Source organism: Falco cherrug, chromosome 7 (genome assembly GCF_023634085.1).
Source record: "Falco cherrug isolate bFalChe1 chromosome 7, bFalChe1.pri, whole genome shotgun sequence".
NCBI classification, from domain to species: domain Eukaryota; kingdom Metazoa; phylum Chordata; class Aves; order Falconiformes; family Falconidae; genus Falco; species Falco cherrug.
The window spans coordinates 36,797,903-36,942,081 of NC_073703.1; the positions used below are offsets into that span (position 1 = coordinate 36,797,903).

The 144,179-nt window shown below is 40.5% G+C and overlaps 6 protein-coding genes and 1 non-coding gene across 21 annotated transcripts in view; 3 read left to right on the plus strand and 4 right to left on the minus strand.

The window, feature by feature from the left end:
• Positions 1–6,934: 6,934 nt before the first annotated feature.
• On the plus strand, positions 6,935–8,661 carry ANKRD9 (ankyrin repeat domain 9). Its single transcript, XM_055715473.1, has 2 exons — positions 6,935–7,096; positions 7,399–8,661. The coding sequence occupies exon 2, from the start codon at positions 7,468–7,470 to the stop codon at positions 8,344–8,346; it is 879 nt and encodes a 292-aa protein (XP_055571448.1). The 5' UTR covers positions 6,935–7,096; positions 7,399–7,467; the 3' UTR covers positions 8,347–8,661.
• Positions 8,662–9,806: 1,145 nt separating this feature from the next.
• Positions 9,807–68,758, minus strand: TECPR2 (tectonin beta-propeller repeat containing 2). 5 transcript variants are annotated; one of them, XR_008733080.1, is made up of 21 exons: positions 68,634–68,747; positions 63,709–63,993; positions 63,467–63,595; positions 62,890–63,021; positions 61,770–61,927; positions 60,328–60,640; positions 59,404–59,536; positions 57,599–58,069; positions 55,957–56,951; positions 54,313–54,496; positions 52,182–52,355; positions 49,776–49,956; positions 48,190–48,331; positions 46,610–46,850; positions 45,732–45,821; positions 44,677–44,910; positions 41,404–41,552; positions 28,466–28,607; positions 27,132–27,281; positions 26,653–26,865; positions 9,807–16,780 (listed from the first exon to the last, which is right to left on the minus strand). XR_008733080.1 is itself a non-coding variant. In XM_055715472.1 (20 exons), exons 2-20 carry the CDS (start codon positions 63,940–63,942, stop codon positions 26,708–26,710), a joined length of 4,410 nt encoding a protein of 1,469 aa, XP_055571447.1. In that variant the 5' UTR covers positions 63,943–63,993; positions 68,634–68,758; the 3' UTR covers positions 24,623–26,707. The 5 variants fall into 5 exon arrangements, 3 of the variants coding, with proteins under 3 accessions (XP_055571447.1, XP_055571445.1, XP_055571446.1); XR_008733079.1 differs by lacking the exon at positions 9,807–16,780 and adding an exon at positions 24,623–25,338; XM_055715472.1 differs by lacking the exon at positions 9,807–16,780 and having other exon boundaries at positions 24,623–26,865; positions 68,634–68,758.
• CINP (cyclin dependent kinase 2 interacting protein) lies at positions 68,734–75,689 on the plus strand. Its single transcript, XM_055715474.1, has 5 exons — positions 68,734–68,820; positions 69,909–70,077; positions 71,265–71,391; positions 73,702–73,831; positions 75,358–75,689. Exons 1-5 carry the CDS (start codon positions 68,814–68,816, stop codon positions 75,558–75,560), a joined length of 636 nt encoding a protein of 211 aa, XP_055571449.1. The 5' UTR covers positions 68,734–68,813; the 3' UTR covers positions 75,561–75,689.
• Positions 75,690–79,052: 3,363 nt separating this feature from the next.
• Positions 79,053–90,774, minus strand: ZNF839 (zinc finger protein 839). 2 transcript variants are annotated; one of them, XM_027803463.2, is made up of 8 exons: positions 89,974–90,774; positions 88,163–89,089; positions 85,865–86,116; positions 85,096–85,188; positions 84,588–84,740; positions 82,759–82,899; positions 82,187–82,322; positions 79,053–80,432 (listed from the first exon to the last, which is right to left on the minus strand). In XM_027803463.2, the coding sequence occupies exons 1-8, from the start codon at positions 90,646–90,648 to the stop codon at positions 79,441–79,443; spliced, it is 3,369 nt and encodes a 1,122-aa protein (XP_027659264.2). In that variant the 5' UTR covers positions 90,649–90,774; the 3' UTR covers positions 79,053–79,440. The 2 variants fall into 2 exon arrangements, with proteins under 2 accessions (XP_027659264.2, XP_005437923.2); XM_005437866.4 differs by having other exon boundaries at positions 88,163–89,092.
• Positions 90,775–91,247: 473 nt separating this feature from the next.
• Positions 91,248–91,321, minus strand: TRNAI-AAU (transfer RNA isoleucine (anticodon AAU)). The gene has a single exon. It is a non-coding gene; the product is annotated as a tRNA-Ile (tRNA).
• Positions 91,322–97,290: 5,969 nt separating this feature from the next.
• MOK (MOK protein kinase) lies at positions 97,291–125,672 on the plus strand (the record flags this gene model as incomplete). The annotated part of the gene is given in 12 exon segments (XM_055715956.1): positions 97,291–97,349; positions 97,351–97,398; positions 99,189–99,278; positions 100,892–100,962; positions 104,560–104,635; positions 105,141–105,219; positions 106,099–106,260; positions 108,696–108,787; positions 109,198–109,418; positions 112,104–115,044; positions 125,260–125,403; positions 125,544–125,672. Coding segments are annotated over 9 exon segments (888 nt in total), but the record flags the coding sequence as incomplete, so codon positions are not given.
• The window catches only part of WDR20 (WD repeat domain 20), a 48,160-nt gene continuing 20,252 nt past the window's right edge, over positions 116,272–144,179 (minus strand). The window contains exons 2-5 of one of the 10 annotated variants that reach the window (XR_008733081.1): positions 134,796–134,978; positions 128,573–129,850; positions 123,720–123,892; positions 117,124–117,259 (exon numbers count right to left, since the gene is read on the minus strand). Coding sequence is in view for 5 of the 10 variants with exons in the window: in XM_055715475.1 (XP_055571450.1) it covers positions 123,806–123,892; positions 128,573–129,850; positions 134,796–134,978 (1,548 nt within the window). In the remaining 5 variants the exon portion in view is untranslated. Of the gene's footprint in view, positions 117,260–119,567; positions 123,893–123,946; positions 129,851–134,795; positions 134,979–144,179 lie in introns of those variants that run through there. The other 9 variants (XR_001334552.3, XR_008733083.1, XM_014278930.3 and 6 more) reach the window with 9 other exon arrangements.

The following is a 144,179-nucleotide window of genomic DNA, read 5'->3' on the forward strand; positions in this document are numbered from 1 at the left end:
ACGGTGCTGCTGCTGCAGCAGGAAAATGTCTCTCTGCCTTGCTCCGAAGAGGCTGCATCCCCCCAGACCTCATCTAGAGAAGGGGGTCTACACAGCCCTGACAAATACAGCCTGCTCCACAAGCCACGAGCCTGTGAACATACAGCCTACACCATGTACCAACGCATCCCTTGGCTTTCTGCAGAGCCATCTTGGCATCCCTGGCGGGATCTCCTGGAATTAGGGTGCTGCTGCACCAGCAGTCCCGGGGCCCTAAAGCCCAGAGAACCACAGGTTTCACTCAGGCCAATTATAGCACATTATAAATAGAGGATCCTGCTTGTTTTGGAGCTGGCAAATAGTGAGTGGCAAGTTGTGCTTCTGCAAATAGCCTGGGGAGCTGGTAAGGCCAGGCTCGAGTCAGCTGGCCTGAGAAGTGCTAGGGTTAAAATGACACCTCCCGGGAGCAAGGAGGTGCCCCCTTACCCTGGCCAGAAACTGGGGTGGACCAGCCTGGGTGCCGATCATCAGTGCAATCAGGCTCTGCTTTGGCAAAGCCTTTATCCTACTTACCTGCAGGAAAATGGAGCTTTCACCCTGTGCCTTCCTTAAGTCTTTTAGGCCAGCAAACTTTAATAATCACAGGTACACTTTTATAAACAAACATGCTTTTGTAACGATTTTAGGCATGCTCACAATATACAATACAAAAGGCAGGCAACTGTTGGTCCATTACCTATTCTTACAGAGCCAGAGGGCAACAAATTCACACTGAATTCAATCAGGCACCTGCTCAGAGCAATTCCCAGAGGGGAAAGCATCCCATTCTCTAACTGTAAAACACTGCATCATTTTTCTAACCTTTGAATAATATTGATTTTTTTTTTCAGGTGTGGAGAAAGAAATGCCAAGTGTGATGTCAGCAGGCAGCAGTACATGGCACAATTGCTCTCTCCAGAAGCGGAGCACTGGATGCCAACCGAAGCATCAGCTGGATATTGCACGGTAAGAGACAAGCTGCACTGTGCGTATTTGGGGCAAGGGAGGCAAGGGTTTGACCCCTTGAGCCCTTGGGGTTTGCTCTGCCAAGGCCAGATTGCTGTATCATTATGATAAGGGTAATCCTGTTAGGCAAACACATCAAACAAATAGTAATTCCTGACTGCAGACCTTGTCTAGGCAAACCTAACCCTGGGTTAAAAATGTGCTGAGTGCACAGTCCCATGGCACAGCACGCTAGGGGCTGAGTGAGGGATACGTGGGGTCTTCTGTGCCCCAGGACCCTGGTGCAGGTACTCTCTGAGGCTCAGGCTAATGCCTGGAAGCATCTAAAAATTGCAAGAGAATAAGTTCCCTCTCTTTCCCCTTCACTTCTTGTGTATAAGAGGACATATGACTCTTATGTCAGGCTGTTTTGCTTCTATATTTATGTCCTGCCTTAGGCTCACAATGTTCAGCTCAGATGCAATCCAGTCTGGTTGTATTAATACATCTGGGAAAATATTTTTAACAAGGAACATCAAGCTGAAGGCCAAAATCACCCACAGGCGCCAGGGGCTCTCTGACCCCTCTCGTCCACTTGCTTATGAAACAGAAAGGCTCCCCAGAGGTACTTTTTTGTCTTTTAAGGGACAAGAGCACTTTTCAGCTTCCCCCTGTAACATGCTGGATCACATTTGATTTCTGCTGCAGCTCTGGGAGTTTCCCTAGGTTTCCAAAAAGATGATCATGGTTCATTTATTACAGGTGCCAAAATCAAGGCTTAATTAGAGGTGGCCCATGAACCTAGCCCAAATAAAGAGGACACTGATGATAGCCTGTGACCGTGCCTGAGGGCCTGTGGGACAGCTGCAGCACCTTATCATCTTGATGCCTACCTCGCTTCTGCCAGACCACTTCTGTCTGTCAAGGAACCAGAATAAAAAATAAGTTTCAAAGTCTTAAAAATTGGGCCATCCCACCAGTGGACATTGACAACCTCAACAGATCCGTGACAGCAGTAAAGCCATTTATTCAGCCTCCCATCAGCCGGGACTGACGTCTGACAGTGGTCAACCCTCGCATTAACATGCTTCCTCTGGAGCTGGTGGAGAGATCTCCTTTCTACAACAAAGTGTTTCAGACCTTCACTTGGGCTCCCAGGCGTTGTTTGGGATGCAGCATTTTGGAAGGGTGTCACACTTGCTCAGCAGCAACCAGGGAAGAAGAGCAACAAGAGAAGGCTTGTTCACTTTGCTGTTTGCAAAGCACATCTTTCTTTTATGCAGTGGGTCAGGATGGAGCTGACCCTATAACGCAACAGAGAAAGAAAAGCCGCCAGGGTTATGGGCAGCTCAGTCTTCTTGTGAAGTGATGATTCATACAAAGTCAGACAAGTAGACAGTGACTGTAATACAAAAGACTGAGGAGAAAGAAGAGGTGGGTGTTGAGCAAGACAGTGCGGGGGCGAGCGGTGAGGACAGGCTTCAAGGCTCTGCCCCCTTCCCTGGATGGGGTGATGTTGTCTGACAGTTTCAGCAAGGGAGCCAGGAGCAACGCCCCAACCCAGATCACCACTGACTCTCTGCAGCATCTTCAGCGGTGGTGTTTCTCAAACGAAAATATTTTCTCCCTTCTCAGGAAACTTCTGTGTCTTTTTTCCAAAGTGATTTGAGATTCTGAAATGAAAGGACAGAGCGATTTGTAACAGCTTCTTGCCAATCTGCCCCTCTGAAAAATGGAGATGGGCAAAGCAGGCACACAAAAGGCGTGTAGCGATGGATGTTACAGACTCCCATACAGATGGGTATGGGAGAGGGGTGCTTTCCTCTCTGCATCTGATGTCCCACAGATATCCATGGTGAGTTGCCCTCACCGCCACACAGGGAGAAAATCTGCCCTTCTTCCTCTCAGGGAGGGAAAGGACAGTCCCCAGGCAGCCTTCCCCAGCCGCCCTCCCATCCCTGGTCCTGCTGCCTGCTTCCCGGCTGCTGCTCCAGAGACGCAGAAATAAAGGGTGAGCACCTCAGGTGGGGAACCAGCAACGGCAGAGAAAACGAAACAGAAAGGTTTCTGGAGAAAATGTTTATCTAAGGCTTCCACGAGGTGTCAGCAACAGCTATTATTCATCGCAGCTAAACAGAGGTGCCTGGGGCTGCCATCCGCCTCATCGCCTGCCGTGTCCTCACCAAAGGCGAACAAGGCCGGGCTGGTGACTGCCACGTTCTGCCCTCTCCACAGGCCAGCAGTAGATGATCAGCCTCCACCCCGTGTCTAACGCAGCACATCAGGGGGGGTCCCCACGAAGAGCCAGAACCCCAGGGACCAAGCCAATATACTTGTGTGTTATCCCCGACCTAAAGAGCTCACCGGCTCAAACAGGATTGCCGAAGCAGCGTTACTGCATCCCTTCTGCAGACGGGATGCTGGTGGCACAGTGGGATTAAAATGGAGGTCAGTGATGTACCTGCAGCAGGAGGGGGACATACAGTGTGTATGTCCCAGCCCAGGGCCCTTCCTGCAACCCCCGGACTCTCCTCACCCATTACTTCTCTATGAAGATGTTTAATTTTTGCCAAACGGGACATTAGGCATTTCTACCCAACTTGTGGATGAAGTCCCCAGAGCCAGAAGCTTAAAGCAAAGTGGCAGCTCTGCTGCTCCAGCTCACCATGGGGCAGGAGCTGTTGTCCGAACTCTGCCGACCTTTGGTCCCCAGCCTGCTTTCCAGGGAGCAGGCTGCTAAATGTTCAGTCAAACCCAGGCACAAAATCCTTGCAAGGACTGGAGTTAAATCCGTATCTTTCAGCCCTTTTCACAAATGAGGGATGTACTCTCTGCCCATCTTTCATCTCAAAACCAGCGTTTAAACATTAACTACATTCAGTGTGCTCCCTGATACTGCCTATTTCCATACTGCTTTCAATTACACCCACAATTGTGTCCATTAAGTCAACATGATTCTGCCCTCAATCTAATGAAAACATCAGGAAACAAATGACGTCTGCTACGAGAAACAGCAGAGCTTTTCCCTCGGTCCCATTACGTGGCTGGGTTTCAGTAGCATTAAGTGGGTTTTAGTTGGTCACTGGCTGGAGAAACCAAAGGATCAATGTCCTGGAGGAGGGTGAAGAAAAAAACCAGCTCCAAGAAGACACGTCACATTACTTGGATGCGGTCGCACCGGCGGAGTAATCTTCGTCATGTGCCAAGGAAGCTGTGATAAGCCCTCTCATAGTCGGATCAGTAATAAGATCAGTTACTTAATTCAAAGTGATTAAAACCAGGCTGGACTGCAAGCAAACAAATCATGTCCCTGGGCTGTGTTCATATTATATATATATATGTATGTGTGTGGGTGTGTGTGCACATATATATATCACAAATTTACAACCTTTCTGGGCTGTTGCACTTCATCACTAGTGCTGGGCATGCTATAAACAATTTTGGGAGCAACTGTAATACTGTTTCTGCAGTGAAGCCCACAAACAGGCTGCCTTTCCCACAGGTGGGCTCCTGCTTTGAATGTATGTAACAAGTACATTTCATCAACAGGGGCCAGCCTCTGGGTCAGCCCCCAGCTGTGAGGTGGTGAGGACTCAGCACATTCTGCCCTATTTTTTAAGCCAGTGTTGGGGGCCTGAAACACCCTATGGTTGTAGCTGGTCCCTTCACCTCCGTAGGAGAGGTGGGCCCAAGAAAAGTAGTCCTGCTCCACACCAAAGACGTTCATTTCCTATGCAAAAGCCAATCTGGCTTTGTGACTATGCTAATCCCCTGCCTTTGGGCTCCAGTGCCACTTGGCATACCCAGGCATGGGTGGGAAATGAGTAGAAAGGGCTGGCCAGCCTGGCTCATCACCACGCCGGACAGCCAAACTGATGGCAATGTGCCGGTAACAGCAGGGAAAGGATTTGGGATTCGTGGTCAGGCAGGGACGTCTCCTGGAGCAGGCGGAACGCAGCGATGCGGTGGGTACCACAGCCATCAGCGATGGCTGGCAAGGCACGAGGCGGGTGAGGCTGTGCCGGGCACAAAGGAAAAGGCTACAGAATTGGCTATTTTTAAACCATTCCTTTTGATGCTGCACTTTGGTACAAATTATCTTGTGTCTGCAGTAATAGGATGCGACTGAGAGGCGAGTACCCCGGTGATCGCAGGGAGTGGTGGAAGCGGTTGGCTTTAATGAGTTTTCACCTGGAATCAGACACGAGCGATGAAAGAGGATTTTCCGTGCCGTGGCTGACATCCGAGACGCCAGGAGCCGCGTTGGATCTGCGGGGATCCTCAGATGATGAATCGCACTGACAAACACTGGATGTAATTCTCTCCAGCGAAGCAGCTCAGCCCATGCTACCCTGATTTCCCTTCCCTGAAATGTGGTCACCGAGAGTTTCTGAGTGCGACAGCGGTGTGCAGCGTCTTGGCTGGCTCACCCATCTGCCTGAACCCCCTTGCACGGACCCCTGGGTTTTGGGGTGAGCATTGCATGTCAGGGAAGAAGTTGCAAAGCGAAGGGAGCACAGTTTCAGCATTGTTCCCCCGGCTGAATGGCAGTTCAGAAGGGGCCCGACAAAGGGAGCAGTTGTTCCTCTCCAGCTTCGCTCTCATCAGGGTCAAGGGATGGGCTGGCAGTGTGCTGCAGGTTCCCTCCCCGCTGCCCCGAGCAGCTTCACAGAGAGGGCTGCAAGAAAGTGGGGCCAGATCGCCAGAATGTGCCTGGCGATCCCCCCATGTGTGTGCCCACACATGGTGCTGGGACACGTGGAAAGCATCACCTGCCACAGCAGCCATCAGCAGAAGCTGTGCTCCCGCGCTGGCGAGGGGAAGGCTGGAGGACACTGAGGATGGAGAAACCAGAGCTGTGGTCCGTGAACTCGGCAGCGACCAGCATCGCCCACCTGCGGAGGGTCTGATGGCACCTTCCTGCCTGAGACGGCAACGGCCGCAAGCTGGGGACACAGTGGGGGTCAAACACACAGCGAGAAAACGGGAAATGCTCTGAATTCGCTTGAGGGGGGACAAGATGGAGCAGACCCCAGGATCTGCTGTCAGTAGGGAGGCCTTTATAAGCGAGCAGACCCCGGTAGCGGCAGCGCCTGCTGTATCAGCGCGTGGCTGTTCCCTGCACACACGCATTTTCGGGCCGAGGGGCCGCAGCCACCCGGGGCAGGGCTGCCGCAGTGCTGGCCTCACCCTGGGCCACCACCAGCTCCCTGCGCTCCTGCAGCCAAAGCCCGGCGGGTGACAGTCAGCAGGGGCGGGCTGCAGGTAAGGGCCGCTGCCGGGGAGACAGCGGGAGCCACGGGTTTTGCAGCAAGCACGTGTGCGCACACATGCGGGCCCGCAGCCGTGCCAGAGCCACCCGCGGGGGCGGGCAGGGGGCGAGCCGGGAGCTGGCGCGGGCCGTGCCGTGCCGTGCCAGGGCAGCTGGGAGGTGTGACACGGCCCGCCCGGGACCCCCGTGCCCGGGGCACTGCGCATTGGCGGCCTCCCGCGCCCAGCAGCCGGGGTGCCACGCAGCCCCGGCGCACAGGCCTCCCTGCGGCCCAGGCGCCGTGCCCCCGCGTCCCTCACGGGCTCGGCCCCCCCTGTCCCCAGGCCCCCGTGCTCCCCGCATCCCACGCCCCCAGGACATCACGCCCCCAGGACCCCGCGTGCCCTGGATCCGACATTCCCCGGACGCCACGTCCCCTGGACGCCATGCCCCTGGGGCCCTGCACCCCCTGGCCACTCGCCCCCGAGACCCCGCGCCCCGGGACCCCGCGCGCTCAGGACCCTACACCCCCGGGACCCCGCGCCCCTGGGCCCCGCCCCCGGCACCCCACGCCCCGCCCCCGGCACCCCACGCCCCGCCCCCGCCGGGACTCCGAGCCGGCGGCCAAGTTTCTTGGAACTTCGCCGCCCGTGACGCACGCGGTGGTGCAGGGCCCCGTCCTCTCGGCGCAGCCAATGGGCGCCCGGGGGAGCCGGGGCGGCCGCCAATCGGCGGCGGCTGGACAGTTCCCCGGTCCTGACCGACCTTCACCGCCCGGGGCGGGGGTGGGGATAAAAGGGCCCCGCGGCGGCGCGCGCTGCTCCCGCCTCCCGCCCCTCCACTGCGGCTGCGGCGGCCGCGGGCGGCGGCACCAGCGGAGAGGTGAGCGGCGGGGGAGCGGGGCGGCCGTGGGGGGAGGCGTTACCGTGCGCGGGGGTATGGGCGTCCCGGGCACCGACTAGAGGCCGGTCCCGGGCACCGGGGGTACGGGCGTCCCGTGTAGCGGGAGGAGCGAGCTCCTGCGCGCCGGGGTACGGGTGTCCCCGGCACCGAGGGTGTCGTGCGGTGCAGCGGGGCCGCCGCGGCTCGCTGCCCCCGCCCCGAGCCGGCGGCGGAGAGGAGGGGAGGCGGGCGCCGCCCCGGTGCTGGCCGCCCCGGTGCTGACGGCCCTTCCGCTCCCGCAGGTCCGATCCCGATGCGGCCGCTGTGCGCCGAGGTGGGAGGCAGCCCCCGGCGGAGCGCGGCCGCCCGCCATGCCCTGGAGCGTCCAGTGGGTCGGCGGCCGCGGCGCCCAGTCCCAGAAGCAGTGCAAGAAATCCTCCTTCGCCTTCTACCAGGCGGTGAGGGACCTGCTGCCCGTCTGGTTCCTGGAGGACATGCGGACCATGGAGGTCTTCCACTGGGAGGACGGGGGCAAGGTGAGCGTCTACTCGCCCTCGGAGGCCCTGCTCTACGCGCTGGTGCACGACCACCAGCCCTACGCCCGGCACCTGCTGACTAAGTTCCCCCAGAGCGCCCTGGCCGTGCCCAGCCAAAGCTTCAGCTGCTGCCAGTCCTCAGCCCCGCACCTGGCCATGGCTGTCCGCTACAACCGGGTCCACATCCTCTTCCGAATCCTCAAGGCCATCCAAGCCTTCCCGCCGAGCGACAGAGCCGGCCACCTGGACCGCCAGGGCTGCAGCCGCGTGGAGGGTGGCAAGACGGCCTTGCACGTGGCCTGCGAGCTGGTGCGCCCCGAGTGCTTGTTCCTACTGCTGGGGAACGGCGCCTCGCCCTGCTTGCGGGACAGTGCTGGGAATACCCCCCTCGACACCTTGCTGCAGCAGATTTCCCACGCGCCAGCAGCCAACATGCGTGCCAAGCTCCTCTGCCTCGACTGCCTCTTCTTCTTCGTGCCTCAGGACCTCCAGTTTGCAATGAAACAGCAACTGGTGGACAACCGGCAGCGGTGGCAGGACCTCCTGGGGGAGAACAGATTCCAGTGCCTGGTGGGCTTAGCTCCCCCGTCGCTGTTTGTCAGAGCCATGCGTGTCTTGATCAGGACCATTTCACCCGAGCATTTCCCCGAGGCTCTGGACGATCTGCCTCTGCCTCATTTTCTAAAGCCTTTGGACTTGAAACTGGAGAGCTAGAGGGGCGGTATGAGAGCCTCCCGCTCACCTGACAGAAATAGACTGTTGTGCTAAAAATGTGTTGGTATATGAAGCCACTAATGTGGTGGCCAAGTATCTGTTTTAATTAGAATTGTATTTTTAAAAAGAATTGTACCTGGCACTTTACAATATATTTTATTTAAAGATCCTTGTGGTGAGGTGAGGTCCGCACTGCATTTTATAAGAACATTCTATGGCATGTGCAAATGAGGGTATGTGGGAGAATATATTTGTAAATACATCTGAATAAACCCGTGGCAGATGTGATCAAAATACAAATCAAGCAACTGAAAACCCTGAAGTAGCATGTGCCTTGGAAAGTGTGCTGGGTGGGGGAGTATCTTTTCGTTAGGATTTCCCTGTTACATAAGCCTCGCGGTCCTGGAACAGGATGACTCCTTTTTTACAGCTCTCCTAATACATCTTGGCAGGGATGTGGGCTTTTTTTAAAGGCACAGATGAAAACTTCCTCATCTTGTACACAAGAGCAAAGAGAAGCCAGATGCTATTAAAACTTCCCTAAACAAGGCCAGCAGGGATGCGCAGCTGAACAAAATGTATTTTAAAATATGCATAAGTAACAGTTGGGTTTCCTTGCAAGGTTCTCCCCATTCCCCTGGGAGAGCCAAGGTGCGTGTTGTCAGGCAGAAGAGAGCAGGAGCACACGTGGTGCTCTGGCCAAAGGTGTTCCTGCCCTGGCAGGAGGCAGGAATCGACCGCCCCTGCAGTCCCTCTGTGCAATGGCTGCAGGCTGAGGAGGGTAGCACAGGCCAGGAGGACCAGCCTCCTTATGCCTGCCCTCTGCTATGCCCGGAGGGATTTCTGTAGACAGGGCAATGGCCCAGGACCCTAGAGCAGCTTTTTTTGGGGTGGATTCCAGCCCCTCTGCTACCATTGCCCAGCAGAATGTGATGGCTTAGGTTTAGCTGCGAGAGCTGTGGCAGTCTTGGGGTCCACTCTGGGTACCAGAGGAGTAGCTTAGATATCCAGCCTTCCCACAACCAAGGCGCATAAACACCTTCCCAGCTGCTCCAGATCAAAAAGCCTTTTAGGGGTAATGTCCTGCTTCCAACACTTGTGCTTAGACAGATCAAAGTCCTGAGAAAAGGGTACAGCTTTGGTTCTTTGCTCTGCAACCTTTACTCCACAGCACTCGGAGCAGTCGTGCTGCTTACTTCCCTGTAAAACTGGCACTGCCCCTGCCTGCTCTGCAGGGAGCAAGTTGTGCCGGCTCCACCAGCATTGCAATGACAGGAATCTCTTAGGCCGCAGCACTGTAGCTTTGCCTCTGTTCTTGGAAGTCGTCAGTGAAACTGTAGGGTTTTGTTTCAGTGCCTAAATTTGTAGCCAGGGAGTTGTTTGCCACTTAAACTATTTCAGCACTGTTGTTCCCTTTGGGGTCATCAAGGAACTGATGCGCTCAGAGATAAGAAGCCATGTTCAAGGCACAAATTTCTTTATTCGTGAATTAATTTTGGTTAGGGGAAAAAAAAAGGAATGAAAACCACAGAATGAGGCACTATAAGCTGTTCATGCTTCAGCTGAACAGAGTGATATTTCATCTAAAATAATCTCCATATTGCATGCACAATACAAGACAAGCCATACTTCTGAAATTTGAGATGCACCAGAAAGAAGATTGCTATTCTTAGACTGATGGCACCGAAAATGTTTCCTAGAAGAGCAAATGTTCCTTTTTCCCAAGAAACCAAGCTGATACATGCTCAAACTAATTACCATGGGAAATTTATGTCCCTTGCTGGAAAGCACAGAACAACTCTAACTGTTCTCTTCAGCTACCTTGTTGATAATAAAAATACAGAATTCCAAAGAATTAATCCCTCGCTTAGCTACTTAAAAAAAATGTAAAAGTCTATGCTGCTAAATTCTTTGTTTAAGTACACATTCCCCATTGCTTCTGTAATAATGGGGTGGAAGCGTCTTCCAAAACAGATGAGAATTAAAGCAGTCAGGTCTAACTTGCACATGGAAAAGTGTCTTGAGGTGGGGGAAGAGACAGAGCTGGGGGTGGGAGACAAGGTTTATCAGCCTTGCTGACAAAGACATAATGAGATTCAGCAGTGGGGAGTTGGTTAGTTGAACTGAGTGCTGGAAGACACTCCTGCTCCCAGGCTGTGATGGCAATTACGGATTGGAACAGCTTGACAGGCTGGGCAGGACACCCTACACCTTAAAATGGGCCCGATAACAAACAAGAATTCAAGGCCAAAGCTGCCCCTGTGATTCCCCGCAGCCCTCCCACCAGCTCTTGGGTAATTCACTTTAACAAACGGAAAGGGTCCCCTCAATACACCATGATGAGTCCAAAGTCAGCTAACTGCTGTACCCCTCCTGTTATTCTAGGACAGAAGTCAAGCCTATTGCCGAGCCCATGCTGGGATCACTCTGCTGAAGGTCACTGACAGACCTTGCTGCATGTGGGTCGTTGGATGTGTCTGGGATACTTAATCTGGAGAGGATGAGAAGAACTGCGGGCAAACTACATGGTGATGACAGAGATCACTCACCCAACTGGGTCCAGGCTTGTTTTTCAAACAGAGTCACAGCTTGGAAAAAGGCTGGGGTTTCTCGGGTTTGGAAACAGAAGTCCTTTGTTTACAGACCAAGCAACAGTGGCATCAGCTTTCCTCAGATTCACTTGCCAGCATGTCTCTGTCCTCTGCCACCTTTGGAGCACAGTGGAGTGCAGGCTTCACAGCCCGTTCAGTTCTCCGTCTCTTGGCAAAGGCTGACAGCAAAAATGCCAGTTAGTGCCAGTTGCAACACCGTGGACAAGCTTAATAAAGCAAACATGGACAGTCATTATGTCTCTGCAGAAGAGGACTGCCAGTGCTAGAGTCAGGGAGCTGGCCACAAAGGTGTGGGAAAGAAGACTCATGAAATCCTAACACCATGAGAGCACAAGCATAAGGACATATACTTAAAAACTTCTGTCTTACCTGCACAGGTTAATCTGGTCACACAAGGCAAATTACTCGTCTGTAGGAAATGCTTTCAAAAGCATGTAAGGCAGTATATAGAGCCAGCATTCCCGAAAAGCTTAGTTACATTCCTCTAAAAAACTACTTACTATCATGAAGCAGCAGTCAAGTAAGTGTTTCCCACGTGTTGCTCAAGCACTTTCAAAACAAAATATTCTTATACAACCCACCTTTCAGCACCAAGTGATTTTATTTGCTGTGACAGGTAAAAAAGGCCTGAAACACTTTCATTCAGAAAGCAAGGGACTGAGTACCAGGTTACTTTCATTTTTGACTCTTTGCAATTGACTCCTCTCTGCAGCTCCTTTCAGCAGTTCCAAAGTTTAGCCTGTCTAGTCTGCTGAAGGAGCTGAATTCTATTGTAATTTTGAGTAACTCGTTTAAAAGAGGCATTTTGGATCTTTAACGGCCTTCTTTTACCCAAAATAATAAGTAGTCAAAAAATTCAAATTGTTGTGAACACAAAACTAGGTGGTTTAAATAGTCTAAAAAAAATCCCTTTAACATCAATCTCAGTCTTGCTCTCCGATGTACTGTCCTGCCATAAAAGCTGCATCCTTGTTCTTGCCACGGTCACAGCCTGGTATGAGCATCACTAGAGGTGGGCACCTTAAATTTGTCAGAAGATGCAGACATTAAGCGCACCTGAAAATCACTAACTTTATGAATATGCATAGATATGGAATATCAAGCCTAACATCAGCTTAACACTCAGCACCGCACAAAGAATATCTCCTGCAGACAGGTAAGGGTTTCATAGTTTCAGAAGGAGAGAAACAGGGCTGTTAATGAACAGGCTCCTCTGTGTGGACGAGTCTTGCGAACGAAGGCAGGCGTTAAGTAAAGGAGAAAAGGAAGCAGGAAACCACCGAGAGCAAGACCTGCCACCAGGAGAGTCGGCCTCGGCTATAGGTAGCGCTTTACAGGCTGGTTTGAAAATGAAGCTGAAAATAGCAATGACAAAGATCCAGCACAGAGGCATGGAAAGACAGACTGGAAATGGGCCATGGTGCCAGGTTTGTTTCTTAATCTCTATTTATCCTGTGTCTGGTGTTCAAGTCGTATGGGTTTTTGACTTGCAATATAACAAATCTGTTGACATCAGCAGATCATTGTGCATTGCATCACCCCATCTTCAGGTCAATGCTCCCCACTAAGCAAACAAGGCACCCATGCCACGTGCTTAATATTTAAACAGCACTGTAAATCCTTGCAAACCAATTTTCATAACACCTACGTTAATAACAGTACTTCCATCACTGGTTGGTGTCAGCAGCTGCCTGAGGTTTGATCCCCAACTTCCCAGCCTGGCTTCAGTGGTCTCTCCACCTACAATGTGTGAAAAAGAAACTCTGCCTATTACTTGCTTAGACCACATCAGACTGTCCTCTATTATCCTGCACAAGAATCACATCTACGGTGTTGCAAGGCTGCTGCTTGCACTGATTTACTCCTGCTCTTTCCACCAAGCAGGTACACGTGCACGAGTAGCACAAGAACAGAAGGAGCAGACCTCTCTTGCAAAATGTAACTCAGCAGTCATAGCAGAAAACAGAAATACAGTTTGCAAAAAAATCAGAGATCCCTCACTGCTACTAAAAGAAATGGATCCGAGTTCAGCTGAGATAAAAGGTTCCCCCCACTTGCCCTGATGACCTCTGAAACAACCGGTATCTCTTTGCCCAGTGGTTTAGTTGACAAATGGAAGGATCACATAAATCAAAGAAGCAAATCTTCAGAAGCCTCAAACAATGAGACACTCGTCATGTTTAGGAATTATTGCTAAAGTCAGGAGAGTCTAGTCATCTAATCTAAATTGTGTATGACACAGGCCAGCCACTCCCATGCTCGGCCTATCATATCTGATTGATTTGCAGTATCTGCTTTAAGTCCAGCCTTACAGAACAGTGGAGCATCCAAGGCTCTCTGAGGAACTTGCAGCTGAGCCAAGCAAAGGTCCCATCCAGACCATCTCAACCTCTTGTCCGTCCCTAAACCACAAAACGTCCTCTGCCATCAACTCTGCCTCCTTCTTCTGTAGAAAAATTAATCACTTCCTAATGCAAATGAGAGAATTGACCGGAATGGATCTGAGCCAGCAAGGAGGGAGGCAGAGACCCACCTCAGAGAAGCAGGGAAAGCAGATGTTCTGTGCTTGGGCTTCAGCTCTCTGAGCAAGTTTCAGCAAGAGTCTGAGCCAGTAAATTGGGACCCTGTGTCAGCTCCAGTCACACCAGCCACTGTATGTTATGTTTCCTGTACTACAAATCTAACGGGACACACAGTGCAAATCAACCCTTCCTCTTCAGGAAAGTTCAATTCCCAAACTCAGGCCTGACGCAACCCATTCTTCTAAGCTGTGGTGAGACCTGCGTGCCTGGGATATGAGGGGAGACCACGGGCCAGTCTCCCCTTTCCTGCACTCCCCACCTAAGGCAAGCACAAGGGCAGAAAGCTCCATGGATCGCAACAGGGAGATGAGCAAGGCATGGGGGCCAGCCGAGCTCTTCCCTTAGGGTTCTCTGTGGAAAGCAATGGAAAGAGGCCAAGTGAAGAGTGAGGCTTCCAGGCAGAAAGCACTTGGCTGCACGCCTCAGCCAGGACAGGGAGCAGCTTCCAGCTCTGAGGAGGACAGAGTCCTCCCTGCCACTTGGCTCCTCGATCCCTGCACCATTCGCCACCAGCACCATGGCTCCTCTCCCACAGCCTCGCTGCCTTGAGGGCAAATTGCGTGTCCTCCCACCTCCCACACCAGTGATCGGGCAGTGTCCACAGACCCCTACTCTGGAACACTGGCAGCCCCATCTTCTCTCTCAGCCAGCAGAGCTCCCCTGCCCAGAACTGTCCCGCTGCTCCTTTGTTCCAGTCCCAGGGGTAATTGCTGTTTTGATGTAAGGGGCGGGGGCGGGTGGGGTGGCATCATGTTTTTAATATTCAGGCTTAATTTTATAATCATTAGGGTTCTTCTTTTTAATGGTGCAAGTAAATTATAGTAAACACATTACAATACATGACATTCATATTTTTAATGCGGTGTCATTTCCCTGACAATGTTTGAGGCAGCATTTTAGAGCAAAGCCTAAAAGGATAAGTAATTTCTAACTCACAGTAAGAGAGAGAACGAAGTCCCTTGAGGAGCTGAGTTTTTGAATGTCCCTTCCTCCAAAACCATCTGCTAGTGCTCTCCCCCTCTCTCCCACTCCTGCAATAAGGAAAGCTATTGATGGGTAGTGACCCAAAGTGACGGGACAGAAGGATGTAGCCGTAGACTCTCAGACTGATTTCAGCCCTTTGTCAATGACATGCACAGAAAGGGCTATGGCCAAAGGCAGGCTGGGCAGAAGTATTGAACTAGTCATGGAGGTGGCCCGCTCCTGTGAGGGGAGGGGCACATTGCTTCTTTCACTTAAACACATTTGCAGGCTTGCCCAGCAGGAGGGATGCTGGAACCTCAGTGATCACAGGGCTTAGGAAAACTAGAGTGCAGTAGGGCCACAGCTGTCCGACAAAAAGCCACTGCACAGCTCTCAGTGCTGGCAAGGGGAAACACTCACACACTAGCAGGAAGAGTGTGGCACGCCCTTAGGTCTGCCTCCTCCGTCAGATGTTCGGGGTTTGACTCAGCTTTGCTGCCACCTCATCTTCCCTGCCAGCAGCCGCACCATGGCTGTGGTCAGACCAAGAACGCCCTGGCAGAAAAACACCTGTGGAGACAGCCCTGAGGTAAGAGCTGCCGGGAGCGCAGACCAGGGGAGTCACTCACTGAGTCACTCGTCGGGTAGAGTATTTTGAAGGATAAACCAGTATCATTTCCTTCAAAGTGAAATGCCAGCTGCACAGACAAGGTAGCGTACGTATCACCCTGGTTGCCTTCGCTACGGAGAGCATCGGCTGGGGCACTGGAGCTCTGTACAACGTGCTGGCCAGAGATGGCCAGTTCACATTCAGCACCGTCATCCCAACCTTCAGGACAGGTCAAGCAAGCTGTCACCCCATCAGCCAGCGCTGTGGTATCAAGCTCTAGGTGAAAGACTCAGGGTGTATCTCCTCACAACCCTTTACTCCAGTCAGTCTGATCTCTCAGGGAACTATGGCTTCTCCTGAGGGTTGTCACCCCAGACTGGGTGTGCAGTGGAAGACACTCCACCCTCCATCCCTTCTCTCAGGAATAAAGCTGTCTCACCCCGTACAGCCTGTCCCCGGACTCATCTGCCACTGGCCCCTTCCAGCACTACTTACACCCCTGCTCCTAGGGTGCAGGGGAAGCACGCTGCCAGCACAGAGATGGGCGAAGAGCATGGCCAGCATCCAAGCTGTCCTTCACTGTTGAAGAGATTTTCTATGTCCCAGTTCCCCAGTGAGATCAGGTCCCTGGAGAAGCACCGAGTAGGAGGCACCTGGAGGTCGGGAAGGACAGCACAGCCAGACAGACAATGGGACCAAGCCCCACACCACTTGTATCATGAATATTGTGAGAACTTGAGGGCCTAATTCTTTGCTACCACGTGGTATCAGCTTATGTGCATGCTTAGGTATGCCTAGCAATAATAGGCCTGTGGTACAGATGCACTGCCCACAGGACAAACGGCAAACTCACATCACATCTCCTCCCCTACCAGTTTAGAGAGAACAGAGCAGTTAAATCCCAGCTTCGGAGCTCGAGCTTTTTCTCAAGTAATATCAGCAAATATTCTTATCGCCAGGGGTCTCTGGTTCAGTATTGCCCCGCAGTGGCCACAGCAGTGGCCCTTAACTCCTCAAGTCTCAGAAGCATTCACTCAACACGAAGCCAGCAAGCAGCAGCTCATGCCCTGCAGCAGTCCACGCTGCACCAGCAAACAGCATTTTGCTTGTACAAGTCGGGGAGTTAACAAGCACATGTTTCTCTCTACTGCACAGCTAAGCCTGCCGGGGCCAAAACGGGAATCACAATCCTCTGTGCTTTGCTCAAACAGCGGGACTCCCATGTGTTCCCATCCCATTTCCACTTCTGCTGAATGATTGCAGGAGAAAAAGGGGGAGCAAATTGCCTTGCTGCCCCTGATAGCGGGGGAGTCACTTCCCAAGCTAAAGCCAGGCAGAACAGGGGAGGAGAGACACAGAGCTTGGCTCTGCCCACCTCCAACTCAAAAAGAAAAGCTCTGCGAAGCAAATGCATGTGCCTTTCAGAGGGTGCTAAGCAGTACTGAGCACTCACTTTGGGAGGTGGCAAGTCCCAGCTGGTAGTCTGGATCTGCATCTATTCACATTTTCAGCATTTTCAGCTCATGCATGGAGAAGTGGCACTGTACTGGGAGGGTATTCGGAAGTCTTTTGTTCCAGAATCAAAAGAAGCCTTTCCTGCCTCTGCTTGGGATTTGATGCTTTAGAAACTGGTTGCTCAGATACCAAACAAATCTTGTGTAGACTCCCTGTTAAAACAAAAGCATAGAAATTTATGCAACCAAATCCCTGCTTTGGACTGTGACCTTACCAGGCCCTATTCATTAATGAGGCTACACTGAAGCTTTACTCTGATTCAACCCTGACACCGATGCAGCTGACTCTGTAGGAGATACACATACCGAACATGCTGTTTTAATGTGATGTTCACCATAAGTGGCCTTGATGACCGAGGCATTAAACATAGCATGGTAGAAAGGTACGTATCCTACCTTTTTCTATTAGCTGGTGTCTGTGAAGAAAAAAAAAAAAGCCAATTTTGCCATCTGAGCCAATGACTTATAGCTCAGCTGGCAAAAGGGCTGCATGTACTGTGATAGCAAGTCTTGAGCTTGGACCCTACAGAAACCTGTATGATCAGCGGTATCAGAACATTTGCCTGCCTTCCTAGTTCCCCAGTCTGTGCAATGGGGAAAAAATAATTCTTCATAAGATTGCTGCTCACTTTTCTATTACCATAGGAGGTACTTGCCCTGTCCATCACAGTACCCTCAAGCCCTTACACCAAGCCTGATGCCCTGCTGAACATCTGGTTAGCAAGGGTCACCCCACCCTGCTCACCACTCAGGTTTACTTCTTTCTAAGAAGCATCTGGAAACTGCTCCCAAGCACAGTAAGTCTGTCAGCAGCAAACCATCAACTCCTGTTTCTTGCTTGCTCTCCTTAATCTGCCTATAGGTAAAGACAAGTTTACTGCTGATCATCCCTTCAGAAAGCCCTGCTGCCACAAGAAAATGTGGAGAAATACGTGAGATGGCTGGCTTTGGTGCAAATTACCAGGTAATAAATAAAAAGGTTACACCACACAGCTCAGGCCTGATGAATACAAAGGCTGATACTACATGTGAGCATCCACTTGTGGAGGGGATCACCTCTGGGGAGAAGTGTTACTGAAACCAGCACCTAGAGCTCGATTAAAATGGATTCACTATATAAGTCTAACCATTTTCCTTTTATAAATCTGCTGTATTGTTGTAATGTCAAATCACCAGTGGTCAAATGAATCCTTCTCATCTTATGCTCTTAACATACTGATTCAGAAAATAGTAAGAACCAAACAAACCCCCACTTACTTTACAGCTATTACCGGTGATGTTACATGTATTACTAGACAGCTGGTCGCTTTCATGCCTCCTCTACAATAAATGGAACTGTTTTCACACAGGCCATCAATAAGCCCTGAATGTTCTCACGTATAAACCAAAATAGCTGGAAGACTGCTTTGCAGAAATGCTGAGTGTCCACAGCACCAAATGACATCAATGGAAGATGCACATGTTCTGCACCTTCAAAAGCACTGACTTTCTGCTAATGCCATTCAGATCTTCCAAACAGAACACAGAAAGACCTAAGAGTACTTAAAGAAGTGAAAACAAGGTAATACTACCTACATAAAAGAATCAAGCAAAGCAACAAAACAGTAAATGGCTCTGATAGATGTTCTCATCCCTTTATATCATTACTGGAATTGTTCCCTCTGTCCAGTCTTAAATGCTTCACACAATGGGACTGCCACCACTTCCTGACGACAGTACAAGCCTTCTTGTGAGGAAATGTTTCCTGTCATTAAGTCTGATTCTACTTTCCTCATTCTTCTTCAGTAAGTCAAACTAGACTCTTCAGCATTCCCTGAAACCATCATCTTACCTCTACTCATCCTAGCAACCATGGATTAAGGCAGGTATTCTTTAAAGGCTCTTTGATTTTTATTCCCGCCCCCCTCCCCAAGTCATTATCTCTGTCCAGTTCATTATCAATACTGGCTTTCACATAACTTCTCTAAAATTCAGGCGCTTCTAACTGTTTATAGTAACCTAGGTGTGAGCATACCAATAACGGAGGGAAACAAAACTACGTTAGCATTACGCAATGCCAAAGAGCTTCACCCCAAACCAGGACCAAACCTGCAAATCCTATACAAAACCTACTACACAGGTTGTCCTATGACTTGAATATTTTTTGAAAAGATATGCTCCTGTTTCCCAAGCAGTGGAACAGAATGGCTTCCAAAAATGGCTTCACTTATCTGGACTGGAGCAGAGACACTGGGATGGGGGAGAAAGATGATTCCTTCCCCAAGTGGAATCCATGTTAAAACTGAGTCAGTACCAAGGAAGAAAGACACTCAGTACCTGGCTATCCCTTCATACAAAGTAGATGCATTTATTTTGCAAAATCACTTGCCTGGGATGGCTTCCAAAAACATCCCTTATTTGGCTGAACAGAAGCAGAGTTGCCTCTAGAGAGGCCTTAGATCCTACTAATAATATTCCTGAGGCCATATCCAGAACCATTGTAGTGAAAGCTTTCCCATGGATTTATATAGGGCTAAATATGAAAAGCAAGTGTTCCAATATTCTCTTACTTGCCTGGCTGTGTTTTCACAAAGTAAGTTTTCAAGGTTTTTTTTCTAGTCACCACGGTATGATTTTTATTGTTACCAGTATTTCCTGAGCTTAACTTAATAACTGAATTCAGATATTGTAAATCTATTAGGAAAACAGCTAAATATAAGCCAAGAGATCAACGATACCAGTGTTAATAAACAAAAATAAACTCATTTTTAAATAGTTTCCAAATTATTTATTTTTTTGAGACGGCAAGAATATGTACATATTTCTACTGCAGCATTGTTTCCGGAGCAGTGATTCTCAAACGATGCTCCATCAGGGCACTGACAATTAGGCCACATTCAGTTTACAGCAGCATACAACTTCAGCAGTGATTTTTATTAAAAGCCTGATAGAAGAACTGCAGGAAAATCTGCAAGGAAGTTTTAGTGATGACCTAGGTCAATGTACTTAAGAATTTAGGGAATCACTCCTTTAAATTTACACACTCAGTACAAGTTGGTACTCATAAAACGAACAAAGATTGATAATGAAAGATGAGAATCTTGAATGCAGAAAGCAAATGGAATAATGATATGCAAATCATCTGGGTACACAGAGACAGGCCTAATTATTGGGTCCATTAGATGCCGGATTTCAAAATTACCCAGCTCAAGCTAAAAGTCACTGTGACCCATTAAGGTCCTCAAAAAATTGTAGATGGTAGATACAACAAGTGCTGTGCCACTCAGTGCTAACTTTTAAAATTAAAAACTGCATGAAATTTGGTGAAATTGAAACATGAAGGAAGTTTCATTTGTAACAACTGATTGGGGATTTTTTTTATGTCTCTGTTGTGTTGACGCATTGCACCTTGGCTGACTTCAGGAACTGTACCAGGGAACACTAGACCTAAAGCAAGAATCATTAGAGGCAGGCCTAAGAAACCAGACATTTGCCAAGATCTGCAAAAGATTCCTATTATCCACCACGGAAGCTGGCAAAACTCACAAGGTAACGAATCATAAGTAGGCTATGAGCCTGTCCATACTGTCCAGAACAAATATGCTATGGAAGACACCAAGGGTTAGCTCTTAGCAGCACAGTTCTGCAGAGACAATTATTATTCCTTAGGTTTCTGAACCTGACAGCAAGATGCCAACCTACTCCTAAATCTGGCTTTGAGAAATCACTGGATGTATGATTGCAAAACTTTGGGATTAAATGAAGCATGGCCTTTTAAGTGAAAGCTGAGCTCACTTTGCTCAGTATGCTTTGGAAACTCATCTGGCAAGATACAGTATCTCTTGCCCATTAAAAACCCCACAAACGAACCACCAACCATCTGTCACCTTCCATCTTGAAATTCTTCTATTAAAATCAGGTTTTAAAAGTTTCTGTATTGCAAGACGCCAACAATGGCGAAAAACATGCTGCAAAGGACTATGAACAAGTCTAAAGGTTATGTGAAAACTTGCTGGCTTTAGCTTCGGTTTTAATAAAATAGCAAAGCTTAAGTAGAAGGAGCTGCTTCGCTACCTCCCTAGACCCCAACTCCTGTCCTACAGCAATTAGAAGTGGCAAGATGGGGAGGAAGGAAAGGTGACATACAAAACTCTGTTTTCCTCCCAAGAATGCTCTATATGGGTGCCGTGTAATCATGTAGTTGTGCATGGAAGGACGGGAGAAAGATCTCTCCACTAAGCAAAGAAAAGTCAGCAGGCCTGAAAAGCAACAGGATTCAGCTCTCCAATGCATCTGTTCTTAGTACAGACAAACACATCTTTCAGGTTTTTTTGTTGTTGTTTTAAACACAGACCCCATGCTGATAGTATTTTAAGTAACTACTAATTAGACCTGAAGCCCAATAGAGCTCCTACACAAGTACCTAGGGCATCAATGTTAATATTTAACAAAGTCAGCATCATTATTACAGTAATTACAAAGTGAATTAACAGTGCTAAACCTGTTACTTCAAAGTGTTGTGCTGATCATTTACCATGTTCTCCCTAACTTGAAAGGACTGACTTTCACTACAGCACCACGGAATGAACTGCAGATCCACCGCTTCACATGTTTGTTATTCCCAATTTCGAGTGCTGGGTGCGGCTCACGGAGGGAACAGACTATAGCCCATCTGTTGAGGCACAGAACGGATTTAGCAAGACAAGCGTGGGAGCTGAGCAAGTAAAATCTCAGCCACCCTAGCAATTACCCTACTTACTTTGCAGTTCCCCACGATCAGCTGACCGGTCTGTCCCCTATAACAGCCAGGGACTGTGGGGTTTCTTGCTGATGGTTGCATTTTTCCCCCTGCAGCTCAAGTAAATTCATTCTTTTTTGTACGTCCCCCTGCACACGTGCCAGGCAGCCGGCTGGGTGCTTCCCTGGACCTTTTCTCCCAGTCTTTGGTGGTTTGTTTGTTGGTTTTTTTTTCTGGGAGAGGTCTAATTCGCTTGATCTTTCACCTGACCCAGGAAAGCTTTGCCAAATTCCTCCCGCCATGGTCAGGCAAAACACAGCACTGTAACAACTTCAGCAAGGAGTCACCTACTCTGTATTCTCATTTTATGCTTTAATAGATATAACATCTACGCCACTTCTCCATTCTACCTACAAGATACCATCCCGACAACGGAGAGCTCCTGGCAAAGGCTCACTATACTGATTAGACTACAGGTGCACTTGAATAGAAATAAAGCATGCAGTCAACCTGTGCAAATTCAAGATGGACATTAGTACAATTCTGTACACATCTTTAAATGTCTTTTCTCTGGATATGAGATTCAAAACACGAGTGCTGTAAATTGACATCTCCTTCCTTTACCTGCTGTAAGTGAATCTCAGCAGAGGTTATGAGAAAGGTATACTAAAAAGGAAAAATAAGTCACTGGTTTCTTCTATATTGGACAGAAATAGTGAATAATGTTTAGAAGATTAATTCGTAACTACAGCTCCACTCGGTGCTATTCCGTTGTGCACTATTTAGTGACTCTATCCAGAGAATCACAGGCTATAAAAATCAGTGTATTTTAGTAATTTCTGAGGGCCAAGATAGAAAGGGCGTTTTTTCAGTTTGGAGGAATTAGTATTTTTTAGGTATTTTATCATCATTGTAATAGCTTTTAGAGAACAGAAATCAAAGCTTTTATATATATATATTTGTATATAAAAAGCCCACATTCCATAAGAACATAAAGTTTCTCAAACAGATCTTTACTTTTTCTTAGTGGGTTTTTTTTTTCCTCGCTAGCATCAAGCAAGATTTTAACTTTGTGGCTAATGTAACAACTCTGATAGGCCTATTCAAATAGATTTTGAATTAGATAAACTCAAAGACCAAAGGAATCATAATGGTAATTTCACCTAGCTTTCACTATAATACCAGCCACAGTATTATCTACAACATTTCCTGCACTGAACCCAAACCCTCACTTCCTATCTTGATTTCAAGTGATGAGAAATTCATAGCTATTTATGTGATAAACCATTCAGCAGACTAGGGAGATAAAGTATCTGGATAAATGAAGTTATCAGTGGAGCTCTGGCTGTAGTAATTCACAAAAGATAATGACTGCAACTCAACTTTCACTTTCCAGTAATTAAAATCCAGTCCTCTATACTACAAGTTCTCTTCTGTTCTGCTGATGTGAGAGTGGTTACTTTTAACTACAATAACTCATTATCAAACAATCAAGGTGATCTACTTTGTTTGCCAAGGGATACAACCACCTGCTGGCTACCTGCCACCATAATACTATTTCCAACATGCAACTTTCACTTTCAGGAAGGCTGCAAGAGGAATAAAGCTTGCATCTCACATTTTGCAGCTAGAAATCCTCAATGCAGATCTTATCTCTCTAGTCCTGATGGTAGGGATGGGATACAGACAGGGCTGGTTAATGTAAAAACCGAAGACCAGAAATTTTTCACCAAAGTAATGAGGAGATCTCCATATCTTCATTCAGAATTTATGCTTTTCTAATAGCTAAATAACAAGGCAAAGCCATAGGCATACAGGCACTTGAATTTCAAGCCTTTACACTCAGAACAGCATTCACTGAAAGTTGTGCCAAGGTTGTTCCTTGAAGTGTAGCAAGAACTGCAGCAGAAACAACTAGTAATAGCTCACTCATTAAAGGCAATGTTAAAGAGAGAAGCAAAAAGACAAGCCAGAATGCCATGCTAGTCTGAAATAACCCACAAGCGCCTTCGAGATACTTGACAAGACTCATCTATTGAGAAGTAACGTAGAGGAGTTAGGGGCTTCAGACCTGACATTCACCTGTGTGTGTAATGACGAAGGGGGGGTTCTTGCCCATTGCATCAAAGCAGCTCTTTGTACAGGTTCAAAGAGTTTGGAATAAATGTGACTCTTTCTACGTGTATAAATAAAGCTATGTTTAGACAATGACCCAAGTCCATAATTAAGTGTTTCTCTTTATCATTTTCTTAGTGGCAGCAGTGTTTCTTAACAGTAGTTCTACTATCTTACTTAAGCAATTCACTTACTTTGTTGACACTTGGTAGTGAAAGATTTTCTTTGCACCATTTAACATGATCCTATTCCTTTTTATTTCTGCAAGACAAAGAACAAGGGTTGCGTAGATATCCCAGATGGCTGTTTCACACCAACTCATTCAGTCACCTGAACTTCCTTAAGCTTCGACATAAAGATTACTCCGGCATAACAGCAAGAGGCTGGTGCTGTAAGGAGCCTACCATCTCCCTGCAGGAGCCAGCAGAAGCAGCTGAGCGGTTTGTCAAGATAAAAGCTATGATAATTAGCAAGGACATTGCCACCTGAATCCAAACAGGATTCCTGTGGCTGGAAGCGGGTTTAAGTGTCAGAAGCATCATTAACCATTGTTATGCTTTCTTGTGTGAAGTTACCGAGGTCCCAACTCCATCAGGAAACAGTTCTGCCCCCTGGGAAGTGAGTGAAGCCAAGGTACTCTCTGGTTCCAGTTAAAGGCCAGAAACTCAGGAAATCTTCAGATGAGCTGAGATATTTTAAAATGCAAGGAAGGGTGCAGTTACAGCGCATGGTACAACCACCTGTTTTCTGCCTGAACACTTTCTAGCTGCGACTGCACAGACGTACCCTTCACTGAAAGCTAAAATATTAAACATTCAAGTGCCATTTTTGTCTAGCATGCAAGGAAATAAATTTGTTTACTTTATTACAGCAAGGCCATCTTAATATGCAGGCAATATGCTTAATATTCAAATATGAGAAGTGTTCAATTGTCTTTGCTTGGAAGAAAACCATTTTTGTTGGTTTGACACATCAGTCACCACTTAAAAACCATATGAAGTAAACTTTACAATATCCGGGTGCTTACATTGTCATTACCATATTGTCTGGGATAACAGCAGGGGAGGGGCTTATTAAGCATGTCTGTCTGCTGCATCAGGACAATTTCCAGACACAGAAAACTCTCTTGTGAATCATACAACAGATGAGTCTTACCACAGTAATTTATTTCTTAAAAATCTAGTTTATTGCACTTGTCTCAAAGCACAAACAAAACCTAAATACAGAAATAAAAGTAAAAACCCCATCCTAATTTCATTAAAACTACCCTAAAAAGTAGTATGGTAAGAGCTCTTGACACCAATTTAATATTAATGACCATAGCAAGGTACAGTATTATACAGTAAATAAACAACTAGCAAGCTCAAGCCATTGCTAAGATAACTTTGAAAAATGTAATACAAAAGTGTCACTATTAAATAATGCCATTGTACTTGAGCATCTGGTGCTTGGCAGGGCACAGAGAAGTACTCATGTCCCTTCTCCAAAGTCATTGACTCAGAAGCTGCCACAAGATACTTTTTAGGCTGAATTTCAGCTTCTTTGGGGTCCTCAAGATACCAAGCTATGCTTGCATAAAACAGACTGGGTTACTTCACAAGCTGATTCCATTACATCTACTGCCAGACAGGCTAAAAAAACCCTGTGGGGTAATCTCCATATATGGATGAGATAGCAATGAAGCAAACATATCACCTGTAAAAGGGAAACAAATCTGTCCTCCCTGTAAGACTGAAAGATCAGACTGAGAACTGACAGCCAATATCACAAGTGCTACCAAAAAAATAAGCCACATAACTTGGCTCTCTCTCCACCGATTCACATTCTCACCTTGCACCATGTTTGTTCCAAGTTTAGTGCAGTAAACGCATGGATTATTCTGGAAGAGAACACAGGTTAAAAAGAAAACACATCCTTTTCTGTATATATTAAGTTCTCAAAACAGAAACATCCCCACTTTTCAACTTCTGGCCTTTTCTGAAGCTGGCTCTCTTACAGTATTGGTTAGCAGCTGCTTAAAACATCCTGATGATTTACAAGCTTAGAATGAACACAAAATAACTCCTCCACCTACATACTGAACTCAGGTTCTCTCATCTATAGTTCTATTGCTTAAAAAAGATGAGGTATCTTTCAAAGGAGATTTAGTTTAAAGAAAAATAAATGGCAATTATTAACTCCAGTTACTTCCCAGTTATCACACACCTCTGTTGCAACATCTGTTAAGCATAAGACACTTCAAAATTTAGCTAACATAGCTAAAAATCAGAATATTGTTAAGTATTTTCTCACAATATCACAATTTTTAACGGGATATATAGGTAATTCTATCAATTACCATTTTTTCTTTTACTACATCTAAGTTTGGTACTCAAAACAATTTGAGTCCAAATGTTAAAGCACTGGCTGGAGGCACAAATATAGCACAACCAGAATTACGAAAGCTGCCTTGTACATTCCTGCTTTGTACTACAAACCCAACATGCAACTTCTTCCTATTCCATAGTGGGACTTACCCCCCAAAATCTGTCAGCCTCCTGACGGCTGTGTGAAATGGGCAAAATTCCTTTTGATATTAGGTGTAATCCAAACTTCTCCCTTGTGAATGAAGCCAAATTATGAACCAAATTTCTAGAAATGGAAGGCTGGTATAGGCTTGCAGGCATTTATATGGAAATGGATCAAACTAAGTTCATTTCAACACCAATGCCGTGTAATCATTATGTTCTGAGATCTTACTAAGAAAATACTTTGCCATATTTTCCTCCATGCTGCAAGGGAAAATAATTCTAAATATATGTACGATAGTCGGAGAGCATTCCCAGCAGTTTGGGGTTCCAAGTACAAGAAGAAATTGAGAAATGCTTAATGTTTCTGCTGTAGAGAAATATTTAATGCAACAGAATTCCTTCTCAAAATTAAGTACACATGTATTAGTGTGCATGCTGTTGTGAAGTAGTCACTTTCATTGCTAGTAAGATTAACTTAAAAGTTGTATTTCCAAAGGAGCTTCTACAGTAGTACGGTATAACAATTGCAGTATGCCACACCTAAAGAGTCTCCCAAGAGATAATGGAACAAACATCAGAACTCACAGCTTGGGGGCTATTTAACAGGTCAGGTTTTCAATACAAAAGTGCTAATATCACAGGTCCAATATGAGTGGCTTTTAGATCCAATATTCTGTACATACATTACAGAAATTCTGTCCTCCTGTGTTTTTCACTGCTTCACAAGCTCAAGAAACTTCATATCACTTCCCATTCATCTTCAAAGTCGTCAGGGTGAAGCAGAACAGAAGCGTCGTTATTTTTCTGCAAACTATGGGAATGGCTAAAGGTCTTAGTGAGGCGCTGGAGAAGGGATCCTGAAGTACTGATCGCCCACAGTTCATCTAGAGGGGTCACTGCAAAGCACAAATTATCCATCTTTTAATTAAGGTAGCAGGTTCCAATTATAAACATGAAATAAATAACATTTGGATCTCTTTTCCTCATTATATCTAGAGAAGATTTTTACTAATGTGATAAAGGCACCCTTGATGAAACTCCCACATTCCACAAAGCACATAGAGAGCGCAGCGCTCCCTGCAGATGGTCAGCTGGAGCACCACCAGGCAGAAGTCAAAGCAGTCATCGCAGTATTTTGGACTGTCATGCAGAACCAACCTACCTGTTAAACGTGAGACATTCCCAGGAATCTTCTTCCAGTAGTCTCCTGCTGGATTCTTGTCAGTAATGCCATATCGACGAGCTACATCTCCATTAGGACAGCGTGCCCAAACAGTCCTTGTACTTATAGCCAGTTGACAAGCCTGCAAACCTAAAGATAATTGGATGTGAAGAGGGTATAAACACAGGCTTTCTTATATACTAAATACACCTGCAGAAAAGTTTACTAAGAGAAGACAGCAAGACTGTAATAGTTTTTATGTATTTTTATACTAATACTGGAGGAAAACTCTCCATTATAAAAGGCACAAAGAAATAGCTAGTTTTCCAAGAGGCTTTCTACGAAAGGATTAGCCAAAGGGCAATTTAGGACCTCCTAATTCCTTCCACTGACTTCAGGGGAGCTGAACAGAGTAGACGCTGTTCAAATCTGAGCTTCTAGCCCTGTGAACTGCAGAATATCAAAAAGTAGGCCACTTGCAGCACATGAAACACTGGTGAACAAAAAAAAAGATTTTTAATTGCAGATTTTGTACTCACTGCACCTACTGACCATAAGTGTATCAGACTGTGGATAATGTTTTGTTATGTGGGCACAGCCACAAGCAACAACCAATTAGAGGACTTTCATAACATACTTTTGGAGCCTCCGATTTATTTTACTACCACATGGGGAATAACCCAACAGTTATAACTTTAGTTTCTCTAAAAATGGTTAACATCATGGACATTGTCTTTTTTTTTTCTCCCCTTCTTCACAAGAAGGCAATTATTCCACAACTAAGTGCCATGCATTTATGCAGTGAAAAAATACTTTAAAAGCAGATAGTATTAATACACAAGTAATTTAGAAAAAAACAACTAAAATCAAGTTTCAAGTTTTATTTACAGGCAAGGCAAAAATGTAATTACCTAATCCAGAATGCATCCAGCACACAGGATTAATAGTGTGCAGAATGTGCAGAATAGCATTAAGTTTTTGTTAGCCACATCTAGATAGGAACCGTATGTCATATTTAAATACAAAACCACATAGCACAGTAGTTTCCTATTGCTTAGGAATACTGCTTTAGTTCTAACTGAAAGGGAACCGTACCACTTATTTCATGCTGCTGCCACTGAATTAATAACAAACAGAAATTCATCACAAAAATCAGATTTCTCTTCAGTTAACAACATAGTGTTTTCAAGTAAAACCAAGGTCCTCTTTATAAATAACCCCACTTAGTTGCTGAGAAAAATGTTTTATTTAAGCATTGCTATCCAAAAATCTCCCCAAAAAACAACACTGAGAAAATGGCAGAAAGAACAAGGAACTGATGCATTAAATTTTACCTGGTACATGCTCCCAGTCAGTGCCTACAGGCATTTCATCTGTAATTCCAACTCGTACATGGACATTCCATTTGTTATCAATTGCCCACAACATCTGATCATTTGGACTTGAATGAATGCTGACCAAGTTGATTCCTACTGGCTATAAAAATTAAACACAGTATTTAAACTTTGTACTATTGTATCATTTGTGCTTCATAGAAGTACCCAAGAGAAGTAAAATATTTACCGGATACTAAAGACAGGAAGAAATCATAACTGAACATTATTTGTCATTGTACAAAATTCTCAGTTTTCCAAAAAATCAATCCCTTCCTAAACAGAAAAGGGACATGAATGAATGTCACCCAAAGTTACTGATAAACATATTAATATTTAATGTTCAGCATCCAAGTCTAATAATATTAGTATTTGCTTAACCACTGTTATACCAATTAGGTACAATTTCAATTGCAAGTTGAAGAGGGAACTCTTCCACTGTAATGCATGAAGTGCAGTATTTTTCTCTTGCCTTCCTGAAAGTTTGTCTAACATAATTAACTCTGCACTTCATATCTAAACATATACAAGCAGTACATTTTTACAGTCTGGATGTCTCCTGTTTGCAATGAAATGATCATTCTTCCCTATAGTCCATTCTACAGGAATACAACCATGGAACTCATTGCAGACCACCGCAGTACTGGAGCAGTCACACCTGCAGGTCAATATCCACAGCACAATCTGCTGGCAAACCCAAGTGAAACACACTCTGCATTCTGCTCCCAGGCAAGTCCTTATTCTGTCCTGCTTCTATGGAGATTTGCCTTAACTACTGTTTAAAATCAGTGTTACTGACCAGAACAGCTACGGACATCATAAACAGTGATTCTGTAGCAAAATACATCAGTCAACAAACTTAGTGAAAATATCCTGCAAAACATGTATGTTAAATAAAACACAGATAATAATAATAACAATACTTTTTTTCTCTACATCAGCCTAAAAAAGGCACTGAAGAAAATAGTAAGATGCCCTGAAATACAACACCACCTCACAAAGCACTGTATTTCTTGTGTTAGCTGCATAGGCACAAGGTGCATTTCCAGTGTGATAAACAGAAGAGCAAGCAGCTCTTCGCATGTAAAAAACTAAGAATACAGAAGCATAATGCGCATGTATATATGAGCACACAACCCAGTCCCAAATGGGCCTTCTGTGTACATAAAAGTTACCTGCTTTAGTTTTGCTTTTACAGTTCTGGTGCTGACATGTCTGACGCAGCTATAACCAAGCTCAACTTGCATCACCAAATCAGTCCTGCCTAATCAGGCTGCAAGGCCTTTGACATACTGTATTCTCGTGTTTCTGCTCTCATTAGGTACTTGCCCTCCATTGGAAGCTTGAGACTGGTAGAGGCTTGGTGAAGTGTTTACCTCTGGTCTCGGTAAATTCACAATGGCTGCAGTTTGAACACTACAGTAAGAGTTAGTTACATAGAATATGCAACTGCCTAGCTACTTTCAAATCGGTATTGAACTACGGTACAGCACAAAAACCCACTATCAAAACCAACCAAAGAAAAAAACCAATGCAAAACCTGCAAACAAACCCAAAACCAACTAAACAAAAAAATCAACCCAAACCACAACAAAAAAAGCCACCCCAAAACCCCATACAACTCTCCCCTCTGATCTTGCTGCCTTGTCACTGGAAATGATCCTTATTCCTGGCCCTGTTCCTGTGTCTCCCCTCCATTTTTATTTGCTTCTTTCTTTGGCTACTTAAGCTCTTACTCCTTTCTACTTCACCCTGCTCACCTCCTCACACCATGGTCTTGGGGTGTGCCTCACTACTGTGCTGCTTCCAGCTTCATCACAACCCCTCTCCATATTTCTGCTCTTATAGTCCAATGTTTTCAAGGGAGCAGTGCAATGAATAGCTTGTGCAGACTGAATTACTGCACTAACAGGAGATCTTTGCCTTTTTTCTCTTTTAAATCCATTTATCTCCTTGTCAATTACCTCTACCCTATTCTGCAGCACCAATGTACCTAAGAAACAAATGGAAATTATCAAATTCAAAATAAAATCTCTACAAGCTTGGCCAAAAATTATTCTTATTATTTGTTTTCTAAGCAAGATCCTGTTTCCCTCTTAAGTTTCCCTGGCTCTCTGGGGTTTTCACTTTCAGTTTCTCTTCCTTTTTCAAGCTACTTAGCTCTTTCTGATAAACTTGCATCAACAAAACAATCCTCCTCCTCACCCTCATTATGAAGCATCAGGCAATACACTGTTGGCAGCTTTCAATGCTCTTAACAGGCATTGCCACACCCCCACTGCAGCTTTCTGCTGTGACATAGTAAAGGACACAACTGACAGGACAGCTAGTGATGCAATTACATACAGCAGCTTTGGCACAAAACAGTGACAAGACATTGGGAAACAAGTACAGGCAATTCTTAGAGCCTGTTGCACAAGTTTTACCTCTGGGTTTTTGTTTTTTTTTTTACCCAGAAAGCAGCCATCTACAACAAAAAGGTGTTCTTGTGGCTATCACAATAAGGTAGATAAAAGTAATTTAATTTTTTCTTGACATAATGGACCATTTTTTGGAACAATCATACTGACAACATCTCGGCTATCCCTCATTTTCAATAAGTTTTAATTACCATAAGCGTGCTTTTAAGTATTTTATAATCTATATAACAGGAAACAGATCTCTACAGCTGCAGTAATTAGAGTCCTCTCACAGCAGTGAAGAGAGATACCTGTGCAAATTTATAAATCTGCTGATAACAGAGACTGATAACCATGAAAATTAATAAATTATTTCAGCATAGCCTTTTCTCAGCTGGTTTAACTTCAAATAGCATTCATGAGGCTTACACACCTTGACTGCGAAGTATGTCATATTTATAATTTACTCAAGAGTTTGGAATTTTAAGGAGTCTCTCAGCCTTCTTTCTCAGACCCTGACACACCAAACTCTGTTTATAGGTTTATTGACAGTACTCATCTGTGAGAGACCTACTTGTTATGGAACATTAATGGGTTCAGTGTTATCTGACACAAAATGGTAAAACATTGTTTTCCTTTTTAAACTCAAAAGAAAAAAATAAATCTCAGGAGACCAACTGTTTTAGCCAAGAACAGAACAAAGATCCTTCTGCCCTCTGGTCTTGTACCTCAGCTACAAAAACCTGAGTCACTCCATCCCTTGATACTGAGGAGCTCCCATTACACTCATGGTCTGCAACACACATGGAGTATGTACTTTTCAACATTTAAAACTACATACTAAGACCTGTGAATATCTTTGTTGTCTGCTACAAATAAAAATAATGAAGTACCCACGTGTCTGATGAGAAAACAATGCTGATAAAACAAAGTAAAGTAGAAGGAAGCATTTAACCAACAATTATTAAATGAGACCAAGAAATAGTGTCTATGCTAAGCATATTTAAGTTATAAAGTTGTCCATTAGCTTTATAATTCTGTGCAAGTAATTTCCTTCCTTTCTGCAAACCACAGAGAAATAAGCTTCAGTGTAAGAACTTAATTTAAATAGTATCAAACAAAATCCCAAGTAAAAACTAATGCATTCCCCACCTCCCCCAACCTATTACTCAAAAGTTTTGTCTTACTGTAACTACTTCAGTCACAACTGAACCCAAAACACAATGGTTCAACTTCCTTGTTAAAGAGGGAAGGACAAACACACATGCACACATAAAAGGCATCAGGAACATTTTCCACGTCACTTTTCAGGAGCACAGAGTCCATGTACCAGCAAACTTCCATTATCTCTGTTCTACTGCAAATAACCAGAATGAGGAACACTAAGCGTAACATTCTCAGGCTGCCCAAGCCCAATCCTTTTTATAATAGGCTGGTGGCTACAAGCAGCACAAATGTTCTCCTCACCTCCAAAAGACAAATCAGAAACACCTGGTCCAGGCCAGGCTGTAAGGTCAGATCAGAGTCCTTCTCACACTGTTGAGCATCTGTGTATCAGACTAATCTGACTATTTTCATGGCTAACAGACATCCAGACCCTATTAACTAGAACAACAAAGAATGCGACTTAGAGACACTTCCTTAACACAGGCCTAATATTTGCATATTATTTTCTGAGCTCCATTTGAATGAAGGTTGTAAAGCAATTTCAGCATTAGAGACCTCAAGAAAGAATGAGCAACATTAGAGCAGTATTGACCAGAATATTTTGCATTCAGACTTTAAGGAGAACAGCTTTGCTAAATTAAGTGCCCCTTTTTTCTCTGCAGAGAAGTTCAAGGCAACATACAGAGGCCGGAAAGATTAATCTATCGTCCTGGAAGCCACGTGTTCTTCATTAATGATGCCATTGAATTGTCAGAAAAAGGTTATTATTTATTGACTGAAAAACTAGAACACTATTTTCCTTGGAAGCCTTGAACAAAACTATAACCCCTTCCCCCACTTCATGCCTTTAGTGAATAAAGAGACAAGGGCCTTAGTTGGATACCTCCAGTCTATGGCTAGCACAATCGGGGAAGAAAAGGCAAAGGCAAGGAGTCAATTCCTTGACATCTCCTCTGTCAACTATACATTTTTTTATTCCAAGGGTTTTTCTTGCAGAAACATGGGAAAGACTATGACAAAATATAGCATCAAAACCTAGATAAGGTCAGCCATGCGACTACTCACCGTGATAAAGCTCAATAGAACCATAAAATGCTTTCAAAATATGCAGTACAACTGTTCCTTATGAGCAACTAAAAAAATAATTAAGATGTAATGGAATCACTTTAAAGACCATACAAACTGCAGGCCTACTCAGGTTTGTCCCACTTAGGTATAAACCTAAGATTATGAACTGTAGTGTAGGAGATAAACTGTAATTACCATTACAAGTATTTCTAATAACATACTGAAAAATCGAACTACTACGTCAAGAACAACTAAGTTTTTACAAAGATGTTTGTGAAGTAAACACTATATGCAACAACTTCCCATTAAGCAGCACATAATTTAGCATGTGGTAATAAAAATCTTGTATAAGCAAAGCTCTGAGTTTGTTTTGTTTTTTTAAAATCACACCTTTAACGAGCATCATCAAAACAGCCTCTCATGCAGGCTACACCAGTAAAGTGCACCTCTCTAGCTTTTGAAAGTTAAATCTTACCGAGGAGAGTAAAGCATTTTTGCAAGGTAAAAACACCCATGTGTTTTTCATTTCAGCCTCAGTTCTGCTTCACTTTGACAATTTTAAACAGTTATTAAACTGTTGCTTTTTCTGCCATTTTGCTTTTTAATGTTTGTCTGTGTTAACATGTTAGTGATGAAAATGCCACACCTTTGATAGTAACAGAAATTCCCATTTCATTACTGCACTGATTAATGAACAAATGCATATATAACCCTTATGTGTTACAATGCATTGACACAATCAGATGGCGGGGGGGGGGGGGGGGGGGGAGCGCCAACACACCTGTAAAAGAAAATCCCACAAACCCAGGGAGGGGGTGAAAAACAATTTTAAACAAATCAACCTTGACCAATTCTGAAAAGTTATAATCTGTTAGCATGCAAAATATATCCTGTAAGCCACAGGAAATGCACTCAGGATGTAATAGGTACTACTCATTTAGTAGTACTCATCCAGTGCTAAAGCTCTGGACTAAGTACGGTCTCAGGTCAAGTGTGAACCCCAAATACAAGGCTATGCAATGTGTTAAACTGCTGGATAAAAACAACACTACTCCAGAAGTCAGGGATCAGAAATTAAGTCACTGCCTCCCAGACAGATGATTAATTTACTAGACTATATATAGTCCAACCTTCTCGGCCTTGCTTAGTTCTTAGCTTCATTAGATTTGGGTGCAGTACACAGGGTCTTCCTACAAAGCTTTGGCAGTTCTATAGTACAAATACCCTACAGATATCTGGCAGTTCTGTAGGCAGGGCCATCTGAGCAGGACTGAGACCACAACCCAGCCCTCTAGCTCCCTGGGAAGGCAGCTCATCACTAGGCTGGTCTGCAAAGAGAAGCTGTCAGCACCTTGTCCGCTTACAACATCATCATAAAATAGGGAGACAGTAATACGTTATGGGGAGGGGCCTCCGAGCTCCTAATTCAAGGTCAAAAGATCTGATGTGCACAGCAGTTATCCCAGGGTGTCTCCTTCTTCTGTGCAGACTTGCATTGGCTCACTGACCATATACCCAGCTTTGCTGCCCTGATTTACTTCACAAAAGCTAAGCCTCCAATTACAAACTTGTCAACTGGATCCAGCCCCCCCACAAACCCCCCAAAAACCTGCTCTAACCAGAATTCAGAAAATGCAGATGTAGCTTTAAGGAAAATCAAACAAAACAAACTCCCCCAAAATCTTAGTTTGTACTAGCACAAGTAATTTTTATGACTGTCTCTCCAAATCACTGTTCAAGAGCTCCTATTTGTTAACTACTTCGGGCTATCACTACCTGCAAGCCCAGGAACAGTTCCACTGAAATCAAGGCACATACTTGCTAAATCAAGATGCATATCCTTTAACCATGAATTTTTACACCATTACCTTTTTATTTTTAAACAGAATAATTCTGAAGAACTCTCAAAACTCAATGACAACTGTGACAACTTTATTTACCCAACTGAATGTTAAATGTATTTCATAATATCTCTGAAAATAATTAAATATATAATTCTGTGTTAGCTAAAAAATATGGGCACATTGGAAGAGTGCAGGTGTGAGGATGTTTCTAGTACTGAACAAATGGAAGCGTGAAAAGTGAAAGTTCTCCTTTCCACAATTTCTGTGTTCAGTGTAAGCTAGCCTTGTCAAAAGGCAAACACACCACCTTGAGATCATATGTCAAAGGGATACAGAAGGATCAACTTCTCAGTTTTGTGGGTGTATCTCACTTTGTGCACTTTTTGTGATCTGAAGGTTCTGGTGCTGATGATAATTGCTATCTAATATGACAGGCTACATGCACGCTTTTCTGAGCATGATGATAGCAACGCTTTAAAACAAATATCAGAAGGCTCCAAGTCCAAAGCAGAAAAATACAGTGAAATATAGCGACAGCAGTTTTCTTAACTAGGAACAAAAAAGAAGATAATAAGCACTGAACTGAGCAACAGAATCAGCACAAAGCAACTTTAATGAAAATGCTGGAATTGCAATTTTTCATTATCTAAAGCACCTTTTATGTAACTCAATTTCCTAAGAAAGGTACGCCTGTGAAAAACAGCACACATTTGAACTTAAACATTATGGCACTTAAATCAGCTAAACAAAATACACTGCTGCAGAAGCTTTGATCTCCTATACTTCTCTGCAGCCCACCTTGATACAGCTGCTCTTACTACTGCTGAAGTTTTCCCTCTACATCATCTTCAAAAGCGCAGTCCTCCAGGACAATCACCTCCCTAATCATGTCTTCAGGAGGCCTCACATGAGTAAAGACACATGGAACAACACACTAGCTAGTCTGGCCTATAGATAACCAGAAGGTTTAGTAAGTGTATTACCTCTCCAACCTAAGCAGATCTGGTCTAACAAAAGATGCTTCCTCTGCACCTTGTTCTCAGCACTCCAAAGTAGAACTCATAGCAACTCAGATGTCTCTACAGCAGCTAGGTAACGCAAGCTAGTCTGTGCTAGTGAAAACAGGCTTGAAAAGAATAGTCACGTGGATCATGCATTAGAGAGAACAATCTCTTCCATGGCAAGTACGTTCACAAGTAGAACAGATGATTCTGAAGTAAGAGTTATGATGCATTTTCAACAGCAAAATCCCCTCCCCCCCGGCCCCAAACATCCAATCCTTGAAGATTGTTTCTTCACAAACCCTTCCTACATTTCAGCTTTGATTTTGGCACCTACCAAAAAAGATATAATGGCAAAGTGTGATCTTGAGGAGCACTCACTGGTTCCTCCTGTAACTACCACTTAACACAAAACTGGCCTTAATAATAATAATAGAAATCTCACTGAAAAATGCAAAGGCAAGGCAGATAGCAGAGAAAGAAAGTCTCCAATTTGCATTAAGCATTCTGTAAGGTAAACAGAACTTTATTTAAAGAGAGGAAAGGAAACAAAGACCAAAGATCATGCTTCTCCCTGTACTTGGCACTGGTGTGGCTGCACCTCAAATACTCTGTTCAGTTTTGGGCCCCTCGCTACAGGAAAGACACTGAGGTGCTGGAGCGTGTCCAGGGAAGGGCAATGAAGCTGGTGAAAGACCCAGAGCACAAGTCTTACAGGGAGCGGCTGAGGAACTGGGGCTGTTTAGCCTGGAGAAAAGGAGGCTCAGGGGGGACCTTATTGCTCTCTACAACTACCCAAAAAGGAGGTTGTAGCAAGGAGGCTGTTGGTCTCTTCTCCCAAGTAACAAGCAACAGGACAAAAGAAAATGGCCCCAAGTTGCTCCCGGGGAGGTTTAGATTGGATAATGGGAAAAAATTCTTCACCGAAAGGGTTGTCAAGCACTAGAACAGGCTGCCCAGGGAAATGGTGGAGTCACCATCCCTGGAGGCATTTAGAAGATGTGTAAATGCAGTGCATAGGGACATGATTTTGTGCTGGACTTGGTAGTGCTAGGCTAACTGCTGGATTTTTCCAACCTAAATTATTCTATGATTCTGTGATCATGACAAACATTTCTAACCAGTCACCATTCATCTGTAAGGTATGGCCAACCTCCTTACAGTGAACATAAATTAAGAAAAAGGAAGGTATTGAAAAGAAATTAAATCTAGCATGTATTTATTTTGCAGAATTACAGCTACATTTCCCAAATTTCAAATCATATTTTGAACTACCATTTGCTTCGAAGTTTCAACAATTTTGAATGACAGTGAAAGCATGAACAGCCTTAATCTTTTTCGTGTGTGCGTATGCACACGAGAAAAAAAATAGCTCCTCCTAGATCACTAAGAATTTCTACTATCTTCTCTTATCTAGGATACCAAGCCTAAAGTATGAAATTGCTTAAAAGGCAATTACTACATTGTTTATGGAAGAGTAGTAAATCAAAAGTTTCTCTAACTTGAAATGCACATACTGCAAGAGACCACTTTATGACAAACTAAGTTAAACAGTACATATCTGCTGAGATTCTAGGAAATACAAAGGATCAATGAAAGCTTTATAAAGTAGCCAAACAGCAAACATTTCCTTAAGTAAAACCCTTTTACTCCACAGCTTGGACAAGCTATGTGGATATTTAAAAAGATTTCTCAATGTAACAAGATCGTTTTTTCAAACCTATTCTCGAAGAAATTTGGTTACAAAAGAACAAAGAGTAGCAATTAAGCAAATGACAGTTAATGAAATGTCTTAATCTATTTTTAGAGTAAAATTAATTGACAAGCAATAGATAACTGGTCACTCACTACAAATATTTGTCCTGATCCTTGTTTCCTTTATTCCTCTTAAATAAAGTTCTGCTTCTCTGATAGATCCCTTAATGTAAATCTGAGAAGGTGGTTCTTAAGGCCAGTTTTTATGTTAAGTAGTACTGTAGAAAGCGAGTGTCTCTCAAGATCAGATTTTGTCTCTGCAACTTTTTCAAAAGGTGCCAAAAGTCAAAGCTGAAATGTTGAAAGAATTCTTTTCAAGCAAACATTCAAGTTCTGGGGACCTTTGAAAGCAATTTGATACATTTTTAACTTTTGATCAACTTTTACTCCATAATCACCCACATTAGTCTTATTGACTATATTAAGTTTCTATTTCATTTTTTGTTACTATTCCTTTAGGCCAGAAATCTGAAAAGCATTAGATCTTCATAAATGCACAGGCACACACATATAGAAACATACATCCACATAAATCATATTTGTATTTCCTGCTCTTTTTTTAATAAAATTTAATGTATATTGAGACATGCTACAGCAGGTATTAGTTCTATCCTGTATATTAACAATAAAATGAAAAACAGTTACTATTTCCTGGACTAAAATAATTTCATCAAAGAATTTTTATCAGCTTTGTCAATGTCCTGAAAGCAGCTTCCAAAAAGCTGCTTAACTACATAATTCTTTTGACTTCTAAGTCTGCAGAACAGAATGGATTAAGCACAGAAAATATCTACATATAAACTACTGTTGCTCAAGATATTGTAATGATGGTTATCAACCACTTCTGAAGTGCTGGATAAAATAAAGAAGATGGAAGGCAGAAAACATAAAATGTTACTTTTCATCTCAAGAGATATTGCAGTAGGAAGTTACAAAGATAAGAATAACAAATCAGTATTATTCTTTCTTAATCTAGATTAAAACCAAACAGCATCACAGAACAAAGACTGAATTTAAACTAGAGTCACTGATTTTAGCATGAGTAAAATCTCATCTAAACTATTGTCTCTGAGTACATTTGTGAAGTTGTGCAAAGACGGATGCTGTGCAATTGCAGCACTCCTTTAACAAGAAGTGACACCATAAAAACAGAGTCTGTAGCTGCTCACAAGCTGCTCATGAGTCATGAGATCTGGAATATGGCAAGTCATATTGGCTCTGACATTTACTAGGGAATGAAATATCCATAGTTGGTTTTAAATTACGTTATTTGAGAATGCTCCTGTACTTAAAGCAAGTGAAAGGTAATTTTGATTTCCTTCTTCAAACAGAAAATGACTGAATTGTTCACAAATACTTTTTACAGTATTTCAGTTGTTCTGAAGATAAAAGTGGTGCAGCATGAACTGTGTTAAAGTCAATTACAGGACTTTGTAAACAAAACAAAACCAAACCAGTAAGGTGCTGCTAATAAGCAAATATTGTTCACAGAATAGTCCACTTTTCAGCCATCATATTTGTTATCCAAACACTAATCTAACATTTGGAAGTAATTTTAAAAGTCATGTATTTTTTTATTTTGCATTAAGCATGAATGTAAAAGCATGAATGGCTGCTCCTTCAGTACTTTAACAATTAGCTTTAATGTGCTGGAATTGTCTCAAAACGGGCATGTAATCCACAAATTTTCATCTTCTCTGCAAGCAATGTTTGCATTTTTGACCTTTCATATTGACTCATTAAATTTGCAATGCTAGGTGTTGGCAAGATAACAGGAAAGGGAACGACACTGCACTGGGTATCAGAAGGTTATCATTTTGGAAGGCAACATCACCCAGCTTCCTCGACAAGCTAATAGGAAATTGATTTGATTTTCAACCTTGTCCACATAGACCTTCTACATAAGGAATTCACTGCTAAGTAGTGAGCTACAGAAAATCCAAATTTCTTGTAAACACCTTTGTACGGTGCAGTTTAATCTATTTCAGTGGAGGAGTGGAGAATACACTTATTAAAGACAAAATAGTATCAGTGTAGAGAAGCAGCTTTTTGGGCTGTTTTCCTAGATAGATAAATATTTCATAAGATACTACACAAGTTTAATTCTCTATCTCCTGGTAAACTCAGTTGAAGTGTAACACAACCTGGCATGTGTTTTCCTCCCTTTTTAAGAATATTACCTTTAAGGAAGACATCATCACCGATACCCTCAAGTCTCCTCTTCCGGCTGCCCTAGCCCGTTAGCAGGGAAAGTATCTCTCTTACAACTTACATCAGAAAGATCCACTTGCAGCCCATGAAGAATGAGCAGTGTCATCTAGCACTTATTGCAAGTGATATTGGTACTTATTCATCATTCTGTTCCGTTATTTTGTAAAACAGGGTGCCATTTCTCCAGGTCTGACTGACCACATTCCCAGCACAGAAGAACAAGTCTAACCAGTGCTGTGCTAACTGATGGGATATAAATTCATTCCCCTGTTTCCCTGCCCTTTGCTCCTACATCCTGAAATTCACAGAAGGAGCTAATAATTGGCTGATGAGAGATAAGAAGAATTAAAAGCAAACGATGTAAAAAACAAACTATTACAACTCCACTGCCACAGATGCACTTTTATTTCTTAATATGTCCTTTCAAAAGGACACATTTCAAAATCTTCAAGAGTAATTCTGTAACATTATAAAACGTAAATCAGGTTTGCAAACACATCCAGTGCTACTATGCCAGATCAGCAAATAGTTCAAGTGATTTCAGACCAAGGAGCAAAGAAAAAAATCAGTAGTCAGAGGTCAGCTCCATTACAGCAGTCCCAATCCACGACACAGAAATTACTGCCATTTCATAGTTTAGTTTGCAAAGCATTAGACCAGCAACAAAAGCAAGCACTGAGGTTTAAAGAGAGAGAAAACCACCCAGAGACTGGAGGAACATATTTTGTCCATTCTCTATATACAGAAAAGATGCTCATGGGGTGTTTCAGGAGGCTTCTTTCCACTCCAATCCTCCCAGCTGGCAGGTAGAAAGAATACAATGTTTGTTCATTCTGGGAACAAGGGAGAAGAGCTGCAATTGTACTGCACGTGTACGAACAACTGCGTGGTAAGGAAAGTCTCTAAATCCAGGCACAGCACCCTAGCAAGCATCCAAGACTCACAAAGGCAAAGAAAGAAAGAGGCAGGCAGGTGCTTCAGCATCACGCCACTTGAGCAGAGCCTTCCCATACCCTCTGCTTTGTGCTGTTTGCCAGCCCAGCCTCTTCAACAGAGTTCATCAGGTATTCAGTATGTGGTTCAGGGCTGCATTCTACTATGTGCCTATAAAGCTATTTTGTTAGAAGAAGAGTATGCTTTCATTAAGGACAGAAAGGAAAACAAGAGCTTCCTCTTTTGAAAAAAAATGTATTTGTAACAATTAGATGAATTTGGGATGACCTGGTGATAAGGCAGCATATTCAAAGTACATTATACAGAGTCAGGAGAGTGTTGTGGGTTTTTTTGTGGGTTGAGTGAGAGAGAGAAATCCTGTAGAATTCAAACATGTTGGACAAAGTTTTAAGCTACACATTTAAAATGTGTCTCTATCATTTTCCATTAATGTTAAAACTATTCTTTTTTAAAGCATAGAGCTAACCACTAGGTTACAAGAATTGTAATCAACATTTTACCTGTATAGGTGGTTCAATCATTATCCACGCAGGAAGCATCAAACTTGGGTTAAAAGGCTGAGTTCCTACACGGAAATAAATGCCACCACCAGTGTCACAGGCCCAAACATGCTGATTTCCACAGGTCAAGCTGATCAGCTTTACAGCACCTAGTAACAAAAAGACTATTGGCATTCTGGCATTTTCCTTTCAAATTCAGCTAATAATGAGAACTTTAATTGATTAATTAATTAATACTTGATTGTATTAAACTAGCTTTAAACACAGTCACATAAATGACTAAATACAACTTGTGAGAGAAAAAAGAAGTGTCACTGGATACAGTGAATAAAACCTAATAGGTAGCATATGTAAGGTATTTATCTTTTAAATCTAAAAATTAAATGTTTTACTCACAGGATACTGCAATTTCTAAAGCACACTAAAGATATGCTATTAAAATAACTGAATCCAAGCAGGGAAATATTCTGTGTCAAATGTTATCAGTGCCTAGTCAAACTTTCATATGACCTAATGTGAACTCTTCTCTGTAGCTGGCCAAGCCTGTGGACTTTTCAAGGTGTTGATCTGCCAGTACACTCAGCAAAGAACATTCCTAATGCTACCAGCACTTTAAAAATGTGCTTAGAGGTTATGCATTTCAGTGTTGACACACCAGTGTCACATCTGTAAATAAAGGAGCTGATTTTCAAATGGATTTATATTCAACAGTATATATATTTATTACATCTATCTCAAATTAAACATATGTAAGTCAGCACAACGAAAACAAAGCTGCCAAGTATGTATGTTTTGGAATTTGAGGGATAGTGGTGGTGGCTGGGTTTGTTGGTTTGGGTTTTTTTGCATACCCAATCGCACCCATCAATCTTGCCATTAAAAGTTTGCAAAGATAGTAGAGAAGCATACCTGATATTTTAGACTAAAAAGAACTGCTAATTAACTGTCAACTGGAAGTCTTACTCTTTCACATTCATTTTAGAATAGCCACGTGATGTAATATACATAACACTTGATTATTTTTTTCTTCCAGTGTTGGGACAACACAATGCTAAGTAATGGAAAACATGTTTTACAGGAAGAGGGACCCAATCAGTACAGATACACTACAGAAGGAATGCTTTGGTCAGAATCCAAACTGAAGACTAAAAATAGGCCTTGCTGGTTGATTGAACATGCCAGTACTGCTTGGGATATCCCATTCTTGGTAACAGTTCTCTCTTCAGTGACGTGAAATCTGGCAACAAATCCTTGTAAAGTACATAAGCCACAGCATTCCTTGAAGAGGGAGGCGCAATTTTATCCCATAGAGTGCAAGTTTAGCGCATTTATTTCTGCGGAAGGCAATATTCCCTGTCATTAAGGCCTGCTGGGGTAAAGAACAGGGAACAACAGAACTAGACAGCTTTATCTTTTAGTTACCTGTAATATTAAACCTACCTTCTCATTAACCAAAATTGCTTAACTTTCTGAATCGTAAGAATTCAAATTAATTCATCTCACCCCAGAATTTCCTTTAATCATACAGTTTCACACTAAAAACAAATGACAAAACCATGCACAAAAAACTTCTACTGCTTGGGGTAAGAATATCTACAACAACTTTCTTTGGCAGACAGGGGCTTCACATTCAGCTACAAAGTCAAAATCTTACTAAAACCTCATTATTCCTTCTAACATGAAGTATGACTCAAAGTAATGGCTTTGCCACATGATGTCTCAGCTGTTGAAATGTTCTGATCCAAACAAGCATCAGAGCACTCAAACACGGAATCACATATCACCTACTCGGCATAGCTGATATTATTTACGTCTACAGTACAATTTGATATTCAAAAATGCAGCCCTTATGTAAATGTTTTGGGGTTTCTCCCTTCCCACTTACTGTTTTTATCTTCAGAGAAGGTCATGCTAACAGCATTCATCTACTGTTTAGAGAAAGTAGCATGATTCAGAAGCATTGTTTATTGTTGAAACATAAAGGTCATTCTACTGTGTTTAGAAACCCTCATAGCAATAGTGCAACTCTAATCAAATTTACGAGATACTACTCCCAGTGCATAGTGTAAACGCAAGACAAAGATACTACCAACAAAATATGAATATTTCAACATTAATGCTGGCAACCCTATCATTTCCATACAGAATTCCGATTTGCATTTTACAGCAACTTCACCCCCCACCCCCCCGGTTAAGCAGTGATTAAACTATGGTACAACTAGTTATTTGGAACCATTTCATCAGGTCTGGAAAATCTGGCGTATAACTGGCAAACAAATTCGTTTTAAAAGACATATTTTAAGAAGTCTTCCATGAAGTATTACAAATTGTATCCTAAAATTATATGTGAGGCTTAAAGTCTGCCAGCTGTGTGTGCCTTTCCTTAACCCTAAAGTTAACATTGTTTGCTTGTTCTCAGACTAGTCATGAATGTTGCCATTAAAAATGGAAAAATTGCAAAACTACTGAATTACTTTTAAAATGGTGCATAGCCTCAATGTCTTTTAACTTCACTTGAAACAGGAATGCAGGTTAGCATGAAGATAAGAATGTTCTGATAGTCAAAGAAACAAATCTAATTGGAATACTACTGATGAAACTGACAAATAGCCTGATTATCCCAAAGACAAACTGGGAGGATATTTTAATGATCAAAACACAGTCAACAACCTTGGCCTTATGCCTAACCAAATGAAAAGAGCAGTTAACCAGCAGCACATTCTTAACATTATGCTGAATCATTAGATCAGCATAAACTTGAACCTAAGAATGTTATCAGCTGCATCACTCCTGCAAAATACCACTCTTGGAGCACCATTTTTCCGTGACAGTATCCTAACAAAGCATTGATCACTCCGTTAAGAATGCATTTAACCACAAAATTCAGGGCCTTATGTATGGAACTGCCCAGGACCACATGATTTGGTTATCCTGTTGTACAAGAACTACACTAGTTAAAGCTACTGGTACACCTGCACAGCACTGTGTCAGGCCAAGTTATCTCAGACTGACAAACTGTAAGAATCACACGCACATATCTTGCAAACAGTAAACATGCTGTGTCCAGCAAAAGGCTAAGTGAAATACTGTCTGAAAGCCATAGCTGTTCCTGATGTTTTACATTCCTCTGCTGTGAGGGTCATTATTGTAAGGTACTATTTAATCCAGTACAAGCAATACTGTACATCAGTAAACCAAAGATGCCTCTGAAGGAAAATACCGACTGTCCGCTAAGAGAGTTTAGAGATAGTTTTCTCAATAAAAATAGCATACCTAGTTGAGAGAGATCCAGTTTTGTCCAGTGCATGCCTGTTGGACAGCTGGATGAAAGCGTTCTGATAAATATCTGCCCAAGACTATCCAAACCCCAAATGGCATCCTGGCAGGCCGAGTAGTGCACCATTTCAGCCTCTGGTGGCAGCTGCACCGTAGAAGGACGGAACTGAGGATTCTGATCACTGACACAAAACAGATCCTTGTTGCTTTGGCATAGCCACAGAAAGCTTCCTATGGAAAGGACATTTCTGTTACTGAAGTAATTCCTAATCCGCTCTGAGAAAGCTTACACATCTACTACTTCTGAAAAAATGATCAGTACATTTGAAGACAAAACTAAAGCTTCCTGGCTATGTTCATAGGGTAAGATTTTGAAGTACAAATACACATCCTAAGCCCTTTTTTAGGGACCTAAATACTCCCTTTCTCAAATCAAGTAAGTAGTAAGTGATCTCATTTGAAGAAACTAATAGAGAGGAGACATACATAACAGTACGCTACCACTTCCCTTTGCTCTTTTCCTCTTCTTTGATACTTGCTTATGAAAAACAGCATTCACTTTCAGCTCTAAATCACACATTTTCACCAATAACACCAGTGCATTTAGATAATGCAGTTGCTAACTATTGTAACTAGCTGTTGAATTCCCTAGCATAGTTGCACTTTTACCAATAAACTGTGCCATTTGCTGCAGTAACTACGCTGACAGCAGTACCAGTAGTACTTGGTTAGCATAGGCATTCTAGCAAAGCGTGCTCTAGGATTTCATATTAGAAATTCTGGCAATTCGTGCTTCGGCCGTTTAGGAAGTTACTGCTCCTAAAGGACTACCCATTTCTCTGTTGGATGCCACTCCGCACCAAAGGTGGCAGAGTGAACGTTACACTTTTTTTTTAATCTCCAGTATTTACAGATGTATTTACACCTCACTTCAAATACATTCCCTGCATACAGAAAAGGCACCAAAAATCTGAAGTAATTCAGTATATTTTATTACTTACACCATCAATTCTACTCTATTTAAAATTCAGACATCATATGCCTGCACTAACCTTCTTTAGATGAAGCTGTGGAAGCCAACACAAAAATCCATTTTGTGGCAGAAGCAGTACCACGAGGCACAATATTATTCCAGTAAGTGCCTTGAAAGAAAGAACAGAGTGGTATTGGAATGAAACTTAATTTTCTATTAAAATTTTTTATTATTTAAATTGTTAAAAACATAAAGAAATTCTATCGCAATCAATTATTAACAACCAACTAGACAAGATTTTCTATGTAAATCTTTGAAGAAAATGTTGGGGAGGGGGAACTACCTGCTGACACATGCGTATATATATGTATACACACACACAGAGAAAAGCGGGAGTGCAGAAAAGAAGGATAAGGGAGAAGATTAATGGTCTTCAACAGGAGACCAATATGGTGACAGGGTTAAACAGACAATGTTCTAGATCTATTCTTAGTGTTTACCTGATCAAGGAAATGTACTAAATCAAAATTCTATTTTGAGAAATATAGCAAGAAAAATAAAGCAATTCCTCTAATGCTGTAAAACCATAACATCACTGTTTTGCATAGTCACACCAATCATGAACCAGACTCCCCTGTGCTAGATAAACCAGGCACTATAGCTCAAGATTACCTTCTCACCCCAGAGAAGAGACACATGCAGGTACTAAAAGAAATAACCTGTGCACAGTTCAGTAGTGGACGATGAATTTTCCATGCAAAATGTTTCCCTTTAAATGGGAAAGTATTTAAGATCAAATGCTAAGGAATCATTTCATTTAATTTTTAAACATGGAAAAAATTGTTAAATCTGCCCTGCCTCACCATGGATAATTTTTGTGGTGACAAAACTGTAGTTAGTTACTTATTCTATTTATTTTTCTTAACCTAAAAATATTAGATGTAAAAGCACACCAACCTATTAAGTTTCCCTTTGCCACATGGAATTCATTTTTGCCTGAAGAGATCCAGACTCCACTGCCATTAACTCCAAGGAGGCTGGGCTGACACTGAAGCTGCTGTGACCAAAATGCCATTCGAAGCTTATCAGCCACCTTCTCCACAGGTGCCTGAGCTGCTGTTGCCACTGTATGAGTTGCCTGGATTATTGTCTGAAACAGGCTGTACTGGTCAAACACTACATAATCAGTGATGCTTACCTGGAACAAAAATGAAGTGTTCTTAATTAGTTACGTTTTTGGGGGAACTGCAGAACCTTTCATCAGAAGCTCTGTGTGTGCACTTTATGTATAGGAAATCTACCAAGAGTTTAGAAACCTTCAAAGTGTAGGAAGGGAAAAATAATACAGTACATTTTTAATAAGTAAGAGTCTTGATAATAAACCAGTGCCAATATTAAACATCATCTTACAATTCCCTCCTGCCCAACAACCCACTCTGAATTCTGCATTTTAAGAAAGCCTTTTGTTTTGGAATGACATCTCTTCTCTCTCCCTAAAAACTTGTTGAAGTCTGCAAACTATGAGTCGAATTTTCCATTTCCCAAAGGAAGAGAGAAACTTGCATAGTGTGGCAATTTAAACCACATCACAAAAATTTGTATGTAATATTCCTTTACAACAACCTCATGGGCATTTTAATTGATAAGGCAGGAGGAGGTCTAAATAAAAAGTTGCCCAAGTTCTGTCACGGACAATTAGGTTGGCCACACACTGGGATACTCCTAGAAAGGAAGGAAATACTTAAGTGCACAAAAAGAGCAGTTTGTCAACAACCTCAAACCCAAGCTATTTGTGATGCCTACATGCAAGAAGATATTATATATGTACATAAACTGAAATTCTTTTAACTTAGGTAGACACATAGACAAACAAATTTTCTGTATAATTGGTTTTGTACCCCCTTTGCCCCCATCCCTATCTCAAGGGAAAATAAAAAATGCTGGGGAAAACAAAGAGTTGGGAATTCTAAATCAATACCAGAGAGTAATTGCAGTAGCTGACTTGTTTTTACCCACATGATCTGTGATTGAAGCAAGCAGCCTTGTATCTCACATTTTCAAAAAACCCTCAACTGAATGGAAAGACATGTAATAGAAACTTTTTTGCAAGGTTACTTATTATTTGTCTCATCTAGCTAAGGAAAAGGATGGATACTGGAAGACAAGAGAAGAGATTGCACTCAGCAGCCAGACTTGTATGCTCTGCCTAAACAGCTTGTCCTATCCTATTGCCACTGTTAAGATACCAAGCTACATGCACCATTGATATGACCTGGTAGAGCATTTCCTGTGTTCTTGAAAACTGCTGTGATGCTGCTCTGGATGGCCATGGTATGGGCATTTTTTTTTTTCCTTCTTGTTTATAGAAGACATGAAAAGGGATTTCAGCCATAGCCACACCACGGTTTTAATAAACTGAATAAAGAGTGCTACAATATATCAAACATTTCATTGAATTTTATCCCATGGGAAAACAATGCAAATAATACACTTAAGGTAAAAGACTAAACTGAAAGCAAAATAAAAAAAATGCCTACTTGCCACCAATGGTTATCATCTCCTTGTGGTTTCTTTGAAACTATACCAGTTCTGAACCACAGATTTCCATGGATATCCAAAGCCCATAATGTCTGCTGATCTCCAAGGGTTATGCACACTGGTTCCAAAGCTTGCATTTCACTGGAAATGCAAACAAGTACAAAAAATTAAAAAACTTACTTCAAATCTATGCTTACGGTATTTCAAGGAAGCTGTTAAAATGCTAACGGCAGTTCAAAATCATTGAACTCAGTGTGGCCAAGCTCAAAACCACATTTGATTTCAAATTTTCACAGTTAAATCAGTAATTCCAATTTTATTAGTTTGCGTAAGTAAAAACCATTCAACAACAAAAAAAGTAAGCCTTTCAAAGATCCCTTGAGATTTCAAACTTAGATACATAGCAATAAAACTAAAAAGAAATAAAGAGCTGTGATCTTTGACTTTTGATAAAGCAGCTTCATAAGTGTATCTTCTCCAACTTCCTAGACCTATTCTGAGAACTATACTAGCAGTTCAGGGACCATAAATAAAAAACTCAACTTAACTACATGGCAAAGATAAATGTTGAGTTTAGGACTAGAAATTTCTTGTATTACTAAACTGATTTTCAAGCTCAGAAAGTCAACAGGATCAGGTGACCATATCAGACATTTAAAAGGTAGCCAACAATGCTGTTTCTTTCAGAAAACCTCTCTCAACGACTTACAAACAAACAGGGACTGCTTTCTGCAATTGTAATACAAAGCCCAAGAACATTTAACTCCTCCTAAGGCATAGGTCAAGCAGATATTTTCATTAAATACACTAATTAAAGCACATGCAAAGTTCAGATTTGAACAAGACACGGAATATCTCCTTAGAGTCTTCAAGGGCCAAATACCAGGTTGTGAACTAACACAAGTTAAAGCTTCACAACAGGATATTCAGTGGAAGATAAAATCATATGACAACAAGAACTGGAATTTCTTCCTATACTTGCTTCAGGCTGATGTCACAAGAGAGACTATATTCTAGATTCTCAAAGCCAGCAGTAAACACGCAGTGCTTTTAACTTTATCTCAAATTAATCACTGAGAGCATAGGAACAACTACAAAGCTAAATACCAATTACCCAGAATATTTATAAAATGATATGACTGTGAAGTAGAGAAGTATTATCTGTGTGGATGACCAAGAAAATGCTGACATTTAATCTCAGAAAAAAATTTCATTCAAACATCCAGAGAATTCATTAAAGCCATTATGGCATAGATTAAAGAAACAGTATATAATCAAAAAATTATATTGACAGATTATTATAAAGATCTTTTTTAAATTGTTCTCACTTTCTTAAACTCATTTTAAACTGTTTCTACTTCTACTTACGGCAATTTCTTTCATTACATGGAAGTCATTCATCAGACAGAAAAACAGCAGTTACTCTGAATATGTCTGGACAAAGACTAAAGGGGACACACACTCACATAGGTCTGTATACACATGAGTTCAGGTAACACTTTCTCAAACATCAAGGAATTTCAGCACTGAAAACAATTATTTGTGTCATTCTGGTTATGATGCTGCCCCACCACCGTGTCATTACCTGACGATATCGCTCTTCCATTGTTCTCCTTCAGGACAAAAGCTGCTTACTCCTTCCCGGTATAGCAGGGCCCGCTGCTCACTCAGTGCCCACACAACATTATTTCTGGATGTAACCTGCGACAGTGGATAAGGGCAGTCAACCTTTACTGCTCGGGCACAAGGACGATCCACACTCAGGCCTAGAAATCAAAAAATGAGGATTGCTTTACAAACTTTGGCTTTTTGCAACTAAAAGAAAAGAGACAAAGCTACTCAACAAAAGAAAATCAGGAAGGGAATATCCTTGGCATGCTAACGTTTTTCATTTGTTCAGTATTTCCTTGACTGACTGTTCCTTCTATCAACTATTAATCATTTCATCTAATATAGCTGAATTTATATTTTAATAAATAAAACACTGTATATCCTTCAACATCCCACAGAACACACAAGTCCTGTCATTTCTGTTCCTTTCCTCCCTCTAGTGTCAGGATCAGGAATCTCCATTTATAAAACCTGTATTAGACTTGACAGAAGCATCAAAGAAAAAAGCAGTAATGGAAGCATTTTTACTCAAACGTGCCAGGAGAAGAGGAAACCTATCTGAATAGTGGCAGAAATTACAAAAAGCGCATGCCACAATGTGTAGTGTTGAAAGAAGGGGAGAGGCTCTGGCAGATTTATGGGAAGTTTGCACGCATTCATACATATTATCTACAGGAACATGTCATCTTCACAATTACACTTCATTTACACAGCTGCATGGGAAACTCCTCGAGAGCCATAGATTTTGCTTAACCTTCTCATGATGCCGAAGCAAGTATGAACAGCCTCCTCTGTATGATATTCTAAAATAACACAAAGAATGCTCATTTTAAACCTCTGAGCACACACTTTTGTTATGGAAGTTAAGACAGAACAGTGGAAAGAACGAAAAGATCTTGGAGGAACAGCTATCATTGGTTGCCTCACATTAACAAGACATATACTGAGAATTTCTTTTTGGCATTGAAGACAAATTTAGAAGTCTAAGAACAGCAGAATGTAAGCTGATGTAATCAAACCAATCTCTTGCAGGGAAGAATAATATTGACAGAATATAGAGAATAAAACCTCCACAGAGCCCTGTGTGATTGGCAACAAAAGTTCACTCTTTATCAACACTACCCATGCTCGTTGGCAATACGCATGGACCTTGAGCAGGACACTTGATTTCTCTTTAACTACTACACTTAATTAAAAGAAAATAATTTAAGAGTACAGTATCTTTGAAACAACGTTGTGCATTTCAACAGTTTTCTTAATCACAAAGAATTTTTATATTGTGCTACAGCAATTAAATCTACAAGAGAAATTAGAAGAGTACCAGAATTAAATAGAAGATAAATAAGAATTTTGATAGCCATTCTAGAATGCTGTCCTGCTTTAGTGTGTCTTACCTAGCCCTCCTCTTATTTTTCCAGTAATTCCTTCATCATGTTATTTGTAATTTTTTGTCACCAACTTAGCTCTCTGTGCAAAGCCTGCATGCCCAAGAGTCCTTGATACTCTTATCCCTTAACTCTCAAACTTGGAGCTACATCCTTCCTCCTTGTATTTCGCCCAAATACTGTCTGCATAACACCTAAAAAATGCATCCTCTTCTATTCACTGAAGCAGATAAAGCTAAGGCCATGACTTCAAAGTTGCCACTGCACTATCCCTTTTTCCTGATTCTTGCCTCATTCACATCCAAGTGAGAAGGCAGCTGTGATGATTGCTGCTCCACAGCCTGTTATATTCCTCCACTGGCTTTACTTTCTTTATCATGTAAAATACATACCACTTGCCTATACTTCCAAGCACTTTATGATCTTCTATCTCAGAATATCTTCCTTTCATTATCAAGTGGTAATTCTTACCTCCAACAGATTTCTGCTTTTCAAAACACATAGCTTCTACTTTCCCCTACTCTGCCCCCCATACCTGAATTTCTTCTGAACAGCCACACACTATCTCATCACCTTTCTAAGTTCTTCTTAAAACTTTGTTAAAATCCTTAAAGCAAGAAAAGAAAACCCACTTCAGGCTCAGCTGTTTCGATGCATCATACCATTTTCAAGGCAAGGATATTATTTCAGTATTTTCTGCAATCCTTTTTTATTTATCTGCATCTATCCCATATCCTTCCAATATCATAAATTCTCTATACTGTAGATACTCCACTTGGCACAAAAAAAATAAGTGGCCATGAACTGGCTTTTCCAGTCTCCTAATTACCCAGAATCTCACAACTGTTTCCAACCATTTCTCAAGTTAAAAAGGTTTCCCTATGTCCTGGTGGTGGATAAAAGTTTAAACCAAATTGTGACCATTCCATTCCATAGACTTGAACTCAAAATCTTAGCCCACAAAAATTCAAAGAACCTGCAATTAATTCAGGTACCTGTTTGCAGATACAGATCTCCATTTGTTCTGATAATCCAGGCGGTGTCATCACTTAAAGCTACAAATACAGCCTGGGGTAAAGCCTCATACCAGTGGCGTTTTCCTTTTATAGTTACTTTTCCACAAGCAAATGCTTTGTTAGTCTTCTGTTCGATCTTCCAGAGAAGAGCCCCTGTATGAGGAGTTAAGACAGAACATAGTATCACTTAGCAATTACTGTAACAGCGACAGCTGACTTCTCATGCCTACACCTAAATGAATCCCAGGGGAAAGGCAAACCAGTAGCATTAAACAAAAATGCGAGGTTTTAAACAACTTTTTTGTCTCTTTGTTAAAAAGCAAGACCAGAACAGTGGCTAACTTCACTAGGAATTCCTGAAATGCATTTACCATTAGAGTATGTACAATTTTTAAATGTTCAAATGCAAGTTACTTCTCCTTAGTTACACACTGTAAACTAACAAAACAAGTTCCATGTCAAGGGCAAATAAGCCTACTATTAAGAGACTGAAGTTCATGGCTTGCTTCTGTACTATGTTGGTACATCCTCAGTACATAAAGGAAAAGGGGTTAATTGTAGTACTTTCACTGTTTACAAATACTAGCATTAAAACATAACTTTTGTGGACCAGTCATGAGTGACAAATACCTGAACAGGTGTGCACATCACAGTGGGCAGCACTGTTACCTGCTCACTACATGTCATGTCACAAGCAGACAAAATGCAGCAATGCAACTGCACAAATCCAACTTGAGAACTTTTCCCCTCACTCAAACTAGCAAGGACAGCTCAGAATAAGAAAACCAAACAGAATTCCAAACTTAAGTACTGACTGGCATCCATGCTGGCTCATACCAGAGCAGTGCATTGTCATATTAACTTCCTTTGAATAATTCCACAAGGTAGCATTTGATTCCATTTTGACATTTGTGATTAACATGCTCTTGTGTCAATATATCCACGGGGAACTGTGGATACTAGAAATTTGCACGAGTTCAATGGAAAACTGGGTGAGTTCCTGGAACTGCAGGATAATAAGCACAGAGCAACAACCTTTTGCTCAGGAAATCTCTGAGCCACCAACTGCAGTCTGAAACTACCAAGGGCAAATGTCATACATGCTAGCCTGTTCCTTTCCTGCAGGCCTTTGACCTGCCTTTGACCACTGTTAAGGACAAGATACTGAGCTGGATGAACCCATGATGATCTCACCTACTGTAGCTACTCCTAAATTTTTTTTGTCCATAAGAAAGCTCAGCTACAGATCTTTCTTCTTAAAACAGATAGCAAATCTTCCCCTACAGAGAGAAGGCAAGATTGACACATGGTTTTAGAGATGACAGGGGAAGAAAAGTAGTGGCAAGGCAGGAGACTAAGTAAAGAAAATGTCTGAGAAACTTGTATTTTCACACGAGTCCTGGAACAATCTGGAAGGCCAAAAGTGACATGAGTTTACAGTCAAAACCTGTTTAATTTTAATCAAACTTAACCCTCACTTCCAACCACACAAAAATTGAAAGTTTTTCTTTAGTATTAAAAAAAATGATCAAATCAACAAACAAACCCCCACACAAAACCATTCTACATTTACAACAAAAAGAATTTTAAATTTGGGAATCATAAGCAGTTCTGTAACAAAACCCAAGGTTTTGTATAGACAAGGACCTCTTTATTCATCTCCACCTGCCACTGAACTGCTACTTCTGAAGTTCACTTTAATCAGGCAGACACATGCCGAAAACTTCCCAAAATGCAACGTGAACCTGTTAGAATGACAGCCACTTAAACTAGAACATGGTATGCAGAGGTAGCGAAGATGCAGTCATATCACCTTGAATTACTTTTTTTTTTTTTTTTTTTTTTTTTAACCCCACGCTAGTTTTACATGAAACGAGCCCCAAACCACCAAGTTTCTGGAAGTACTTTATTTAAACAACCCCACACACTAAACTGCCTATGTGGAATTTACATATACACTGAACCGTATCTGTACTTTCAGAAAAATGCCCAAGTTTCGCCTAATTAGATAACAGCCGTTATTAGAAAAAAAACAGGAGAGCAAAGCAAATAAACAATTCTATGCAAGTCTGGTACTTCGGAAGTCCCGGTGGGGCAGATGCCAACCAACCTGAGGGGGAAACTGCCACCTGCTGGACACCATCCTCAAACTTCTGCCACCGCAGCCCGGCCGCGGGAAGGGCGCTGCAGTACAGGCTGCCTCTGTAGTCCAGGCACCAAATATATTTTTCGGAGACTACCAGGCTCAGGATGCCATAACCAGGGCCAGAGTATCCCATCCAGCTCTCTGCAAACTAAAAACTGTAGAGTCAGAACAGTGTCAGATGTCTACAAACCGCACAAGAAAATGGCTACATATACACAGCAGCTCCCATATTTTGATTAAAGAAGATCTGAACTTAAGGTTCCCAAGTACCTTAATCATGAATAATAAATTTGCCTTGTGCAAAATAAAACTACATCTTTCAGTGTTCTTTAAGATAGTATGTACTGCCAAGTAAGACTGCTAAAACAAAAGTTTTAGCAAAAAACCCCAAACAACCCACAACCCCCTCCACAGTGTCACCTACTTCCAAAAAGTGGAAAATCTTCTTGTATTAATTAAAGAACACATACTTAAAGTAAACGGCAGATGCGAAAAGGAATATATAGAAATGTACAGTCTGTCTGTAGTCCAGGAAATCATTTATTGTCCATAAATTAAGTTATGAGCAAAGGGAACAAGATAGCTGGAGTGCAGAGACAGCTAAACATCCAGCTTTGATGCTCTCTGTATGGTACAGGAGCCACGCATTGCAGAATTTTAAAGACTGCTATCTTAAAATTTTGATAGCTTGCATGAGGTGAACCCAAGCACTACATACATGACCTACAACATAAGCATCTGTAAAGCTTATCTAAACATTCCAGAGTGTAAGAATATCATAACCTGAAACTAAAAGACTTCTACACTTTGGCCTGCACCTGTTACTAGATACGACACCATCAACTTATAACCCAACCTTTATCAACAAATACTTGGTTCATCTTAGTACAAGGCTGTTACAGGTTTAAAAAGAAACAAAACCCACAACCAAGAAGAATTGTTTCCATCGGGAAGAGTTCTGCTAAAACCCACAGTGATTTTGGCAGTTTTGCAGATTTTACAATTAATTTTAGTACTTCTTTTCTGTACAAGAATTACTATTTCTGGAAATGTTCACACACGAAATAACAATGAAGGAAAGAGGTTAACAGGAAAAGGAAAAATGTCCATATTTTAAATAGTACTAACTGCTACCTAGGGCACAGAGAAAGACTAATCCTTATTCTGAGTATTTACAGGTAAAATGATCCTTTAACTAGGGGCCGGCCATTTGAGGTAATCAGCATTAATTACCCATGAAGTCAGATGAAGTTGGGAATAGCATCGTGGAGAATTTGGGCTAGCGGAGGCCCAAACAAGGAGCAGCCTTTAAGCATGACTTGGTTTTACTGTTCAGTCTTCGGATGGCTTTATGACAGCATTTTTGTTGAGCTGGGAATAATATAGCCAGTGCAGCTTCACATTGTAAGCACACCTACCATTCTCAAGTCTGATACATCACATTTTGTAAGAGTTACGACACATATTGCTGTTTGGCTTTATGCTTTACTTTTTTTACTTGAATCGACTAAGAAAAAAACCTGCTTTCCTAAAGAAGGATAGAAGTTACATTAATGTTTCTTTTGAAATGCTGCAATTATGTATTTTAACTAAATTGAAGACATATACCTGATCAGATTTTAACAGCACCATTTCATCTAGGCTTATCTTGGCCACATCCTGGGAACCAAGCCCAGCACCAACTTCAGGCATGCTAGTCTCTGAGGATGAATACGGTAATCCATGTCCATAAATATCCTCTTCATCACTTGAGGCAGATTTCTCAGTCTTACTTTCATGAGTATCTGTTACCCATTCAGCAGTGCTAGTACTAGATTTAGCTTTGATTGCACTTTGAAAATTCCATCCAGAAATGGAACTGTTATCTGAATAAACATCGTTAGAGATGTCAAAGTGGAGCACAGAAGGATCTGCCAGAGCGCTGTGTATTAGAGAGAGTTGCTGTTGGTCTTCCCTACCAGTTTCACCACTTTCCTTTGGTGTCAGCGATTTCTGAACACCAAGTACACTGTCACATTCCAAAAACATTTGGTCTGTAAGGTCTGGCTCTTCAAAAGATTTTTCAGTGTCCTGCAGCTCCATTTTATCTAAGTTTTCATCTATTTTACACAGTGTAGGGAAATCCTGCTCCTCCTGTTGGCTCAGCTTTCCAAGACAGCATTCATTGCTTGCAGAAACCACACTACCATTATATTCACCATCAACACTGCTCGTCAAGTCTTCTGTAATGATTAGAGGAGAGACAGATGTTGAAGTGTCTATAATAGCTGAAGTACCCATGCCACTATCACTGTTTGGTAGTTTCTGTAAATCAACCGTATCTCCATTTTCTTCATTAATTAGTATAGTCGCAGACTCAGGAGACTGTAGGACACTGAAAGTTTCTGAACAGTTATCTTCTTGCAACATTGTATGGGACTCCACACTGAACATGCTTTCCTGATCTGGAGATCCAGTACTCAAATGATCAATGCTGCCACTCATTAGGCTGGAAGTCATGGAAAAGGAGTCTGCATTCAATGAATGTGGACTATCACCAGAAAGCTGACGCTCATAAATTGGTGTACCTTCCAGAGAGCTGTGGGTTTTCCTGGTCCCGCTTTCTGTTCTCATAAAAAAAAAAAAGAAAAAAAAAGAAAAGGGGGGGGGATAGTATTTTTTTTTAATCTATTAAATTCCAAATCAAAGACAAACATTAAAATATTTCTATCACTGGGGATAGAGTTAAATCTAAAATTCAACATACTGATTTTTTTCAACTTCAACACTAAAGGATAAGTATAAAGCCAAAAAAGTCTTAAAGCAAAACATTTAAAAGTTGTAACATTAATACAGTAAATAATTAAAATAATAAAGTACACTATTCTAACAAACTAAAAAGCACAGCTAAGAAAGACACTGTCAAATATTCTAAACCAGATGAACAGATATTACACAGTTCCAATACAAAACTGGAAGCAGAGTCCACTGTATGTTGCCATTAACCCATACATTGGAACCTTAAGCATGTTTACACAAAGCAAACCAAAGTTAAAATAATAAACAAATACATCTAAAAAGACTTCAATTTATCATTTTCAAAACCGTCTTTCATCTGAAACACAAACAGCCCCCTACAACCACTCATGTAGCTCAAGAGCATGACAATACAATATAAACGAAGTCTGTCAAACACACTCTCTTATGTGTAATATCAGAAGTGACATGTTCTAATAATGAGTAGTGGCAGAGAAAGTTCTGCTAGACCTACCCTGTTTCTTCTTTTTTTTCTTTTTTACTTTAATTGGCTTTACAATCAGTTCTTGATCAAAATCTTCAGAGCTGATTGTGCTGAACCGTTGTGAAGGAAGTTGACCTTCTCTCTGAGCTTCTGAAAGTTGGTCTGCACATATCATAAAGCTAGAGCCACTGTCCACAGAATTTACTGAACTGCTCCTGCTTCTTGATTCACTTACTACAGAGCAGACCCTTTTTCTTGTCTCACTGCTCAAGTCTCCCACTCTATCAAAACTTTTCTCTGATAGCGTTGGAGTTTCCAGATCATCTTTCACTAAAGAATAAGAGTAATTTTTATCATCCATAACTGAGGGGGAAGTAACCATTTTTTTATCTGTTTCCACTGAAGGGCTAGATGATACAGATGCAACTACTGATAACGGGGTCAGCAATTTAGGACTCGTATCCGTTAAAGGATTCAGCAATTTTGAATTCACATCTGAAACTGACCAAAAGAAAAACAGAAGTATAAATATTAGTGCATCAAATGAGTAGAGGCATAGTACTTGGAGAGTATTGAAAGAAAAGAAGCTTTATGCAACGCAAAAATATTCTAAATTCACAACATTTCAAATATGTATATCCACATGCACAATGTAAACTTCATGTAAGTAAATCTATATAAAATCATTTTAGTAACATCAATCCCCCAAAGCCTGTATCAAACTTTTTAAACAAAATTCTGAATTTATGTTTAGGTACGAAGAATGGTACAGGTGTTTAGCTAAGACCCAACAGTGCAACACACTGAAGTGCCACCCTGTATCTTTAACTTTTTCATTAAAACATTCAGTATGTTGGGGGGGGTGGGGGGGTGGAAATCAAGGAAAATTTACTAGACTAACCACTGTGGTAATTAGAAGAAAATATACTTCAATAAGGCTCCTTTCAAAATATACCTGCATGCTAAGATTAAAATAATAAAAAAATCCTCAAAGTTTATGAGTAAAGTACTGCTTCAATGACTAAAGCTACTGCTAATACATGGTGATAAGAAAGTTCTCTAGAATTCAGTGAGACTTCATAGCATATTTACTAGCATTTTGCTAATACAAAGCTAAGATGGAGTACTTTACATGCGTAAGTAGACCTGTGAGCATAATATGCTGTATAATGGTGTTTATAATCTTTAAGATTGAGAAATCAGACAGCACCATCATTAATGAAGTATTATTAACCCCGTCTTGTGAGTTCTAGTAACACAGATGCTGAAGTCAGATGGCAACAAATAAGAAAATAAACTCTCAATTTATTTTTGGAATTTTAGTGACTATTATTTGGGGGTTTTGCCATTCTTTCTTTTTCATTGCTGGGAAGGATGAGATTTCCCCAGAATGTGGGTGGTGACAGGTGGCACAGAACCAACATATTCTGGCATCTCCAGCTCAGACAATTAAGACTGATCAGTAAAGAGATAACCACGATCAGGAATCCAGATTGCTTCAGCATTGTGGTTTAGAATAAGGTCTCAAATGCACAGATTAGAGATGCCTGGCTAGGATAATGATGATCCACTCTCAAAAAAAAGGGAACTATAATTTCTTAATACCCCCATTCTCACTGCAGCCAAAACACAAGCTCCGATGAGCAGATAAATCAGATCTCTAAATATAATTCGTAGAAACAGGTAAGTAACTCTACAGAATCTGGCATGTTTTTGCAATAACCTGAAGGTTTTTGTGGGGGTTTTGGTTTGTGGCTTTGGCTTTTTTAGTATTAAAGAAGTACAATAGGCACCATGTTGCATGGGGTACATAAAGTTTGCTACTCTATACAAACCTATTGATGACAGTCCTTCAGGTCTACTTGAAATTCTTATTATGTCTCTATCTCCCTTTAAGAGAAAAATCTCATTGTTGGTACAGGACACAGACACAATATCACCATATCCTTCCAAGCCACCAATCAAAGCCTATAAAGAGTCAACACAGAAAGAAGTAATTGGCATCAGATCAAACACACTGTTTGGACAAGATGGTGCTCTTAACAAAAGCATTCACTGGAATTTAATCAACATACATAGTTACAGAATAAAGATTTTATCTTATAAAAAAGAAAGAAAATAGAAAAAAGGAACAAGAAAGCACCCTTTAATTGTGGTGCTGCTAATTTTTGTACTAATTTTAATTTACATCTATTAGTTTTCTCTGTCCAAACTAACAGCAACAACTAGAACTTAACATACAATTTGGTGGCAGAAAAGAGTCACAGTACAAATGTTCAAAACTATTTAGAAAAAAAGATAATAGCTTGTATTCACTTTCATACACACTTTTAAGAAGACAAAATAGCTAACAGCTCACTCTATACCAAATAAAATGTAGTACTTGGTTTTTTGCAGACACCAACAGTAGTAGAAAGGAAAGAAGCAGCAGTTCCAGGCACGTTTATCAACCTAAAAACTTCTTTTTTGCATTACTAATTTGAATTTTTATATGCTTTTCTAACTACCAAAATTATGATGTTAACATCCAGACTGAAAGTTTTAAATATATTTAATCTTTATGCATAATATACCAAGCTAGTTTGTGAGCCTATCATTGCAATGACAACTCAAAGAGGGAGAGAATAAAGTCTTCTTTGTTAGGTTTAAATACAGATTTAAACCATAGAAGTGTAATGAATAACCCCAAGACAGTCTCACGGCATAGCACAAACAAAAACAAGTAACAAACAAAATATGCACCCACAACATTTATCTACCTGGTTCACAGTGTCTAGTAAGTAGATGCTGTATTCATTCCAGGTCAGGACCCATCCTTCTTGGAAAAAGCACGAAACAAGCCCAAGGTGTTTCTCTGGGGAGCTGTAACTTCCTCTGTCAGGTGGTTCCAAACGAGGATACAGTTCAAAAGTTTTTATTCCTCCAGCAAATACATCTTTCAATATGAATGTGGCCTGAACAGTTCCATGAACATCAGCCTTCCAGAGACGAAGCCCAGGTCTGGCAGCAAATAGCGTCAGGTCACTCTGTTTACATAGGCCAGGTATAAAACATGCCCCAAATTTGCCAGTGCTAAAATGAAAAAGAAGAATTTATTTTAAAAGCTATATACTCCACTTAGAAACAATTTTTAAAACTAACAGCACAAATTTACAAATGTAAATTATGAAAAATAAAAGTCTTTAATCAAAGTATTCGGTCAAATCTCTGAAGTACAAATTTGGTTACAGTAACACAAGAACAGTGCTTCCAAATAACAAGTTTTCCCTCAGCTTTAGATGTCACACACTACACCTATTAGGCAAGTGAAATGACTCCTCCTAATAAGCTCCATAGCCTTAACAGTACACTTTATCCATCCAAGAAAGAACCTACTATGCAGTCAATCTTTCTCCCAGAATTAATAAAAAAACCAAGAAAAACACCACAAACTAATGCTAAGAAACTGATAACCTCTCCTTGCAAGAAGCACAGAATGGACCTCAAATGTTAAAATCTTCATGTCTCATGCATAAAACCACTATTACTAGCACCCAAGAAAACCCCTCGTACATAAGATGGTGGGTGCTTGGTATTCCTCTTATAACTCATATCCCTGAAAGATACCTTACAAACCTTTCAATTTCCTCTACTTCCACATATAGTCAGACATGCTGTTCTAAGACTGGGTGCCCTCTTCCTTCATATCCAAGAGAGATTACACAATAGAAGATGCCAGAAAGTCATACAAGAAGTTCCTAGCCTTTGAGTCAGCTCTAAGTGCTTGCTACGCATTTTCCCTTTTAATTCACTTCAGTGAATAAGTGAAATTGGGGTGCTGACTTGCTTTTTGAATCAGATATTACATCACACGTTAGATGGAGCTGATCACAATGCTTGCTCAGAACAAGTCACAGTAAACCAAGAAGGACCACAGAGGAAGTTTGGCGGTGATTTCAGTTTAAAAAAAATGAGAAAACATCTTAAATATTTTTTTGCATAATACTGCCCTGAAAATATGATTGTGACATATTTGCAACCATGTACTTTTTAAGTAGGTAGAATTGTTTCATGTTTGAGCACACATAGCTACTGCAATAACTTTTTATGAGCAGACTGTTGTGTTGTATTAATTTCACTTGCTTAGATCAATCTTTCTGTAATCTACTCTGAAAAGCTACAATTAATAGATGTGCCTGCACCAAGATTTTATGAGGGTTACTTTTTTCTGGGCTGTGTTCCGACTTGCTTCACAGATTTCTCTTCTGTGTAAAAAAGTAGAGTCCGTTGTAAAGTAGAGACAAGCAGCACTTTCTGGTTGTAATCCAACTGCACGATTGAAGATGGCTCTTCCAATACAAGGCTGGAGTTGCAAATACCCTTTTAAAGATACATACAATTAACACAAGTCAACCTTTCTAAAAATATAAAGTAATAACTAACACTGCAAAGAAGTTAATAGGCCCAAGAAAGAGAAAACAAATAAACTAAAGCTTTTGAACTACGGCTGCACAAAGTTCGTTTAATGAATGTGGAGTTCCCTTATGCAGACAAGAGAGGAGTCAGACTGCGTATCAGTGGCACACTATGAAATCTGATTTCTCTTGGACCATTAGCTAACGCATTTCACTTGAAATCAATAGGAACCCTAGGGCACGTTTTCTTCCTTCTCCTCCACTGCCAGGCCATACAATGCTGAGAAAATATTTACGTTTGGAGATGTTAAACCTTTCTGTCAAATCAAATGAGGGACAATCGTAGGTAAATCAGAATGGCTGTTATTTAAACTTCTCTCCCATACAGAAATTCAAGTTAGTACTTACTTTGCTGACATCCCAGGTCTGTATTAACAAGACCTTAGCAAAATCCCATTTACTGGTAACACTAGTTACCCGTGACTAGTCTGCTAGTCACCCAGCAGAAACCAAACATTACCTTTATTCTACACTCTACACTGAGTTACTGAACAATTCTGAACAAAAGTACTTCTTCAATACAGTGAATCAGCAACATCACATCATTCAAAAGCACCCTTTCCAAACAAAAGACAGACTGGCTGAAAGCTGAAGGAAAATATTTCAGACATTTCAGACGGGAACGTGGTAAAATAAGAAGGATCACCACTTTGTTTTTAAAATCCATTATTTTTTTAAAAGGTAAGGCAGTTGCGAAGGCTATCTCCTTGGGTGTGTGCACAGTTGGCCAAGTGTATGTGTACCAATAAAGCAGGCCAACTAAATACGTGATACTAAACACTTAACTAACTGCTAAATATTTAAACACACAAGCATTCTTTCAGAAAATTATAAATGAGATTTAAGGCCTCTATAATAAATGCTCACCTGGTCTAGGTCTAGGGCAGAGTAGACAATCTTCCCTCTGTCATCTCCCGAGAATAATTTCATTCCATTGGGACTCCAAGCTAAAGCTGTTATACTACTTTTGTGGATACCAGCAACATCAAATCTCCGAAGCTGTGAAACAATACCAAAGCAATACATGAATGAGGAGAAGAGAAAATGGAGACACAAAACCTATTCAGTGACTCTGACTGATAAATTGGAGAGATCAAGTACAAAAGTGCAGGTCATTCTAATTTTTATTTAGCACAAAAAAAAAACCCCAAAAAACCCCACACCACCAAAAAACCCACAAAACCCACCACCTAATAGCTCAGCCATTTATTATAAATGAGACATTTTGAAAAAGCATTTTTGATTAAACGTATCTTTTGTAATAAAAAGTATGCCTTAAGATTATTGCTTTTATAAGCTTAATGTATGAAGCCTAAAACACATTCACAGATATTTCATCAGGCAAAATTATCTCACTTTCACTACCCTAAAGAATCATGCTAACACTGTACTAGGATTTGCCATACTAAACCTCATAGGAGTTTAGCCAAATGCAAAGATTTACCTGTTTGTTTCTTCCAGGCAATGAAGACACAAGCTGAAAAACCGCAACCCGACCTGAGGCTGTACCAACAGCGACTAGATCATCGAAACAACTCAACAGCTTTACAAAAGTAATAGATTCACACTTCCCCTGTTGAAACAAACCATACATAAAACTCACAAAGTTAATAAGACACAAACAGCAGCTCAATTCTGAGCAACTCAGCTTCATTAGAAGAGAGAAGAGTAAAAGTTGATATTTACCTCAAAATTATATTTTTTCATCTGGTTTAAATGTCTGCAGTAGAGATAAAGCATTCCAATGCTGCTCCCCACGGCAATGTAGTCTCCATTGGTATCAAGTGCTGTGAGGTATACCACAACAGAGCGAAAGCCTTTTTGGACCTTTGTAGGAATGGCATTGAGAAGATAATATAAGGGACAAAACTCCTTAAATATAACCGGTGAAGCCAGAGATGCCATAGCAAGCACTGACATCAGCAATTTTAAGGCTGAAATAAACACATCTACTTGACCACATAAGGAAATCTGAAAGACAAAAAGCAAAAGACATGTCATTAACTTCTTTGGAAAGAGTAAATGGTTAACAGAAAGCCACAATGTAGCAAGTAGGGATGTAGAAATTCTCAGGTTTTGTTTTGTATAAAGAAAAAGCAAGTTAAACTCTTCTAGCAAATGTAAATTATTCTTAGAAGAACTGTTTTTATAGAATAAGCTTATGCCTTAGGTACAGCCAATATCTAAAGATGTATGGTAACCATAAATATGGGCTAACCACTTCTTGTTGTGCTGTGAGCTCATCAAAGTAGAGTTCAAATGCAGCATTTCTTCTCGTCTAGCTAGTGAAAGAACCACAAGGGCTCTGACACTGAACAATTCATGTGGTATATTTCCTCATCTATCTGCAAACTCTACCCTCAATCCTCCCAGCACTGAGAGCATGGGATATTCACTGTATTAGACAGTGCTATAAGACCAAACCATCAAACTACTATTTATGCTCAGCTCCTTAATGCCCCACACCTCCAAGGAAAACATAGTTGAGAAACAATTCAGTTAAGAGCTACGTCTGCTATACAATCAAATAACAACCAAAAAATTAAATAGTGCGGGAAGAAAGAGGCAATGCAAAAATGACAGAAAACACAGTTTGGCCAACCCAGGAAAATATCCATGTAGCAACTGAATTTTGAAAGATAAGGAGCAAATGGAAAAAAGTACCATATGCCTGTGTTTCCCTTTACGGTTAAGCAAATAATTTCATGCTGGTGAGTGACACTGTAAATATACTTAGGGAACAATTCTGGCATCTTTCTAAGAGTAACGGAAACAAAGATTCTGTTTGCCTTCAAGAAAAAAAATGCAGTCAGAGCTCATCATAGTAATAACATATTGGTATCTTCAGAAAAAGCTGATACAACCATGACATATGTAAAAATATTCAAAAAATTTAATTAAACCCAGTAATTTTTCTCATCATGAGGTGACAGCCTTGACAAGAATACTTTGCAGTAGTAACTGTTCTCCTCATGGATGACTTTGGAACATGGAAAAGGAAAGAAACTTTACTTCTTGAATTTTGTTTTGCCACAAGCAAGCCTGATTAATCTAACAGATGTTTAGAATCTGCCAAAAATACCTTCAGTTTCCCAAGACAAGAATTTTGGATTTCTGCAAAGATTAAAGTTTTCTATGGTTGTTAAGCCTGTAACATTGAAGATTTTTTAAGCTTCGGCAGAGTTATAACTTCCTTAGAGAAATGAAAAACAGAAATATGCCAGTTGAAACACTTCTAAATGCTCAAAATTATTCTGTAAAGTATTCCTACTGCAATTTGTGAGATAGAGAAATAAAAACTAGGCATAATAGGGCCTAAGGATAGAAAATGGTATTTGTTTGGCAGCTTCACACATTGCTTATGGTGTATATCAACTAAATCAGAAAAAATATAGCTGCTTTAGTTTAATATCTCTATTACTGTGAAAACCTCTGATGTCTCAGTTTTCAAACTACTGCAGTTGCTGTGCAAGAGGATTCAGCACACAGGCTTTGGGCCCTGAAACACTTGCTGTCAACATACAATGCCACTAAATCCAAAAGGATTACTTGCATGACGTTACCCATTCAAGCCCATGCTAGACAAGACTGCAGGAATAAAGATTGGTTACTGGACCCACATTTTATTTCTGTTACAAAAACTGCCAGTAAATAAGCCAGTGCAGTTATTAGATGTTCTTAATTGTGATAAATTTTATTGCTTGCTAGAGCTTAGAAATTAATCCTACTCTTCTCCAGTGTTTACTGTCATGACACCTATTTTATAAAGTATCACAAGGATTGGCTGATGAACATGTCCAAATTATCTCTGAATAAAGAGTTCCTTTCAGAGTTGCTTACTAAGTTAACAGATAACCTCAGTGCATCAACATTCTTTTACAGTATTTTCACACACCACCTATTTCCTATCTTATATTGTAGGTCTCCTGCCCTGTCCTTCAGCATTGCTTCTATCATGCATACCTTCTATCCACAGTCAACTAAATAAAAAGAGAACCCACTGCTGAAGTCTCTTGTTTGCTGTTATAAACATGCTGTTTTGCCAGTTTAGTAATTTTACTAGCTGCTGGCCCTTTTTTTCTTTTTCTTTTTTTTCTGGTAAAATAAACCCCAGCCTTTGTCCTGAGTCTCAGATATATAAGTCTTCCTCTGTCTAATCTCAACTTCTACCACTGCCCAGCTACTGCCTCATAAATTTCATATATTTTGTTTTTTAAGTCCCTTTTGTCACTCCTACAATTCACATCTGTCATCATCCGAAGCTGCTTTTGTAGCTGGAACTCTCTCACACTTGCCAGTTGCCAAAGAACCTTGCAAGTCCTCCAAATTCATTCTCTCTCTTTGTTCCCATCACTTATCCTTCCAGCTCAATTAAACTGTTAAAAACATAATAATTCATTAAAAACTATGGAATTATGGAAATGCGTCCTGTCCAGAAAAAAGACTGTTAACTCTTTCCTCTACAACAATCCTATCTGCCACCTGATGCATGTTTTCTAAGTTTATATTTAATTTAAAAAGAGAAAAAAGGGAGAGTTTGATAGGGCGTTTTTCCTCCACAGAAAACACTGGGAGGAATTATTTCTTGTCATATACTAAGTCAACTTAAAAAAATCTGCTGTCAGGTTAGGGTTCTCACTCTTTGTAAAACTTACGTATGATCTGATTTCAATACTCTCTGATGGCAAAGCTGTAAAAAAGTGAAATTAAGTTTTGTTCTCTATAACCCATTCACCCTGTACAATAAAAAAATGTATTAATAAACTATAATTTTCTTGCCATCATACACAAATTAGTTTCATCTTGAGTAGTTTACAGACTAACAAAACATTTGCATTGCTTACATGAAAACTGAAAGCTCAAATCATCACTTTCCTAAAAATACTGCTAATTAAGTAATTTTATCTACACAAAACAAATGTATAAAGGACTAGAGAATTGCAATATGGTCTATATATTCAAAAACTGCATAAACACCACGATTCTCTGCTTTTGAGCCTGAAGTCTTCAACATCCCCCTACTCACAGTTGTGTATCACATGTAGTCTTTTTATTAACAGCTTGAGGATTATTTGTTATCTGTTTTTCCTACTTTATTGATCAAAGCCAAACAGTGGATATAATCTATTTTCTCAGACAGATTTTGGAACTGGACACACATGTTCACTCTGCGTCAGCCACAGCTACTCTGAAGTACGTAACAGCTGTATAGTGCAAATCAGCTTGTGCTAAGCAGTTACCCTGCAGCAGAGATAGAGAAAAATACCTTATGTTGCACATCAAAAACAATCACCAAAGACAGTCCTTCCTTCTCAACTCACAAAGTTCCCAACAAGCTTTTAAATATTGCATTCAAGGCCATGTTTTGAAAAGCAATTTTTAAAAAAATTTCGCTGGTTACAGAAATAGGGCTCAACGCTGCCTAACAGAGGCAACTAACGTGAGAGATAATCCCATGGTTAAACAGATAGGCAGTGGTTAAAGGTTCAGTGCCAGGGTATGCCACAGATTGACTGCAGGAGGCTAAAGCTATCACCGCATTTCTCTGAGCCCGTGTCCTGTGTGTACATGAGGGACAACAGCTCTGGAGTTTTATATTCTTTGGCATAAAAACTTGAATTTAAGCTCTTCAGAGTACGGACAAACTCATATATATAACCACCACTAAACACAACAGCCTCTCATCTCAGCTAGATCCTGCTAACTAAAAAGAAAAGCGGTTTCATTCTCTGATTCTTCCCACATTTTTAGCCTGAGGAGCAGGCCACACAACTGCCACATCTCCAGAGCTTTTCACAGCAAACAGGTGCCAAGCAGAGGGGCGAATGGTGACGCGCACCCCTGGCAGGCAGAGGACCCGCCAGCACACAGGTGGCAGTCACCTGACTGACCCATACGTCACTTTACAGGACTCCTGAAACGTTGCACTTTTGGCTCAGAAGAGAGTGGTGGGTTGTTTTTTTTTTCAAAGAAAAAAGCCAACCAAACAAAACCAAAACAACAAACCCAGGTGACAGGGATGGAAAGGCCAGGAAAAGGAGCACCCGGGGTCCTGTGCATGCAGGTACGCCGAGAGGGGCAGTAGGAACCTGGCTTTACTCGCTCCGATGCTCTTGGGACACCCAGTTTGCCTATGAAACCTTCCTTACTTAAACGCATTTCTACATTTCGGCCGGTGTTTCAAACCATTCCTTCCTCACGAGCTGCCTTCTAGCGCTTCAGGGGTCGCAGCTCCTGACAGGGGAGGAAGAACAGCACTGGCGCGGGCTCCCGGGCGGGCGGCCAGCCCCGCCGCCCCGCTCTCCCGCCGCCTTTACCTCAGCCCATGCCGGTGTTGCCACCGGCGGCGAAGTCCCCGCAGCCGCGCAACGGCCGCCCCACCGCCACCCTCCCGGAGCCCCGCAGCGCGCCCTGACGCGGGCGCTCTCCCAAGACGAGCCGCCGGGGCACGGGCGGGAGAGCCAGCCCGCTCCGCCTCACCACACCGGGCTCACCCGCAACAAGCGGCCACGGCAGGCCTCGATGGCGGCGACCGGAGAGGGAAACGAGAGCCGGAGAGCGGGCCTTCAGGCGGTTCCTACCCGTCTCCGCGGAGACGCGGCTATACTCACCGCCTCAGGAGCGCGGAGCGGCCATAGGTAGCGGCGGGGCGGAGGAAGAGAGCGCGGCGTCGCCCAGGCCCCGAGGCAGCAGCGGCGGCGCCCCCGGCTGCCTGCGCCGCTCGGCGGGGCCGGGCCTGGGCCTGGGCGGGGCCGGACGTGAGCGCACTTCCGCGGGCGGCGGGCGCCGCCATGGCGGGTGAGTGAGGGAGTGCGGGGGAGGGGGTTGCTTCCCGCCCAGCCGAGCGGCGGCAACGGCCGGGGCCGGTCCTTCCCCGGGGTGAGAGTGAGGGGCAGCGGGGAGCAGCCAGGGACCGGGGCCGGGGGCTTCCTAAGTAAATTAGTGTGTGTGCCTGTGTGTGTGGTGCCCTGCCAGCCCGCCGGCCTGTCGCTGTCGCGCGTGGTGCGGGTGAGGAAGGTGCCCAGCACGTCGCGCATGGCCCCGGGGGAGGTGAATGACACCTGTGTCTCGCTACGTGTGTGGGCTTCGCGCGTGTGACCAGTTACAAGTGTCTCTGTGAATAAAAGTTAAAAGTAGCCAAGGCGCAAGCAGAGCGTTGGGTGGCATTTCTTAGCTTCGAGCCACCCTCGCAGCCGCCTGCCTTCCCGAGGCGTGAAGGTGTGGTGGTGCGGGCTGGGCGGGCAGGGCTGCCACAGCCCTCCCGCTGAGGTGACAGCAGCACACCTGCTAAGGTGACATGAGGTGACAGCAGCCCTCCCGCTGAGGTGATGCTGGCCTGCCAAGGGAGTAATGCGCAGTGGATTCCTGTTGCTGTGTTGGCCTCAAAGGACACCTTGTAAAATGTGGGCTTTATGCTCGGGGGTAAAGCACCCACCATCTTCTGTAGGATCCAGCATTCTCCCAAACACTTCAAGCTCACGTGCTGATGGGAATTAATTCAGATGTTCGCAGCATGAGTGCTGTGCGGGTACAGTAATCACTGCCATGATTTCTTATCGTCATACACTGCGTTAGCGTTTGACTGTTGTACGTTGACGGAAGACTGCTAGATTAGTACTGCAAAGCCACTACTGTCCATGTTGCAATACCACATCTCAGAACGTGCCTGCATTTTTTTAATAACATTATTTTCTTGTCAATAGTAGTAAGGCTGACAGATGAGGAATTAGATTTTATGACTGAAGACAGCTAGTGTAAAATCCATTTTACTTTAATCCATATTCAGCAGTAAAACAAGGAAATAATTCACACAAACAGCTGTCAAAGCACACTGTTTTATTTCTGTATGCTTTAAATGGCTTGAATTTCTTTATTTTCTCATACAGCAAAAAGTCCTGCTGATGGTACTCCAAGAAGACCTGTTTTATCTGTCAGTGCAAGAAAAATTAAAGATAATGCAGCAGACTGGCATAATTTAATGATGAAATGGGAGAGACTGAATGATAGTGGATTTACTGTTGCAAACAAAATAGTCAACATGAAGATCAGTGAGCAGTAAGTATGATAATACAAGTAAAGACAGCATAAAGATTGTGTTTATTGAGAAATTTATCAGTTTTCTTCACTAGAAAGTTCTTTTTTTTGGAAATGGGGGAAAGAACGTGTCTGGATAAGCTAACTGAGATAAAACTCGGCCCTTACACTTGTTGGTTACGTGATCTATTTACATGCAAATAATAAATGTCTCAAAGATTAAATTAATCTCATAAAGTAATTATATTTGCAAGAAATTGAAAATGTTTATTATACATAGTCATGCATAACATAGTTTAAAAACTTCTAGAATGTACGAAGTTAGAATCTAACCCTATAGATCTCAGCCTATATGGGTTCCCTTACTCTTTTTGCATATTTACAAAGGCCATTGTTACCAAATTTTACTCAAGTCAAAAATTCAGCAGATTTTAAGAAAGAATCAGTGATTTATAGGGACAAAAAAGTTATAACAGTGCTGATAAAAAACAAAAAACAAAACAAAAAAACTCAAAACACCACAAAACAAAAACTTCCAAAACCAAAACCCAGCTTTGGTAGATCTGTTCTCTTTATGCTGTAAAGAAAAACCTGTAACTAATGGTTTTGTGAAGAAACTTCAGAGCCCTGACAGCTGAACAGGGTTTGTCTGACAGGATTCTGACAGGTACAAGTTCAGGAATATTTTGCTGTAATGGTGTCAGGTGTTGCTTTCACTTTCTAGCAGTTCCTTCTCCCCTAAATTTACAGCTTCTGTGGAAAAGTCAGTAAGACAGGATAGGTGTCTGCACATTAGCTGCTCTGGGTTCACAGTTAAATGTCTTAGCTTAAATTGTGCATGAAGGTGAGTTTGTAGTGAGGCACCAATCTGGAGCAGCTGAAGCCTGGGCATATCTTGTCCGTTATCAGAGAATAACCTCCAACACAGGGGGAAAGTAAAGTGGGAAGAGGTGTTATCTTAACACCTGCAACTGTTTTCTCAAGCACGTGCTCTAAGGTAGAGTAATTCTATGTTCCTCCGAAGATTATGGTACCAACTCCAACTGCTCACATGGCTAGCTATCTCTTTTACTATTTTTATTTAGGAATTCTCATGATCAGCCTGTGAAAGAGAGATTTTGTAGGATCAGACCACATGGATTTTAAATCTGCACATCTCAAGTAAAGCTGTATGCAGTTGTTTACTCTGCCTAATGTTTCTGTTTTAGATTTGAAGACAACAAACTAGAGATAGCATGTGATAACAGTGCCACAGGATCTGAAAAGTCAGCTCCAAAATACAACGAAGAACTCGACAATTTCTGTGCAGAATTAGTTGAGACCTTAAAGCATATGGTAACACCCATTTTTCAGTCTTAGTCAATATGAATCAATTCCAAGTGTGTTGAAGTATGACTTAAGGAAATGCCCTCAAGTATTTGTTGTAAACAGAAAATTGGGATTTTTTTATTCACACTTCTTTGGCTTCAGACCCAAATGATTATAAATCTGGCATGCACCATTAATTTTCTTGATTGGCAAATTTGAAATTTGGTTTTACATCTGCTTTCTGCTTATAATTCTGAATCTCCTTTTATAAAGTGATCTTCTGAAAACGAATCATACAAAAATGCATTCTAAAACTGCAGCTGTTTTCTCATCCTGAATATTCCCTCTGTTTAGAACAAAACAAACAACAAAGCATGAAGCAGTGCTTTACCTGCCATCATATCCTTGCAGCTGTCTTTGATCAGACATAATGCAGTTGTATTTTTAGTCCGCCTACCTGCATTTTCTGTGCAGAACTCCTCTAGAGAGTGGAGTAAGATAATTAGTATGTAACCCACCTTTTTTCTGTATACATTGCTATGAATTAATGTCACCTATCAGTTTGACAGAGAGCAAAAGGAGTATTTTTTTGCCTGATACTGTAATTTAAATTTCTTATTAAAAATAACTTTTACAGACTTCTGCCAAAGTGGAGGCCCATTAAAAAGATGATAGATCTATTCTTTTGTATAGAGAGGATACTAGTCCAGTATTTAGAATAAGCAGGAAAGCAGCTGGATTTTCCTCAAACTTTGTTCTGTGGGAAAAGGTAACAGTAATTTGGAGGGTTTTTTCTGTTTTTTTCCCTTGAGGTAGTTTTGTTTTCAGACTGCTAAGTGTGTTGATGCAGTTGTTTATTACTCCCAAGTAATAGGAGTCTAAGCAACCAGTGTTAGAGACCGGGTACTAAACATAGCTACTACAGATATTTTTCATTCCTTATTAGTTTGTACCAGCTTATGAGTTTATAGAAATAATGGCTGGAAAGCAGGCTGTTGGAAAAACACCCGGTAGTGCTGGTTGACAGCCAGCTGAACATAAGCCAGCAGTGTGCCCAGGTGGACAAGAAGGCCAGTAGCATCCTGGCTTGTATCAGAAACAGTGTGGCCAGCAGGACCAGGGAAGTGATTGTCCCCACGTATGTGTATTTGGCACTGGTGAGACTGCAGCTTGAATACTGTGTCCAGTATTCACCTGTGTTCAGCCTCTCACTTCAAGAGGGACACAGGGGTGCTGGAGCACGTCCAGAGAAGGGCAACGAGGCTGGTGAAGGGTCTGGAGTACAGGTCTTATGAGGAGCAGGTGGGAGAACTGGGGTTGTTTAGTCTGGAGAGGAGGAGACTCAGGGGGGACCTTATTGCTCTCTACAACTACCTGAAAGGAGGCTATAGGCCGGTGGGGGTCAGTCTCTTCTCCCAGACAGCAAGTAATAGGACAAGAGGAAATGGCCTCAAGTTATGCCAGGGAAGGTTTAGATTAGATATTAGGAAAAATTTCTTCACTGAAGGGGTTGTCGAGCGTTGGAACAGGCTGCCCAGGGAGGTGGTGGAATCGCCACCCCTGGAGGTGTTTAAAAAACACGTAGATGTGGTGTTTAGCGACATGGTTTAGCGATGGACTTTTTAGTTCAGGGTTAAGGGTTGGACTTGATGATCTCAAAGGTCTTTTCCAACCTAGGTGATTCTATGATCTATATTTTCACTTATTGACTTAAAGATACTCCCTGTAAGCTCTATTTTGTTGTAAATATTAGTCCCCATCAGTAATGCACAAAGTCAGATGAGCATGAAGGAAGTGGATTAAATGACCTGTTTTTTGAAGCAAGTTGTTAAATCAGCCTAGATACATTGTCAGTAGTAGCTTGAGCTGCTTTTCTCACCTGCCACTGGGCTTTTGAAATCAAATTCAAGTCATCTTGATATGGTAATGTAAGAATGCATGTGTTTATAGGGCTCGTGCCACACTTGTTCATAAACAGTCTGATGTTTTTCCCCAGTACTAAACTGCTACAGGAAAAACCCAAAGAAAGGTGAAAAAATGCAAGAGGGCTTTAATATATTTCTACATGGAGGAAACAAGAGTCACTAAGTCATATCTGCGGCATTCAGAATTTTAGGGTATCTCATATTAAATCTTTGTGTAAAATCCAGCTTTGATCCCTGTCTGGAGTTTAAAAAAGTGAGTTAGAAATGTTAAAACTAAATAATCTTCAGAAATAGTTTTTAAAAAATTAAATCGTTTTAAAAATTTAAGACATTGTTTTAAAAAATATTTTAAGTTTATAGTAGCCTCATGTTCCTGAGATGTTCATTAACATTACATGTTCATCATTTTCAGACAAAAATACAACTGAAAATGGAAAAGCTTGCTTTGACTACTAAAGCAATCTGTGACTTGGAAACATTCCACCACGGAGCTGGGAATTGCACAGCACCCTTCTTTCATACATGGCCTACACCATACTTCTGTAAGTAAAACATTGATTATCTTAGCTAATTGCATTGTGTCGTTGATGTCATCCTATTTAGGACTGAAAAATAAACCCCTTTATCTGGATGCCTTGCCTGAGAGAGAGAGAAAGAGAGAGAGAATTGTCTCCTTTTTAATTGACTAATCAATAAACACATGGATGCTGCACTTGGCTTAGGGTTACTGCTGATGACTGCTTGTATGGATTGCCAGGCATTGTCTGACATGCAACAATTACAGCATAAACCTAAACTCGTCAGCAGCTTACAGTGTCCAAGCTGCAACAGCCACATCCTTTGTAGGGAGAGACATATTTGCAACTTGGTAGTGTTAAGCCGTAGGCTTAACTGACTTGACTTGTTACTTGACACTGAAATGAAATCCTTGAATGCAAAGAGCAAGCTATACCTCAGTTATTTCTCAGGCAGCTGAATTAAAATACCTCTGATCTCAATGTCAGTCAAGACAAGCAAGGAAATGTTCAATTACTGTCTATTGTTAATATCAATCCTTTTAGCATTCACTTGATGACAAAAGATACTGCCTCCTGACTGGTATTACCGCAGATTTTAGACTGTTTGAATTAGAGAGAAGCCTGGTTGCATGCAAACCAACAGCTTTCTGTGTGAAGTAAAAGTCATACCTTTGTGAAAGCCTGCTTCTTACTTCGCTACCAGAAGGTAGTGGGAAACTTATGTACTAGTTTCTGCCAGCTTAAAAGGGTAAGAATGAGAAAGGCAGCTGCTGTCAAAATGCTCGTTGTGACTGAATCATTTAATGATGCCCACTACTCCATGAAAGACTAAATCCTCCTGAAGGTAGTGATAGTTCAGGTAAAGTTAGAAACACAAGATCAGTGTCTCTCTAAAAATAAAGTGTGGTTATTTTTAGAAAGCCAAACAATTAAAGATTATTACATAGATATATTTCAGCCCCCCTATCAGTATTACTAACATAACTAGTAACAATATTGGCTTTTACATTATTTCAGTTTTGGTCTGTTGTGTTGTTTTACTGCTGTTTTTCACGATCAGTATCACTCATTGGTGATCATGCATTGCTAAAGTGCCTGACAGCATGTGAGGGCATCCTTTAGATTAGCTAAAATCAACAGTGACTCTAAAATGTGAAGCTTGTATTTCAGGTTAGCATTACCAATTTTTAAGATCAAATTTCAGTTATTTGAAAGAATAGCTATAATTGTTAATTTTATAGTGGGCCCTGAATTTTATAGTGGGCCCTGAGATTCAACACCTCTGCTTATTCTAGAATTAAAAGTTGATTCAAGTCAAAATTACAAGCGTATAGAATATATCCAAAAGCTGAGGAAATGGTTTAGCATTTTATATTCTAGTGTACAAATGTTATTAATGCTGTAAACAGCAAGATGTCTAGTCTAAATACGCCAAATAGTTTATATAAGGTGGGGGGGGTTAATGGTCAATATATTACAAGTATAATTTAACTTTCAGAGAGTTGCTGAAATGTTCTGGTCGGTGTGAAAGGTTTTTCAATCCATTTCAGATGAAGTTTCTCTGAAGCTTTCTGAAATGTACAAGAAGGAACTACAACTCAAGCAAACAATTGTACAAGAAATTGCTCATTCTGCTGACCAGGATCTGCTGATGGTCTATTTATCATCATGGTTATACCAGCCTTACATTGAGAACAGCAGCAAACTACTACTTGAAGCCATGCTGCTGGAAACAGGACATAGACAGTGCTAGAGTTTCAAATGTTACATGGCTTGCTTCTAACGATGCTTACATGAAACTGAAATGGCAAATTGCAAGGCTTACCAAGTAAGTTGAGTTTTTGTAAAGCTTATTAAAAGAAGTGTTTCTCTGTAGCTATTATTTTGTCTCAGCTGAAACTTTTTTCTGCATGGGACAATCTGGTTTTGGTTGCTTTATCCATTTTAAGTGCAGCAGAGAGGATACAGTTAGGAGGCTGAGTCCCCTATAATCAGAGAGAGGTAAGCACTACGTGGTGGTCTGGGGGGGGGGGGGGGGTGTCAATGCACATAGACATCTACAGCAAAGAATGTAACTACTTTCCAAGTCTTGACACTCTAAAATACCTACGTTATCCCTTTTCACCATAGAAATTCAGCACTTCTTGATCTTTCATGGCATTTTTTTACATGACTTAACAGGGCTAGCACTTTTGTACTTGTTTTATAAATGGGGAAAAGGAAAGGAAAGCACAGAAGGCAGGATCCAAAATGATCCACAGTTTGGTATGTGGTTCTGAAAGGCTGTCGCAGACAGTAGTGTAAATTCTGGTTTGGTTTTGATTATAGTGTGCTTAGGTACATCACCCTTGAGTGAGCCAAGCCTGAACTAGCACCCTGAGAAGTTTTAGTACAACTCACCATTCCACAGTTGTATGAAAAGGTCTTGTCTCCTTTAAGTCATTCTAACTTTTTTCTTTTAAACATGTTACATGAAAGCAGCTGTTGAATAAAAACAAGACCTGCTTCAGTCATGGCCTTATCCCATATTGTTTGCTTCCTGTCATAAGATTCAGTGAGTTTTTCCTTGGATTACTGTTTCTGATGCCAAGTGGGTTTGGTTTACTGGTGTGCCCCCCCCCCCATGTTTTTGGTTAGCAGTTTATATGACAAGAACTGGTGGCTCAAATTCTTTTCTTTTTCATGCTGCTTTCTTGGAAAAGAGTGGAGTGTGTTCAGGAAAAACAGTTAATGCAAAAGCCAAATGCTGAAGTGGAGTTCAATACCCTTACTTGCTTTCATTGCTAAAGACATAATAATCACTGTAACATACTGTTGTGTCAGACCTAGGTAGTGTGGAGAAACTGCTACCCTTATCCAGCCTTTAATAACCGTTAGCTGCTACTGCAAATTACCACTTTTCAGAAGAGTGTATTGGAATGTGGAAACTATGCAGCTGTGTTATCATTTTTAGTTAAATCCCTAATGCATAGTGAATTTAGGCCTTCTGCTTACTTCATTATGATTAATAATCTAAATTCCTCCCACGTACTGATTGCCTGTATGATCTGCTCCTATATAAACTGTTGATTTATATCTCCTACTTCACCCAGTTATGTAGGGTTTCCAAGTGTTGACTCATTGTGCACTGACAGAGGTTTACCCTTCATTCTCCTTGAAGTAACTATTTGAAGTAAAAGACAATGACACAAAATGCACATTGCTATGAAATGACTATCATGGCTGTGGTTTGGCACTAGAAAAATCTAATGAAAACAGCGAGAGATTCTGGAACAGATTTCTGATAGGAAAAGTAGGGTCACTTAACTGGCTCCAAGCTGAAACCCCATAAGCTTGGTAATGGAAATTCCTGAGTTTCCTGCAATAATGGAATAGACAGACATGAATTGGAAATTTTCTCTGCATTGCTCTGTTCAACACGAAGGTTGTTTCTGACAGCTTAATAGCATTCTATTCTTACCCCAAATTTCTATCATCTAAAAAGAAATTCTGCTGTAGCTCAAGGAGAGTACAATCAGTTATGAATAGCTTTGTTGGGTTTTATTATTTTTCTGTGCAAGTGTTCCGCCTAGTTTAACAGCCAACTTTGAGTAGGGCCAAACCCTTGTCACTATGGAAACACCTTTGTACCTGAAAAATACTTTCCAAGGAGAAAAGCTTGGTTTGCTTATAGAATTGTTCTTTTAAGATGAGAGCAGGTGTATTCTGTTTCCCAGCATGTGGAAATCAATAGGGAAGGCAGAATTGAAGCAAATTTTCATTTTTTGCACAGGTGGAAATTGTGGTTTGTTCTTGTTTCTTGGAGGAAGTAAGCTCTACAGGAAGGAATCTTCATATTCACAGCCTCCCTTGCTCATTGACTGCCATCAGACACAGGAATATTACTGCAAAAACATTGCAGAGAGGTTTTGTCATTATAGCTCTAAGCAGTTGATTGTTATATTTGAAGCCCTTAGATGTAGTTATTAAGACAGTCAGTACAAAAGAGTTTGAAAGACCAGCAGAACCTTGCTTTGTATGGTACCTTCACTTACAAGGTAAGCCTGTATCTTTTGACCAGGTGGTAACCACCACTTAAAAAAAGAGAGGGGGAAAACCCAGAACAAAAACTAGACCATAAACCCAAACACCAGACAGGAGTTCACTAATACATGATCATATCTTTCACATTCACACATAAAAGGCAGTGGTTTGGCTAATCAATCTTCTACTTATGCAACCAAGACAAAAAAAAATAAACACACCCCAACCCAAAACCCCAAACCAACTATATTAAAAAGATGCAGTAGAAAAGCTTGTTCTACCTCTGAATTGTCCTCTCTCTCATTTAGATTTAATTTTAGTGGTTTTCTTCAGTAAAAAGACAATGGAAAAAAAAAATCAATGTTCGTACTTGATTTAAGAACAGTTCTCCTGCTTATCACAGGTCCTTTTAGCTGATTTGTCCGTTTATCTCAGTAGTCTCATGTATTTAGCAATGAGGCAACAACACACATTTTAAAGGTATGTTACCAGTTTTCAGTAATGTCTGCAGTAGCTCATGAACAAACTAAAGATACTGGTCGTTTAAGGTTCTTTTTCACCTGCCAAGCTTCTCGAAAGACAGACAGTGTCTTGGACAAGAAGCTGCTAGGGAGTCTCCACAAAAAATTACCATTCAAGAGTATGACAAAAGTACAAGGTAGCAGTAGATAAGTAATTTGGTAAGTTTTCTGACTCCATAAAACAGGGATTATAGTCAAGGACACCTTTTATGATTAAATAGTACAGGGCAGTGTGGAGTTACTAGGAAGGTCAATGGTTAGAAGGATCTGAAAGAAAAAAGTATAATACAAGTCTAACAAAATTAACGATCACAGACTAAAGTAAAAAAAGAATGTGGTATCTTATTAAGGAAAATCAGATCATTACTTACGCAGCCTCCCATTTCTGTCTTAAGTAACAGCAATTTCTGAAGGTGGGGCTGAACATTACACAAGCATACTTAATTATATTTTCAACAGTTCAGTACAAATCGGATCTTGTTTGAGGCTATTTTTGTCTTTCACTCAGTGGATGCTTATTTAAGTGAGGATCAGCTAGGCTGTCACATTGTTCCCAGAATGCACAAGCATGGATTATATTTAAAACTGCCCATTTTTCCAGGCAGATTTATGCACATCAAGTCTGGATGCTAATGAATATTCAAGCTAGCTTTAAGAAAGTGCAATAACAAAGTGTTTTGTAATCTCTGTGGCACAGAAAATACGTTTTTAATATAGTTTTTATTTTACCCATATACAGCTCGCCAGTACACAGCACATCACTGCTGAACAGCAGTACAACTTACTGCATTTTTAGATGGCTAGAGAGAAAAGGAATTATGTAACAAAAGGGAACAGTGCAACAGTTTTAGGGTTGACAGATTTCCACTTTCCACCCACCCCCGACATATAAAGCAAACAGAACAATGTTAATTCTAGAATTTTTGGTTGCAACGCTGCTAGATTTATATAAACATAAGTTATAAAAAGTACAGGGCATAGAAACAGTTTACAAATAAGTTAAATTTCCATTATTTCAGTATTCACATTAGAAAAATATACATTTTATATTCAGTCTTTTCCAGAAGAAAGCATATACAGTTTTCTAATTTATGGCTCCAATTCACTTTGCGAGAGCAAAATATCTTCACTTTGGCCATCTGTTTCCATTGCCAGTAGTGCTTCCACAGTTTCCAAAGGTATACCCTCAGGTGTGCGAATGTGCATTGTAGTACCATTGGAATCTGTTACAATAACAATGCCTTCTGCCTGAGACAAAACAGCAGTATCTGGATGAGACAGGATAAGCCCATCTGAAGTCTGAATAAAAATCTGTTCATGTCCCTGAGACAAAAAATCATGGCTCTCATCAGTAATCTCAAAGGCTACAGCTTCATCTACAGTTACTGTATTCTCCACCTCACGTTGCTCCTCTGTCCCACAAGAAAATTGATTCATGTTTTTAAAAGAGTTTTCATGGTTCACATGAGCAGACAAGGAGGCTTCCTGGACAGGGTTCTGGTGCAACTCAGTCTGAGCACTGTGTGGGTAGTTTATTGGCACAATGTTTGTTGAAAAAACTTTTTCAAGTTCTTGCATCTCATCAGTCACATCAGCATTATGGAATTGTTCAGAATGTTCTTTAATAGCAAAATTACGGTTTTCTTCTTGCAGTTTCTGATATTTTTGATTGTGACCATTTTCTTCACTCGTCGGCAAGTCAGTGCTCTGACTGTCCATTGCATCCTCCGACACAGACCTGCAAAGTTCAGGAGCTGACAGTTCACCTACTGTATTCTCGCTCACAAAGTGCGCTTGAACTAATTCAGGCGAGCCACCTGCTTCAACAGGCAGTACAACTTCAGTATGTAGCAGAGGTGCGTCACCTGCCATATCTAGTCCCTGTATGTTCACAGGTTGGGAATACTCTATCCTCATTTTCACAGTCTGGGAGAAGGTACCTGAATTTTCAGCATCAATTCTAACTCCTGAATCAGCAAGTGAATTATGTTCCTCTGCTGTCGGTAATGTACTTCCAGTTGTGCAGCAAGTGATATGCCTATCTTCTGAAAGCAGGATTTCCCCATTTAATGGATTAAAACCTGAAAAGGTGAAAGAAGTATCATCTTGTTGGGCAACCTAATATTGCATGTCCAAAAAATTCTTTTATGCAATAATTCTGGAGGAAAAGCTGGACTACTTCCCTGCTTTCTTCCCCCACATTAGCAAACCTGACGTGCCTTACAAGAGTTTCACAGCACTTCCCAATGAGAAAGCCAGTATAAAAATACTCTATGGAATTTTTGGATAGTGAAATATTATTTAGTATTTCCATACCAAGGGACCTTACATTAGAAGCAGCATTTTTCTGTTAATCCTGAAAATTCTGGGCTGAAAGTCAAACTCAATTTTTTCCATCTGGCATACAGCCGGTAACATTAAAAGAATATACCAGGCACAAAGTTGTCAGCTGCTCATCCCCATCTCTATTAGTACATTGACAGAAGCATTTGAACTTGATAAAATTGCTGTTGATAATAAAGCTCATCCTGGACTCAGACATATCATCAAGTTACTACGTATTTAATTAGCTGTGCTAACAGCTGCAGGAGAACCTCAGTCCTGTGACAGAAAAGGTAAAAAGCACTAATAATTTAGTGTGTTTTACCAGTTATTTGATCTGGACCAAAAGCCAGGTCACAAACCCAGTAGGTAGTTGAACAGTAACTACTAAGCTGCAGTAGTATAAGCTGTCAGGTTTTATTACTGAAGATCAAAAGAAACAAGTAGGTTGGTTGTTGTTGTTATGAAAGATATCACTGCACAACAAAGGAGGCCTCACACTTCAGAAGGGACCATTTTAAATTTTTTGTACTGTACACTAGCAAAGGCCCTACTAGCAAGTGCAATTGAAAGAAAAATTAAAAAAACTCATAGCAGAGGAAAATCGTAATACAATAAGAAATAAACATGGTCATGCAGACAGCCTTTCAGAGAAAAAAAGCAAACTAAAGGGGAAAAAAACCCACAACCATTGGCAGAAAGATGTGCAAAGGGAAAAAGCAAAGCAGCTTACAGCAACACCAAAAAAAGACATTTACAAAACAAGAGGATGGTACTGATACACACGTCCCAGAGATGCGTAAGGGCTGGAATCATTCACAACAGTGATCCTAACGCCCCTGAATTACTGCAACACTTTTGCAAAGACCAGTGGAGTTTTAGGAGATTACAGATGGGACCCATCTCACCTTCCTTTCTAATCCACTGTTACCCTGCCAATCTGAGGGTCAGGGAGAATAAAGACAAGGGATAAAAAGAAAGGCAACCACTGCAAAATAGCACCTTAATTCCAATCTTCAGATCCCACATCTCCCCTGGGATACAGGACAGCCTGCACCAGCTCTCCCCCTCCCCCAGGATCCACAAAGCTCCAAAGATTCTGCTATTGCAGCCTGCTGGCACAGACAGGATGGACATGCACACTGCTTCCTCTTTCTCTGCTCTTCCACAGCTGACACAAAGGTCATGCACCACCTCAGCTACGAGGGATAGGGCAGACAGGAAGCATTCAGGAAGCACACAGTAGAGACCAGTACTATGCTCATAGTACTACTGTAGTAGTATCAATAACTGGATTATCGTGCATTCAGAATTGAGCTATTGCTGTGGTATGCATCATCCATAACTTCCCCTGGCTCCATGAGGCCTTTCCAGTTAAACAGCTGCTTTTGAACAACCTGGGAAGCAAGTTAACAAATGAAACCTTAAGACAAAAACCACAGTAGCTTGAAGAACAGAGATTTGTTCAGCTCCCCCACAAACACAACAGAACTGGAAAATCTGAAGAGGTTACCATCTTTTTCAAACAGTGTACATAAATTCCCACTCTTTTCTTTCACTGCATCTTGACTGGCATAATTATTCACATTCTCCATTACGTCTTCTAACTTGGTCCTTTTGGCTGATGGCAACAGTTCCTCCCCTGAGCTCTGTCAATACAAGAGATAATTAACTGGCTGCCACTGTAACAGCTGACAACATTGGGAAAGATCACAAACTAACTGTGGGCACTTCATGGCAGTGAACTGATACTCTCCTTGAAAATGGGATTTACACTTAAGGTCTTCCTAAAAGGTAAGGATTTAAACACTGCCCTCACACTTTGCCAAAATGCCACCAATTACTTTTGATATTTGGCTGAAACAATCTGCCCTTACTTCAACATTAGAGCATCTCTTTGAGCTTTTCATATGCTCTGCTATGACACCACAGTAGGAAGTATTTCCAAACCCCAAACACCATGAAAGCCTTACTTTAATGTGAGTCATATAATACTGGTATGATTTTTTAAGGAGTAATTATTTATTTTAACAAGTCCTAATTTGTCTTAGTTTCATTTTTAATTTTCACAAAGGTATTCCATACCTCAGCTAATCGTTTTTGTCCCAGTATCTCCACAGGCACTTGCTCACTAACCATTTTAATTATACATTGTGAACAAGAGTCTACACCTCGCATATTTCCTTCTCCAGTGAGTATTTCTGCAATTCCTAGTGATTCAGCAACCTTTAAAAACAGTTACAGGAAAAAAAAGTAATGAGTTAGCCTCTCCAGTCTGAGTACATATATGCTGAAATACAGATCCATTTTCTTAAAACTGAACTAGAACTACACAGGGACACAGAACTACACAGCCTGACAATCAATCATCACAGCTCAATGAAGTATTTAGACTCCCATGTTTTCTACTTACTTCCATATTAATAGAACATGACCGTCATTTGAAGGTGAATATCAACAGGCAAACTCAAAAGAATTATGAGTACAATGGTTATATATAGAATCCAGAGATGGTTACTAAGAGCACAGTTTAATAAAGAACACTGTTGACGTTTCTCCATTATTTAAAAAACATTTAGGTCTTCCTGTTTAAAGAGTATCTCTGAGTAGTTAAGGATTTCCCCCCCCCCCCCCCCCCCCGCTCCCCACATTCCATTCTTGTGCTTCATCCTTATGCAGGTGTGCTAGTATACAACTTCTCAAGGCTGGGTTGCTTTATTTGTTTGTTTTGGGTTGGCTTGTTTTGGTTTGGGTTCTTTAGGAGCACAGTTCTATATTAAGAATGCACATTAACACTGAAGAGAAGCAAGAAAGAGGTTCCATTTTGGGACTGCCAGTATCAACAGCATCCCTTTACTTGGTGCAACTCTGTTTCTCCAAAGGGAAACATCAGTGTTATTACAAAATAGCTAGATAAGCATGCAACGACTCTAGAAAGGCTTTTTAGCATGTCCAGCAAATGCCACAATTTATTCTGAAAAATAAGTATTAACCACTGCTAACAGTCCATACAGAACTTCATTCTTTAAATCAGGATTATTACAAGAACCAAAATCTTACCTTCCCCCATCCCTACTCTGAGTTTTCTAGTATGTTCCCCTCTCATAGTAGTTGCAAATTCAGTGCTGATATACCTTAATGAGCACAAAATCTGGAAATTTTGTTGAAGGTAGTATACAAAACAGCATTTTCACTACTTGAAACAGAGAAGGAAAAACAAAAAAATGTTTTTTGTATGAAGAGTTGTTTTATTCTAAGGGGAACACAGATTGACAAGGATCCATAAGGATAAACAGATCCATGTTAAAAAAAAAAAAAAAACAAACCCCAAAACAAACCTACCTTGTCTTTCTAGATACAGCTGCAATAACAATTAATCTGAAGAGTCACTGAAATCAGTTCTCAGTTTTATAATGTATTCACTACCTTTCATATTTGTCAGTATGACTGTGAACTGCATACAGGCGTTCAGTCCATCCTAATTTTACAATGAAACCACTTATCCCTTTAAATCAAGGCCACTCATTTTAAATATAGACCCCTTCTTCCTAATCAAACATCACGATGTCCTTCTATTAGCAGTTAATGCTAAATACACCTTGAAGTAACATGCAGCTTCATACTACCCTAGATATGCAAGACAAATATCAGCACAGCTAGATTTTTCATATATATATATTTATAGTTTCATCTATTGCCATAAACTAGAATTGTAGTTTTATCACAGATTTCTTTTTCTTTTTGGTTAGTTGTTGGACTTTTTACAACAATGTCTATTTTTGCTCATCAAGAAACATTTTCTTCAAATAACTTTTCCAGCATGGCAAAGCTTATCAGAGAAAAATAAGAACACAAAGCATCTAAAATAAATAAACAAACAAAAACATCAAATTCCAAATAGAGTGCTTCATTACCTTAGCATCTTTTATTTCAACAGGCTGCTGGCAACTCAGCAAATCAGAATTACTGAGGTGATCATAAGCCATTTTCTTTACCATATTATGCAAGTCTTCAAATTCCCTATATACATCTGGGAAGTAAGCTTTGGCCGGATGCCCTTTTTCCACCTAGAAATAAGATGGGGAAAAGAAAGGGTTTGTTTCCCCCTCCCTATATTTTAAAAAAAGATTACATTAAAATCTGTCAGTTCAGTTTTTTTCAACATTTTAAAACAGAAGTATTCAAGTCAAAAGATTATGGAATATTCAAAAATGCTATTGAACCAGGCAGCAAAAAGCAAGGCTTTCAATCAGGAGACCTACCAGTTTTGCCTGTGTAAGAGTGAAGCGACATGTGAAACATCTACATTCTGCACAATTCTAACTTAGGAAATGCAGATACATCTCTAAAGGAATCTTTTTATGTATACTAATGGAAGTCTCCCTAAAATAATTTAAGATTTTTACATAAAAAAAACCTCACCTTCATCAACAGAAATTCATATACTGTAACAAGCTTTGTAAGACGTGGGAGAGCCAGCTCCATTAAGTCTTCATTATCGCATTGTTGTATTAGCTGTCAAAAGCCAGAACGAGTTCATTAGAGCAAAGCAGCCTACAAAGGTTAGGCATCCCACATTCAGAACATAAAGTATCACTACTTTTTTTGAAAGATACACTGTATGTTTAAGCAGCTTTGAGAATAGATGCAAACATAACACCAAAGAGTAGATAAATTAGAAAATGTCAAAACAGTTACTACCCATACACAGACAAAACAGTCCTACAAATGTTGCCAATTCATAGAAAGAAGAGCAACATCAGTAGATTTAGTAGCCATAAAGGATCTTTCACAACACACAGGAAACAAACAAAAAACTGTGTTAATCGCATAGATTTTAATCCCCATTCTGTCCTCCCCCGAGAACTTCATTGTGGTTTGGTCTTGGGTGGGGTGTTTTTTGGGGTCATGGGGATGTTTTGGGTGAGGGTGGGGGTTTCCTTTCTAATTTGATGTTGCCCAGCTTCAGCTGTGTTTATTTTTACTGTGTTGGATGAGATACAGAACAGCAGGTAGTAACTTTCCTCCTCCAGAAAAAGGATAGCAAGAGTGCATCTACATGTCAAAAGTCCCTTTCCAGACTGAGTTCCCATTTTCCCTTTGTCCAGTGTTCTGCTAGAAATACTTCTAGCAGAAATACAGAGGGCGGAGGGGAATATACTTGTGAAGTAATTGCAGAAGAGAACCATACCTCTTTTAACCTAGCTTTTCTTCTGAATACATTGTGTTCTGCTGACACACTACTAATTGACTTTGAAGGGGACTGACCAGGTCTGCTAAGCCTTCCAGAACACCTAGATCTTCCACCCATCCTTGGTCGACCACGTCTCTTTGGTCGTCTGGGTCTTCCAGGTCCTTTTGGTGTTACAGGTCCTCGGTGTCCTGAACTGTTTTCATTTTGTTGTTCTGCCAACAAGTATCTGCTTTCTGCAGACTTACAAGTCTTAATTAAAAGAAAGAGAAAAGTATTTATTCATCATTTTAAACACTGTTTTGAGGAAGACCATTTTATAATTAAGTTCTTCATCTATGCAAACAATACATAGCACATTAAATAATGCAAAGCTGGATACAAGCATAACTGCAAAGAAAGTTGCAGAATAAATCCAATACATAAGTATGACTGCCACTTCTGCAACGTATACATGCCATTATTTGCAAAGTTATTATTTTTCATCCACAAAGTGTCACACAAGATACAGAGATTAAAGGAATGTAATTAAAGAGCTGTTTTATGTCAACTGAATATGTTTAATATTTTCAAAGTAAAATATGTCCTCTTCAAATAAAGAGGTTGTAGAAATAAATCTTAATTAGCAGTAAAACATAGCCAAAGAAAAATTTGGGTTTCATTTTAACTATGTCAAAGCATGAAGACTTTATATGAAAGACAAAATCTCTCAACAACCATGACCAGTGACAAGCTCAGTAACTAAAAATGAAAATATATTACCCAGTGTCCACATTTCAAAATCCTTCGTCTTCCCTAAGAAAGCAGCTAAGAAGCTGCTTTTGTTGTTACACCAAATAGCAAACTCAAAGTACGTTTTCTATTTTTAAGTTATCATTGTGATTTCAGTAAAAAATTTTTTTACTGATAGAAGCAGCGATTTCTTACTGAGCATGTCTTGTCTTCCCTTCCAGGCTAGAACTTCTAAGAATGTCCCTATATTTTTTGAGAGGAGTTTACAACAGGACAGAGGTATATCAGGCTTCTTGTCATAGTACATTTTCATCCCAACATTCAGCAGCTCCCTACTGTTCTAGTGATTAGGAAAGCTCTAAAAAGGGCAAATTTATGTCATTCTATCCAGGGATTAAATTACTAAATTAGTTCTAAATATGACATAAGACTAGGTTGAATGTAGGCATCTTGATTGCCTTCCGATCTATCTGTATCAGCGTACCAGTTTTAACAATCCTGCTCTTCTTTCCAGGAAGTATTTCCCTGCCCAAAAACTGTAATAAATCAGTGAGTTAAAGTACAAATTCGTAAAATCCGTATCTGCTAGTTAAAAGTAGCAGGTACGATAACAATCTAGTATTCAGGAGTAGTATTACATATGAGACTGACTATAATTTTTTTTCTAAATTCCCAAGATCCTAGGTAAAATAAGTGCTGCACAGGGAAGTAACAACTATATAATAATACAGAGAGCAGACTTCAGTATTCTGCAATTCTCTTTTTCCAAAGACAACAAAAGAGTGTACAGGACTGGGGAGGTTTGTTTGCTGCATTGGCATCTTAAGCTCTAAATTTTCACATTTCTGAGAATGACTTCACGTTCACAAATAAAAGTAATATAAGTGGCACTGCTACATCCAAACAAGTATTTTTTTTCCTAGACAGCAGCTGTATCAGCTCTTGCTGCAAGATGTTAAGAGTAATTTTAATATTAAAAGGGAAACTTTACTTTGAAGTGACCCATCTTAAAACAGCACAGAAAGAAATTTGCAGCTAAAGTAGCTTCCAACCCCGAGACTCAAGTTTCACCAAGGTGTTTGGTTTGCAGGGGTAGCTAAGCCACACTTTCAAAACCTGCTCTAGGAAAAGCTGCAGTCTGCTGTTGGATTCCTAATAAGAGATTTTTCTGTGATGACATTATTTCAGCAACAGGAATCGATAGAACAGATGATGTTTTGCTGTCTGTCCTGCTAAAGGCTGTAACTGAACAACACAGTATTGTTATCCAAATGCAGAGAAGAATTCTGTTTATGCAGACAAGGTTTTTTCAAGCCAAAAACTGTATTGCAGAAAACTGGTAACAAATGAACACTCAGTGAACATTTTTGTTTTATGTGCCTGTGCAAGAATGCTATTCCTGCAACACTACAAGAAACAATAATTTATTTTTAAATCACTTCAATGGGCAATTTTTTTAATTTAGCATATTGGTGGATATTTCTGAGCAGTACAAGACTATGTGGCTACAAAACTACCATTCTACTTTCCACAAAACCGACAGCTTTTCTAAGTAATACACTTTACCTGTTCTCCAGCCTTTGAATCAACAGTTTCTTCCAGACCGGTAGCTAGTGTGTTTTCATTATTTAAAGTGACAGCAATTGAATCCAAATGTGCTGGACTCATCATTTCCTCTCTTATTCCACAGACATTGTCCACAAATATACTTCCATTAGGCTTATTTAAAGGTATTTTTTGAGGTGAAGACTCCAGCTCTCCGTGGCCTGGGTTAAGTTTATAATGTCTTGCTAATCCTCCTTTTCCTATATAGGATTTTTCACAAGTCTGACATTTAAACATTTTGGGCTTCAGATTATAACTTGAAGAACTGAATAATGCATCCTTTCCCTTCACCTTTCCTTCTTCATCATCTTCTATACTCAGCTCAGAGTAGTCATCAGAATCAGATTGATGACCATCAGCCAAATCCTCCATTTTAATGAATTTATAATCTTTAGCTTTGTATTTGGGGGGACGTGAAATCCGTCCGGAGCGAGTTTTCACTTTCAAGGATTTTTTTAACTTGTCATCTTTTTGGTTTTTTTCAAGGCATGGCATCAGACTATTTGCTGAACTTGCTGCAATCATGGTAATATTTGGAGACCTTGTAGCCGATACTGCGGCACAAGTAGTTTTCTGTCCATTTAGCATCTTGGCTGCGGGAATCTTGTTCACAGACACCGATCCATGAGATGGTAAAGGTTTCTGCATGAGCAACTGAACTGGAGACTCAGAAGAACTATGCAGGAATAGCTGCTGCTGCTCAGTTCCTGTAACAGGCTGTATCCTAATTATCTGGGGATTAATAATGCCAAGTCCTGGTATGCTAGAATTCCTACCAACCGACTGACTCAGCGCTATAGTTTTGGGCTGGATTGGTGCCAATGACGGCATTGGCCTTTCAGTTCCCTTCATCTGTCCTGGCTGAACTTGGATACAAATGGCTTCCAGCTGCTTTTGTGGAAAAAAAAGGAAGAGTTGAGATTACACAAATACAGTATTTATAAATAAAAGACAATGCTTATCAAGATGATACACACATGCCTTAAAGCAAAGCACAAAGAAACAAATGCACATCATTAGTTTTCCATTTTAATGCATCAAAGCACAGATATAACATCAAAGCAGAGTCCCTTCCTTCAAGCTACAGGCTTTCCTGCACATTTGTGACTGCTGTTCAACTAAAGCATGTCAAGTTTGCTCTTAGGCCATGTCACAGCTTTGTTGCCTGCTAGCAGGCCTGTTCTGGAATAGCAGTCAACACCATCGCCTACACAGATTCGTAACCTTCAGCAAACCAAACGCAGGAGAACTACAGTCTGCTAAATGACAAGTGCCAAATACCAGATCCAGGACCTACTGTAATAAGTGCTCAGTTAAAAAAAAAACAATTTTGTGAGGTTCATCTCCCTCGCAGTCTCTCATCTGAATTTCTGCCTCAGCTTGACAACCCCTGCAACCCAAAAGGTGGCCTGAAAGCCCAGATAGTGTCACTGTCTGTGACAGGCGCATGCATCATCTACCTGCACATCACCACTTCACTGCTACGGAACAGCTCTTCCACGCTGTTCTAGCTGCACGTGTACTCGGACTGAAATACCGACTGCAGCAGCCAGCCTCTACACTCAAATGCGATTTTTCCAAACCACGTTGAAAGTTGTGCCTTTCAGTCACAAGGCTCGAGCCTACACCCAAGGGCAGGTGTGACTGAGAAGGAAGGCAGAAAACCATAAACACACACACACACCCGCCCCCGAGACCTGCCCTCGGCAGCGGATTTCATCACCGAGCGGGTGCCGCAGGCTCCCTGCCCCCAGCCTCCCCCCCTCGGTTACCTTCTGCGGGAGGAGCCGGGCGGCCGCCATGGCTTTGCCCTGCTGCAGGGCGACCTGCTGGGCCACGCTCTGCAGCTGCTGCGCGGCGTTGTGCATGATGCTGGCCAGCGGCGGCGGCGGGACGGCGTCCCGGGGCGGCGGGCACCCCCCGCCGCGGCAGGGCGGCGGCCCCCGGCAGGGCTCCGGCGGGGCGGCGGCCGGCGGCGGCTTCTGCTGCTCCTGGGCCTTGCTCACTTGCTCGATGACCCGCTGGAGCTCGGCGGGGGCCAGCGGCGTGGCGGCGTGGCGAGGCGGCGGGGGCGGCGGCTCCGCCGGGCCCGGCCCCTGGCTCTCGGCGGCGGCCAGCAGCTGCTCCAGCAGCCGCCGCTGCTCCTCGGCGCTCAGCCCCGCGCCCTCCACCAGGCTCCCGTCCGCCTGCAGGTAGAGGACGGTGCCGCCCGCCGCCGCGCCGGCTTCCAGGGCGGCCAAGCTCTGCGCCAGCTCCTCCGTCACCGCCAGCAGCTCCGGGCCCTCCGCGGAGGGCGAGGGGCCCGCGGGCCCCGCCGCGCCCCCGGCCGCCGCCGCCGCCACGCCGAGGGCAGCCCCGCAGGCGGCGGTCACCCCCCCGGGAGGCTCGTCTTCGGCTGGAGGAGGGGGCGGCGGCGCCTCGGTGCCCCCCTCCTCAGGAGCCGCCATCTTGGCAGGCGTCAGCGGGCGGGAGCCGCATCGGCCCCCCCGGGAGGTCTCGGAGGCGCGGGGCGAAGCGAGGGGCACCGGCGGCACGCGGGCCAATGGCGCCCCCGGCAGCGGCCCGCCGCGCCCCTGGGGCGGGGCCGCCCGGCACCGACGGCGGCCTCGCGGGGCCAGACATCTTCGGGGGCGGGGCGGGACGCGGTCGCGCCCGGAGCGGGCGGCCCCGGGTGGGACCCGCGAGTGACACAGACCGGCCGGAGGGAAGCGGCGCGGGCCGGGCTTCCTCTCGCGCGGCCGCGTGCGGCTCTGCGCCTCGCCACTCGCGCCTACGGGGCGGCGTCCCGCGGGGAGCGGGAGCAGCGAGCAGGTGGCAAAGGGGCGCGGGAGCGCGGCCCGCACGGAACGAAACGCGCCGGAAGGGGCCCCCCAGCCACCGGCGTGCAATCGACAGTCGCACCCCGCCAGCCGCAGGAGGGGGCACGGTGGGCGCTATAGCCGCGGTAGCGCCCGTCCGCACCCCCACGGCTGCGCCCGTGTGCGGGGCCAGGCGCGGGTGCGCTGGGTGGGACACACGAGAAGGAGAGGAAAAATAAGTCGTTCTCTGGCCCGTACGGGGATCGAACCCGCGACCTTGGCGTTATTAGCACCACGCTCTAACCAACTGAGCTAACCGGCCTGTTGACGGTGGGTAATGCTCGTCTATTGGTGGATAAGGGCGTCCAGGCCCCGCAGCCCCATCCAGCCTGGACAGGGCAGGTGGCGAGCGGAACGAGGGGCCTCCTCGCCCCCCCCAGCAGCGCCGCAGCCACGCCCGCCCGTGCGGGACCCGCTCGTCCAGGGAGCGCTGTGCCCCGCCTATGGGGATGCAGCACCTGGGAGGTAACAAGCACGGGTCACGTTTGTGGGGCGACTTCACCTCTTAAGTCAATAGGCTCATACTTCCCCAGGTTATGATTCCAGTTTCATTTAGTTAAACAAAATATGTATTTTGGGCGTATACGTTAAAAGCATTTACTCTTCTGGTTGTTTAATGCACTGTTAGGATGTTAATTTGCACGGACAAATGATTCACATTTTCCTAGTATTTTGGTTTTTACTACATACGCAGCATTTTAAAAGAACTTTTCTTCTCAGCTTTGAAGCCTACATTAAAATAGTCCGCTCAGCAAAAGGCAAATACCGTGAAGGGGGGCGGGGACGCCTCTGCAAAACGGTGTTTTTTTCGGAGACCGCCTGCCTACAGCTCGGTGAGGAAAACCCGGTTCAGCGGCGCGGGGCCGTGCAGACCCCCGGCTCCCCGCTTACCCCTCGTGTAAGCCGGAACCCGGCGACACGCACCGCCCCCGCCTAACCAAGCCAGAAATGAACCCCGCGGAACCGCGACCTGCACTGGCACGGGGAAGCCACTGGGGATCAGGAGCTCACCGAAGATCAACCCGAGCCCGCACCGGCCACACGTGTGCCAGCCCCGACACAGGCCAGGGCCGCCCGCGCCGCCGCTGGGTTTGCGGAGTGCTCGGCGGCCCGGACCGAGGGCTGCGCGCATCAGCCCCTCACCCACAGAAAGCTCAACCCCACCGCCCCAAGCAGGACGGGCCAGCGGAGAAGAACCGCTCCGCGCACAGCACGGCACCGGCGGAGGCTGACAGGCCGCAGCGCCGAGGCGGACGCACCGGCCCACCGCAACCCCGCGGCCGGAGGAGCGGCTGACCCCCCCACCTCCGCGTGCGGCTAACGGACACCCTGCTGCGCGCCCCCGAGCAGGCGCAGTGGCCGCGGCGAGCAGAGGCGGGGCGGCTCCCCCTGCGCCGTGCGCCCCGTGCGCCGGGGGCGGGGAGGGGCGGGGCGCGCAGGGGCGGGGGCGGAGCCTGGCGCGGGGAGCCGGAGCCTGCGCGGTTGCCAGGGTGACGGAAATACAACATGGCGTGCGGAGGGCCGGGCTGGGCCAGGAGGTGCTCGGCGGCTGCGGGGCGCTCGGCGCCTCTCTCGCTCACCCGGAGACCTGCACCCGAGGCGGGATGAACAGTAAGAGGGCGCGGGGGAAAATAGCGGGCCCTGCGCGGTGTGGAGGCCGCGGGCAGAGGGCCCTGCCTGAGGGGCGGCGTGGGCCCCGCGCCTTTGAGAGGCCGTCGGCCCGGGCCCGGGGGAGCGCCCTGGCGGAGGCGGGCCGAGGTGCTACCGTAGCCCTTAGAAACAGCCATCGCTGCAGCCCATTGCCACCTCCTAGTTCTCCCAACGGAGTCCGTACTCGTAAAATGCTGGTCTCTGCGTGCCAGTCCTCCTCTTCAACAGGGCGCTAATAAATCTTACCCTCGCCCCTGTGAAGGAATAGCCTCTCTGGTCTCTGAGTAATTTCTCAGAAGCTGCTGGCTTTTTCTCATGCTTTGTTCTTCAAGCCTTTCCTTCCATTGCTTAGCATCCTTTCTCAAATCATCCCATGTCGCATCCTACACATCTGGTGTGTTTCTGAACACAGAAATCATGTGCCATGGCCTTGTGACTGTGGCTGAATTTGAACTTCTTGTTGCTTTCTTCATTTTTTTGGTTATTTCTCTCTTCCCCCAAGCATCAATGTATTTAATTGTCATGGCTTTTTCTTCCTCAGCTAGCTGGCATCTTTGCAGCAAAATAATCTGCTTTAGGTTTTTATAATACCCTGTTTTGACTATTGTAGTGCGATCTTTTTTGTTATTTTGTATTGGATTCTTTAATTCCAAATGATGACTGATTTTCTATGCTCTGTAGTTAACAGCAATAGAGGTGTAGTCTTTGAATTCCATTATTTGCCCATAATTCTGAATTACATTGTTCCTAATTTCCAGGGTCCTGTAGCTTCTTGCACATTAAACTGTCCTTCTGTTGAATGATTACCTCCCTGCCATTTTTGTGGCCACTTTTTTTGGTGTTAGACTAATCCAGATTGCTACAATTTATTCTTCCTAACCTTTATCTGCCTTTCCACTAAGCCTGAACAGCTGTGTGCTGAAACAGGAGAGAAAAGGAAGAGGTTAGGTAATGTCTAGCTTGTTATAGATGCCATGAAAGAATTGTTAACCCATGGTTAGGTTATGATTATTCTTTATGTTATTCTTTAATGTTATGTGCAAGGGTAATTAAAATACTTCATTCAATTCCATCCTCAAAGTTTTCAGTCTTAAAATGCTGATAAAATTTTTAACACTTCTGGCACTGATCATCTTCGAGTTCCACAAACTCAGGCAAACAAGCTAGTAATTAGTTTCGTTTTGTAGCTGTACCAAGTTTCATAGCTTACAATTGACATACTTTGACCTGACTATTCTCTTTCAGTATGTGTTTGAAGTCAGTTGTTTTGGTGAGGTTTTTTACCACCTGGTTGCTTTTGAAGGATCAGTTATATGATGCTGAAGTGGGTTTTTAAGAATCTCCAGAAGTCTTGGCCTGTGAATGCAAATTCAAAATTTGTATTAAATTGTTAGTACATTTAAAGTCTGAATTTTATTTCTTATTTATATAAACTTTTATGTTATTATTCTTACAGTGGCAAGAGTTCCTTTCAGCTTCTCATTAAACAATAACTAAGGGGTCACATGATCATTCTCATTTTCTCCCTAGGAGAAAAGCTCTCCTATTTTCAGTGATATTTTGTTGAGAGTTTACATGTTGATTTTATGCATCGGAGACATTTTGATTCTGCACTTTATTTGGTCAATTGAAATCATTTAGGTCTTTACTGTCATTCTTTTCACTGGATGGTGCTCTCTTAAGTGCCAGGCAAAAGCCTGAGTTGTTTAAGTGCAGGTTTCTTCTTTTGTATATATAGCGCTCTGTTGTAAAACATTAAAATAACAAACCTTATATGAAAAAATTCTTTAGTTCTGTAAGACTATTTTAGAGTGTGTAAATAATTAATTCTTCTTACACTATTAGAACTCTTCAGTTTAAAATTAAAAAAATCAAATTATTTTGAGCCCGCCACTGTCATCTGGATTTCTCTTGTAGGGGCAAAATACATGTCTAGAAGAAAATATAAACAAAACCAAATTATATAAACATATACTGTCTGACTTCTTTATATATCTACGAATATTTTCAATAAATTTGTACAATAATGCTTTCCCTGTGTTTGTCTGCCGAAGTACTTTGGTTCATTAACACCTATGGCTGGTATACCATAGATATTAAGATCTTATTTTCAGATCGTATGATTTGAGTATTTTTTTTATGCTGGAGAATTAATTACTTGCATTTAGGAAAAGAAAAATATGGGATTGCCATCGATTAGAATCAAAGAGTAGGTTAACAAATAGCTAATTCTTTTTCTTATCTACCTGGGGTTTTTTTTGCCACAGGACTGGCTCTGATGTTACATGAACATATAACATTGCCACTGTGTAACTTACTGGAGAGGATCAGTTGCTACCAAAAAAAATCCATTGACACTTTTTGTTTGGAATTATGCAAGAGTGGGATTTAAGTACTCTGAATTTGTGATCTCCATCTTATATTTAGCTATTTAAATAGGACTGTAAAACTTAAGGTAGGGTTAGAGAGCATGGTGCAAAGTGTGATTGCTACTGGCAAAGCATGTTACTTGCTCTTAGTCATGTTGCTTAGTGAACACCAAAGGCTAGGGATCACCTTCCTTAAAGCACTTACTGACCAGTTATTAAATAATGGCCAAATGAATTAAACAGTCTGCTGGTCTCTTCCCAATTTTGAAGTCTCTGTTAGAGATTGCTCCTTTACCCATAATAATTTTCAAAGTCTGTTTCTGCTTTTAAAATAGTTCTAAATGTAAATTGTCTGTATAGAGTGCGTTAGATGGTGTCATTGATTTCAAATTACTCTGCTTTCTCCTATTTTTCAGATATAGATGACCTAATTAGTTTATGATACAGCAGATAATGATCAGAAAACCTAAGCACCAGGTGATAAAAATTAGAAGAGCAACTGACAAGTCTCACAGAAGTGCTGCTACTGTATTGGAGAAAGAGGGATTTGCAAGGGGAAAGTTTATACTAATTAAAATACAAACATTTGGATCACAAGGAAAGGAAAGACCTTTTTTTTTATTTTTAACAGGAGTAAGTGTGAAAGTTGGGGAGGAGAAAAGAGATGAAGACCACACAAACTGGTTGCAAGTTGGAAGACAGTGTTAGAATGCCCCTGCTTAAGTAACTTTTCCCTCCACAAAAGTCTTGGCAGGCTTTCTCCACTGTGAGGCTGTATTTATACTTGTAAATTAAACATATCTGGAAATCTTCTTGGACACAAAGAGCAACTGGCATGAAATGCCCCACATCTATGCTAGTAAATTCTCTTTATCTTCCAAAACAAGGCAGTAGGACAGAAACTGCTGGAGAAATGACCTTAGAAGGAGTCCTCACATAAGGCTGGGAAGATGCCTAGGAGAGCGGTGGTTGTCAGAGGTCAAATCCAGGCCAGGAACTGTTGTCACAGTAACTAATACAGACAAGTACACTTCACTGAATTTACTGCTATCGACATAGCTTAAGACTCCTACAGTTATTCTGACTTCCTTAAACGGGTTGAGTATGATAAAAAAGCTTCCCAGGTCTGCCTCCCTCAAAATAACTGGGTTTGGTTCTTTCTTAAATAATAAGACTATGTCAAAAGCAACAGCAGCATAAAGCTAACCAGAATTGGGTTTTGCTTAGGTGGAATTACTGGAAGAATTGTCAAGGATAGAATCTGTAGGTGCTAAAAATAAAGGGAAACGGGAGGATGAAGTGGGTGAAGGGAACCAGGCACTGGGATTGGTAAGGAACAGTTAATCACAAAGCTGAAGGAGAATAAAGGAGGAAAGAAAAGAAATGTCAGTTTTGAAGGCAATTAGGAGGTGACTGGAAAACTAATATACATAAAGCTTTTGTCATAACCCTTATGTTATCTGTTTCATCTCTTGAAGTTCTACAGAACTAGATTTGACTGATTTCAGCATCCTTGTGTTTGGTGCACTTCTTCAAGCACTTTGGCCTAGTGTGGAACTCCTATCTGAATTTATTATGGGAGTAAAGCTTTAAAATCAGGAACTGCAGGAGCTGCTTTGCTTAAAAAAGAAAAAGGGGGGGGGGGGGGGCAAAAACAAATGAAAATAACCACCCAACCAAAAATACCACAGCAAAACCCAACCAACCAACCAAAAAAACCCCAACAAAAAAAAGCCCCCCAAAAACACAACAGCAAAACCCACATGATGGAACAATGACAAGATACACTTGCTTTTTAAGATAACTTTATGTTTTCAGTACAATGTAAACAAATGTTGGGGTTTTTTGGTGAAAGAAGCAAAAAGTAAGTTCAGGTACAAGTTGCTAATGTGCTGCAGCATTAAAGAGAATGAAATATTGTGTGCAGAGGCATCGTGTCTGTGAGCAAGGAGGTAGTAGTTCATTGTCCAAGATGGAATTAATGTATTTTACTTTCAGGAATATAGATTTCTGTAATATGGGCAGCAAAACTTCATTGGCTGGTATTCATTATATTTTCTCTCAATTAACTAGTGTGTTAACAAACCCCACCTTTTTTAAAAAAGAAGTTTTCTGTTAGAATTTAACAAATCAAATATGGATCAAAAACATAAGTCTTCATAACAATTTGTATTTTAAACATACTGAAATGGTCTAATTTTGTTTTTAGACTAAACCAACTGGTCAGATAGGAGAGGGAACATTTTCTGATATTCTGAAGACACAGTCTTTGGGATGGAAATTACTATGCCTGTAAACACATGAAGCCACATTTTGAAAGGTATGCATAATTCATCATAGTACTACAGAAAAAATCATTTAAATTTGGTGAGGAAATGTGAAATTAAGACTAAGTGAAGTTTTTTGAGTACATGTGTATTAAAAAGGTTTGCATGTAGTACATACAAAAAGGGGCCTCTGCTACTGATTGTGCCAGGCCTTCCCATTTGGGATTTGGGTTATTTCCTTGAGTATTCTAATTGATGTCATCCACTGTACTAAATTCTGCCTGGCCACTGGGTCCAGGGTGGAACGAGAAGTGTGAGGACAAAATAGTTGATTTCTGCTGTGCCAGATGCACTGAATATACGTGTGCTGTTTTCCTTTTTGCTGTAAATAATAATCGCAGGAAGAAGAAATGTGTCGGTCTTCCCCCTAGACAACACTTTTTTCAGTCTTACTTTAAATCTTGTTTTAATGCAGGTCAAAAACATGGTATTTATCTTTACTCCATGTATAGCATTAGTTCTACTTCATATTTGCATTTACGTTTAATTATATACATCAGCAAGATCTTACATGGTCACAAAATAGGTGCTTTTTACCAGTCAGGAAAACAGAGGAGAGGGCTGTGTGGAAGTAGACATAGACTTGACATTCTCCTCCAAATACGTAAGTGACAAACAGTGTCTTTTGGGTCACTGGTTTTGTATTCTCAGTTAAATTTATTAAGTTCCTAGTGAAATTGGTGGGAGTGATACATTTGTACATACAAAGTAAAATGGAACATTTTGCTCTTAGTTGAGATTTCACAATGTAACTCGGAGTTGCGAAGGCTGTAAATTAAAAACAAAAAAGATAACTCAAATATCTTCAACTAATGTAGCTTCTGATTCTCTTTTGTGTTATTAGAGAACTGTTGGTCCATTTGTACATTACCTACAACTGACCAAATTGTCCAATCAAAAGATTATTTAATTGCCTAACTATATCAAGGGCAGATAGTATACCAATTCAGTGGCAGGGCATAACAAGCAGACTCTTTTTTTCATGTAGCATGTTTAAAACATCTTTTAGGCCTTTAACCCTTTGATAATTGACCGACAAGGTCTGCTGATGAAATTAACTCTTTTAGCAACAGGTAACAGTGTTTTAAGCAGAACCTGGCTGTACAAGGTATTTCTCCTAGTTTCAAATTGGGAAATACTGTTTGGGTGTTTAGCTTTACATCTGACTGTGAAAAGGCCAATGTATCCTGTTCTGATCCATTAAGTAGTGTGCAAAGCTCTTTGTTTCCTGCTTCCTTTCCAGAGTTTCTGTAGTGTGTAGTGTTATTTTTTATTATAGTCTAGGAAGACAACATCATAATTAAACAACAGTTGAATAGTGTTTATTTTACATGTAAGAGGTTACTATCAAAACTTTATTTTACATGTTAAATTTGGCAGGGCTGGGTTGTCACTTTCGGCATCATGCTGAGCAGCAGTTGGAATGTATGCTACACTGGCGCAGAATAAACAGCATCATACATATAATGCAACACCAAATTCCTCCCAGATAGCTCCTTGGCATGGTAACTGATGTCTGGAGTGCAATACATTACTGCTTACTTGTTCGGGTAAGTCCAGCTACTCCAAGCTGCAAGAAGGAATAAAGCCATTTACTGATTACTGCTTTGCTCTACAAAGAAAGAAAGAAAGTAGGCAGACCATTTATTAGGTCCTGCACTTGAAAGTTCAATTACAGACTAAAGTGGAGTAGGTTCTGATAGTCTCATGGCAGGGAAGAAAGACAATTATAATCCAGTCCCTGACTGCAAGTCAGTCGTCGTCTTTTCTAATTCAATTTTAGTATGAAACAGGTGAATAACCTGAGAGAAATACTATCACTAAAGAGGTTGAATCTGCATCCTAATATCCTTATGTTGCATGAAGTTGTTTTGTAAGTATGGTGCTTTCATTTCTTTCTTCTTTATTCCTATATTTGCATGATATCAAGTAACTTTTGGGTCTAGAGGCAACCTGTAGGCACTTAATCAGCTCTTCATTCCAACAGAAAGAAAAAAAAACCCCAACAAATATGTTGAATTCTGAAGTCCTTATGCCTTTTTTATTAAGAAAATCTGATGTAGTGCTTGCTTTCGCTGGCACTTTTGCAAAAGACCAAAAATATTTCAACCTCAATATTAAAATTATAGACTAGATATATTTTAAGCATAGCTAAACTTCATATCATAATACGTATTAGTTGCTGGTGATTTCAACCCATGTCCCATATCCAGTGAGTGCTTTAACTGCACAACATCACGTCTACTGGAGACAGTATTTTGGTTAGGCACACTCAGACATATCTGCTGGAATAGGCTTTGGTGCTTCAAAGATCCTGGTTTGACTTGTCAGTTTGAACTAGGGATTGAGGCAGATTGGCAGTATCGCTTCATAGCCAGCTTTGCAGACACCCCTTTGCAAATAACAGAAGTTTAGAACTCTGAATTTGACAGCAGCTGAGCTATGAATTTGGGAAGAGATCAGCCAGTGACAAAGTTGGGTTCCTTAGCCTCATTAGGCACTTAATTGTCTTCTGGGGACATGTTCTGCCTCACAAAGAGGTCAGATTTCATGACAGCATTTACTGCATTACTGTGTGTTACACTTCATCACTATGTAGCAGCAGACATTTACTTCATTACTGAAATACTTGACACGAAACTTGTTGACTGCTCTAAAATATATTTTTCTGGCTCTTCAGGCTGTCTTACTCTTCTGCTCGAGGCTGTGGTACTGTGCTGTTATTGACAGGCCCATTTTCTCCAAATACATGAAAAGCCAGTAATCGTGTCGGCGGCTTAGCTTTCTGGAATTCTCAGCTTCAGCTGCTGTGCCGTTAACTAAGTGTAACCCAGATGGCCAGCCAGCTCCCCTAGCTCTTTCACACTGTCTGCAAACTGAATTGCAGCTTGTACGCTCCACCTTTTTCTGTCTGGGTTCATGGAACGTTGTGGAGAGGATGTGCTTTAGTACAATGATCTCACAAGAAAACCTGAAGACCTAAAGATGTCTGTCTGCCTCTGCAGGGCAGTGAAATGGAGAACAAAGTGTCAGATGTATTATCATATCGTGATAATACTTAAAATTGCTGTTGTCAGCAAAACACAGATTCTAGTCAGGTGCTCATCTCCAGGCAATAGAGCACTGCTGGTGACCTAACTAGGAAGTACATTCATATGTAACGGCTTTCCTGTCTTTTATTGTAAGATTGTATCAGTTAGTTTACTGGAAGTTTCTTGATACTGAACAGTGTGATATGCCTGGAAAAGATGCCTTCAAATAACTTGACAGGGTAAATCAGTTAACTTTTGCAATGGATGATTTGGATAGTGTAAACTAAAACTATGACACCTCAGACCCACATTGAAGAACTTCTATGAAAAAGTATCAATTAAAAATGAAAATGTCCACTTTAATACTGGTTAAACTATGTACTTTTTTCCTACGGTGTATACAAATCAACATGTAAATTTTATTTCTAGCTTAAAATCTTATTTGTTTCTTAAGTGATAAAAAAGCTGGCTCCCTTTCACTGATATATGAACTTATGGACATGAATATTCATGAGCTGATAAAAAGTATGTAGCATACGCTTAAGAAACACACAAACCCTCTTTGTGTAGAACACAAAGTGGAATTAATTATTTTTCACTTGGTTGTTCACCGTTACATATTATAAAAGTCATAGGGAAATTTTGTGCTGTACTGCCTTGCTTTCTGTTTCTTTCCAGTGCAATATACCCACTTGTTTAAGGTGTGGATGCATGCAGGTTTCTAGTGAGTCAGGCCCACAGCCATCTATTTCTACAGTCAAACTTTGGCTAAAAGCAGGGAAACGACATTGGCTGCAAAACACAAAATAATTACTTTATGTAACAAAAAATACAACTTGAATGGGGTTTTCGTTATGTCAGCACTGTAGTGATATAACAAGAAAAGTATTCCTATTTGTTTCAAAAACTACTGAATCAATGAATAATGTTCTCCAATTTTTATATCTAGTAAAAATGCCCTTTACCAAGTTTTTGCTATAAAATAACATTGTTCTCTGAGACCGCCTGTATTTAAAAATTCTGGAGCTGCTTGTTGGAGCAGCTTGGAGATTGTAAAGCTTAAGGAAGAGTTCCTACAAAGAACATTTAGAACAAAAGCTGATTTAAAGCCAAATCTCTTATAGACACCAAAGGAACTGGATACAGCAAATCAAGGGGTACTTATAATGAAATACTAAAAGAGGATTTTTTTTCTGAATAGTTAAAAATTTGTAATATTTAAACAGTTGGGAGATTCATTTAAATAACTGAGCATGCAACTGGCGTTCAGTGTGACAGAATAGGTAAAAGACTTGACCCCAAACATTACGTTAGTGACACTGAGTATTCAGATCTCAAACAAAAGGAATAACCCCTTTCCTGACCTATATATAAAGTTGAGATTAAAATACAGTTGTTTGCGGATCACTGAAGCAGACATTAGTATTTGCTGGCTTTAATAAAACATTTTATTTTTCTAGGATAAATTGGTTAAGTTGTAAAGTCAGAGTAAGAGCATATAGGAAGGAGTCTTCATTGATAGTAAGTTAGTCTAGTGCGTTAAAAACAATCCTGTATCTTCTCCTTCCAGGAAAGATACTGTACTTTAGTTATGATAAACCAGAATGTTTAGGTTTGTTCTTTAAATGCCTTCTCTCTCTTTTTTTTTTTTTTTTTAACCACAGAATATTTGCTGTCATTTGATTACATTTCTCAGTGTCTCATTCTTTTCACGTGAAAAAGCCTCTATATTAAGCGTTGTATACAGATGGAAATTAGTCTAATAGTTTAAGTATGTTCTGTTATGCTTCTTCTATTTTAAAATACAATTTTTATCAAATTCAGGTTTTCCATGTGAAGATTGTTTTCCCACACTTAGTTTTAAAAACCTTTTCTATGGCATGGTGAATCAGTTCAAAATGAAATCTGCGTTCAATTGTAATCTGAAGTGCTGCAGTTAGGGGTTATTGGAACATTAATCTGGGTTTACCTGAACTTTAAATTGCTGGTGGTTCTTTATGGTCTGGATTCTGTGTGTGGATTTAGTTTCACATGATATAATGTCTTTTTTTCACCTTTTATAAGGTGGTGGCACAGGGGGTAGAGCTTGTTAAATCACAGAATAAAATGGGAAAATGAACAACAGATTCCTATGGAGAGTATAATAAATTTTAAAAAGTATTTTGATATTTTGAATTATTAGTATTTCATTTGTGTCAACGGTTTTGGATTTTTCAGAAATTAATTTTTGTGTTTCAAAGGAGATGTGTCAACACCACAATTTCCTATGGGGCAGAAATAGTTTTTATTTTCTTCCCCAGCCAACTCTACTTGTGGCTTATTGCAAAGTCAAGAAATGTAACTTGTGGCAGTCATTTCAAACAATAAATATGGCAAAGATTCCAAGTACGTAATTAAATTGGAAAATTAATCTTAGTTCTGAGCCAGAACACTTACTGACTGAGGATATCCAGAAAACAATGGCAAGTAGAAGGAGCTCCTTTTGAACTTTCAGCATTGTGATTTGAAGGAGTGCATTATTAATTTGTAAAACAATTAAATTTTTCATTGGCGATGATCTGTCACAAAACAGTTTTCAGAGTATACAAAAGGAGCTATATCTTGGATGATTTGGAGTCTTTTATAAATACTTACAGTGTATAGTAATGTGAATACTTCTTGTTTCCCAGCTACTCTGTATTTTGCAAAATTAAGTTTAATATAGGTGCAGAGCAATTTAAAAATACTTTAGGTTGGAAAACAAGAGGCAAGCTTGTACAAAGTTTTGTAATGAATCGAAACTTGAAGCAGAGGTTGACTGAAAGTGAATTTCTAATTTAACAAGGTGTATAGAGACACTTATGTAATTAGGAGAACAGTTCGCAGGTCATTTAATAACTGAAAAACAGTCTTGCCTTTTGTTTAAGCAAGAACAATTTGGTCATTTAAAATGATGAAAAAATTATTTCTCAGAGAGGTGGGGAAGATACCTCAAGCGAAAACAATTTTAGGCTCCAGTGCTGCTGCCTTATGATACATTTCATCATTAATTCCAAAAAAGGTTTTTCTAATGATAAATCTGGAAGTAGAAGAGCATCGGCCTCAGATTTTACTAGTGGCCTGTAATGAAAAAACAATTGAGCATGACTTCTTTTTGTGAAGGCCTGATTTCTTAAATACTAGTAATAATCCCAGTTGGTTTGAATAGCTGCATTTTTATAAAATCTTTTCTACAATAAATGGCAAAAATCCTGATGTTGAAATACCATTTATCTCTACTGGGGTAATAATAGTACAATTCCCGATGTAAATGGTACTCTGTGTCAAGTACTTTCTTATCTAATCCTGCTCAGTGGATTACGCAGCTGACTGGAGGAGGACTGTAATCAGTTAGGAACACAAGTCCTGCTGGCCGCTAGGACTTGCAGCCTCAATGGGTTATTGTCCTGATCATCTCCTTCCTCCTCCCCAGCCAATTACTCATACTACTGTCATCAGGCAGATCAGTACCTGCTTTGTTTTTCAAAAATGCGATCATTTCTGCCTCCCTTGATGACATTGCAGAGTTACATAAAGGCATTACAGCAAGATTAAAAGGCCTTTGGAGCCTATAAAAGAAAAAAGCTGAGTAGTTAGGAATGGCTCTGAAAAACAGATAAATTTTATAATAGTCATTATTGCACAATGGCAATGGCAAGCTAAACTACATAGGTTAACCATTAATTTGCCAGTCAAATGTGAATCACAGTCATTTCAGTGTTGCAGTAATTTGAGGTGATTGAAATGAATCTTGAACCTTAAGGACAGATATGTTGTTTAGAGAAGAAATTAGATGTTTAGAAGTGAAATATTGCAGTTCTGTTAGAAGTTGGGGAAATATACTAAGAAAGACATGCAGTAAAAGCTAAGGCAGATTACAGACTATTGAACTGACAGTTGTTAGCCGAGCTATTCTGGTGCATATTGAAATCTAAATTATGCCTGAAGTTGAGTGGAAAATGGATTAGAAAGCTAGCTATAAATGACAGAAATAGTATAATTGAAAAAGGTACTATCAATGCACTATTGGAAGCTGAAAAGTTGTTGGGTTTTTTATTTGTTGTTTGCTAAAAAGGACTTGTGCAAGTTCAAATTTAATTCTAGGAAGAAGAAAGCCATTACGGGGTGGGGGGATGAACTACATGTACCAGTTATGCAAATTTCTTGATTACATACATAGGTAAGAGACGTGGTTCAGCAACAGCTTTACAGTAAATGTATCATACATTTATTTCAGGGTCATCTCTAAGCAGAGACATACACTTGTCTGGGCAGCAGACTGCTGCAGGCAGAAAAAAAGGTCACTGCCGAGATGCAGCTTTGCCGCTAGCAGAGCCCTGGAAGGCAGCAAGCAAGCAGGCAGCCCACGCTGCTGCCAGCACCCAAAGGAGCTGCAGTACTTGCTGCGGGAAGCCCTCCTGGGAGGGAGTGGCCCTTGCAATCCTTTGGTCACCCTGGCGAAAGCAAAAGCAGAAAGCCTGGCCTCCCTTTCCTGAATTTTCCCTTTTCCGATACCTGTAGCTGTTGTCTCACCATGGTGGCAAAACTCGGGTTTTTTACTATGCTGTGGATAAGTTTGAAGAAAGTGTTAGTTTCTTTAAGTATGTTTTTGCAAGTAACTGGAAGCATAGATAATGTTTATCTTTTACTGAACTCTTCTCTCTGGTGTGTTTATAGTGGTACAGAAATGGGGTATTTCACAGAAACGTGAAACCAGAAAACATATTAATAAAGGTAATTAATTTTATGTGAGAATACTTAAAAGTGAAATATATCAACTCTGAGAAGGTAATGCTTCTTCATGAATAAAAGTACAGGTTTAAAGAAATATATAGACCTTGTCTCCAATACCATATTCCTGATCTAGAGGAGTGAACAAGCAAATTTGTTACTGGCTAAAAGCTGAAATGAATCAGATGCATTACAGCCTGCATATGTTCAGTCCAATCTAAAAAACTGTTCTTTATCTTCTTAATACATAATTTCCTCTCTGTGTTAACCTAGAAACAAGCAATGAGGTTCGCTTCTGCAGCTCGCTCTTTCTGCATTCAGTTCCTGCATATAGTGGATGTTATTCCTACGAAACAGCAGAAGGTACTAGCTTTCAGAAGATGTCTTCATTGAAATCTATTCTCCTGACAGTTTCAGAATGTTATTTCCCTGTTGTCTGAAAAGCAAGGATTTCAAAGTTTAGTTTATGAAATTTTATTTTCTGGAGATAATTTTTTCTTTTAAGTCTTAGAAGTGTACAGGAGAAGCAATTACAAAGACAAGCCAAAACCACTTATTGTATCACTGCTAAACACAAGAACTCTAAGAAAATAACTTCATCCAGATGTCCTACTTAGCAGTCTTCCCTTCAGTTGTAGTCCATACACTTTTCAATTAACTCTTAGGTCTGTCTTTCAATGATGTACAGTATGGTATTTGCACGTTATAGGACACAGATATCTTCAAGCTCGGAGCTACTTGTTATTTTAATGCAGTTTTACTGCTATAATACTATGCCTGGGATTTCTGAAAGTTTATTCTTAAAGTAATCTGTGATTTATTTTATGATGCCATTTCACACATTTAAGGAAGATCTTTGCTTGAATATTTCAGTGTTTTTAATTTGTCAAAATACTTTCTTTACTTTTGCAGTTAAGAAATTTTGGACCTTGTAAGACTATCTATTCTAAGCAGCCACACATGGACTACGTATCCACACGCCGGTATGGAGCACCTGAATGCTTACTTAGAAATGGCTACTACAGTTACAAGATTGCTATAGGATGTGTTTTCTATGAAGTCACAAGGTACAGTGTTCAGTGGAGGGTTTTGCTTATTATTAATCAAGAAAATCAAAGGTAAATAACTGAAATAAGGAGCATGTGGTATGGGTAATACGATCTTGTTTCCATGGTTTTGTGGAAGCTTCTTCTGTGATTAGTTTGCAGGGTTCAAGAAGCAGTAATCCTGTCTTGTCTAGCACTCTCTTCACCCTATGGCAGGTTAGTTGTAAAGCAGTGGGATGTTCAAGGGTAAATCGTACCAACAAAACATTATTTACAAGGTAAATAACATTCTTGTACAGTTGGTTGTTTTGTTGTTTGGTCTTCGCCCTGCCCCCCCTGGTTTGCTTCGTATTTTAATTTGGTTAAAAATTATTTTTTCTGCTTTATCTCTGGATAGAGTATAGCTCGTTTCCTCTCAATGAGCTTTACTAACGATTCTCAATCTTGTTAATGCACTTGATAGTTTTCTCTCTTTTTTTGACTTACTATTCTGCAAAACCAGAGGAGATTAGAGAAAACACTCTCTGATATACTACTTCGATTTATAATAGAGTGTTTTTAAGACCCTTGTGCCAGGACCTTATGGTGTCCTGGAATATTTAGAAGTTGGATTCCGATGAAGGAAGACTTCAGGAAAATTCAGATTAAAGTCCTTTAAGCTTTTCAGTGACGATGAAACTATAACTCAAAAAAATTGTTATGGTCTTCAAGAAAAAAGGAAAAATAACCACCATGAGTATTTCTCCATTATCTTTGTGCCCTAGCAACAGCGGCAGTTCTTCTTTATTCTCCTCCCACGCTGCTGTCTCTGATATGCAACCAGGAGTGATAACATTTGCTTTGCTTCTTTCCTCCTCCTCCACATGGCAAGTGCAGCTGCTGCCGTCACTATCACATTAAATGACAACCCTTATGCTTTGCCTGCTAACTTGTAGAAACAGTTCTGCTTCGGTCAGAAAACTGTTAACAGAAAAATCCCAAATGTGGCAGTTCTTTTGCAAAGTAAATTGGGACCAAAAGCTTTAAAAAATGCCATTTTTTCCATTTCAATTTGAATCAGGTGGGCTTTGAAGTTTGGCAAGAAAATTACATGCTGCAGACTTAAGTTTTCTTAGGGCAAAAAACCCTTAAAGATATGTCCTCATAATTTTAGCTTAATATAACAAATTTCATTCTTTGTAACCATTGCACATTTTCAGACACCTGATAAATGTGTTCAGAGAGAAATGAGGGATGTTTATTGGAAATTACCAAATTAAAAAAGGTACAGTCTTGCCAAGCTAAAGGAAGTTATGGACAGGTTTGTTTCTTTTTAAGTATATCTTGCCATTTCTGCTGTTGCATGTTTGTGTAAACCTTTATGCTTTAACACCACAGTGCGTAAGAATTTTTAACTCTTCTACTCAGCTGTCCTTATCCTTCAGATCTTGGTCTTCCTCTTTCTGTTCATTACAAATTACGGTTCTTGGATTACATTTTTTTGTGGATTGCACAGTTGTTCTTCACTATGTTATAGTTTTACATTTAGAGACAGCACATTTTTGTAGATCACACACAAGCTATTCCCAGCTGCTTGTCTTGATATAACGGCACAACATCCATCAGATCTCTTTTTTCTCCTTCCTCTACTCGGAGCTTTATGAAGACATAGAGAGAAGTGTGCAGGCAGCTGTTTGATTGAATTTGGGAACAGTTTAAAGAAGTTTCCCCTGTCCACAAAGAGGGCTGAGTGTTTTGCTTTCAGGAATCATGTGGTGCTACTGAAATGTTTCTTAAATTATAAGCTCAAGGAAATGTTCTGCTAAGGAACTTTTTCTCAAGGAAAAAAACCAACACATGTTTGCAAGAAACAAATGTTTGTGGACCTTATTTGTTAAGTTAAATTGCTCTGCTGTGCTAACAGTATTTTCAAGGACTTCAGGCAAGTTTTATATTAGCTGAGGATCAAGCTCAGGAATACAGTTCAAATTACCATCTTCCCAGTATTGCTGCTTGCAAAGAACCTGTGTGTTAGGAATGGAATGGTTTTTGTATATTTCTGTGTGCATACACCGCAAGAGGAGACTGCTTGACTCTGGCGTCTTAAAATGAGGAAAACACATTGTCTTCTGGGATTTGCCACTTGACTAGAAGAAAACACAGTCCTATATCCATTGCCTTTCATCACAGGGGATGTTCTTGTTACATATTTTATCCCAAAGCTGTGAGGAAAGGGTAACTACAGGTTTCTGTTTAATAACCCGAGCTACTCTTTCCATCCAAACATGCAGTTGTATTGATCTGCTGTTGACATATTATCCTTCAATGGTTGGTTGGTATTAAACTGTCCACAAATGAGTAATACTAAAATGTATCTTCCTTGTAACTGAAATTTTGTTAACCACAGTGGCAGCTATACCACTTAAACTAGTTTAAATGTGTCTTCTCTAGTGCTAATTGCATCTCTTACCTTGCGGTTTTCAGCCTTCTTTCCTGGACCTGAAGCTGGACCAAATTTCCAAAATCCATGATGTTATAGGCACTTCTGCTAACAAAACTCTCGACAGGTTCAAGTAGTAAGTATGCAGTCCCATAGTTATTAATCTCACTGTTTAAATATCCACAGTATAACTGTACAACTGTGTGCAATTTCTGATCAGGGAACCACAACAAAAATCTTGTTCTGTTGTGACATCTGCTGACCAAAGAGCAGTATCTTCTCTCCTCACCCAGAGACGTCGTGCATTCGTGATCCTTGTAGGCAGAGCAGAGGAAATCCGAACCTTACTTAGCGTTTTATTTCCATGGTATCTTTAGGGCCAATGACATAACTTGTTAGGAAAGAAAACATTTTTTTTCCAAGTATTACTTACTTGTACCTAATAAATGTTTACCTAAAGCAGATGAAAATAAATTCTTTTCCGTAAATTGTAATTCTCTCAGAATATGCATGAATAACTGTTTGTTCTCACCGTGCTTAACACAGGTCAAGGACTGCGAGTTTTGATTTCCCCTTTAAAAAAGGAAAAGGAATACCTCCTCTTGTGCACAGTTTGTCTCCCAAAGGCTTCTGTGTCCTGTATGCAATGATAAAATATGATCCTGATGAGAGAATTGCTGCCCATCAAGCATTACAGCACCCTTATTTTCAAGAACTCTGGCAAGTGACTTCAAATCACTTCATCCTTGAAGACTAAAATCAAAAAGGTGGGGGGAGCACTGTGTGTTTATTATTTAAAGTGGACTGAAATTAGGCTTGCTTACAGTGCTAGTACTTAGCTTGCAATATAATGAACCTAATTCAGTCAACATAATTCTTTGCAATGAGTCCAAACCTCACCTAAAGCACAACTGATGTTTTTCTCTTTTATTCTCCACTCCCACCCCCCAACTTTTTAGGGCAGCTGATAAACTTTGGCCATGCACAGTAAATTAAGATTACTAGGAAATGCATCAGGCCAATTACCTCTGCATTCGTGGCAAATTTCAAAGACGGGTAATACTTAAGTGGAAGAATTGTCAGCACATTTAGAGAAAGTAATTTGTGTCACTGAGCTTGTTAGCTAGAAACAAATGTTTAACTTAAGCTGATTACTTGGATTTATTCAGTCTGCCTGAATACTGATCTTTATGGGCTGATGCAGCCCCCCCACCTCCTCCCAAAGCCCTGAAACACATGAGTTTGAGTTTAGAAGCCGTGATACCACATCATCCCTTCAGTAGACTCTTGTCATAGTTGCTATTACTTAAAGGGTCAGTTCCACGTTTTTCTTTTAAATATGGTCATCCTCTTTTTGCTGCCTTTAAGTTGAAGTTTTACAGATGAAGTTGTGGCAGAGACAGAAAATGTGCTTTTGTCTTTTCAGGCCTTCAGTCTACGTTTTGAGCAAGTAAGTTTATTTTTTTACATGTAGTTACCCTGCATTTAGATTATATCTGGGACAATCCTGAAGTTTTATTTGACACTGGAAATCAAAAAATTGAGATCTGATTAAAAAATCTAGCAAACTAAAACTTTATTTTCAAGCTATGTGAAAAATACTCAATGTATTCACTCTTAAGGGTTTGCTGTACTGGCAGGGTGAGGCAGAAGTTAGTACTACATGAAAAACTCCCAAATAATTTTTTTTTCTCAAAAAAACAAAACAGCAGAAAAAAACCCCTAAATTGTTTTCTGCTGTGCATTTAACCTTGAAATCATGGACTCTCCTTCCACAGGAGCAGCCACTTTTCCCACCAGTTTAGTTCTGGGGTTCATCAGTGTAGGCTTTGTAAGAAGTTCCTTCAGGAAAAAAATCCAAGAAACATCAAGTGAGGCAGTAATTTAAAAAAAAAAAATTAGCTGAAGTAGTATTTGGCTGAGTTATTTTTTTTTCTGATTATTTGGATTTTCTCTTGTAATTTTATTCCTTAAGGTGTTCTCAGAAAGTGAATCTTGTTTATTTCAAAATCATTCTCATAGGGAAGTCCAGAAAATGCCAAAACAAAACATGGATGTCCTTGAGAATCACCAGAATTAAATCTTTCTGAGGTAGCCAGATTGACTTCCTGTCTTATTCCTACATGGCTTTCGGTTTTCCGGGCCCCTCAGGAAAGTGGTGAAACCCTTGTGTAACAGTCTGTTAGATCTGTTAGATCAAACGTCAAGGTATAGAGTTTGACTTGCTCATTAAAGTGCAATAGCAAAATGTGTTTTGCAGAGTGTATTTCAAACTTTTGTTGTCTCCTGAACAGTCTGAGAAACAGAAGGCACTTAAGTCTTCCCTGAAACATTTCCACTTACATGCTATAAAACGAAGAGGAGGAGGTTACTGACCACCTTGTAAAGTATTTGGAGTGCAAGGAAAAGGACAACTAAGATCTAATGAACGGAAGTGCCTTATTTTGTGTTTCTCTGACAATTTGTAGGAAAACCCCACAAGGTTATGAGGTCTGCTTACCTACCATTTTGGTATTCTGTTCCTGAAGGGTATCAATATTTAATTAAAGTGTTGTTCTGGCAGAGCATAGGGAGTACTCTGTATTGAACTTTCTAAGTATTTTTATCTTTTTAGTACCTGATGGAGGAGGACGTTGGTTAAAAATGACATGAAAGGATTCTTTCAGCTTCAGTATTAGGAATAGAATGTTATCTACAAAAGACACATTTTCATATTATATTTTAAATGACAGCTAACTTTTGTATATTTTTTAGATGTAAAAAATTTTTATTGTTCAGTCCACTCTGGAAAGTATTCACCTCCTGTATTCAATAACTTCACCTCAGGTTTTATCAAGAATGTGCAGATTATGCAGTCATATGAGATAGCTTGATTTTGATGCAGTTTCTGTAACTGCTAAATGTTTTTACATAACTATAATCTAGTTAAATGATAAAACAACTTTTTATCTAATTGAAAAGCAAATAAAATTTAGTCATAGTTTTCTTCAAGCCATTGATCTTAACATTAATCAAAACTTTCAAGTGACTAATATTGCAGCTAGTTGCTTGCAAGAGCAGTAAAGGCCCGTATCTTACCATGTTTCAGAAATTTACACAGGGATAAGCAGCAACAATTTAATATAATGTTACTGTTTCCTAGTGCTATACAAAGTAAGGACAAAAATGCCTTGTACTTTTCTTTGAATTTGCAATTTGATACCACTGATTTTAAAATTTGGGATTTCCTAAAAATTTGCAGTAACTAGTTTGCAATACTTAAATTTGGTCATGTGTTACAAAATAGTTTTGCTATTTAAAAAATGTGCAAGTCATTCTTAGCTGGGGGTTTTAAAATCTTGTGCCTACCAAGTACACATGCAGGATAAGTTTTGCAATTTTTTTTTTTGTTTTTTAATAGTTGCTAAAAGTTATTCTGCTCATAACTGGGAGGTGATCAACTTTTTTTCCAGTAATGAAACACCTCTGGGACTGCTGTTGTTCAGAATTTTCTGTGCAACAAAAAAGTGTAAAACAAGCAATGTGAAGGCAGGCGAGCGGCATGGTGTATTGGAGGTCACTGCTGCACGTGAGGCACTATGAAAAAACACACCACGCAGCAGATCACGGTAAAGTTACTTAGCCACCCCTTAAGCATCAATTGGAGATTGATACTCTAAATCCAGACAGACATTTTATTCTAATCAGTTAAGATACAGCTTAATTAATGCAGTAAAATATGTGTTAACATAAAGATTTTACAAAAATACTAATAATCTAGAATAAAAGTTAGGCCCTTTATGCTCTCAGCTCTTCTTCTGGGATGTTATTGGGCTATGCATTTGTGAAAATAATGACTCTTCTCATTCAAATAGAGCTTTTCCGGTTGGTGGCTTTTTTGTTGTGGTTTTTTGGTGGTTGGTTTTAAGAACTGGCATCTCAACACTTGTGGGATCCAGTTGTGACTGCATTGGATCCTATTCCTTGTTCTGCTGTTCAGCTTCTGGGTAACTTTGAGCATGCCCAAAGTCTACATTGTAGCTTTTCAATGAGGGGAAGCTCATGAGACTCAAGTTCTTCATGAGTCTTTTTGAGATCTACTGTTTCAAAGCACCTATCTTATGTTTGTCTTCATGTTTTGAAGAAGGTGTTACTTTCATATACTGTGCTGAGGACCAACATGACATTTACTAGCAGATTTTTTTAAAATGTGAAAATGTTAGCAGGCTAAATATTTGTGGTGCATACCATGGGAGTAATTTTTCAGTATTGATTCAAATTGGACTATCCAAGTTGAATTGCACCTGCATCATGGCCTACTGTATCTTTGCCCATTTTATTCTGTTTCTTTCTAGCAAACTCCCAGAATCTCAACAGCAGGAATGGAAAAAAATCCCAGCCCTGGCAAGAGTTCTTGTAAATTAAGGCCACGAACAAGGCTCTGCAGGGAAACCTGTATTGCTGCCGCTCCTCCTAGGTACGGCAGAGGAACAGCAGATTTCTCTTGCTAGGACTGAACAAATACGTAAGCAGAATTTTAGTGGAGGAAGTGTTCTACACCAGTAGAGCAAGTACATCATAATAAAGGGAGAATTAAACGGCAGAACATAACGGTATGGCTAACTGCTCTTTCTCCTTTTGTTGAAACCCATACTGGAGGGATGCTGTCTTTCCTCCAGTTCGGAGCAGACAATATGCTCCTGACCACGGTACCTTAAAAGTGCCGGGGGGTGGGTGTACATAGAGTGAGTGGCTGAGCTTTACTGCTGTTACAGTTAATCATCTCTCCACTTCATCATGCTTTCTTGTTACCAGCTCATACTGCTAGAACAGATAGAGAACTCCAGCAATAAAACAATCCAGTATTTGTTTGAATACCTAGCAAGAGATTTTTAGATATAGATATACACAAAATAAATAAGTATATAAACCTAGCACAGGTTTATACATATGTATGTGTATATATATAAAAGAAAGGTGTGATGCTAAGCTTAGGAAATGGAATTAAGGATGGCAAGTGTACAGGCAACACAGTGTAACGGTAAGTTCCAACTTCCTACCTTTGGAACTCCAAGCAGAAGGTGCCATGAGCTTCTCCAGCATTTTTTGCAGAGGAAGATGGTGAGTTGCTCGGTGCTAATATATTTGGACTTGAGCATGGCGTGCAGCAGTAAAAATGATGGTCTAAAAATAAGTAACTTTATCTGAGGGATCTTGCTTTCCTCAGTTATTAATCTCTTACAAGATTTAAAAAAAGGACAAATCCTACCACCCTGATTTGACTGATCATTCAGACTCTGAGCTCTCTTACCTAGCCTTATGCAGTAGGTCAAGGCACATGCTATCAAGAGTAAGTTTGTGATGGAGATAAATTAATTGTATTGGTACCCTCCCATCATCTTTTTCTGGAAATCTCAAACCACAGATGGTGAAGTTTACGTATTTGAACATTTCAACTAAAAAAAAAAAAAAATCCCCTCAGATTGTGTCTGAAGAAGCTACTTTCTGTTTCCAAAAGTGTTACTGCAACTGTTTGCTTCTATAATTAATATATCAGGTAGGTAATTATTCTTACACCAAGGAAGTAGTTATTTCTTTAAAAAAGATGAAGTCAGAGTTTTTGGTAAGCTTTAACTTGGAGAGAAAAGGCTATCGTAGTAGTATCATGTATGTTGCCAGAAATTCAGACTGTTATAATGAAAAAGGCAATTTCATATTCAGCAGATTGTTCTTGCTATGAAAATAGGAAATTTGAAGTGAAGGACCACGTTGGAATTTTTCTTCATTTATTTTACGCTTTCAGGTGGATCTTACACACAGTTCAGCATATATGGTGCTTCACAGGTATTTATTTCATAACAAGTTCTTTGCCATTATACCTCTGGAGACAAGCTGCACTTCTCTGGCTCTTGGATTAGTAGGCAAGCTTGAGTTTTCCCACCTGCTTCATAGTTGAAATACAGTCAACTTCAAACTACAGACTGGCGAGTGTTGTTTCTACCCTCATTCTTCCAGCTAAAATTCCATATTGAGATGACCTGTGTGGCACTCGCTTTTAAATTTATTTAATTTTTAACATGGTAGGAAAAACTTATTTAAGAGTTCTCCTATAGCTACAGCTCTTAAGTTCTTCCCAGGTAAGCGATTAGTATCCTTTTGCTTCCTAAAATATTTTTTTTTTCCGTATGGAATAAAGGGTGGGATGGGCAGTTCAAGCTTCTAGATGATTGCCTAACAGTAAAGAAGAGGCTGAAAAAAAGAAAAGCCACGTGCGTTCCTTGTATGCCGTTGAACTGTGTGTGATTGTAGCAGGGCCGTTCTGCAGACGCGTGTGCCAGTAGCTGCTGTTCCTGCCCTAGTGCTGGACACTGTGGTCCTTTCTGTACTGGTTTTGTATTTCTCCAGCTGAAGGAAGTAAGTCTTTTAAAGTTATTACATATTTTCTGAACTGTTTCATTTTGACCTAGACCGTATGAAGCACTTAGTAGAAGTCGTCTACAGGGAGATAACTACACTAGATTTCGGTGACAAGGTTTATCTGCATTTTAACAGTTAAACCCCACTATGTTAATAAAACTTCTGAACAATAATCCTGCTCAGTTTCAGTATTTTCCCCATTCCTCGTATTTAGAATGTAAGGAGGTAAGAATAATAGAGCTGTACTTTTTACAAAAGTAGACGATCTAATTGCCAGCTTGTAAATGTATCTGGCAGCTTTCTACATGCTAGCTGCATTACAAGAATAAGACTTAGTTATGAGTAACTGCTGCAGTTATTTCTCCCCAAATTTTCATTCATTTCCGGAAAAAAAACCAACAAACAAAACAACCAAAAAACTTCTTATGCTGGAAAACGTCTAAAGTTTACTTGCAATTTAAAAAATTCTATCCACTTCATTGCTGGAGAGCATTAATGTGTGCCCCCAGACAGAGCATGTGCACACCCGGGCAAGTTCCACATTCCCAGGCTAGCAGCCTCTGTTTCACTCTGCCTGCCTGATGCCTGGCTGCAAGATTCAGCAAAAGCCCATTTTATATAAATATTGCTATATAGGATAAAGGGAAAGGCATGGCAGATACTTCTATCCTCTGTCATTCTGGGGCTTGACACAGAGCAACATCTCCTGGGTTTTTTTTTTAATCACTGCAAGAACTACTGAAAACAATGTGAGTGTTCTGTTGCTGACTGATTAAAAGTAACGCGTGTTCAGGCACGCAGCATTTAAGCTATACACACACGGGGGCCTGTCTGTCTCTGTAACACTGAGCCATTTAAGCGCACTGAATTATAAATGAGATGCCTGATGTAAGACAAACGAGTTGTCTCAAACACATCTACTTCAATATATTGACCTAATTTTAGATTGTCGAGTCAGAAAGTGTGTACATCTACTACTGCTGGGTCTTTCATTTCACAACTCCCAAGACAATTATACAGGACTATGTGATTACAAAATCCTTATCCCACAACGTTGGCTTGTCTGCAAGACTTCTGCTGTGTGATGTATTTAAAGACAAACCCTTAACAATGAGAACAGAACAATGTTATTTCACTTACCTAATTGAAATTCAGCTATATTAATTACGAAGCATTGTTCTAGATGAGAAATTTTTGAAAGGAATTTGTTCTACAAAGTTGAGATGGTATTTCTGTACCAAACATTTAATTCAACAAAGGATTAGATTACATCAAAAGTGATTGAATCTGAACAGAAAGTAAACAAATGCATATTCAAGAGAGTTTAATATGTATTTTCTGAATTAGAAATATCACTTTCTTAAATGAATGAGAATTTCTAGTGTCATGACCCATTACTCCCCTCCCCCATCACTGAATTACATTATTTATACATATAATACAGAGCTGATTGCAGTTGGAAACAACAATATTAAAATAAATGTTTAATAGATACAAAGGATCTTTTTTTCCACAACATAGTTTTTCTGGTGTTTGGACACCAATTTTAAAGTAATTTCTATTAGCATTAAACTATTCAAGTGCAAAACAATTCTGTTTTAAAAATCTATGATTGCAGCATCCATCTTCCTGAATAACATTTTGAAGCCAGAAAGTAATCACTTTCATTTTCCATGAGTGCATTCCAGGCTGTCTTCTAGTCATCTCTGGTTAAAAAGATCAGTGCAAAATAAACAATGGTGAAGTACTAGTTTAACCATTGAACTTACTTGAATTTAAGAAACATACTTTATTTTACACTATATATATATCTTCTATTTATATTATTTATATATAGAGATTAAATTACACTGAACTTGAAAAGTATAAAGAAAACCAAAAATGTTACTATTTTTTCCTGCAGCACCAAAAGGAAGCTTTTTTTAAAAAAAAAAAAAATAATGAAAACTCTTCCTTGGGTGAGCAGCCTAGCAGTATTAGCTGTAGTAAGAACCCATTACATTATTCCTTTGCAAATTACTATGTGATTCACATAATTCCATGTTTACACTCTGCCACATTATAATTTGTGATGCTCTTTGCCTGAAGAACAGCTCCTGGTTCCACTGTCATTACTTCTTGTCCTGCGTTCAGAGATTTGCTAGCAGTAGTGTGATGGCTATACTACAGTTCCACTTGGAGAATTGGCCTGGTTTTGGGATGACAATAAACCCTGCAAACAAAGCAGTTTACATTAATCCAGCAAGAGAACCTGACATTAATTTTATAAAGTTCTTAGCCTGAAGCTAAAATGAGTATAATTTATTTTTACCACCGCTTGCTTACTTTAGGCATCAGCACCTTCTTTCCTACAAAAGAATCTAAGCTGCTATTGTGTCGGTCAAGCAGCACACAAAAGAGCTTTCACTAAGTAAGAAAGCGTGTGCATTTATGACACATGGTGAATCTGATCCCAGCACATGATTTAATCTGCCTTGCATTTTTGAGTCATTGTGAACTGCGAAACTTCAAAAATCATACACCAAAAAATGATCAGCATTTTATTAGGGTAAAAACAACCAAACCTACTGCAGTATCAACAAGTTGGACACCTAACCTGATACAAGGAGCCGCTCAATCTCTTAGATGCTATTGAGTATTACAAGCTTTGAATAGAAAAATAGATTATCTAACAAAGTAGTTATTTTGGTAATTTTGAGAGAATGAAACACTGAGCAAGAGTTCAGTAAAGATTTCCCATTTACAATTTAAGCTTGCATTCAGGAAAACTTTTTTACCAGCTCGTTTAACTACATCACCGTTCAACTAAAATGAGACTGACTTCATTTCAGACAAAATCCCACAACAGCGCGGCCCCCCTTGCCAGATGGAGGCTCCTGTTCTGGATTAAGGCAACCATACCTTACGGATAAGATATCAATAGATAAATTCCATTTCAGATTTATGTATAGTAGCCCCTTTTTAATCATTCACATAAAAGTAACTGTATAGCAGACTTATTTAGGAAAAACTTAGTATCAAAAAAACCCCGATTTACTCTTCTTGCAAGGTCATTAATTATAAAATTAAATGCCAGCAGGCTGAGGAGCACAAAGGCAGCTAAGCTGGAAGCACACCAATGAGTACCGCTGTGCAACTCCTTACTACGGAGGCACAATAAACACCCTTTTAGCAATTTCTCTACATGGCTACCAGCTTAGGTTCTTACCTCAAAATTAAGATCCTGTGACTCAGATCCATCAAACTCCACAAGCTCAGGCAGCAAATAGCATACAACACAGAATTGGGTCACATCTTCAGAATCTACAGGAGCTCTTTCTTGCTTGGATCCAAGAACTAAAGGTCATGATGGAAGAAAACCCTGACCATAGAGAGAAGAGGTGGAAGGCAGGCTGGGCTGGCTGGATTCGTCATCAAGTTTCTACTAAAACCACAACCCTTCCTTCTAAAAAAAAAAAAAATAAAAATCTAATCTACCACTTCAGATACATTATGAATCTGGATAAATTTGTAGGATTTATAGCAGGCTCTGCATCTGCATGTGCATCCCATTTTACGTTACATTTATAAATAATAAAGTATGTGGTACTTAATATCTTGTCCTCCATAGATCACAGCTGCAGGAACTAGAACACTATTTTTACTGGTTTATGTAGTGGATAACTGATTCAAACCGTGCTGAGGTAGGCTGAGGTGAGTTGTTCTTTGAACTTGACACTCAGGATGTGCAAAGACACGGCATGTTTCACAAGATGAGAACAAAAAGTTTCCTAGCCATTAGTTAAGGAATAGCTGGTGAAAAAAGGCAGAATTTTCAAGCAAACAAGCTACTGAAGCGCTTCTGAAAGTTTTTACCAAGAAAGTTTTGTTCAAGCATGATGAAGATTAATCAGAACTCTATAGTTCGTTACCGAAGCATTCTTCAGAAGGCTATTAAATCCAGCAGCAACTGGAAGGTCTTTCTTGCCCGAAGATTACATCCACTAAGCAACTTTCAAGTACCCTGGAAAAAGACGTCCAAACGTATTATTTCCAGTCTTTAATAAACCACTGATCCAAACTGTTTATATGCAAATATGTGCTTTATAAGCACATAGGAAGTGCTAGGGATGGCATAATATTAAGTCATTTTCAGCAGGCTCATAACCATGCTATACAGATGAAGAGAAACAAGCACTGTTTAATATCAGATTGACACTGTAATGCAACCACTTACTGGGAAACAAACTGAGATGTCATTCATTTTCCTGCAACTCCTATAGAAACAGGTGGCACAAACTGAAATTCAGTGTGGTGCCTTGTTCCCCATGAATTACCAGACACTCTGAAATCAAGTTCCAAGACTAGGAACAAGGAGTCACTTAGCCCTGGTTTCATCTCCCAGGCCATGAACACTCCCTGTTTTAAAAAGCACAAGTGCAGTGCAGGTGGCTCTGAGTAAGCAAATACTAGCTACTTCTTACACTTCAATCCTTGCTCTGAATTAATTCTGCAACTCTGAGCAGGAAAGCCAGAGGAACACCAAAGTGGAAAAGATCTCAAGATCAATATCCTTGTGCTACTGCAGACAGACGTCTCAAAAATTTTCAAGTACTGCCTTAAAACTTTACCAGGCTACAATGGCCATTCCACAACTTCACTTCTGTGGGAGAGAGCAGAAATTTTGTGAGTTCTTCCACATACTTAATTTCACAAGACATCTTAGACCTTAGATGTTCATACAAGAAAAGCAAGAATAGGAATTTGGGTTTTAGGCACAGAAGTTTTACCAAAGTGGTGCGTGTTCTCTGTGGGTCCCAAGTAACAAAGATTTTCTAAAATTTTGCCATTGTATCACAGCCTTTCAAGCAAGGCCACTTAAGCAGTTGGTGTAACATAGGAAACTTTAAAAAGACTCATTAGAAAGCAAGTGACAGCTCAAAAAAAGTTACCCTGTAAGAGTCTGATCTGTAATACAAAGGGTGTGGTTTGTATTTGTAGTTGCATTCTCTGGGAGTAACACAATAGAAAAGGTCATGAAAAAAAATACAGAAAGCTCCTGCCTGTAAAGAAATAATAAAGAAATCAGTGCAGTGCTTTCTGTCATGAAACCACCCAGTCTAGTCATCCAGGTGGAACAAAAGCTGCAGCAACTTATCAGCGCGACAGCAAAGCTGCACAGTTTAACAGCTGTGACAGAAAACACGAAAGAATCAAGATGCAACAACTGCAGATGTGCTGTGCCCTACAGTGCACCAGCTGAAAGCTTAAAACCAAACAGATCGCACTGAGCAAGCGGCAGAAACAGATTAAGAAACTGTTCCAAAAAGTTTTGAAAATAAATGCAGTCTTTTATTAATAGCCTGATTTTGTCAGCATGTGGGTCTAGCAGGGGGTGGGAAGTGGAACAGTTACGAGACTCAAGTCAGGAATCTGATAAAACAATCTTCATCGCAACCTCCGAGAGGGACCTCCAAGTAGGTGCTACCTCATCTGCCATCTCAATGGAACGTGGCCGAAACGTGCCTCTTCTGCAGAGGTCAGTATCATTTTTCTTGCATCAGTTAGCAATGTGAGAGCAGTGAAAAGCCCGTTTCAGCACGAGTTGCTAGGGCTATTCCATATTTAGCTGTGCGTTCTCTGACTTCCCAACACACAGGACTTCATGTATTTGGTAAAGATAGGCTCGTGTGGGAAGGAATGAAAAGCCATAACAAATACGACCAGTAAGGTCATTTCCACCCCAGGTTCATGGCACTCATAGCTGTGGTCTGGTCAGAAAGACCCGCAACAGCGTTAAGACCAACCCTCCTCACAATTCATGAGATTGCAGGGGGGTCTGGGTTTTTTTTTTTTAAGTATTTCAGACATGCTCCAGCCAAAAGATATGAAACACAGTTTCACAGAAGAAACTAATTCTATGGAGGATCAGCACATAATTGCTGTATTAAAAAAAAAAAAAAAAGCATAGGAACATACTACTAAGTATGAAAAAAGCCCTCAGTAACTACCAAGTTAGTATTTTCTTCATTTAAATTAGACAGGATTAATTGGAGCCAAAGATGCAATCATGCGTAGTTTTACTGATCTAGACAATAAACTGCGAGCCTGGACATGTAAGCAGGACCTGGAGGTTAATGTCAGGGTGCTGCTTCACGATGCTCTTGGCACACACTCAGCCTTCGCTCCTTCGGTAAAACAGCTCGGCTGTCTCCCTGTAACTCGCTGGACGTCAGAACTCCTCACATCTCTCCTACCTTCTGTTTTGAAATGGAAAGGTAGGAAATACAAAGCAAAGGGTCCAATGTAACAACCAACAAATGCCGGGGGCGGGGAAGGAAGTCTCATAGTACGCTTCACTAATGCAACTCAACCAATTAAAAAAAAAAAGGCTGATTTAACAACTGCCCATACAAAAGTGGCACCGATTTGTTAAACCATTTCTGCTATAACCAGTACATGAAATAATGGGTATTTATTATCTGCAGAATGTTCCATGGGTAGTTTATTCTTGTCCAGAACTGGGATATTCCTGGAGTCATTTGACAAAGTGATCTGGACTGAGCCCTTCGCCTGACAGAAGAGCCCACGGTCCAATACGGTATTTGAGCAATAATAATACACCAGAACGGAACGAGACTTTTCACTTTTCTTTAAAATTCTGTAGTCAAATCAGCTGAATTGGTTTTAAGATTTGCATGAACAAAATTTCCAGCAGTTTCTTATCCAAATGAATCGGCATTTATTAGCGTCAGTCTCCAAACAGCACATACTCACTAAATCAGGTATTAATCTCTAATGCAATCAGAATTAATTGAGAATGTTCAAGGAAGCACATGCTGAACATTCATGTAACACATTACAGAGAGATATTCTGTATGGGATTTAGGGGGATACAGCAAAGCTGATACCTATCTTTACACAGTCTAGATGTTCACTAAACAGAATTTTAAACGTATTATTTGTCTTCCATTTGCCTTTTTTTTTTTTTCCCTTTTCTTTGTTCTATGTTACAGAAAGGTATAAACGCTTAAACCATTTGACACCAGATCATGTAAACGCACATAGTAGCATCAAGGAGGTTTCACTTGCAACTTCTCTTCTGGGTACATAAAGGAGTTCTCCTTACAGAGTTGTATCACCATTTTACTCATTGTCAACAAAAAGAAAATGCAAGGCTGCTAGAAAACCAGCAGATAAAACTAACTAAAGATCTGCCTAGTGGTATTAGGCAAGATTACTTCAAGACTAGTGTATGATTGGCAAATGGAAGATATGTGTGTTCAAAAGAAAACAAACAAACAAACAAATTAAGATGCAACTGCCTGTGTGCTGGGAAAAGCAAAAAAAGGCTTTTGCAAGCAGAACCCCGATCTCACTCGAGCAATAGGAACTTAAGATCCATTTAGGTTGTAAGGGCTCACATGCTTAGGAACAGTTGTTTCTCTAGCTTCCTGAAGCTACAGAAGTTGGTAAGGCTTAAAACGTTCAGATTAGAAAATAACGATATTGAGTTAAACCAGGGAAACCTCAGGGGAAAGCATATGACTTAAGGCAACCCCATTTGGGTTAGTCTTAACAGAAGAAGAAATGAGCCAAATGAATTTGAGAAGATTGATCAGCACCTACCTAAAGTCCAACTTCAAAAGCCAGAAAATAATGTGACAATACAAGTCATTTCCTTGAGAAGTGTGTGCAACATTATTAAAGACAAGCAAGATGACATTTTCAGTTTCAAGACACCTTTTGCCAAAGACTCCTATGACCACAGAACCTGTGGAAATTAGTTTTGTTTCATGCTTACACTGACTGTTGAGAAACTGGTTTTACCAACCAGTTCTTGCATCATTTGATGTAACTGGATGTTGCCAGAAGTTTTCAGGACGGATTTCACTTTGTTCCTCCACTGGCACCTGTTCTTAAATATACATATCTGTTATATATATCTATATCTATATATATAATCACACACATATAGTGGTCAATCAATACCTACTGAAGTACCAGAAAGTTTCCAAGTTCACGTAAGAAAGATGACTTCCTCAGCTTTAGTCTACACAGTTATTTCTGCCTAAGAGACAGAGTCCTACCTTGGTTAGACTTTTTCACTGAAATTTCTCAAAAGTGCCTTTGAAACACTTCAGTAAATATTATTTGTTTGTCTGTCCTTGATTGTATGTGTGGATTGATTGTCCGTTGATGTATGTCCTTCATCAGGTAACACCCAGCCACTGCTGCAAGGGTGACAATCCCTAACCACTCAGATGGAAGGGCAACATCTTACGTCTTCACCTAAACAGGTTCCAAGAAATTTTGCAGCCCAAGTTTTTTAGTTTCAGTTCAGGCAAGTTTAGTTCTAGACTAGCCATCATTTTTCTAGACAGAAAATGCCTGAATCATCCGTGTAAGCCATATCCTCGTGGCTGTAAATTCAGCATTCATTAGGTAAATGTCACAATCTAAAGCTGGAATAAAGAACATGACCCTGCACCAGGGTCCGCAGAGGAAAGAGCTCCTGTAGAGTCCTAGAAGGAATGACAACGCTCTGCCTCAGCTCCTGCTTGACAGGTAGGCAGAGAAAATCCAGATACATTCGTGTCAGTGTTTTACTGAATCTGAGTTTAAGTAAGTTTGACAAGTATGCTATTTCATATAACTCTAGTCCTAAAAAATTAAGTATAATGAGAAATGACCTTATCAGCAAGATTTCACCATCAAAACGTGTGCACCGTCTTGAGATGAAGTGAAACATTTACTCAGAGCAGGTTACAGGATGCAATCAACTTTCTTTAAAGTACGGCAGGTTAACAGCTTTCACTGTGGCCGTTTGTTCAGCACAGTGTGATAGCGTAAGACCACCTAAGGACTGCAAGATAAATTAACACTCCAGTGTGGAAAGGACTATTGAAAGTTATCTACATTTACAGTTCAATCACACGTTTTTATTTAACATCAGTATACAGAGGACAACCCCAGCAAGTTATTTTGTAATGTCAAGTATTTAGTAAAGTTCTTCAGCTGTAACAGTGACAATAGTACAGCTAAAAATAAGCAGTATGAAACAAACATGGATCTTCTTAAAATTATAAATATACCAACAATACTTCTTAAAGCTTAATTATTGCAACAGTTAAATTAACAATAGGTCATGTTAGAAAGGCTCTATGAAATTTATTCAAGTTGTCAAGAAATTAGATGGAAGTGTAAAAAGGAAATACATATGAATTTTACTTTTGATTTTCACTAAAGGTAGTCAATACAATTTTGTACAGTATCACCTAACATGTCAATCTTTAACAAACTCCAGCATACAGAATTCATAAAATGCAGAAAAAAATAGTTTAATCTTCACATGTAAATTGACAGTAAATTAACTGACACAAAATTTATTATTGTAACATAAGCAGGCCAGCATTTTAAATATTAATTTAGTAGCTTTATGTTGTTAAAGGGGCAGACATATACAGTCATTCCAAGTACATAATCAAATTTTAAGAGGTGATAATTCAGAACATGGGTTTTCTAAAAAGTGTTTAGTAAAAGTCATGTTATTTCCTAATCCAGACATCCTCATCATAAAGCCTTTACAGGGTTATGATCTCTCCTGGCTTTAGCGGAGCCACTAGTCACACCTTCTCACACACGCACACGTGCAAACACACATACCTTGCTATAAATATCACACCAGTGTTCTCTAGGTTTAAATTCACCCCGATAATGCGGGTATGCCATGTGCAACTTTGCTATTATGCACATTACAGAAAGCTTCAACTTTTCGCATGGTAACCTGAAGTCATACAGCTGTGTTTCAGTTTTACTATAATCATCCCTGAAGTTTATACAGATACCGTATCACGTTGAAAGAAATCTATTTGATAGTACTTAAATACCAGCAATTGAACTTCAATTGTAATGATGAAATGCTCCTTTCCATTGAGGAAGAATTAGTACGTATAGCTGCTCATCTCACTCAAATATAGTACATGAATGTTTAAGTACTTTCACTAAAACAGAAGTCATACTAAAACATGATACTGTACTACAATTGTAGTTAACTAGAAAATTCAAGGATGTTATAATTTAAATCTAAGTTCTCCTGTACAATAAGTCAAATAAATAAATTCCATGTGCATTTGTTTTACAAAATGGTAGCATGTTTATCTTGCTAGGTTATACACTGCCATTCCGCCTGTGCATACTTCTGGCCAATCTTACCTTGAGCTTTCTCACCAGGGAAACTACTCGGCAACTTTCATTTAGACATGAGGGAGTCTCTGTACAAGACGGTGAACGGGTCATTCTGAAGTCAGACACAGAAACCACAGAGATAGGTCCTCTGACCACTAAGTTCAGAGAAAACTTGTTTTGCATATCCAGGTACCGCTTTGGGTTTTTTGGGGGTCTGTGGGCTGGTTTTGGGGGTTTTTTAATTGCTTCTGCAGGTCCCGTAATTCAGTTTGAAGTAGCTATAAAGACGGCATGTGAAATTTACCTTGCTTCCTGTTCTCTGTTTTCAGGCGAATACAACAGCCATGTAACCCCATTTAGGTTTCCCATCAGGGCCTGGGGAAGATGGGGGAGAAGCGACAGCTAATTGTCACCACATTGAGAAGCAAGTTCATACTCCTGTTAAGGCAACCTGTTTTTCTCACCACCCTGAATCTTCTTCTGCAGAAACAGGCTAACAAAAAATGAAGTAAAAAATTAAAACCTATGAACCCTGAGCCTCATTCAATTTGTTTTTAACTGAATTTTTCCATTCACTTCACCTCATACTGATCGGGAGTTAGTACAACAGTTCTGGAAGTGTAATGCAAGAACAGTATATCCAGTGAGGAAGCTCAAGGTATGATCATGTATACACTGAATTAGTAATTCGGAAAGTTTATAAACAAACTGTCAGGACACTCTGTAAGCACTGCACGGCCTATCAACTATCATAAGGATCATGGCTGAAGAGACGTTTCTGGATTTGTTTTGTTGGGGTGGGGTTTTTTCCGTTAAAGACAGCACCAGCCCAACCAGAAAAAGGAAGAAAACTTGTCATACACTGTCCAATTATCCACTGTGTCTTTTGATGGCTATTAAAAATGCGAGGGGAAAGGTAGCACTGCCTCAATGGAAATCACGTTAAGACACTGCAAGCCTGCTTCAGTTTTCCATCCAATTCTTTCTTTAGGCTGGCAGTGAATTTAACGAAGGCCTTTTGAGGCAATAATGGAAGCAGCAGCAAGATTCAGAGGCTTTCACTCTAGAGTTGGCAGACAAAAAAGTGACGGAGTTTTAAGATCACTTGGGGACCCACACTTCAAAAGGAAGACTAGAAATAGCAGCTTTAAACCCCAGAGTAATGGGACAGCCTAGGATAAAACAGCTGGCGAAACAGAAATGAATGGTATATAACCCAGTAAGAAAGACATTACCATGAGTGTTTTATAATTTGACAATATTTCATTAAATAAAATTATTAAGTGCTTTCCTATAAACAAAAAGGATGCTCATAACGCCTTTCTGGCACAAATATTTTCCTATCAAAGCCCTGTAAACATGCCACCAAAATTTAGTTTTTTACCAGCAGAGTGAGCTCACTAGAAATGCAAGTGAAATCAGAAAAACAAATTCATTTGAAAACCTCTAAGTAAATACTTCCTAAACAATATGGCATTTACATCAGTGTGCAATATATTAATTTTGAAAGTGATTAACTTCAGCATGAAAATGACTTACCTGTAATTAAAGTTTTCCATATTGGCCAATACATAAATCCTGATTTTTGGTACTGCATACTTTATCTCTGAAATATTTGAAATGTCATATTCCAAATCAAAGTCAATACACAAAAATGTTTACGTTATACCCAGTCTAACAAAACCCACCTCAGCCACTGAAAATAAATTTAACAGCATAGTGTTTAGTAGTACGCAAAGGAGTACTTTTAAAACAAAAAGACAATGTAGGTCACAATAGAAATCTGAGGCACTGCTGTACACGTATAAAGTTAATTCATAAGACGTGAATTGCACCGAGTGACAGAAGTGATAACTGCTTTAGTATTTTCATTTAGGACAAACATTTTAAATAGTTTAGTGTTTTAGAGGAGTGTTGTTGTTTTTTTAAATTGATGCTGGATCTGTAGTTCTTAAACAAAAAAATACTTTTAGGTAACACCCTCCTCCCTTCTCCCAAGAAAAGGGTTTACATTTTTTTAGTTTTAGATTCAACCTGTAAATATGCATTAAGATGCAGACAGGACATAGCTCTCTACGCATACCTATGTTGTGACAAATCTTATAACATCTCAAAGAAAATTATAAACAGTTTTAAGAAATATTATTTTTTACTTCAAAGTTTATAGCAATGAAGACGTGGTATATAAATATATACAGTACCTCCACTTTGGAAGTCAGATTTACGAACCAAACTGTTAAAACCTAATGAACATCAGACTTTCATTTAGGTTGCCCAATGTGGCAATATTCAGGTATTGCCAGATTATTTCTTTTTCTTCAGGTGATAACCTACATACCCTTTCAGAAATTTTTCACAAAAATAATGGTTCTTTTTTACTAGATCAATTCTGGTAATGTTGTTATAGCTGCGCTTCTTTAAAATGTTACTGACAAACGAAGCTACTGTAGCACAAAGTACTTTTTAATGAAATAATCACCATGTTAAGCTTCATTCAAAATTTAGCTTGCTATACACTGGACAGAAGAAAAATAAAGTTTTATCTGTGTTCAAGTGCATTAACAACAACAGTTAAAACTAGTAATATATTTTAATGAAGGTTCAACTGATAGAACAGGTGCCATCCAAAAGCATGAGCTTGTCAATGATCAAGTTGCCTAACAAAACTGACAGCAATATAGCACTGAAACTACTTAAGAGAAAGCTTGCATGGTTTTCCCTAACTTAAGAAATACATAAAGCAAGACCTAGCTAAAATTAGAGTTCCTTGGATAATACAATTTCAAGAGCACAAACTGCAGTCAGTAAAGGGCTCACAATTCTGTGCATAAAATGGCTAATGTCTTCGTAAGAAGTGGTTTTACATTAATGGCAGGCCACCACAGAAAAGTATGGAGGAATAAAACACTTTGGTTTTAATTTTTTCAGAGGCTCACATTTCACATTAGACTTAAAAGCAGCAGCTTTTCACAAGCTACTCATTGGGAGTGCTGTATTTTCTAGAAAACATTAGAAGGATTATAATTATTTTAGTGATTGACAGGTTTTACTTCAATTTTTACATAAATAGCTTTCACCATATTGTGGTTATGTTTAAGTATAAGAACACTGATCAATAGTTTAGATGCACAGTATTTATTTCTTCTGCTGGAAGGCAACTATACTTAATAATTGTATCCAAGACACTTCAAATCATTCAGAAATATGGCATGCAGTATCCAAAAGTATGGCTCTGAGGATTTTTTTTTTTTTACATTAAGCATAAAGAAATTTTATATTCAACATTCATTTATATTTCAAGAAAACTACCTATTCAGAGTTCTAGTTCTTTGATGCAGCATTAAGGATTAAAACTTACCACTTTACCCGGCCTTGCCCATGTGCAAATAAATCCCTCCTGACAAGCAGTGACTATACAGTCTTCAAGAAAAATTAACACAGTCAGTCTTTCATGTGCTATCTTTTTACAGATAAGAGGCTCTAACAAGGGAACATCTTCCATTCGGGGACAGAGAGGTGTTCCCAAAGTTTTAGCTGGGTCCGTTTTGGTTTTAGTAACTAGGTTCAGTTTGTCACTGCTCTTGCTAGATATATGTCCCATGCTATGATTTCTCTTGTGATCTTTTTCATGGTGTCTTTCCTTCCGATCGTGTAGTGACAAGGTTGCAAATTTACTAACGCCAGAAGCAATGGCACCATCCATGACACTGCTTTTACTGCCAGCATTTGAGACTGCAGAGTGTGGAAGGCTGTTTGACCGTGGAAGAGGAGGGGGTACAGAGTTTCCAGGTGTTGTGATACTGTTTCCATTACTTCCTGGGTTAGTTCCACCACTTCCAGCAGGTGGACTTGTGGCATTCATGACATTTGTATGTGTCCTTGCTCTTGAGAGAGGTTGGTGGGGAAAGAGGATATCTTCTGTAAGATCCCACAAACACAGCTGTGTGTCCTGGCCTACTGAACCAAATCTGTATGTAACACTTACTGGACGACTGTCTGTAGAGTTCCTTTTGGACAGCCTAGATTGCGTACTATTTGCTCGATCTCTGCCAAAATGAAGGTCTTGGAAATCCTCATCACTTCCGCTAAATTCCATCGGGTCACTCTCTTCTACACTAGTGGTATATGGATCAAACGCAACAACACTGACCCACGATTTATGTCCATGGCCTCTGGCTATTACTCGACAGTCCACGAAAGACCAAACTGTTACCAAGTCATCCTCTCCACCTGTCACTATGTATTTCCCATCAGGACTCCAACACACACACAGCAGTCCTCCAAAGTAACTTTTCATTGTACCATGCAATTCCACTGAATCAAAGTTAAACACACGAAGAAAACCATCCTGGCTCACACATGCCAAGAACTTCCCATCTGGGGAAAAGGCAAACTCATTCAGGGCACCCTCACCTACTGTCCATTTAAGCAGAGGGTTTCTTGTGGATTTACTCTTGCAAGTGTGAACTGCAAAACTTTCTCCTTGTTTAAGTAGCTGGTAGTGCGGGGCTGTGGTACCACAAGTGTGCTCCACGTTATACAAGTACATATTGCCACTGGAATGAGCTACTAGGAAAAGGCTTTCCGAACCCGGTACCCATTTTACACAGGTTACTCTGGACTTGTCTATTAGTCTCTGTGAAAAACAAAGAAGATACACATCAGAAAGTCTGAAAGTTAAGGTTTTAACGATTAACTATAAATCTGGTCTTTCTGGGGGGATGGAGAACAGTACTTAAGCAAAGTGAACTCGGCTTTCTATAAAGGAGCTATGTTACTGCATTTGCAAAAAACTTCTCTTGTCAGGCAGTGAAGAGGAAATTATTTTTAGACTAAGTGCTACCAAGGGTTATTATTATGGTCCAATCGCATTCTACAATGAACATACTTCAATCAAGCCAATCTGTTGTTATGAATCTAAAGGTAGTGTTCTTAGGTTTATTTTTCACCATGAAGAGTGTGAGAAGGAAATAATCAAGAAAACACAGAATGAGCTAAAGGGAAAAAAGGCAGTTACTCATCTGTAATACGCAGCAAACAGGTTACAAAGCAACAACAGTAAATTTAGATTCTGGTTTTATCTGAAATCACAAACAAAATCCATCCTCTGGGAAAAAAAAAAAAACCAAACCAGAAACAAAGAGGCTTCAGGAGCCTTTACCAGCTTTCACTGACTGAGGGAGGAAAAGCTACATACACAGTGATCCTGTTACCGTGTGGCTGGAAAGTTAGTAGTTAATGCACGTGGATCAGTGAATTCTGAAAGTACAATGTACTCTTCACCTTGGAATCCCCACACTCCAATTACTTTCCATTTATTAGCCAAAGACCTGTCAATACTCTCAATTACCACCTGATTAAGAAGATTCCTTTAAAGAAAAACATATTAATAGCAATCACTGCAAAAGAATGAACACACATTAAAAAAAAAAAGAATCCTGATCACAGTGTCTTCAATGCTGTAAGAACTGAGAGATAAAATTTCACTCCTTGAGTTTGCTAGTGTAGTTTTGGTGGACGTCTAAAACTTACCAAGTCAGCCATGGAATCACGCAGCTGCAACCTGGAGATAAGTAATTCTTTACACGCACATTCAAGATTTGTATTTGGCATAGATCGATCATAGGCTGAAAGAAGAGCTGAGCTACACAAAAAGCTAGAATGCAAGTGCAAAGAGCCTAAGGAAATACCAGTGTTGAAGAAGCACTAAAACACAAAGAAGAAAAAAAAAAATCCCACCCCAAAACCTTGCTATGCTGTTTATCACAAACAAAAAAACTCGAGCTAATGCATAATACATTGACTATTATGCATTCTGGGCCTATAACTATCACTGGAAAGCAGTACCTGGTCATTTTAGATAGTTTTGCATATGCTTTTGCTGCTGTCAACCTCAGGTAAGATCAGGAAGCCTCTCTCTTGTCATCTCTTTTGTACTTGAGAGCCGAGAGATGTAACAATCTGGGAACTTTTCCTCAAATGCAGTAGCTTCGAAGTAAGGTATTCTTAGCTTCTGTTGTGATACTTTAAATAGTTTAAATAGTTTGTCATGTGTTCATTGATAAATATCATTCCCGTCTCAGTAATGATGATACCAGAAATATTCAACAGAAAGTTACCTGGTACACTCCGAGAGAATACGGACAGGGAACATCAGCCCCGCTGGCCTGCTATAGGCAACAGTCTTCTCATTACCGCTGCTCTCCTCTACTACAGCAGCTCAACCTGACATACAACCTCTACTCCTAAGAGCAGCTGCTCAACTTTTCTATTAGAAATGACATTTTAAGTCCATAATCATGTTGGGCTACACGGTCTTCAATACCATACAGAAACCTGGTCTTCACTTCAAAGAGGCTATGAACAAAACCTAAGATTGCCATCTGCAATGCGAACGATTAGCTCAAGGAGGCAAGATGCAGAGACTTTAAGCTGGTAAGTAGCAAGTGACTACAACTCATCCCATCCTCAACCAGCAGAGCTTTAAATTCAGCAGGAAGATAAACACTCTGAAACAGCTTTCTGAAGTTTTCAGAGCTTTCCACTGGGCTCACATACTTCTGCACCACAACAAAACAAGACCTGAAGTTGGTATGACTGGCAGATGCGTTACGAGAATGGACTGAGTGAAGTATCAAGGAAATGAGTGAGGTAGCTGGGATAAGGAGCTTCTGTTCAGTTTGGTGAAAGAATAAATAGTAAGTGAAGGAACTTCAGTCACCAGTCAGAAAGACAAGCCAAGATTATCTTGGTAGCCATATTGTGAATAAGTTTGAAGGGACAAAATTATAGGCATAGGCCACAAAGGAGTGAAAAAACTGAGGCAATGAAGGAATGTGCATTAAGGTCTGAAAAAGAGCTTCAGCAATACAGGTACAGGAAAAGTTTATTAGGAAAAAAATTGCAGCTTAAGGCTTTAGTTTAAAGAAAAAAGGAAAAAAAAAATAAGACGAAAGAAACAATTCAATTGGCTAACTTGAGAATAACCAACTACCACCTGGAAACAACCGAATCTGTCATGTAGTATACTTGGTTTGGGGAATAAGCAAATATCATTAATTCTAACACAGCTAGAAGGAATACCACTGTTGATACAGATTGATTTAGGCAGGCAGCCACGAGCTGCATAGCAACACTCCCCTCAGCCTTTCAAATCCCTATTGTCTTCTACATCAACAGAATTAAAGAAAAAAAGGAAGAGTAACAAGTTAGACTGCATTAAAGCTACTGCATTTTAAGTTCAACATAACCTTCTGTGTTTAACAGGTTAAGGTACCTCACATATCACATACCATTAAGTACTATCCTGATAGCTTTATCACAGGTGATAGTCAAAACAGAGCTTTGGGCTACCTGAATCATACTAACAGGACAGGTGGTGAATTTATTACCTCTAGTACTAGTGCTAAATCTGCTGAAAGTAGTAAACACTCATTTAGACCATCTTCTGCCTACAAAGACAAGTTTATTCTCAAACACTATGTAAACTATAAATATATTCAAAACCTAAAAGGCACCTTCATCTTGAAGCTAACAAACTGGCTCAAACATCAGTGCTCACTAATGCTTCTATGAAATGGCTTTTAGATACAAGCCAGAACTTCCAAACATGTCCAGGACAAGCTTGAATACTATAACTGACTTTTTTCTTTTTTTAAATAAATAAAATATAAAAATATAAGTTTGGGGATTGGTTGTAACTGCCAGTAAGACCAGCATAGGAAATAAGTACCTGTCATTTAACTCTAGCCTACTGTGCACATAGTTTTGGTAGCACCGAGCAAATCCTTATGTCAGCTTTGTAGAAAATAGATAAACTCATTTCATTTCTACCAAACTGTCAAAGGATGTATTCCCACCACAGTGAAGTAATGCTGGTCGATAGCACAGAGAAAACACGATACTGTCAAATGGAAGTGGCTTCGGTGCTTCCATCATTTGTGGACTACCACAAGAACTACTCAAGCCTGCAATGCAGATTTACACTGTAGAGACTAGACAGTAAACAAGATTAAGGCATGTAAACACGCATCGGATCTTTTTGTATTTCAGCCAAAGTCTTTCTCAAAGCAACTTATAGTTCAGCTACAAGAGTGGGAACTGCTCTGAGATATGAAACTCCTGCTGTTTATAGTACCTCTACTACTGCTCTTTGTAATACACTATTATCGAACAAGATTAGACCACAGCCGAACATACACAACTAAATTGTTCACATCCAGACTGGCGTTCCCAGTGGTGAAGCTGCACCAGTGACAAAGTTTGGGGTTTTTAGGTTTTGGGGGTAGCAGTGCAGGGGGAGGTGTGTTAGGACAATGCTAAAATGAACATTTCAACTACTTACTTATAGGCTTCTACCAGAATACTCTGTGCAACATTAGGAGATTCTCCAGCACTGTTTCCCACTCAGCACAAGCAGAGAGACAGAGCAGGTGGGAAAAGGCTAGGTAAGAAGAAAAATGCCCCTCTTCTGATCGAGATTTAGCTACTTTTAGAAAGCTGAGGAGCAATTAGACAGTTCTAATTATAAAACATCCCCACTGAGAACAATACTTCAATCTTCTTTGCACAAAGACAGAGAAAGCCAACACATCTCTGAGGTGGGAAAGATACACTTGCTCAGTTTGGGAGCTTCATCTGCAAAGCTCTTACAGAAATTTGAAATGTCTTATAAAAGAAAAAAAAAGACAACATAAGACACCCGCAAAGCTTTTTGCTGTTACCCCTCCACAATTCACCTGCTGCTGGATTAAAACACAAAAAGGAGAAAAAATTGAACACATCCCTAAAAGAACATTCACCTTCCGCAAACCACCCAAATTCCCACAGCTTATCCTCTGCAGAACAGTCACAAATTGTACCAGTTACCAGATTTCTTTCCTTGTTAGCATCTAGACACTTCAAGAATGCCAATACTACCAGATGACTGGAGCCAGTGGTCTTGTAACTTGGCATTAATCACGCCCATAGTACTCCCTTCTATCCTTCCTTATTGCACAGCAGCAGAAAAAGCAGGAGGAGAGTTTCTTTCAGGAGTATCACTTGGCCAAGACCTCATAAGCCTTCAGCTTTTCCTATGCAGCATTCAGCTTGATCTCCTAGTCTTCCCCGAGCAAGCTTTTAGCAACCCTTGATGCAGACAGCTTCTGATGTAACATCCTGACCACAACAATTGGTATTTTTACCCTTTTTAGTATTTTGACCACAATACATTAGTTAAATAGGGGCTTAAATGTTTTCTTCTTCATTTGGAACCAGAAGTCTCAAACAACTGACTGCAGAGCATATGCAGCAACATCTAGATTCGTAGACCCTTCTTCCATCAGTTAACTGTTGTTAACACTAGTTACAGTATTACCCAAACCAAAAAGTCCAAATTTTTAATCTTAAACACCAAATGATTCCTTCATGAATAACAATTTTTGTAGGTATTCCAGGCCAATGAAACAGCTGAAAAACGAAGGTAGTGACTGAGTGATAAGCTATACAGGCAAACGGAGCTATCTACAGAACTTTTGAGAATCTAGAGTCTTTAATATCACGAATACATTGCATGCAATAATGTTAAGATTTCTACTTACTTCCTCATTAAATAATTTGCTAGTTTCTTTTTTAATAGGGTCTATAAGTTGGACCTGGCCTGCAGAGAAGCCCACTAGAAGAGACACGCTTTCTGCTGTGGCCGTTAAGTGATTGAAGTCATGGCATGTAGGTTGTGTTCCTTTGTATATCCTTTTGTCTATTGGTTTACTCAAGTCCGCAGCCTGCAAAGAGAGCAAACAGAATTAAGACAGTTTATCACAATGTGTGCAAATAACCAGTTCTATTTGCAAATAATGTTTATACTAAGCAACAATTTATGGCAGTCACAAAGCCCTACTTGAAAAAGCAGCTTTGTATTTATCAAAGACATCCAAGATGCTGTCAAAAAGTTTATCTTTTCATATAATGCAATACTCATGCTTTTTAATTTTGCTAAACACTACACCTACCCTAGCCTTTGCAACTACATCGTGTGAAAAATCAATGACAACCATTCAGTAACACAAAGGCTCCAGTGAGTCAAGATCAACCTATTCCCGTAAGGCTTCTCCTACCAGAAGAGGCATTCCACCTCAAGAGACTAGACACCTTCTACTTTCCCAGCAGCTGCTTTCTCACTATTGAATACAACCAATCTGAATTAAAAATAGCACATTCTCAATCACCTAATTCTTGTACTATGTCTATCCTTTTATAACAGGCAAATGTTCAGTATTGGTCTCAATTTAAAAAAAATGATCAGTTGGATCCTAGAAGAGCATTTTCTAGGAACACTGACTCAAGATGCTGATATTGTGATTATAAGAAATGCATTTTAAGCCATTAAGCTACAATGTAACTGTGCTTCTGACACTAAACACAGAATTCAAATATAGCTCAAACAAAGCAAGTGCTAACAAAACTGAGGAACTTCAATAAAAACAACTGAAGATCTGGCACTGACGTGTCATAAGAATCAAAAGGAACAGAAAAGCAATTTAAAATGCTCTCTCAGTTGTGTAACCCATGTTTATCCCCATATCACTTCTGAACAGACAACCTTATCTTTCATCCAGAGATGAAAACCCACACATTTAATATGCAAGATCATACATCAGGTTCAACCTTTGAGGTTTTTTGTTGGTTTTGTTTAGTTGTGGGGGTTTTTTTAAACTCCCTACTTACCAGGTTCAGAGTCTGTAATTAGAAAGCTACAGATACTCAACAATATTACAGACCCGAGATGCAGCTGTGATTTTGGACTCTGATACTGAAAAGGTATATATCAAAACCAGAATTTTTAGTCAATTTGGCCAGCAATACAAAAAATAAAACTTCTTTGAGAAAGAGGGCAAGCCACACATAAAAGAAAATTGCTCCAGTGTATTAAACCTTCAAGGATGAGGTCCAAAGAGCTGCAAACCCTTGGTGTGCATGGAGCTGCACAGACAAAAACTAGAACTGTCAGCAAGGAAAAAATCGTAACTAGCTACACAGTGAATCATGTCAGGTGAGCCATTTCCAAGGCAAATTTAACTACAAGATACACATGATAAGCATATATACATAAGAGTATTCAAGTTGCACTTATGTTTTGCAGCATACATTATAAACCAGTTTAATCAAGTATGCGGCCTCCTGGCTGAAAACTCCAAAATGAGATTATGTATTCCAATTTCTAAAGTCAGCAGATTAAAAAGTTATTCTCCAGAGCCCAGAGATCCATTATAAGCTAAAAAAAGAGTATTAGCAATACCTCTTCAAGGAGAGCTTAAATAGAATACTAGCTCTACTGGGAGATCATAGGGTAAGGCGCATGCCTACCAAGGAACATTCACAGACAGATGTAAATCTGTAATTCCAAGCTGAAAGATCAAATCCCAGAGGCCACGAAGTTATCTCTTACATTGTGCAAATTTCCCTTGTCCTGTATCACTACAAAATACGCAATATCAAGAGATAATAAGTCTCAAAACTGAGACAGCATTCCGATCCAAAAGACCGTTCTACAGAAACATACAGATGCATCCTTCCACACCTGAAAGAAATGCAGAGTTAACAAGGTTAAACTATGAGACTCAAGGTTGTGTCCTCTGGACAAAAGTTCCAGCAGGACCCAATGCCTAAGATGACAGATCCCTTTTAAATTAAACAGAACTCAGCCTGAATCATGGTGAATGATCACAGAACCACAGACACCCTACCCAGCAGAAAACACAGGTATTCCCAGGTTGTTGTTGTTGTTCTGAATTCTCGCTACCCTTTTAAGCGGCAAACAATCAATAGGTAGCTATTTTCAGACTGGAACTGTAGCTTGCTCTTTTGTCTGGTTTAGGTTTTGTATCACTAGCTTTGGTTTTGTTGTCCAACAAATTTGGTGTGACTGAAGTTCCCCATCTTCCGAAATTATGTGATAACAAAGCTAGCGAGACAGAAAATTCTGATAAATCTAAGCACAGACTTCACTGTGCTTGTTCTAGCTGTTCTCTGGGAACCAGATGGCAGTGACAATCTGTCTGAATTTAAATGGAGTAAAATAACTAATTCAACCCAGAATTAACCATGCTTCTACTGACAGGGATGCCCCGCCTGTTATTTACATGCGGCTAATGTCTTCAGTTACAACATAGGTGTCTCATGGAGATGTCAAATCTACAAGCACAAAAGTACTCCTTTTGTCTTGATCTCTCTCTTAATAGAAAGACAAGAGTAGAATAAGTGACCGTAAGAACTAGGAGACATTTTCTTTATTTCTGCACAGTTGAAGGTTGCTATTGGATGTTGGTAATAACAAGAAAAGCACTTAATCATAAAACTCAAACATGCCTGGGACTCAGCATTTCATTAGCTTATGACTGAGTCCATTTGCTATAGCCATTTTGTGGAAAATCTGATTCTCGGAAAAAAAGCTTTTACATGAGATCTGAGCCCGTAACTGTCAAATCCTAGGCTATGACACTATTCACTGAACAAGGTGATGTGAACTGTCTCCCTCTCAGAAGAATGGTGATGTACTTTGGAAGAGAACAGAAAGATCTTGGGATTACACGTTACCAAACACGGAGGTTAAAAGCACAGCATCAGGCACCCTCACCTCTGCTTGAGCTGGTGGCAAGCTATTTGCATGCTTTCTGTCTTACTTCCTTTAAGATTTTCTTCTGAAAAACATTCAGCACAATTCCAGTCTGTCTACTTTGAGACGCTTACTGTGTTGTGGGTGATTCATGATGACAGCAAGACTTCTTAATCACAACTGAAAGAAGGCTGGGGCATCTAATGCAAGGCTAAGATCAATACCACCCTCCAAATAAAAATCTGTGCAATCCATTGAAGTACATCTTAGCTCATCAAGACTCTAGTATTAGCACTTCGGCTAACTGGTAACCTGCATTAGAAGTCTGCTCCTTTCAACCTACAGCGGTATTTCAAGTATCCCTTGGGCAAAGGAACAAGGAATAATGGTTATCGGGCGACAAGAACAAGAGGAATCTCACACACCACCTGTCCGAAGTCTGTAATACAACTGAACAAAATAGGTGTACCTTGGGCATCAACAGCTTCCGAGTCCTTTCTTAACAGATTAAAACTCTCTAGAGAACGAACTTACAGAAGAAAAATTTATCAACTTTGCCATTTAGTTCTTCATGATGAATTCATACTCCAGAAATAAAATGTGAACCACGTAACTGTTCCGGGGGACCTCCTAGTCTCATTTGGTTAACTCTCACAGCATGCTTTAGAAAAAATAATGTAACAGTCCAGCAGTTGCCCATTCACCCTGAATTCATCACTGCAGAAAGGCAGTCAAATGGCACATCTTAACCACAGCTTTAAGTACCTAAACACTTGGATGAAAAGGGGTTAGGACGGACTGACCAGTTACCTCAGTCTGAAGCAAATATTTACATTTTCAGATTCTGATGTTTGAAATGTCTAATTAGGATGGGCATCAATAACCTTGGGTCTGTAGCTGCATGTAATTCTAAGGTCAATGCCAGATTAGCATCTGTCCAAGATTCATTCTTTTTATGTACTATTGATCTGGGACTTAGAGCTTTCATACTAAAGATTTCCTAAACAGTGAATCACATTATTTCAAGTCAGCATTTAATCATGCTCCTTGACAGATGTGACTTCTTCCTGTAGCTTTGCTTTTCCCTAACTTAATTCGCAGCTTTCTACAAATTTTAATTGAATGAAATGTATCATAGATGCTACATTTCTTTCCAAGCTAAAAAAAACCACCTATGAGATCACAAAGGAAAGGAGTAATTTCTTAACTTATCTCAGATAATTTCAACTGCATCATCAAAATGCTTCCTTTAGATACTCAAGAGTATTTAGTATCACGTTTGCCCAGAGACTGGCTTTCAATGGGTCATAGCTATAAGTGAGCTCGAGACAGAATATCAGTTCTTTAAGCCTGGAAGTGAGGGCAAACATTTAATAAAAATTTTATTTCCAAAAATCCTCTTAAGAAAATCTCTCTTGTCCAGAGAATTAATTGATCTTGAACAGCAGATTACAGACTGGCTACGTATGTAGAGCTGTATCGCAAAATAAAAGAGAAGACACAGAGAACCAAGATATTACAACTTTGAAAGCAATTCCCTCAGCATTTCTGGAGCTTGGAATTCACAACTTGTAACCTGTAGCTTGGTATCTCTTCAATACCTTGTTGTCCATGAATTTCATGGTCCCTGGTCTATGAACAGAACAATCTGAGAAAGCTGTGTTTGTTATAATGCTATACAAGTAACATGAGAAATTGGCTCTTAAAATTATTATTAGGTGAACTTTACTGAACTTCACAGATGTTCTTTAAAACCTAGCTGATAAAAAGCAGCAAGGTAACCCTTGCTGCAGCACTTTGCCTTACAGTATCCCCTAGGGAACAGGGTTAGGGTCTTCCGGGACAGACTTGCTCACCGTATGAGCAAGGACAAGGAAAACTAAACCAGCTTGTTTATTCTTCCTCCGTGTCTGTGCTGGTCTCCCTCTCCTTCCATCAGAGCAAGCTGAAAGACAGAAGAAGTTGAGGAACGTGGCAAGAAAGCAGAGTTATCTTAGTCGCTTTTGTAGACTTTTCTGACAAACCGCTCACTGCTTCTGTCCACAAGTGTTTGTGTCAGAAATACTAGCTTCAATATTTCACGCTGGAAATCTTACTAGTATAGTAACTAGCACTCTAGTTATTATCAAAGGAGTAGGTTTCCAGGTATTTTTTTTAGAGCCCAAATACAGCTCACAGTATTAGCAACAGAATCATCTGTAGTTAACTTCACTGCTGCTTTAGGCTGGTCTGATCTCATAGCCGACCCTGCTTTGGGCAGGAGATTAGCAAATTGGAAAGGACCTCTGAGAGTCTATGAACCTGAGATACTAAGCTTACGATCAACCAAAGCAGCAGCAGCATGGGCCACTCTGCTTAACAGGTCTGGTCTATGTCTTAAAGGAACTTCATGCAAGAAGAAAACTACAGGAACAAGTTAGTTGCTTTTCCCTATAAAGAACGCTGATGTAGAACAAAAGTTCTGCTTCAGTTATGAGATACACAACAGAAAGTCCAGGCAACATTTCCTGCAACTATAAAGCCCTAATAAAACACTCCTCAGTGCAGCTGACAGTGCCATACCCAATCAGTAGTAAACTGGCTTCTACAACTGTAACCGCACGTAAGCTGCCGGACTGCTGACTAAGGACCTTACTTGGCTTTCTTGGTAGCAAGTTTACAGTCCAGCAAGAACTCACATCAGTTGCAGGGTCTCTTCAGACCCAATAGCATGAACCTTTCAGGTAGCGTTCAAGTGCACACACACTCAGGGCCACTTCACAAACCCCCAGAAAACTTGAACACTAGTTTGAAAGCCCCTGTGAAAACTTACAAACTAAAAAAAATAAACAACCAACAAAAACAAGGGATAAAGTCTCTTTAGCATTCCATAAAAAGCCAGCAGACAATCACCATTTGTAAAGTTGCCCTATTTATACACAGCTACAATAGGTTTTTAAAATACAAGGACAGTTTCTTAAATAAGCAAGAGCTGCTTTTTCTATACCCAAGTGGTGTACTTAGCTTTAACGGTTGTCATAGGTGTTTTGTGTGTACACACAAACTAGTTTTAAGTGTCTCCTCAGCCTTGCAAAGCCATAATTGCTAGGGGACTTTTTAGGTCTTTATTTTGCAACATTGCATTAAATGCACCTGCTTTATATTAAACTCACATTTGTAAACCTCAGAAAAACTGTATTTCATTTTTAGTTTTGTTTTTAATGTTTGGATGATCTTTCAACTCTTTGAATTGAAGCATCAATAGCTTAACACTCACAACACCACAACTGGCGCTGGATTTGCTGTCAATTAACATAGGGACAAGTATGAACTAACACTAAAAACGAGCACAGACATTCACTTTCCCTTATTCCTCTCTAATTGAAAGCAAGAAAACCCATGAGAAAAGGATGAAAGTTGCACTGGACAACATGAATTTTGAAAACTAAAAACTAAGAAATTGGGACAGAAACAATCAGCAGGCAGGAGAAAAGAATCTGCTACTTACAACATACTGACTCAAAGACTTTCCATTAAGGTATCTCTCTATAGCTTCCTTTTTCAAGAAAGTCTCCAGAAAGCTGAGCTGCCAATTCGTGCCACTTTACTTTCGTAAGTCTTAAGATCCTGATCATCAAGACACAATCATTATTAATTTGGCTTCAGTGGCATATCTTCTGATGTACTTTTTCTAATACATAAATATTCTGAATGATCTCACAAAGTTTAAAATAATCTGCATTTATACCTGCTCCCAACAAAAGCATTTCAAGATTTATTTCCACTCAACAGAACATTTACTCTCCTGAATAACACTGTTCCTCATAAATGGGTTCCTGTATCTTTGCGGTAGGTTTTTTATAAGTTACAAAGCACTTGATTAAATGCTGAACAGGAACACTTAAGGCATGTGACAGAGTTTCTAGGATACTGTGTAAGAACAGCTCTGTTAGTAAAACAGGGACACCAAGTAATTTTATTTAACCTCATTTTTTCAAGTGTTCCACACAATTCATCCATAACAAAGTCTTGAAGATCAATTTTGTACAGAGCTGCTTGTAAATTTGGGAAGCTACTTGATACTCTTCTCCCTTCTAGATTTAACTTCCACTAGGGGCCATACAAGACATACATGGCTTTTGAAAGAAGAAAAGCATTACTTAACAAGATTTCAGCGTGTATTCCTACAGCAGACAACTACAACCACACTAAGATAAAAGCTCTAGTCCAGACAACTGGACATAAATCCGTATTTAGGCAAAGATCCATTTAGTTTTCTGAAGCATCTGATAAAATAATCATATTCTGTTTCCAGAAGAATTATTCTAAGCACTCAAACAGAGCAAAGAACACGCACTGGTTTGAAATAAACCTACACGATACTAACTCAACCAATAGTTACGTAATTGGCAAGATCAAGAAAGTGGATGTGAACACCGTAAAGAACACACATATGGGACTTCGATTTACAACTTACCGTAACAACATTAACTCCATTTCAGTAAGGTTATAAACCAAAATATTTATCTGGTTACAGAATAGATCAGCACATCCTATAGGAAGTAATCTAAGGCAAAAGCATGAGTCTACCAATAACCCTATGAAAAGTAACATTTTTATTTAAAAAAAAAAAAAAAAAAAAGAAAAGAGAGAGAGTTCAAAAACCCAGAACAGCAGACTCTCCAAAAAAGAAAAATCTTTTTTATTTGCAAATCCCCATTCACTTCACAGGTGCACACAGAATTAACTTACCCTTTGTTTCTCCAAGACTGGGCAAAGGGCATTGAAGTAGGACAGGAATGTTAACACATTTGAAGTACTGTAGGCCAGGGAGGCTGAGGGAAATTGAAACAAGGTTTTGAACACACACTTACAAAAAATACCTCCTCTGTCTTCTGAGCAGAGAACGCTGCTGCTGCCTCCATCTGTCACAACCCAACAGAGGTCTCAAGTTACTAAAATTGTTCCTTTAGAAACTTAAAGCATTTTCAATTAAACACGTGACTCGCTTGGTAAAATTTACACCCATGCTGACAATGCTCCTTTTTGAGTGGAAGGCCAAAACATACAACTTGCCACACTGCTGTTCAAACAGCCGGGTCAGACCCAAAAGTGTTCTAATGAACTGACCACAACCCTCAGTGCAGCTGTCCGGAGCAAGTCCTGGTCAGTCCTAGAATCACAGAACTGGGTTGGAAGGGACCTTAAAGATCATCTAGTTGCACACCCCCCGGCCACAGGAAGGGACACCTTCCACTAGCCCAGGTTGCTCAGAGCCCTGTCCAGCCTGGCCTAAAAGGTGGGCGAGCTCAGCGTCTCCGAAAGAAACAGAACAGCCTGCTCATTCCAGCAAGCAGACTGCAAGCACTCCAAGTAACTTCAGCTGCACTGTAACCAAATCACTGAGACTTCAGGGAAATGACATGACATTGTAACTCAACTTTCCAAAGTTGTTTGTTCCTACACATTTAACAAAGTTTAACATTTAACAGAAGAAAACCTGTCCCTTTCCTCCTTAGAAGCAATCCGATCCCTTAAATCTCACTTTGCACAATACTGCTTTACTGCATACAGAAAGAGCACAACAGCTTTACCTTGTTCTTGAGCATCTGAACAATTGCTCAGAAATCCACACTGAAGAACAGCTAACAAAAGCAGTATTTCACACTTCTTTTTGCAAAGTTCATCTTATTGTGGGTGTCAGTTAATGACATGATCAATTCAGATAAAAATTGAGACTATGACTTCAGTGTTATGTGTTTGGCCACTCTAAATCTGTAAACAAGCTGGTTAAGCTCAAATAACTCTGAACATAGTCACTATATCACGCACTCCCAACAGACATGAACTGAATTAGATAGTCTATTTTGGTTTCAGCAATTAGTTGCCCTTTTTTTTTTCCTAATAGGAAGAAGGGAAAAGGCAGCATGATATCAGTATTACTCTCCTCAGTGGCTGGTCTACAGAATTTTGGCTCAACTGTAGCTCAGCCTGCTGGATAAAAACCTCTCCAACAGAAAACTAATTCAGAATCACTTATGTTCTGCATGCGATGCAGACACCTTCCTCCTCTTCTCCCCCTACTCAGCTCTTTTTAAGGACATATGTAAAAAAAGAGATTTCACTGTGCAGTTTTAAGTTCAAAACAATGATCTCTCAGGGCTACTAATAAGCGGTGGGTGACAGGTCACGCTTTTATACTGGTCTCTCCCTCACTGTCTTAAAAATTAAGACACACATCTAACAAGTCATAGCACATACATACTTCATAATCATGGACTGCAGAACTGGACCACAATCCAAGACTTATTATTCCAACACCATTTCTTCAGCAGAGGGCAGATACATGCTCAAGAAGTCAGCTGCGTTATCATCCATCCTAAATGTCTTT

What these genes read in the sequence shown, in the direction of transcription:
- TECPR2 (XM_055715472.1), bottom strand. Translation starts at nt 63,942, where the DNA reads ATGTCAGTGCTTGCTATGGCATCTCTGGCTTCACCGGTTATATTTAAG. An exon ending in TACTAGACACTGTGAACCAG is followed by an intron (nt 59,537 to 60,327) that starts GTAGATAAATGT and finishes GACTCTTTATAG; the next exon opens with GCTTTGATTGGTGGCTTGGA. An exon ending in TGATTGAACCACCTATACAG is followed by an intron (nt 28,608 to 41,403) that starts GTAAAATGTTGA and finishes TAATTTTTATAG; the next exon opens with CCAGTAGGAATCAACTTGGT.
- CINP (XM_055715474.1), top strand. An exon ending in TTGAGACCTTAAAGCATATG is followed by an intron (nt 71,392 to 73,701) that starts GTAACACCCATT and finishes CATCATTTTCAG; the next exon opens with ACAAAAATACAACTGAAAAT. An exon ending in ATGGCCTACACCATACTTCT is followed by an intron (nt 73,832 to 75,357) that starts GTAAGTAAAACA and finishes AATCCATTTCAG; the next exon opens with ATGAAGTTTCTCTGAAGCTT.
- ANKRD9 (XM_055715473.1), top strand. Translation starts at nt 7,468, where the DNA reads ATGCCCTGGAGCGTCCAGTGGGTCGGCGGCCGCGGCGCCCAGTCCCAG.
- ZNF839 (XM_005437866.4), bottom strand. Translation starts at nt 90,648, where the DNA reads ATGGCGGCTCCTGAGGAGGGGGGCACCGAGGCGCCGCCGCCCCCTCCT. An exon ending in ATGAATTTCTGTTGATGAAG is followed by an intron (nt 84,741 to 85,095) that starts GTGAGGTTTTTT and finishes TCTTATTTCTAG; the next exon opens with GTGGAAAAAGGGCATCCGGC. An exon ending in GACAAAAACGATTAGCTGAG is followed by an intron (nt 82,323 to 82,758) that starts GTATGGAATACC and finishes TTGTATTGACAG; the next exon opens with AGCTCAGGGGAGGAACTGTT.